Source organism: Schistocerca cancellata, chromosome 2 (assembly GCF_023864275.1).
Source record: "Schistocerca cancellata isolate TAMUIC-IGC-003103 chromosome 2, iqSchCanc2.1, whole genome shotgun sequence".
NCBI classification, from domain to species: domain Eukaryota; kingdom Metazoa; phylum Arthropoda; class Insecta; order Orthoptera; family Acrididae; genus Schistocerca; species Schistocerca cancellata.
The window spans coordinates 660030431-660174609 of record NC_064627.1 but is presented as its reverse complement, the minus strand read 5'-3'; the positions used below and the strand labels follow the sequence as shown (position 1 = coordinate 660174609).

Genomic DNA, 144179 nt, shown 5'->3' with positions numbered 1-144179 from the left:
GTCGACAAAAACTGCTGTTTTCACAGTGTCAGATTGTTACTTGAGCGTACTAGTTTCTGTTTTATATGTGGACGTGTGGTTCCTTCTCCATTGTCCTCCTCATCTTGTGATAAGGTTGTGCCAAAGCACTTGGTTGTGGTAATGAATCACTGTCAGATTCAATGTCACTGCTGACTTCGAAATCATAGTCTAATAAAAGCTTCAGAGCGTCTTTGTCTAAATAAAAAAATTTGTTCACTTTCAAAATAAAATTTTACACAAAAGTAATACGTCTAGAGCAAGAAATTGGGCAATACAGATTGTGTTATATCGACAACAAATGTACCTCTGCCCACACTACATTACTAACTAAATGCCCAAACTCCTTTGCATGCACCACTATACTAAGTAAATGTCCGTGAAATCTAGTGACAATACATTTGACTAAAAATGCCCGCTAGATACCACCAAGGACCTTGCTTCCACAACAATTTAGCTTAGCAAAACGATAAACGCGCGACAGCAGTCCACTGGAGGGATCATCTCATTCCCAGTCAACTTCAACAGCAGTCCACCATCTGAGAGCCCAGTTACAGTGGAGGTCTACAGATGTCAGCCATAGTTAAAGGGTTAAGTTCCCCAACGAAATGTCTTGCCACATGTGAAATTTCGAGAAACAGTTTTCCAAACTTCTGCTTAGCAACCACTTTTACGTCGCCCAATGAGGATCCTTCCCACATTGTGTGAGAGAGTTTGTTGTCCACGTAGACTGATGTCTGGATGATGCCATATCTCCCTCACAACAGATAAAAGAAAAGAAAACTTTAACAATAGTTGTGATATAGCATTTCCATGTGAAAGCAGCGAAATGGCTAACTTTCACCCAGGAAGGCTTCATCACCTTTCTTGAAAGGCTAGATGGCCGAAGATGTATCCCTCAACTGTTCTTTGAGCAGAAATACCAGCTCGTAAAATACTTATTTGTATTGCCTGAACAGAACACTGTTCCCTGAACCAAGCTTTTTTGAGAGCCTCTGGCTGCACAGGGCGAGGACTGTATTTCTAAGGCCCAAGGGTCACAAGCGCACCTACCTGACACCGCGGTGGACAGTGCAGTGCGGCCAGTAAATTCTATCTGCCGAACAGTAGACAGGAAGCCATCCTTAGAATTCCGCCCATACCCCAAGAGACGTGCCCGAAGCTCGCAGCGGTTTCTACACTAGATTGGTGTGTACGTTCGTAGCGCTGTTCCATAAATATTCTCCTTCACCATTTACAACTATCTGCCAACGCTGGGGTAACTTTTCGATTCCGCGACTGTAGAAATCACATGGTTTTGAGGCAAAGAACTCATCGAGCCATCTTCAGAGAGCATTTTCATCCAGAAAGGAAGTTCCTTTGAGGATTGTTCGATATAGAGTGTAACAGGCGAAAACTTGAGGACGCAAGATCAGGTGGATAAATTGGAAGTGGAATGACTTCGCAACTCAATTCCTGTATATCGTCTTTTTTTTTCAGTCTAACAGAACGCGGGTGGGCGTTATCGTGGAATAGCATTACTGCACACAGTCCTTGGATTGCATTTGCGGATCGTCTTAGTTGTTGACAATAAACGTCAGTATCTATGGTTACACCTCGGGGAAGCAGGTCTTAGTACACCACACCGTTACTGTTGCACCAGATACTTAATGTTATCTTTTGTGGATGTGTGCATGTCTTTGTAAGGGAGTTGCTGCTTTGATTGGGCTCAGCCATTCCTTTATTTTCCTTATGTTAGCATGCAGACATCATTTCTCGTCACCAAAAACTGTACAGCATAGGAATGGTCGGTGTTGTTCATATATCAATTGACGACAAGCAAAAAGAGATGCACATAATGGCCACCCACTGATTTTTGTGATTTTGGCTTAGAGAATGCAGTACCCACATACCCGACTTTTGAATCTTCCCCATTGCATGAAAATGTCGCATGGTGGTGGAATAATCGCAGTTCATCACATTTGCCACTTTTCGAGTACACTGACGTGGATCATAGTGAATTAACGGGTATAGACGATCTTAATCAACCCCAAAAGTCCTCCTGAACGTCGACAGCCACTAATGTCAAAACGATCCTCCTCAAAACGAGAAAATCATTTTCCTGCCTTGCTCTGTCCAATTGCATTATCCCCCTTCCATAGCGCAAATGTTTCTGACTGCCTCCGCAACTGTCACCCCACTATTGAATGCAAATGAAATGTTTGACTTCTCCACTTGGTACACCGTTTGTTAGCGTCCACAGCTTCACTCGCTATCCCCAAACAACAAACTGACAATATGTAAACTCAAGTAGCAACAGTGAACTACAATGAAAAATGACAATCGAAAAATAAACCCATAGCAACCAAAATACCAAAATGCACACCATAAACGCTATGAACTTATGCATCAACCTAATTCATATCTATGAAGTAAATGGTAAATTATTCTTCTAAACCTGAGCCTCAGTTGATCTACATGCTTTTCTGCATAGCTGAACGTTTTAGATTCCTTATTGAGATACGTACATATTAATCCTTCTACATCTTTTAGCTATGCTTTGCACTTTGCTAATCATTGTTGCTACAATTGCCTCATTGTCACTGATACCAGCTTCAACGTGGTTATCTTCAGAGAGGTCAGGTCTCTTTGTTGCTATTAGCTCCAATACACACTCATTGCCATAAAAAGAACTGCACCCAAAAGGACAAGAGGGATTGTGATCGTTGTTGGTAGGCAGGTAGATGGTATCACACATATGAAATGATTACACTTTCAGCTTGGAAGGACCAACATGTATTCTGCTACACAGCCACAAAACCAGTGGCGGATGTACCGGGTGATCAAATAGTCAGTATAAATTTGAAAACTTAATAAGCCACAGAATAATGTAGATAGAGAGGTAAAAATTGACACACATGCTTGGAATGACATAGGGTTTTATTAGAACAAAAAAAAAAGTATTGCTAGACGCGTGAAACATCTCTTGCACGCATTGTTTGGTGATGATCGTGTGCTCAGCCCCTTGTTTATTTTCAAAGTCGAGTGTGGCGGCACTGCAAAAAAGCGCGGCTTCACTTTTTCAGTATCTTCGCCGCATGCAAAGCAGCAGTCAAGAATCAGTTTTACTTCGTCAGTGAAGACATACAGAGTATTGTTAAGAGGAGTGAGCGACCTTGTGTGACTGAGATACCGCATGTTTCGTATTATGTACAAGAATTTGGTAAGTCCAATAGACCGCAAGTTCCTAATTACGACATATTCTGCTTTCAGTGGCTGTTATTTTATAACGTCTTCTTCTGTGCATGAATTTATGTAATATTTCAGGTATAACATGGATCGACTTTCTAAGCAGAGCAACCTATCTGCAACTAATCCAGATTTGGAAGCTTGGGTGCAAGTGCAGTTTCGGGATTTAGATGAAGAGGAAAATGGGATCGATGACGACACATTTTAGGATTCTGATGATGATCCAGATTTCTTGATAGATGATAGTCACCATGAAACAGAGAGTGATACTAGTGAAGAAAATGTTTTATTGGAAGAAGAGCCTGGAGTGGTCTATACTACAGATAATACCTCACAGCAAACACAGTACTTTTATGATAAAAATAATTTCCAATGGGAACATTCCGAGCCTGTTAGAATGAGAAGAACACCAGAGCACGACATTCTGAAAGGAGGAATGCTTGGCCTAACAACCAAAAGTCAAAGTTTGGGACAAAGTCCTACTAAATCTCAAATATGGGATAATTTATTTGACGATGACATGATAGACGAAATAGTTTTACATACAAACGTGAAACTGAATTCAATAAGGGCAAAGTTGCAGGAAACAGCTAATCCGTCCAATTACAGAGACACTGACAACGTTGAGATCAAAGCTTTCATACGCATTCTAATGATGACATCAGTATTCAGATCGTCTCATGAAGATATGTTGTCTCTTTTCGAAAAGGATCTGACCGCTCGTCCTATATTTGTGGTGACAATGCCGGCAAAGCGTTTTGAAATACTTCTAAGCAGCCTGAGGCTTGACGGTGCGGCTACCAGAGACGAAAGAAAGAAGTCAGATGGTGCAGCTGCAATATCAAACAATTTTGAGAAATTAATTTTCTATTCTCAGCAGTTATATTGTGTTAAAGGCAACGTTACGGTGGATAAAATGTTAGTACCATTCAGGAGAAAATGTCCTTTCCGCATTTATATGCGTATTAAACCAGCCAAATACGGCATAAAAATTTTGTGCCTGGCAGACTCTGGAAGCGCTTACCTCTTCAATGCCTACACATTTTCAGGGAAACATAGTGATGGATGTGGCCTGACAGAAGAACAGAAAAAACTTGCTAAACCAACTCAGGCTGTTTTACGTCTGTACAGACCAGTAGAAGGAAGTAACAGAAACATTACCGCTGACAACTGGTTTACATATAGAACCCATTCGTGAGGTGAGCAAGAGAGGACTAACATACGTAGGAACGGTCAGAAAGAACAAACGCGAAATACCAGTTGGCTCAGCAGTATATGGATTCTCTGAGAATACAACACTGGTTTCATTTGGTCCTAAGAGAAACAAGGCAGTAATTCTTGAGTCTTCAATGCACCATTACAGTGAAATTGATACTATAAAAAATAAGCCAGAAATTATTTGTTATTACAATGCAATGAAATCTGGAGTAGTTTTGCTCGACATGAAATGTGCCAATTATTCGTCAAACAGACGTACAAGACACCGAGTAATGGCAGTCTTTTACACAACTGCAAAACATCAGTAGCGTGAACAGCTTTGTTCTTTACTTGTGCTACAGAGGAAACCCCATGCTAACTCGGCTCAAACTCACCAAAAGTCTGGCCATGGAGCAGATAGAGCCACATTTAATAACACGCCTGGAAATTCAAAATTTACCTAGAAATATCAAGGAAATGATCCTCAAAGTTCTGAGAGATACTCGGCAATCAAGCGAAGGCATACCAAGTGATAGAATGGACAAAAGGAAGGCATGCCCTGCGTCCAAGAAGAGGAAAACGGCGTATAAGTGCATCGAATGTGGTCACCCAGTTTGCTGGAATGCAGCAGAAAGATGCATGTCGACTGTGCAAAAGAGATGTGATTTAATACTTCAGTTCAGTTGATTATTATCTTTTTTTACATTTTCTGCAATATTTTATTTATATTTAGGAATATATTGTCTGGTAGAATAGTGGTGAAAATCATATGGAAACTGACACTGAATGACTGCATGCACTTGTGATATTTCGTGTTTATTTTATGTAATTTAAACAACAAAGTGCTGAAAAGAATTAAATTTATTTATAACATGAATTAACTGAGTATTGCCTTGATTTCTGTCAACTTATGTGGAGTTCTGTGCTATAAAATAGTCTGAGAGAGTGCATGTTTGTGGTTACGCACATTTCAGAGATGTTTCGGGTTAACTTGCTAGTTTAAATAAGCCTTAACAACGAAATTTGACGATACAAGCTTGGAAATATACATAGTTTACTTGGAGACTGAATGGAAATTTAACATTGTGTTTCTGTCTGGTATCGTCTTGTTGTTGGCTTCTACCCAAACCTATCATTTTTCCCCGTGGAAATACCGGTACCCCTGAAAAGGAGTGATAAACTAATCAGCAGTTTCTTAAATACTATAACTTCTGTGGGCCTCAGTATGTAAAACCTGACTCTACTTAAATTTCTTGTAGAAGTTCTGGGAAGTATCAAGTCAGTCTTCATTACTGTAATTAATGTGAAAGCTCTGTGGTCTTCAGTATCTGAGCTTTGATTTAATGACACCCGTTTAAGAAAAAATGTTGATTCTGGGAATGTTTTACAGTTTTAAACATATGTTTATACGAAAAGAACATAAGCAGAATATCAAATAATGTGTGACATAAACTTCACAGCAGTTTAAAAAATTTATTTATTTACTTATATACTTTTTTTGGCGAAAAAACCAGAAGAAACCAACTTTCGTTTGTCTCATTTATTGTGCTGCAGCCTACATGATATCAATGTTCCCACTCCGTGCAATCGAATAGTACGTGGCATTGCAAATTTTGTATTAAACTTCTTAACTTAGCTTTTTTACATTGAGGAAAAGTTATTTTTATTTTATGCTGGAACAAAAGGTGCATTTGCATGAAAACATAACAGCAGTGTTCACACAAATGACAACACACCACATCATTGGCCAACAAGACTACTTAAAGTCGAACTAGGGGACCTTTGCCTTTCACGGGTAAGTGCTCTACCAACTGAGCTACCCAAGCACGACTCACGCCCCGTCCTCACAGCTTTACTTCTGCCCGTACCTCGTCTCCTACCTTCCAAACTTTACAGCAGCTCTCCTGCGAACCTTGCAGAACTAGCACTCCTGAAAGAAAGGATATTGCGGGGACATGGCTTAGCCACAGCCTCGGGGAAGTTTCCAGAATGAGATTTTCACTCTGCAGCGGAGTGTGTGCTGATATGAAACTTCCTGGCAGATTAAAACTGTGTGCCGGGCCGAGACTCGAACTAGGGGACCTTTGCCTTTCGTGGGCAAGTGCTCTACCAACTGAGCTACCCAAGCACGACTCACGCCCCGTCCTCACAGCTTTACTTCTGCCCGTACCTCGTCTCCTACCTTCCAAACTTTACAGAAACTCTCCTGCGAACCTTGCAGAACTAGCACTCCTGAAAGAAAGGATATTGCGGAGACGTGGCTTAGCCACAGACTGGGGGATGTTTCCAGAATTAGATTTTCACTCTGCAGCGGAGTGTGCGCTGATATGAAACTTCCTGGCACATTAAAACTGTGTGCCGGGCCGAGACTCGAACTCGGAACCTTAGCCTTTCGCGGGCAAGTGCTCTACCAACTGAGCTACCCAAGCACGACTCACGCCCCGTCCTCACAGCTTTACTTCTGCCAGTACCTCGTCTCCTACCTTCCAAACTTTACAGAAGCTCTCCTGCGAACCTTGCAGACCTAGCACTCCTGGAAGAAAGGATATTGCGGAGACATGGCTTAGCCACAGCCTGGGGAATGTTTCCAGAATGAGATTTCCACTCTGCAGCGGAGTGTGCGCTGATATGAAACTTCCTGGCAGATTAAAACTGTGTGCCAGGCCGAGACTCGAACTCGGGACCTTCGTCTCCTACCTTTCAAACTTTACAGAAGCTCTCCTGCGAAACTTGCAGAACTAGCACTCCTGAAAGAAAGGATATTGCGGAGACATGGCTTAGCCACAGCCTGGGGGATGTTTCCAGAATGAAATTTTCACTCTGCTGCGGAGTGTGCGCTGTTATGAAACTGCCTGGCAGATTACAACTGTGTGTCGGTCCGAGACTCGAACTCGGGACCTTTGCCTTTCCCGGGCAAGTGCTCTACCAACTGAGCTACCCAAGCACGACTCACGCCCCGTCCTCACAGCTTTACTTCTGCCAGTACCTCGTCTCCTACCTTTCAAACTTTACAGAAGCTCTCCTGCAAACCTTGCAGAACTAGCACTCCTGAAGGAAAGGATATTGCGGAGACATGGCTTAGCCACAGCCTGGGGGATGTTTCCAGAATGAGATTTTCACTCTGCAGCGGAGTGTGCGCTGATATGAAACTTCCTGGCAGATTAAATCTGTGTGCCAGGCCGAGACTCGAACTCGGGACCTTTGCCTTTTGCGGGCAAGTGCTCTACCAACTGATCTACCCAAGGACGACTCACGCCCCGTCCTCACAGCTTTACTTCTGTCAGTACCTCGTCTTCTACCTTCCAAACTTTACAGAAGCTCTCCTGTGAACCTTGCAGAACTAGCACTCCTGAAAGAAAGGATATTGCGGGGACATGGCTTAGCCACAGCCTGGGGGATGCTTCCAGAATGAGATTTTCACTCTGCAGCGGAGTGTGCGCTGATATGAAATTTCCTGGCATTTAAAACTGTGTGCCGGGCCAAGACTCGAACTCGGGACCTTTGCCATTCATGGGCAAGTGCTCTACCAACTGAGCTACCCAAGGACGACTCACGCCCTGTCCTCACAGCTTTACTTCTGCCAGTACCTCGTCTCCTACCACAGTTACGTCGAGTAACCCGAGTTGGTCAGTCCATCGCTTCGTGTTTAAAGGTAAAATTTTTGTGCCTTGTTTAAAATAAAAAGCTTTGTCGTCATGTGCGGTGTAGTGCGATTGTAACTGGAGACAATCATTCTATCTTTCCTTTTACAATTATTTCCTTTGTTTTGACTGTTGGTTGACAATTTTGAGTCTTAACATGAATAACAATCAAAAAAGCAAATGTGCAAAATTAAGTGTGGCGGCAAATTAGGAAATAATCCAAGGAAAGTCGAAAACAAGTAGCCAATGTTCTAAAAACGCTTGGTAGAGTAGACACATTTTTCGCAAAAAAGATTGCTGGTTTGACTTCGAGTTCAAGTAATACAGATGATATTTCTGGCACTGCAGCTGTTGTAAAAGAGATAAATACAGACGAAACAAAAGTTAAAAATGAAGAAAAGCAAATTGTTCGTGATTTCGAGTTTCACAAAAAACTAAGTGTTGAGTCAGACATTACAAAAAGAAATAACGTCGTTAGTGATGATACTTCAGAATGGTGAGTCAATGAATCACCAATCGACATTCTCTTACAATGTGATATTAATCAAAGCTGTAACTGATTTTTCTAATTCAAGAAGATCAATAGGCGATAAAACCAGATATTTGAACCAAAATGTATTTTACCGCAAACTTTTAAATGGTGAATCAACTTTGCATGATTTTCTAGTATACTCCTGTAGCACCAGTGCTGCTTTTTTGTGCACCGTGTAAATTGTTTGGAGGTAAGGCCGCAAATGCTACTAATGGTATTGTAGATTGGAAAAATATTTCTATTTCTTAACAAGAAAAATGTCACTTGGAACGATAGATAATCATTTCGAGTCATATGTTGAGACAGAAAAAATGTAATGGCACAGTGTGTTGAAGTGGGTATTTGCAGTAGAGAAGAAGCTCACAAGTTGTGGACTTCCCCTACATGGACACGTTGAAAGATTCCATTCATTACTTAATGGTCAGTTTATGATGTCTCTTGAACTTATAGCTGAGTTTGATCCTTTTCTCGCAGAGCACATTGAACGATATGAAAACCCAGGGCAGGGACATACAAGTAATCTTTCTTCGACAATCTGTGACGGAATAATAGAACTTCTTTCTGAACGAATAAAAACAATTATCATAAGTGAAATAAAACAGGCCAAATATTTCCCTATAACAGTAGATTCTAATGTGGACATTCCACATATTAATCAATTATCATTCATATTAAGATATGTGAACGAGAATGGTGAACCTGTTAAACGTTTCCTTCTGTTTTTACCAAACCCGGGACACAAGTCCGAAAACTTAGCTGAGACCGTATTAAAAGTCCTATCTACAAATTCTAATGACATTACCGAGGCCACTCATATGAAAACGCAAGCAATATGTCAGGAACCTACACTGGTTTGCAGGCATGTATTAAAGAACGAAAGTCGAAAGCGCATTATGTGCCTTGTGCAGCACATTCTTTGAATTTAGTCGGCACTAGTGCTGCAAGCTGTTGTGGGGAAGCGTGTTCATTTTTCAATGTAGTTCAAAGCCTTTATAATTATTTCTCTGCTTCTACACAGCGCTGGGATAAACTTCTTTCTTTCACGAAACCAGGAAGTAAAACGGTAAAAAGTTTATCAAAAACGCGTTGGTCAGTAAGAGAGGAAGCGTGTGTAAGTCTATATGAAAACTGGGAAGGCGTTGTCAATGCCCTCACACATATTGTCAATAATACGTTTGAAAAACCACTTGTGCGAAATGAGGCTTCAGCTTTATTGAATCAAACGGTATTCATGATGACATTTTGGAAGGACATACACCAGAGATTTAATAGTGTTAATCTAAAATTGCAAAGTGTAAATATTGATACTAAAATAGTGCATGAATAATATGAATAACTTGTAGGATAAATTGCATCTATTCGTGGCATGTTCGACTATTATGAAAATAAATCTATGGAAATTGTGACCGATATAGACTATGAATGTACCTATAAAAGATCACGAAAACGCAAACTTCATGATGACGAAGAAGCGGACTGAAGAAGTTTTTCTGACTGGAAGGGAAAAATCTCGAGTCGAGACATTTCTCCCACCACATGACAACTTGTAATCCGAATTAGTGAGGAGGAAGGAAAGCTATAGAACAGTTGGACTCCTTCACAGTTTTCAGTAACCTTAAGAACAGTTCACCTAACGATATTGCTGAACGTGCAGCAAAACTCCAAGTGTCATATGACAGTTTTAGAGCCTTCCTTCCCTAGCGAATGTGTACATTTCGCGTAATCTTTGAAATCTTCTAAGATTAGTGATACACCAGTCGAAATGAGTAAATTTTTACGAAAAGAGCAGTTACAGTCCGTGTTTCTGAATGTTGACATTGCTCTTAGAATTTTTCTATGTATGGCACTTACAAATTGTTCAGCAGAACGCTCGTTTATGGCTCTTAAAAGACTGAAATCTTGCCTACGTTCTACGTTGTTGGAGGAGAGATTGAATTCCCTGTCCATTCTTCACATCGAAGCCGACCTCCTAATTGATAACCGCCTGAACTATGAACATGTGATCAACGAGTTTTCTGCCATCAAAGCCAGACGCAAATTTTCCTGACTGGTGAGTTTGTTTATTTATTCATATTAGTTTTAAAAATTTAAAATCATAATGTGATTTTTATTATAACTTAGATCACATTCATCGGATTTACAAACTACGTATTACCTGTTTATTTTACAATTGCCTATGGCAGAACGCGGAACTAAACATCGTTTACGTCCAGACGTGACCGAAGGCGCGTGACAATGCTAAACAGGACCCAAATGATCCAGGCCGCTCGGCACTGTACTCCAAATCTTTCTAACACTCTAGTATATTACAAATGATGCGTATTCTTGGCGTCTACTGAAATGTATAGTTATCGTGGAAATATACATTATGAGAGAGTACGCTCAGATGAAAAAGTGTTAATAACGTAGTTCAGTTCTGTCGATAAATACGTAAAAGCTTTGCTAATACTATTAGAAAGAGCTATGGTGAGAACAGTAACTGCAGTACAAAACTGTTCAGCCCTTACATGGATTAAAGGTGTTGTGTACACTTATTATGCAGCATCTAACTACACAGATCCTAATGCTTTACATGTTAATGATTAGATTATAAAACAAATTTGATTTTTCCACACTAGTCTGTAAAATTATGTAATAGCAAATTCAGTTTTGTGTTTGTTCGTCTGTATTTAGTTATCAGTTCGTGCACCGAAATCTCTGTTTCATTTTCATTTCTTACGCTTTCCTATAGATTCACGTATTAGTACCAGATGTGCTTTTTTATCTGCTACACATTAAAGTTATTAGATCGTAAAACGACAGTTTAATTTTAATTTTGAACGCATGTCTGTAAAAATACGTATTAATTTCTAATATATGACACGTTCGCTTCAATTATTGTAACGCAACTTTTCTGTTTTCATTTTCAACAGTTTCGTGCAAAAGAACATATTAAAAGTGAATGTATAACAAAAATCCGTTGTCTCCTACACGTTCTGCCAAATTTTTAGGCCATAAAATAAAAGTCGCCCCCCATGAACCATGGACCTTGCCGTTGGTGGGGAGGCTTGCGTGCCTCAGCGATACAGATGGCCGTACCGTAGGTGCAACCACAACGGAGGGGTATCTGTTGAGAGGCCAGACAAACGTGTGGTTCCTGAAGAGGGGCAGCAGCCTTTTGATTGACTGATCTGGCCTTGTAACACTAATCAAAACGGCCTTGCTGTGCTGGTACTGCAAACGGCTGAAAGCAAGGGGAAACGACAGCCGTAATTTTTCCCGAGGGCATGCAGCTTAACTGTATGGTTAAAATGATGATGGCGTCCTCTTGGGTAAAATATTCCGGAGGTAAAATAGTCCCCCATTCGAATGTCTGGCGGGAACTACTCAAGAGGACGTTGTTTTCAGGAGAAAGAAAACTGGCGTCCTACGTATCGCAGCGTGGAATAACAGATCCCTTAATCGGGCAAGTAGGTTAGAAAATTCAAAAAGGGAAATAGATAGGTTAAAGTTAGATATAGTGGGAATTAGTGAAGTTCGGAGGCAGGAGGAACAAGACTTCCGGTCAGGTGAATACAGGGTTATAAATACAAAATCAAATAGGGGTAATGCGGGTTTAATAATGAATAGGAAAATATGAATGCGGGTAAGCTACGACAAACAGCATAGTGAACGCATTATTGTTGCCAAGATAGATACGGAGCCCACGCCTACCACAGTGGTACAAGTTTATATGCCAGCTAGATCCGCAGATGACGAAGAAATTGATGAAATGTATGATGAGATAAAAGAAATTATTCAGATAGTGAAGGGAGACGAAAATTTAATAGTCATGGGTGACAGGCATTCGATAGTAGGAAAAGGGAGAGAAGGAAATGTGGTAGGTGAATATGGATTGGGGGGGGGGGGGGGGAAGAAATGAAAGAGGAAGCCACCTGGTAGAATTTTTCACAGGGCATAACTTAATCATAGCTAACACTTGGTTCAAGAATCTTAAAAGAAGGTTGTATACACGGAAGAAGCCTGGAGATACTGGACGGTATCAGATAGATTATATAATGGTAAGACAGAGATTTAGGAACCAGATTTTAAATTGTAAGACATTTCTAGGGGCAGATGTGGACTCTGACCACAATCTATTGGTTATGAAGAAACTGCAAAAAAAGTGGGAAATTGAGGAGATGGGACCTGGATAAAATGAAAGAACCAGAGGTTGCAGAGAGCTTCAGGGAGAGCATTAGGGAACGATTGACAAGAATGGGGGAAAGAAATACACTAGAACAAGAATGGGTAGCTTTGAAAGACGAAATAGTGAAGGTAGCAGAGGATCAAGTAGGTAAAAAGACGAGGACTACTAAAAATCCTTGGGTAACAGAAGAGATATTGAATTTAATTGATAAAAGGAGAAAATATAAAAACGCAGTAAATGAAGCAGGCAAACAGGAATACAAATGTCTCAAAAATGAAATCGACAGGAAGTGCAAAATGGCTAAGCAGGAATGGCTAGAGGACTAATGTAAGGATGCACAGGCACATATCACTAAGGCTAAGATAGATACTGCCTACAGGAAAATTAAAGAGACCTTTGGAGAAAAGAGAACCACTTGCATGAATATTAAGAGCTCAGATGGAAACCCAGTTCTAAGCAAAGAATGGAAAGCAGAAAGATGGAGGGAGTATATAGAGGGTCTTGAGGACAATATTATAGAAATGGAAGAGAATATAGATGAAGATGAAATACGAGATATGATATTACGTGAAGAGTTTGACAGAGCACTGAAAGACCTAAGTCGAAACAAGGCCCCAGTAGTAGATAAGATACCATTAGAGCTACTGACAGCCTTGGGAGACCCAGGCCTAACAAAATCTACCATCTGGTGAGCAAGATGTATGAGACAGGCGAAATACCCTCAGACTTCAAGAAGAATATAATAATTCCAATTCCAAAGAAAGCAGGTGTTGACAGATGTGAAAAATACCGAACTATCAGTTTAATAAGCCACTGCTGCAAAATATTAACACGAATTATTTACAGACGAATGGAAACACTGGTAGAAGTCGACCTCTGGGAAGATCAGTTAGGATTCCGTAGAAAAGCTGGAACACGTGAGGCAATACTGACCCTACGACTTATCTTATAAAACAGATTAAGGAAAGGCAAACCTATGGTTCTAGCATTTGTAGACTTAGAGAAAGCTTTTGACAGTGTTGACTGGAATGCTCTCTTTCAAATTCTGAAGGTGGCAAGGGTAAAATATAGGGACCGAAAGACTATTTACAATTTGTACAGAAACCAGATGGCAGTTATAAGAGTCGAGGGGCATGAAAGGAAAGCAGTGGTTGGGAAGGGAGTGAGACAGGGTTGTAGCCTATCCCCGATGTTATTCAATCTGTATATTGAGCAAGCAGTACAGGAAACAAAAGAAACATTTAGAGTAGGAATTAAAATCCATGGAGAAGAAATAAAAACTTTGAGGTTCGCCGATGACATTGTAATTCTGTCAGAGCAGCAAAGGACATGGAAGAGCAGCTGAACGGAATGGGCAGGGTCTTGAAAGGAGGATATAAGATGAACACCAACAAAATCAAAACGAGAATGATGGAATGTAGTCGAATTAAATCGGGTGATTCTGCAGGAATTAGATTAGGAAATGAGACGCTTAAAGTAGTAAATGAGTTTTGCTATTTGGGGAGCAAAATAACTGATGATGGTCGAAGTAGAGAGGATATAAAATGTAGACTGGCAATGGCAAGGTAAGGGTTTCTGAAGAAGAAAAATTTGTTAACATCGAGTATAGATTTAAGTGTCAGGAAGTCGTTTCTGAAAGTATTTGTATGGAGTGTAGCCATGTATAGAAGTGAAACGTGGACGATAAATAGTTTAGACAAGAAGAGAATAGAAGCTTTCGAAATGTGGTGCTACAGAAGAATGCTGAAGATTAGATGGGTAGATCACATAACTAATGAGGAGGTATTGAACAGAATTGTGGAGAAGAGAAATTTGTGGCACAACTTGACTAGAAGAAGGGATCGATTGGTAGGGCATATTCTGAGGCATCAAGGGATCACCAATTTCGTGTTGGAGGGCAGCATAGAGGGTAAAAATTGTAGAGTGAGACCAAGAGATGAATACACTAAACAGATTCAGAAGGATGTAGATTGCAGTAGGTACTGGGAGATGAAGAATCTTGCACAGGATAGAGTAGCATGGAGAGCTGCATCGAACCAGTCTCTGGACTGAAGACCACAACAAAAGAAAAGTAATTTTCCTTGTTTCCAGAATGAGATTTTCACTCTGCAGCGGAGTGTGCGCTGATATGAAACTTCCTGGCGGATTAAAACTGTGTGCTGGACCGAGACTCGAACTCGGGACCTTTGCCTTTCGCGGGCAAGTGCTCTACCATCTGAGCTACCCAAGCACGACTCACGCCCCGTCCTCACAGCTTTACTTCTGCCAGCACCTTGTCTCCTACCTTCCAAACTTTACAGAAGCTCTCCTGCGAACCTTGCAGAACTAGCACTCCTGAAAGAAAGGCAAAAATCCTGAGTTCGAGTCTCGGTCCGGTACACAGTTTTAATCTGCCAGGAAGTTTAATTTTCTTCGTGTTCGTTTTTGTTGTCTTTCGACAGAAGAATGTGTTAACACAATGCAGTTTTAAGTTTGTTTTATCCGCTGCCGTATACGAAGTACAGTTCAGAAACCATATTACATTTTGATTGAGCGCAACTAGACCGCTAATGCGTCCTTCAGAGCAACGAACAGCGGAGTACGGAAACAGCTCACAGCGCTCCCATCTAAAACGGCAATTGTGAAGTGATCCGGTAATAGTAATTATTTAAAACATGTTTTTTTTGGGGGGGGGGGGGGGGGCATATAACATGGCCGCAAAATTTTTAAATCCGCCACTGCACAAAACGTATATGCTAGTGTGGTGTTGCGTCCCAAGGTGGTGAATACAGTTGCCCAGACATCGCAACATGGAGTAGTTGTAAAGGTTTGAGATCTAGCCCTGTGACACCATATCCCACGCCACGTGGACCCGAGCGCGCCTAAAAGTAACTGTTCACAGCATTCTAAAGTGAAATGACCATATAAAACTAATTGTAGATAAACAGATGTCAGGCTGAAACTTATTGGAAGAATCTTAAGGAAATGAAATTCATCTGTAAATAAGTGGCTTGCAAAACACATGTAAGATCGATTCTTGAGCACAGCTCATCTATCTCGCAACCCTAACGGCTTGTTTTAATAGAAGAGAGGGAAAGAAGATCTAATGAAGAGTGTCACATTTCATCAATGGGATCATGCAGTAAGTGGGAAAGTGTTTTATGGATATATTCAACAAACTCCAGTGGCAGACGCTACAAGACAAGTGTTGCGTATATTGAAGAAATTTACTGTTGCAGTTCCGACCGCCTAGACAGCAAAGGACTTGGAAGAGCAGTTGAACGAAATGGGCAGTGTCTTGAAAGGAGGATATAAGATGAACATCAACAAAAGCAAAACTAGGATAATGGAATGTAGTCGAATTAAGTCGGGTGATGCTGAGGGAATTAGATTAGGAAATGAGACACTTAAAGTAGTAAAGGAGTTTTGCTATTTGGGGAGCAAAATAACTGATGATGGTCGAAGTAGAGAGGATATAAAATGTAGACTGGAAATGGCAAGGAAAGCGTTTCTGAAGAAGAGAAATTTGTTAACATCGAGTATAGATTTAAGTGTCAGGAAGTTGTTTCTGAAAGTATTCGTATGGAGTGTAGCCATGTATGGAAGTGAAACATGGACGATAAACAGTTTGGACAAGAAGAGAATAGAAGCTTTCGAAATGTGGTGCAACAGAAGAATGCTGAAGATTAGATGGGTAGATCACATATCTAACGAGGTGGTATTGAATAGAATTGGGGAGAATAGGAGTTTGTGGTACAACTTGACTAGAAGAAGGGATCGGTTGGTAGGACATGTTCTGAGGCATCAAGGGATCACCAATTTGGTACTGGAGTGCAGTGTAGAGGGTAAAAATCGCAGAGGGAGACCAAGAGATGAATACACTAAGCAGATTCAAAAGGATGTAGGCTGCAGTAGGTACTGGGAGATGAAGAATCTTGCACAGGATAGAGTAAAATGGAGGGCTGCATCAAACCAGTCTCAGGACTGAAGACCACAACAACATCAATGTCTCAAGTAGAGCTGAGCAGCGTATCAGTTCCCACCACCACCACATGCGTCTCATGAAATAACCATAATGATAAAATCATAACTCATAAAGATTGGGACACACGTGTCTGACTGTGTCAAGACCAAGCATTGGACAAGTGATGCCTGTGCTCCAGCCTGTTCCTCTAGGAACTACATGCAACCCTTTCAGACTCTAAATATTAAACTTTTTAAAAAAAATTTCTTGTTTTTATTGGAGTATTAGACATACATTATCACAGAATAATGTGAAAAACAAACGTTACATACATGAATTGAACTCGAACAAAGTGGTTTCAAATGGAGTCACTGTGGATGAAATGCTTTTAATTTTGGTGATAAGGTAAAATGCAGTTCCCTTCTGCAATTGGTCATAGGGCTACTAGATAGAGAGCACACTTCTATCTGATGTCCCATCTTTGTGCTATAGTGTACACAGTGCCTCGAGGTACCATGTACCGTTTAAGATGCTTTGCTTCTGTTGTATGTGTTTCAACTGAAACAATAGTTTCACATGTTTTAAACTGGCAGTTCTTTGCTCTTATTCTCTGAATTAATGGAAGACAAAACTGATTTTTTCGTTCGAAAATCGAGATAACTGTCTTTAGCTAACACATGATCTCCACTTTTATTGCTACTCTGAATCTGACTCAGTGTTGTGTGGGATAGCCGCACTGTCTGTAGCACATTGACATGATTCACATGGCTCCTCCTGTTGGAAGTTCTAGTCCTCCCTCGGGCATGGGTGTGTGAGTTGTCCTTCGTGTAAGTTAGATTAAGTAGTGTGTAAGTCTAGGGGCCGATGACAGCAGTTTGGTCCCATAGGAAGTTCCACAAATTAAAAAAAAAATTTGAGTCAGCATCAACAGAAAACCCCTCTGAAAGGCACACCAGAATTTTTTTTACCTTTGGCTTACAAATCTATTACAGATTCCTTCCAGACTCTGTCTTTGCACTCCGTATCGGTATTTTTCGTTTGTCTGGCCGTAAAGCACAGGAAACTTACAAACTTCTGCTATTAGTCTTTCCACGTCCATTTTTTATATACAAAACATTCTAGCACAGTTGCACAGCCTACAAAACGATTCTACCATCGCGTCGTCCATAGCCTGAAAAATTAAAGCATACTGAGTTTCCTCGAGCGTGGAACAGTCATTTCTGAACCGCTACATTTATTTTAAGGTCTGATCACACATGTCCTGGCCACGCGAGGACCGAGCGTCGGACAAGAGCTCTGGCCCGTTCCTCTAAGAACCACTCATAACCGAGGCCTGTCCACGTTTCTGTTGTTCCTGTTTGTGAAGGTTGTAAATATCTTCGCTGATTTTCGTAATAGTGAATTGGGACCTTTTGTACTTGCTTTAAAAGTCTTATGAATGTTTAAAGACTACGCAGCACACCTTCTGTCACCTCTTAAACAAATTAGAACCAAAACTGAGAAAAAACGACACTTTTTGGATACTGTTCCTAAATTACAGGAAACTTACGAATTTGTTCAGGTAATCTACGAATTTGCACAGGAAACTTAAGCACTTCTATTAATCTTTCCACGTCCACATTTTTCTACACAAAATAATCTTGCACACTTGCACAGCCTACAAAACAATTCTAACGTCACGTCGTACGCCACATGAAAAATTAAAGAGAACAAATTCCGCCTGGACTGCTCTCGGCTCACTGACGTTCCTCACGTGCGGCCCGGTCGTGTCTGGACCGCTACATATAGTTTAATGGTATATTTCGTCCTCCGGGTGATGGCTAATACTCGGACGTGTCTCGACATGGACTTGATCTAGACATGTGTGACCAGACCCTTAATGATATATTTTGTTCGCCGGGTGATGTCTGATTTGCGGACGTGTCTGGGTGTGGACAAAGCTCGAACATGTGTGTCTCGACCTTGAGGGGGTTTAACAACAGCTGCTCTTCCCACAAACCGTTTGCAAATGGAACAGAGAAGGTGCAAATCATAATGGTACCAGACGTACCCTCCGCCACACACTATAAGGTAATGCGCCGAGTATAAGTTGGAAGTTGATACTAAGTGAAGTACTGATAACTGCGAATGCACATATCGAATGTATATTGTGTAAATATATTGTCTAAGTTGTGAGTGTGTTGTTACTATAAATATGAAACCTATTGTACATCACTCAAACTTTTCAAATTTTTGGACAAATGCTTTTCAACTGCTATGTTTCTCTGAATTACTACTTCTTGTAAGGTATGCCAAGGCAATGAAAACAAATTGTAATTAGTATTATTATACAAAAAATTTATGTATTGACATTGTTATTATTATCATTATAAGCATCTGTGGGACATTCAAAGTGGGGGTGAGCACTATGGGCCTTAACATCTATGGTCATAAGTGGGGGTGATGCCTTGTTATATTGAAGGGAGAGAGGGCAGGGAGTGAGACTTTAAAAAACTTAGACCACCCCAGAAATGAATCCTGGAGCTACCTCTCATTCAAACTGACTTGATCCGTATTATCAGGATTTGCCTACTGAAAGCCAGGTGTCGCAGCAGCAATTTGACAGCGATGTGTACTAAAATTACTTTGGTGAACAGATTGTGAGGATAATTGAGTTCGTGCAGAGACGATTTGATAACATTTTTCCATACAAGCGACTTACCATTTGGTGCCACCCCCCACTCCCTCGTTTCGTCCGTACACTTTCACCCGTGCCGGTTTTCGCAATTAGTTACGGTACTCACTGTATGCAAATCTTGGATTCGTGTGGCCCCAGCGCCCCTGGCCTCGAGTTCAAGTCCCATGTAGGTTCCGTATTGTCTTCTTTTGTTACGATTTTTCTTATTATTGGTGCATTACCTTGGACCAATGTGCGATTTGCAGGGGGGGATTTCCCCCTCTCCGCATCAGACCATCCACTCCTCTGGTTTTAGTTTATGCATCCCAACCTGGGATGTTTATTTCCCACGCACTGGAGTAAAACTTTACATATAATTTAAATTTGTGGAGCCGAACACTGAAAGTTTTTAATACGGTCTTAATATTAATATGTTTGCTTATTAATTTTGAAAAAGTGTTATCTAGTAGTTATTGTTGTTGTCTTCAGTCCAGAGACTGATTTGATCCAGCTCTCCATGCATGTAGTAGTTAAGCATTTCATAACGTTTAGAACTAAATCATCATTATCATGTTGTCATTGTTGCTTTCATCTAAGGTGCGTCATCCGTTTACTTGCGAGCATGTATCATGATGGACGAAAGTACAACGGTTTCCAATAAAACTTTTTTAATAATATATATATGTTTGTCCTTTGAGGGAGTTGCTTGCGATTTTTCTTTTTTTTTTTTTTTTTTTGGTATTGTTGAATTAGAAAGTGGGACAGGAGAATGCATTTTCAGCACACTGTTAGCAGCTCTTGAAAAGTATGGCATTACAAATGATGAACTAAAAAACCACCTTGTAGGTATCGCAACAGATGGTGGCTCAACAATGCTTGCACCTTACAAAGGCGTAGCCGCTCTACTGCGTAGTTATTTACGTAAGGATTTAACTGTCGTTCATTTTATGAACCACAAAATGAAATTAGCTGTCCACGATGTTATGAATGATGTAGCAGATGTATACCATATACAGTTTTTTTAGATTCCTTATATTCTGTGTTTTCTCGAAGTCCCAAAAATCGGAGACTACTGCAAAGTGTTTCACAAGAATTATCCTCGCAGCTATTAAAACTAGGCCGTATTCTTCGCGTACGTTGGGTTGCTTCCTCATTTAATGCTTTTCGAGCTTTTCTTGAAAGTCCAGTTCTCTTGTCCATCTTTTTGAAAAACTGAGACATTATGGTTCCTGATCAACTCAGGAGAGATCTAAATTTGTTCGGTTTACTAAAACATCTCACAAAGTGGCTTTTCTGATAGTGCATACGCGTGAATAGTGAATTTCGGCGTTAACATCTATTTATAAATAACTGTTTAACCATGGGTAACGCCACGGTCCAAGCTAGTAACATATATAATTATACTAATCCCCTAAGACATCCCCCCCACTGGTAAAAGCACAAATCGCACACTGCCTTGGACATCTCATGCTTGCACCCTCGTTCCCAAAGGTAACTTTGTTTCTGTTATTATTACTTCATACGCTAAGGAGCTGGGGTGGACTAGGATTAGGCTAGTATTACCAGTAGGTAATAGTGCTCTATTGACTGCATCACCTAGCGTTTGCTCACAATTACGACCCCTGCAGTTCAGAACGCAGGATTACCTAGTTTTGTACATATACATTTGTTTTAAATAACTCTATAAATGTTTGTTGGTGGGTACAAGACGTGGACATCTGGTGAACCAGTGGACCATTCCTCCCTTACATATCCCATTATCACATAATACAGAGACGATTCTAAATGAGTGCTATCGAGTTCGGTGGATCTACTGTATATTAAGTAAGACTGAGGCTGAAGAAGAACTTTCTAAGATAATTAGAGACCGGCTTATAAAAGAACTGATTAAAAGATTCACAGACTTGCGTGGAAATGTGTATATGTAAACAAATGTGCAACAGGTTACCAGTACCCCTCTATAGGGGGTGCTGCCAGTACGCGTTATAGTTGGGACAGCACTCATCTCACCCACAGATATCTCTGCCTAAGATAACTCTCTGACGATTTCGTGTTTGTCACAGAGTTTTATGGTCAGGTCCAGGGTCCAGTTAATAGTGCGGGAAAACAAGACACAATTAGCACAGCAGTGGTTACTGCAGAAACCTTCGTGGGTGATGTATTCGGGATGCGAACTAGTAATTTTGGAAAATAGTCCTATATATTTACGAAAACTGAAGAGTTCAAATCTAGCAAATGAGATACGTTGTGTATTAATCGAAATATTTCTGGTTGTTACTTAGAGACCCTGTTCTTCCTTTTGTTGAAATCTTGCTTAATTTCGAGTTGACACATCCTGCTGCTGTTCTTTGAACTGCCCCAAATAAGAACATAACTTAACTGCAGTATCACAGCAACTACAGTTCATTATGGAGTCATCGAATAAATTGTAACATTATGCATTACCACTAAACATCTATTACACTTCCATGTGAACACCAGACGTTTTGTTTGCGAAATACTGCCTTACCGTCGACGTTCTTTTATTTTTGCCTATAAACCAAGCGGGAAACTTCACACGGGGGTGCTAGTTTGTTATCTCCTGGGAAAAGTTAATATGTTGAAAATCCAAATTTTGATTAGAGACTTCCGTCGATGAATTTTACAGGAAAATTGTCAAAAATGATATTGTTAAGGGTTTTCTATTAATGCACTTTACAGTGTAATCATTGGAATTAAATCACAAACAGGGAAATCCCAATGAATTCTCAATGTTGGCAACATGTCAAAAATTAGACGCTTGAATTTCTTGATTCGCAATTGCTCTGCGGGTTGAGTACCCGCAAGTGCACGAAATCGTGATGCCTGTGGGAATTTGGGGTGTTTGTTAGAGGCTTTGCATCGTATTCGACATGTAAACAGCAGTCAATGCGATGTATGATGCTGATGTAGTCCGTCACACTTACAAAATTGCGTACAGTTTAAGGAGGCATGGATCTCATTCCCGTAAAAATAAAAGTTCGTCAAGAAATTTACCATCATAGTCAGTAAATACGGCATAATGAAGAATTCTGCGTTACTTAACTAATGTTTTAAAATTTATTATACCTTGAGAAAGTGTCGGCTGAGGAGAAACACGAGAATGATCAAAGAAAAATACGGCGATTCGGACACAGCTACTAGTCCGGTCATTCTCGATTTAGAGAATTGGATGTCAGACCTTCCAGAAGAGTTGCAAAATTTGCCGATAATATGTCTGGCAATACCAGGTACATAAACTTTTTCCTCCTCAGAATAATATGTATGGAAAGTTGTGAATGACTAACGAATATACATTAGACTTTTTTTGTAGGCTGTATTAATCTTCCATTGAAGGTTACCTATAATTTGTTTATAAAAATAGCGTATAATAGTGTTCTGGTAAATCCAGTGAAATTTCGAAACCCAAGTATAATACAATTTGACATACTGACGTTTTTCATCGTTGCTGAAAATTGATGGTTCCAGAATTTTTATTTTGCGTGTTTCATACAGCATTTGGTATATTTTTCACAACTGTACAATGTACATTGTACTTTCACTCAAAATGTAACTGCTCTTCCTTTGAAGATATTTTGTGTTGCAAGAGCATTGATTATTAAACTGTGCAATTAACATGATTTCTGTTAGCTATCTGTTTTTTCAGTCACTCATTCTTATCAACTTCAGTGACTGTTAGCCATGCAAGTGCCCTAGGTATTCATACCAGTTTGCTGGTCATATTTTTTTCAATTTTGTGTACCACTTTAAATGAGAGCCAATTTGCAAAGTGCATCACGTTGCTTACATAATCTGTTATATTCTATTTTCAGCCGAAAAGCAGTCTACAGTGTCAAGAAGAGGCAGTGTATCACACTATAATACTCATTTAATGTGATACGTATTCCACAGGATCATTTCCTCAGATGGTGATTTTTCTGAACTCTTACTTATCCTGTGGTACATTTAGCATGCCTGTTAAGACTTCAATCACATGTGTATTGTTTAATTTTATTCATTATTTTTTTTAACTTCTTTCTACTCATGAGTAGACTATCTTCTGTTGCCATTATACATATTTTGTGTTCATTTCTTTCCACACGTTGGACTCTTTATTTTGAGCATGCAGTTGAGTTCTGTAGTAACAGCACTGGGCTGTCCCCTAAAATATCTTTTCTATAGATGCTAGTTTTAGAATTCATCCGTTTGAATACTTCACATTACTTTCTTTGCCCGTAACATGATTCTCCTTTTTCTTCTTCATATTCTATCCACCCTCTGTCATGGCATCAAAGATATCTTCATTTATTGATGTACGGAACAGCCAAGTATTACCCTCTGAATGAAGTCTGATTCTGCTGATAAGGACTATTGAGAATGTTACTGTTACCAACTCCGGCAACAGCTCTGTTAATTTGTTATTATTTGGCAGGTACTCATGACTCCGGTAGCAGCTCTATTACACGAATGTCACCCATTGCCCCGGATTCAGGACCCCTTGTGCGGAGATTGGGGAAGATATTTGGACCAATTGTTAAATTCCTGGTTTACAACTGGGTAGTCACTCAGCAAACCTCTCTTACTGAACAACTGAAATATGGTATCAGGTAATCACTGCAAATGTAACAACATGTAAAGCTCTGTAATAATGTGTAATTTCAAACACTGGATGTTTTTAGTAGGTGACAACACTTGCTTTCATATTTTCTTTAAGTAATATTTATCTTTCACTGTGTCTTTCTCATTCTTTAAACTGAGATGTTATTTTCGGTAACAACAAAGTTATTTTGACCTCAGTGACTGTGAGCCTATTTTTAGACAATTCAGCCAGAAAATTAAAAGGTGCCTTGTGTAGAAATAGCTGCTACATAATTCTCAAGTGAAGATGTATTAAAATGGTATTTTAAATAAAAAAATCAGATTCCCACAATACTGCATAATAACTTGTTCCTGACTATCTAGAAATGTCTCTTCTATCACTCATTCAATCTCTTCATTTTCTTGGATCACTTATTGCATTCAACATCCAGTAGGCCCCAGCATATACCAACAACAACAGCAAGAAAAATTGTAACAGCACGATTGCTATAAGGGGAAGCAATATATATTAAAGTGTCAACATAGCTCACAAGCATATATTTGTACTGCCTTTTGTGCCATGACTTTAACTACTGAACGTCCCATTTATATGAATGGACAGGTAGAATGTGACCATGGAAATTTGTAGTACTTGGTTGCCCACCATGCACCTTAATGTTACATGTTTGCTATTTACTGTTCAACCCACATCATGTAGATACCCACACTGTCTTCCATCATAGGTTGAAATGATATGCTTCACTGTGTAAATAAGTGAGTGACTGCATGTGAAGTGTGTTGTACATTTATTGTTTGAGACAGAAATGAAAGTGAAACATAATGTGTGCCTGTGGTTTACAGATACAAAAGGGCTGTCAGATAAGTTACTTATATTTTTTTGTAAAAATATTGCTCCTTTGTTCATCTGAATACCATTGAAGAATAAGTGGACCCCCATTTCAGTTAGTGTATTAATTTGTTCTGCTGATTGACTTTGAGAAGCAAAAATTAGCAATCCACATTTTTCTTGTGCTCATTCATGATTCGTCCTAATTTTTGCTACAGTACTCACTTTTTATGAGCATAATCTGTGGTACTCCATCAGTACACACAATTTTAAATTAATTAAACATTCCCAGTGAGTAAAGGAAGTCGTTATATCTCTATAGTTTCTTGGCAAAATATATTTTTTCTGCAATAAGAGCAAATTTATATATGTTTATTTTTTAGAGTGTTCAGGGTACTGTTTTATTCAAAGATTTAAAATTGTCATGTTTCATGCTAAGAATTTATTTGTAGTGGCTTGTAAAATATATACATTTGTTCTCTCTTTGTAACAGGTATTTTGATTTGCGAGTTGCAACAAAAAAGAACTGTAAGGAACTTTACTTTGTACATGGTTTGTATGGCAGTGAGATAAGTTCGCTGTTACAAGAAGTGCGTGCATTTCTTGACACACATCAAGGAGAAGTGGTGATTCTTGACTTCCAACATTTTTATAATTTCTCTATTGAAGATCATAGTCAGCTTGTATCACTTTTGGATTGTGTCTTTAATGGCATGATCTGTCCTGCTATTAGTGATGTGAAAAGTATTAGTCTTTCTTGGATGAGAGAGAAAGGGTTCCAAGTGATTGTAATATACAGGGATGCTGCAGGGCAAGGGTTTTGGCCAGCGCGGCGCTGGCCTACTCCCTGGCCAGATACGACATCACCACAGAAGATGCTTACATTCCTCACAGAGACACTGAATCGTCGTCCAGCAGGGTCTGGGTTTGTTAGTCAGTGTGTACTTACACCTAATACGAAGTTTGTACTATGTAATCCATTATCCACATTGAAGAAAACGTGTGGTGAACCATGCAACCGAGCTGTACTGCCTTGGATAGAAAAACAGTGCCCTGGTCCTGCTGGAATCAATGTCATAATAGCTGACTTCGTACACACCAAAGGTTTCCCATTCACAGAGACAGTTATCCTGCTTAACCTCAGACTGTTGCAAAATAATCGAGAATCTGAGAAGACCAACTACGAAATGGAAATTTATAGCTCAGAAAATTAATATTGCAGACATGTGGGACAGCCAAAGTCAAGCACACAAAGAACTTCAAGGTATAGCGTATATACTTGTCTGCCCCTATAGATAGAACTAATATTTATCTTGAAAAGAAGCCACTGATATGCAAAAAATGGCTTTTCTTGATCTTTGTATGTAAATAATCACAAATAAAGGTATTAATCTTCACATGTTATTGAATAATAATAATAATATTAATAATAAAATAATGATGGGTGTATGACACACACACACACACACACACACACACACACACACACACTCTGTCATAATTTATGTAATTTAATAATTCATTCAAAGCAGTTATATGGGGGCATTCCATGGTGACTCACGTTACATTTTGAAATAATTGGTGTTTTATTATGTTATCAATCTATAAACCCATATGTTCTTTGGTAAATCATCATTATAAATTGTGTTATTCAGGCAAAGATTTTGAAGTGTTGTTTAAGCAGGGAAGAGCATTAAAATTAAAGAACAAGAATGTAATTTATCTTATGACTCATGTTACAAATTTGGGACATCCAATTCCTAATGTGCATTTTAGGTCAAAAGGGTCCTCAAACTATTAGGAGTATGGTTTTTATCACAGAAAATGTGTATTAGGTTGGCATTTAAATGACAGTTACAAATTTCTAAAATACTTATACCCTGTGAAATACTGAAAAAGGCGCGTGACTCAATGTTACGTAACTCATGTTACTTGCTACTTTTTTTCCTGCTAGCAGAGATATGAAAATATGAAATAAGGTAAACTTAACATTAACATTTCACTTTTCAAACACTATGAAAAATTATAAGAGCATGACATCTTGGAAAACGAACTGTAATTTCAGTTAAAAGTCAGAGAACTGAAAAATATCCTCTTGCATTTAAATCAAGTGGATTAATTTTCTTTATAATTTAATCACATTTTACAGGCCATTGCACAGGTTAAGTAAGAATTTCCAAAAACTGCATGCACTTCTCCAGCATTGAATTTACTGTCTTATCCTACTTTTTACCAGTCTCCACTTTTCACACTTTCTATAGTTTCTACAGTACGATGATCTGCAGTAGCAAAATTGTTTGGAGAAAGCAGATATGTTTGTAGTATTCCTTTCTTGTGGTGATAGCAGTCAATGCTCTTTGTTTGGTACTGAAGAAAATATATGAGCCAGATTAAGTATTACATTGATTCCTTGAATTTGATGAATAGACACATGAAAAACCTGCATAGTTGTGGTACTTGCAGCTACCTGAGCAAAAGTTGATGCATCCCAGTAGCCGTTCCACAACTTCACCAATTCCATCAATAGTTTTTTTACCATGGGATGTATCAAATAAATTCCAATAGTTTTCCACATTATGAAATGATGAAATTAAGGTACAGCAGCAGTAATATATTTGTTTTTAAATTGTGAGGCAGGTCTATCTGACCAGACTGAAACTACCTTCACATTTTCGCAGGTATAGTTGACAGTACGTTGCTAATGTAAGCAATTGCAGCATTCGAGCCATGGCGTTATCCAGCACTAAGTGACTTATATGGTGATAAACTTGCTTTACTAGGTTGCTGATCTTGCATCCTGTGTTTTCTGACTCTCTCCCTATATTTAGCTCTTCTTCTAATAACAGCCGTTGCGTATGTTGACTCAAATGTAGAAACTTTTGTTTCTGCCTCTGCTGCCCTTTTCGAGCTTCTTCCAGATGCTGCTTCTTACATTCTTCATATTTTCCTTTATTCTTTAACTTTTCCCTCCTCCTACTCTGTCTTTCTGCTGCTCTTAAAATAATACAACTGTGACTCAGATTACGTGACTAGTGTTTTCTGTTTTTACAATATTGGTTGAAATTGGGAAATTTTTAGTAGTGATATTAGTTCCACATTCACATTAAGAAGTAAATTACTGAACAAGATAAAGTTATTTCTAATCTCTCTATTTGTATAAAAACTTAATTACATGAAAGTGACTCATGTTGCATGAAAGTTCATGTTGTTGTATTATATTGTTTACCCAAACCTATAATTTCCCTACTTCAGTTTTAAACTCTTTATGCAATACGTTGGGGTATGTAACAGTAATATAAATAATGATATTCTAATTCTTACCTGCCAATTAGTTGAAATGAAGGTCCAAATCTCCAATAACTCACACTCTCATTACATGAAAAACGTATGGTGTTATAAAAATGGCTACAAATTATGGAGGGAAAGCAATAATGGGTCACAAACCATCGTTGCCATACAGTAAAAAGTATAGCCCTTTCAAAAAAAAAAAAAAATTAAATATTGTACGTGTGTCCTACGTTACATGGAATATCTCATATGATTCATTTTAGCTTCTGTTGCAATGCCATTTTTTGGCTTGGCTGGACCAAAAATTCGAAGGTCAGGGGTTCAATATTCCCTGTCGAAAGAGTTTTTTTTTTTTTTTTTTTTTTTTTCTTTTTCCCTGTCACTTATTGCTGGTTTCATGTCTGGCAATGACTGTACACACAAAAAATGCAGGTTCCCCTATAACTAGCAATTACCTTCAAAGACCTGATGCAGACAAGTGTATACCATCTCTAATAAAACCATACCCATAAAGCAGGGTAATGTTAAAATCTTTCGGAGGGTTGACGACAACTTTTCCACAAGTATCAAAGGTATTGTTTGCTGGGAAAATGAAAACTGACATCCACTTTTAAATTCTGAAACTAATCTAACAGTTATTTACTGTAATTAAATCAGTAAAAAAGAAAACATGAAATACAAATCTTTCAACAAGTGTAGAAATTCATTTTATTACTTTCTTAAATTACTATCTTCATAATAGATTTGACCTTCATTGGGTGAATACCGGCTTGACAAAGTAGTGTTGGACTAGCAGATGACTGGTCATGCTGTTAATTCTGTCTGTAAGTCAGTGCTAAATATTCTACATGATTAGCAGAGGTATCCTACAGCCAGTGGCAGTACAGAAAAACCTAAGAATGGGCACTAAAGATATCTTGAGCTACATTTACTTTTATTGTAATAAAAAATAAGTCACATGCATAGTTTAAGAAAGTTTTATTTTAACTGATTATACACATATATAAGACACTGCCATCTTATGATATAAAAAAGTTACAGTTGTGGTTCTCTTCCTTAAAAGATGACTTCTATGTGCCTATTCTTCCAGGCAAATTGTTTAATTACATCATCAATAGGACAATCAATGTCAGGGTGAGTATTCAACAGAGCTAAGCCAGTAAGTTGGTCCTCCTCCATTGTTGATGTCAGCCATGTCTTTGTACGCAGCGATCTTCAAAAATTTCTTTCTACTGTAGAAATAGATGCAGGTAGACAAGCATATATTTTGAACAGCATGTGCAAAGTTGGATATTGAGCTCTAGGACAAATAGACAACACCTGCATAACTGAATCACGGTCATTAAGGGCATTTATGCTCGTTTCCTTGTATTGAAGAATCTCCCCATTAGTCTCTTTTTAATCACAATGAATGATTATTCTTCAAAGAATGGTAGTTCAGTGAAGCACTGATTCAATTTGTGCCAGATCATTACAATCATGTTTCAACAGTTGTGAGGGCAAAAGTATGTTGAATTTTAAATGATAAATATTTTCTTCAGCAAAACGCTCTTGTGTGAGTAGTAACATGGCCCAGTGTTGGAATAAAGACAGTTCTTTTCCAATATGTCATAGCATCATTATTATGATCACAGTTTTTGCCAGGCAGAAACGTATAAAATACGATGACGCAGAAGCACATGCTACATAGGAAAGTACAACTACTTGAAAACTAGATTCAGTCAAGTCGACTGAATAGTGTGTGGGCTAATTGATGGCAATGCAGGCGGCCCTGCAAGGGGGGGGGGGGGGGGGGGGGGGAGTGTCCCCCTTATATATCCGCCACTGTCTACAGCAAGTACTGGTACATAAAGTTTGTCGTCTGGCTCTCTTAAATGCCCACATCATGAAAGTTTCTCTGCCTGTTGTTAATGACAATTAGCTTTGACTGCACTGGACTCTTGCAATCTGCTGCCTATATTTTACCATATTTAACTTTACAGCTTACTCACCTTTTACAGAAATGCCAATAAATAAATCAATTTCCTCAAAAAAATTACAACTGATCTTGGCATATTTATCATACTTCCAGTGTTTATTGTATATATTTAACAGCAGCACACAAACAGATCCAAATATATTCTTAGGTTGTATTCATCTGACGAGTTTTGTATAATCTTTTGATACTTGTTAGCACTTTTTTTTCCCTCCTTCCTCACTCATGCTGTGGTACAAATCTGTCTAACTGTTGTCATTTTCGTAGGTCTCTTGTCAAGTGTCAGTGTGATTGTAGTTGCATTTGCATAACAATTCAAGAAATCTGTGTATGGATGGTGATAGGTGAATAGAGAATTTCAGTGCTGCTTCTTCGTGGACATTTGGACAAAATACCGAAAGCATTGCTCTTTCTTATAGAAACACGCACACAGTTTTTTTTTTTTTTTTTCATTTACATGGAAATATACTGGCTAACATTAATCTCAAAGAATATCTGACAAAATTATTAAACTAAGGATATTTCAGGTTGGGATATCAATATAAGGAAAAGGAATAGATTGCTACTCACAGTTAAGATGGCACACTGTAAAGACTGTTACACATTTAGCTTTTGACCTAAGCTTACTTCAAAAAAGGAAACACACACACATTTGTCCAAACAAATTAGTACACCTCACTTACACATGATGCCACCTCCGGTGGCTCGAAGCAGAATGCAATTGTCAGGTCAATGAAAGCCTTCACCCAGTATCACCCTGGACTGGAACAGCTGAACCACATCCTTTGTCAGGACTTTGATTACATATCATCATGCCCTGAAATGAGGGGCATCCTAACTAAGATCCTTCCCGATCCCTCCTAAAATGGTGTTACATTGCCCACCCCAACTCCACAACTTCCTAGTCTATCCTTATGCCAATCCCATCCCTTGCTACAAGGATCATATCCCTGTGGAAGACCCAAGTGCAAAACCTATCCCATCCACTCACCCAGCACTTCCTATTGCAGTCCTGTCACAGGATTATCCTACCCCAAAAGAGGGCGGGCCGCCTATGACAGAAGCCTTGTCATATACCACCTCTGCTGTAACGATCACACAGCTTTTTATGTTGGTGTGACTCCCAACCAGCTGTCCACAAGGATGAATGACCACTGCCAAACTATGACCAAGAGGAAAGTAGACCACACTGTGGCACAACATCCAGCTGAGCATAACACGCTTGATTTCAATGGCTGCTTCACAATTCAGGCCATTTGGATCCTCCCCACCAGCACCAGATTTTCTGAACTGTGCAAATAGGAGTTATCCTTAAAACACATTCTCTGCAACCAAAATTATCCTGGCCCTAACCTAAGATTTGGGTGGAGAGTGTGGACACAGTACAGTTTGACCCCTCTGTCCTATCACTTCCTCCCTATTCATATCCCCTCCCCCTCACTGTGTGCTGCCCTTTGCCAATGCACCTGTCCATCCTTCCCCTTCCATGCTCCTCTACTTTTCAGCTCTCCATCCTGCTCTCCCTCCCCACCTCCCTTGCATCTCAGTGCTGTGCCTAGTGGCAGTCTTCTCATGCCTCCATTTAGTCCCTGCACACTCTTTAAGACAACACTCTTCTCCCCCTCCACCTGTACCTTGCTATCCCTTTCCCTACCCTGCCCCCTTTTCGTTGTTGCATTCATTCACGTGCAGTTGCATTCCAGTCTGAGCTGCCGGAGATGGTGGTCATGTGAGCATGAGGTGTGCTTCTCTCTCTCTCTCTCCCCCACCCTTCCTTCCTCCCCCCCCCCCCCCCATTGAAAATCAACAATGTGACTACTGAGGTTCAAACTGACGACTTCACAATTACGATACTTCTGTGTCACACACTCAGCCACCAACGACAGTGAATAAGATATTAATAGTGCTCGGAAATCTTCTAAAACATTTTTTTCCCCCTATTTCATTTTATTTTTATAACTGTGACTTAATGCTTTAAGAAATTGATGTCTGGGCACTGAGCTCCAAATTTTAGTATATGAAGAAAACAGAAAAGAGCTGGTCCTTGAAACGGAAATCTGAAAATCATTTCAAGGTCTCACTACCTGCCTTTGTATATGGCTCCTAATGAAGCAGCCACAGGAAACCTCAAACATGGTTGAAGAAATTTTGCCCATTTTAAGATATTCCATTTTGATGTATTTCACCTTAACTGATAGTCACTATAAAGGAAGCTATGTGATCAGCCTGCATGTTTTCACATTTTGTTTCTACTGTACAACTCACTTAACATATACAGGATGCAGTTTTGGAGATTTTCAACAGCTGGAGAAGCGACAATGGCAAGCACCTTATTTTAGGGTGCACAACCTTTCACCATAGATATCCCTCAGTGTGCCCTTCCACTTCAGAGGACAGTATGAGGTAGGTCATATTTTTATTTTTGGAAGATAATTTATAAACAGTCACCTCTGGCTAAAGTCATTACATGTAACACTTTGACTATACAACAAACTGAGATGAGATGTAAAAAAGTTTCCTCTCTCTAAAACATCACAGATACCTCACATAATAGGTGACAGAACCTCAAATTAAGGTTTTGTTTTAATTCAGAGCAACGATTAAAGCAAGAACCTCTGGATGTACTGGATCTATTCTGTTTTTGTGTGTAGTCAGTTTCAACTGAGAATGGCATTAGAAAGTCTTGTGATCTGATATACCTACATGACTAGCAATATGCGGTGAAATATCCTTGCTGCAGTGTAGAAATTATTGCAAGAAAAGATTGAAAATTGGGTCTTGGAGCCAAATAAGAGTAAAATTGTCCTAACTTTAACCCAGTAACTTAAAATTCCCCACACAAATGAGGGTTTGCTGTACAGTTGCGCATTAACACATCTGATTTACTTGTGTTAAATAAGGTACTAGGAGGCTGTTGGCATTACGAACTGTTGAGTTTATGAAGGTTACACTATGGATGTTTTAAGGACAATGACAACTATTTAATATTTAACCAAAATAAAATTCTTTAATAACAATGTTGCAATAAAGACACTTACACCACACAATAAATAATATATTTATTGCACTTCATAAATACAGGTTGTAAAATATGAGTAGGCTAGCTGCTTAATTTTCTTTATCCACTTTTAATTACAATTTTCCAAAATTTTGTTTGGAAGACAATAATAAATATGACAAGTAATTCTAAAAAATGACCTAAAGGTAGGTATCAAAATTTGAAAATACTTTATTACAAAGAATTAATGAATATATGTATGGTATTCTTCATAAATAAATGTTTTTTTAGTTAAGTACTAAATGTTCACTTACAAAAGCATAACCCAGGCGGAGAAGTGTTCTCATAACTGTCAAAAGAAAATGGTGATCATATTCTTTGAAAATAAATTATTACTGTGACATAAAAAAATGAACTGATCAGGGACATGGGCACAATGAGAAAGATTACAATGCTTTTACCTTCAACTGCTTCATTTTTGGCGCCTTTTTCTTCATTTGGCGTTTCATTTCACGGTCTTCCCATTTGCGCTGCTTATCCGGGTCATCTTCCTTCAAATACAGACAAATACAATATTAACTGATCAACACCTTGGTGTTATTTGATTGGTGGTCAAGCAGAGAGAGATTAATTGTGCTAAGGTATATGGTTCCTCCTCTCAGCTTGTTCTAATATTATTTGGATGACATTTTTCAATATACCATGTATCGCAATTTGTCTGACCTCCAAACTGAATAGACAAGTTGCGCCTTAGGCCAAACAAACCAAGAGCCTACCATTGCAGCAAGACTATACTTAGTGAAGCATTGTGATGTCAAGACCAACCTATGGAAGAACAACTACTCTGCTGTACCTAAAAATTAATAACAGTAAACAGTCACTATGCCCAACATTTATAACTACTAAACTAAATGTGTCAGGTCTGATCCCATTCATTCATAGCTTAAATTTCAAACAAAAAATGAGTAATTTTGGCCAAAGAAAGACTTCCATGTCAATGAATCATCACATTTTGGAAACAGCCTTATTTAAAGATACAGAGTAGATGATAAAGTTACGAGGTTTTAGGGAGTACTCTCATCCAGAGTTATAAAGAAGCCACAGAACAGAATTGAGGCTATCAACACTATAGTGCCCTAACCCACAGCACACTGGTTTGTGGGAATGGCCACTGGAAGATATTGACGTTTGCAGAATTGATGTGTAAGGTAGTGATTGTGGCGTATAGCAATGATTGTGGTATAAATAACATGGTATGGTGTCCGGTAATCGGCTAAACGTGGAGTTAGCCGTAATACTGTATTTAGACCCTTTTTTGTGTGGGTTAGGCCACTATTGTTTCAGTGCACTTGGCCATAATACACGAAACATGCTTTAAACTGTAGTCGAACATTGGACAAGATACACATGAGGTTTTAATGTTCATCATCCATATCATCATTTGCAGGGATAGTGTCGCCACACCAGTTGTCTTCAAGTTACGGTAATAACTATGGTACACCAGGGTTACGAATTGCTGCGAGGTCATTAAATTGGTCTTTTTCAATGCGCTAATAGCATGTCCATTGGATATAGTATGTCCAGACTCTCCATTACTTTTTAACGTCATTTAGAAAAACGTCAGCATTCAGGACATCTGGCTCATTGGGGTCCTTATAAAACATGATCTGGGGAGAGGATGCTTTATACTGAAGCCACTGAATATGGAACCATTGCACCCTGGTATTTTGTGTCGACACTTTACGCTTACGTACATTTCTCTCTAAATGTACTGTGGACACGAAACCATTCTTTGTCATACATATAGCGGTGTAACGTTGCTGTTTTCATGCAGTGATAATGACATTCATCCAGTCAGAGGGTGTGTATATGTTTGGGTGAAATTTCCTGTTGTTTGCCATAATACCAAAGTCCTGGTCACATGGTAGGTATTATGCCCACTGACTAGGAATTTATGGTGGATTACTTTCGGTGTGAAGTCTGCATGTAGAACCATGTATTGACACAGGAAGGTCATTTTTTATATTCCAATTTTGCCCGCCACATTGATCCGAGTACATAATCAGTCGCTTTGTTTGGACATTATGTTTAAAGTAATCCATGAGACACAATCCAGTTTCTTGCGGTCCTCAGGATGCTTTGCCCTCACTTCATACATACATGGTAGCTTTCTTGGTACGCAGGTCGTGTATTCCAAGGCAGTATGTCGACAATTGCCACGTGTAGTAACATAAATGTCAGTAAAGTCCTCATCAAATCAAAGGCAATCACAGTTGTATCATTGTTCTGATGCCTCCTTTCTGCTGCACTGCGATGCATTCCTGCCCGCACGCTCTGGCCTTTCGCTGATGTAACTCTCTTTCACGTTCCCATTTACCCTGCTCTTCCATGGCATCAGCTGCAGCATGTTTGATGTTACAGAGGTCGCATTTACAGCAGGAATCACTTACAGGGGGATGAAAGGACATCTAATGTGAATTGAGATTGAAAGAAGTATACAGAAGTAATTGTATAAAGAGTTACTCAAATCAGTGGAAGGCACAAGAACTACATTATTTCATCATTCATTAAAAATCTACGAACCAGAAAGCTCACTATTATATTTTCATGAATGTATAGATGTAGAAACTATAAGAAATCTCGTGTAAGTTAAATTATGACTCAAATAATGTATGGAGAGAGAAGAAAACATCTGCCTCAACTAAATATATAAGAGTAGCAATTCAGTTTTTGCCTGCTTAGTAATGGATCGAGACCTGCTACCAAAGAACATGTGTTCCGTGTTTTGAAAAATAATGAAAAGATCAGCTGTCCTCAAGATTCACAGGTGAAAAAGAACTAGTAGATACCAATTTATATAGAAACAAAGGGTGAGTGCTTGAAGTTCTCTGGACAGTTACTTCTCAACCTCAATCTGGCAGATCGAAGCTGATATTCAAACTGATTTCGTATTCATGATAATCCTTCTGTACCTGACGTGACCAAAGAAAAGAAAGACCATGGTCACAGAACAAACAGAATCCTCAAATGCCTAGTACACTTATTCAAGAGACTGATTTACACACAGCTCCACACTGACACTGGAAAAAAATAATGATCTTTCAACCTGACAGCATACTGAATACCAGGAGTGTGAATGCAATGAAAGTCTTCCTGCCGTGTCTAGTAGTTACACATTATTATTGAACTTATAAATGTGTATTGGTTTGATGGTGCTCCACGTTTGCTGTAAGTGTTCCAATGAACCAAATATCAGCTATGCATGAAACCTTCAATATTATCTTTTAAGTGTTACCGATTTTACAGTGGTGATGAACTGTAGTCTTTATTCAAACATTACCATTCCAGTAAAACTTACTTGCAAAATACGTTCCTTCTCCTGCCTCTTCTTTTCCTCACGGCGGGCTGCAGCTGCTTCTGCCCTTGCAGCATGTGTCGTCTTGAGGAAAGCCTCATCCACACGGTTCCTATTTTTCTGTGCTTTATTCTTTGCCTGCATCAACCAGAATATTTTAAATTAAATTTCACATATTTACATCCATATATCAACTGAATACGTTGCTTCAACCTTTACAACTCCGGTTAACTCACATCTGTCATTTGAAACGTCCATCAATGGTCAGACTCCTTCCAGAGTTCTAAGATACAGCATTGCAAGAGCTTGGAATCTCTTTCTTCTGCTACCTAACTGAAGTTTAGGACAAACTGGACAGAATATGCATCTCATTTTTCTCTATCTAATTTTTTATTGAAATTCTGAATCACAATTGTTTTTATGATACTATACTGGCTGGAAGCTTAGTAATTATCTGCAGCTGCAGTTTACTGGTTGTAATTCTGAATTTTGTCAAAATTAATGTTCTGAATTTTCACTGTGCTAGCAACAGAGAAATAATAGCAACACCAAATTGGACAACTGGTTGTATCTTTCTGTGATATGTCTACGAAAAGAGAAAAAGAAATGTCTTAATGTATTAACTGGCAAAGATATACAAAACAGAAGATTACGTAAATAGGAAAATTTCCCCCCTTCCTCCTCTATTAATCCTAGAATCTAGTTGTATGCACATAATCATATACACGAGACAGGAAGTGAATGAACACAAATGCCAAAACTGTTTTGTGTGTTAATAAGCAATGATAATACACACCTCTCTGCTGAGACGGAATCTCTTAACTTTCTCCATGCAGTAGATAACAAGCATCATAAGTGGTTTCATCTGTTCCATGGCTTCATCTATTTGTCTTCCCTTAACGATCATGTTGAAATTGAACAACAATACCTTCTTTGTTTCAGGCAATTTTGTAAGATTTGCATCACTGCAGAGGAAATATAAATGGTTGTAGTTAAAGTTATTTGTAGAATTCAATTAAAATGCTAGAATACTAAAAATATGATATGCTCAATATACCCTTCTACCTCCCCCCCCCCCCTCTCCCCCAGCCCAAAATTCGACAATATGGAAGAATTTGGTGTTTAAGAGCGAACACAACAGCTATCACAGAGGCCATAAATATACACACTATTTATATTAGTGGAAATGTGAGACCTCACCATATGTTAAATTTGTTGTATCCCGTAAATAATTCAGAATAAAGCCTATGACAGTATGAAATATTCTATTTCAAACGGCTATTTTTTCATCTCTTGTGATATTGACCTCTCCTTTTGTACTAGCCTTATAACGAAACATGCAAAGACAATTTTCAATGAAAATATTTTTTTATTTAATAATCTAAGCTGGCACTTTCATAGCTCTGTTCTGTCACTTTTTAATTACAAAAAGCACAGGTGAATTCACATGTGGGTATTAAATATAATTAATCAAACTCACAGATTGGTAGTGCAGCACTCACTGAAACTTGTCATAGACTTGCAGTTCTAACTACTAAAAAAATACATACAAGGCACTGAGAATCACAGTGGCCTTAAGCACATCAACATCAGCTTTGAGATTGTAGCAGGTATGCAGGTTCCTGACATCTATTGATATTATGGTGAGTCAGGTTTATCTGTATTGTAGGTCCATGTTACCTATATGAACATTCACGAAAAGCTGTCTCACTTCCATTTGTGCTTGATGACTGTGTGCTTTAGGCCATTATGGTTCTCAGCGCCTCATAATAACTCTAAGGTTTGCTGATGACACTGCGATTCTATCAGCGACAGCAAATACTGGGAAAAGCAGTTGAACGGAATGTACAGTATTTGAAAGAAGAATATAAGATGAACATCAACAAAAGCAAAACAAGGGAACTGGAGTGTAGTCAAATTAAACCAGGTGAAGGTAAGGGAATTAGATTAGGAAATGAACTATGTAGCCAAGATAACCACAAATCCCACACCTACCACAGTAGTAAAAGTTTATATGCCAATTAGCTCTGCAGATGAAGAGGTAGTAGAAATACACATATATCTACACCTACATAGATACACCGCAAGCCACCATACAGTGTGTGGCAGAGTGTACCCTGTACCACTACTAGCCATTTTCTTTCCTGTTCCACTTGCAAATCGAGCGAGGGAAAAAGACCTTCTATATGTCTCCATATGAGCCCTAGTTTCTTGTATCTTATCCTCATGGTCCTTATGCACAATGTATGTTGGTAGCATTAAAACTGTTTGGCAGTCACCTTCAAATGCCAGTTCTCTAAATTTTCTCGTAGTGTTTTTTTGAAAAGAATGTTGCCTTCCCTCTGTGGATTCCCATTTCAGTTCCCCAGGCATCTCTGTAACACTTATGTGTTGTTTGAACCTGCCAGTAACAAATCTAGCAGCCCAACTCTGAATGGTTTTGTTCTCTTCTTTCAATCCAACCTAGTACAGATCTGAAACACTCAAGCAGTACTCAAGAACAGGTCACACCAGCATCCTGTACGCCGTCTCTTTTAAGGCGAACCACTCTTTCTTAAAATTTTCCCAATAAACTGAAGTCGACCATTCACCTACCCTATCACAGTTCTCACACGCTTGTTCCATTTCATATTGCTTTGCGATGTTAACACCCAGAATTTTCAACGACATGACTGTGTCAAGCAGGACACTAGTGATACTGTATCTGAATATAACAAGTTTGTTCTTCCTACTCATCCTCATTGACTTATATTTTTCTACATTTAGAGCTAGCTGCCATTCATCGCACCACATAGAAATTTTGTCTAAGTCATCTTTTATTTTTCTACAGTCACTCAACTTTGACACCTTACTGTACACCACAGCATCATCAACAAACATCCGCAGATTGCTGCCCACTCTGTTCAGAAAATAATTTATGTATACAGAGAACAACCGTGGTCCTATCACATTTTCTTGGGGCACTTCTGACAGCACATTTGTCTCTGATGGACACTCGCTGTCGAGGAAAACATACTGGGTTCTATAACTTAAGAAGTCTTCAAGCCACTCACATATCTGTGAACTTATTCCATATGCTCATACCTTCATTGACAGCCTGCAATGGGGCACCATGTATAATGCCTTCCGGAAATACAGAAATGTAGCATTTGTCTGTTGCCCTTCATCCATAGATTCCAGTATATCACGTGAGAAAAGGGCAAGCTGAATTTCACACAAACAATGCTTTGTAAAACCATGCTGATTTGTGGACACAAGCTTCTCACTCTCAATAAAGTTTATTATATTCAAACTGAGAATATGTTCAAGAATTTTGCACTAAACCAAAGTTAGGGATACTGGTCTGTAATTTTGCGGGTATGTTCTTCTACCCTTCTTACGCACTGGAGTCATCAGCACTTTCTTCCAGTCATTTGTATCTTTGTGGTGGGCGAGAGACTCATGATAAATGCAGCTAGATAAGGGGCTAATGCCATAGGGTACTTTTTGTAAAACCGAATTGGGATTCCATTGAGGCCTGGTTATTTATTTGCTTTCAATTGTTTCTCGATACCAGGGATGCTTATTACTATGTCGTCCATATGGCAGTCTGTCCTATGGCCAAATGACAGTCTGTTTGTAGTACGATTCTCCCCTGTGAATGATTTTTTGAACGTGAAATTTAAAACTTCAGCTTTTGTTTGCCTATCTTCAACTGCCACACCAGACTGGTCAACAAGGGGCTGGATGGTAGCCTTAAACACGCTTAGTGTTTTATATAGGACCAGACAAAAGATATTATTCATACAGTTAAGGGAGATGAAAATGTAATTGTTATGGGGGGCTGGAATTCAACAGTAGGAAAATGAAGAGAAGGAAAAACAGTAGATCAATATGGACTGGTGGGAAGGAATGTAAGAAGCTGTTTGGTAGAATTTTGCACAGAACATAATTTAACCATCACTAACACTTGGTTCAAGAATTATAAAAGAAGGTCAGATGTGTGGAGGAGACCTGGACACACCCGAAGGCTTCGGATTGCTTATATAATGGTAAGACAAAGATTTCAGAACCAGATTTTAAATTGTAAGACATTTCTGGGGCCAGATGAGGACTATCTGTCCAATTTATTGGTTATGAATTATAGATTAAAACTTCAAACCACAAAAAGGTGGGAAATTAAGGAGATGGAACCTGGATAAGTTGAAAGAACCAGAGACTGTTGAGGGTTTCAGAGGGAGGATTAGGCAACGACTGACTATAAAAGGGAAAGGAATACAGCAGAAGATGAATTGTTAGCTTTAAGAAATGGAAGAGTGAATGCAGCAGAGGATCAAATAAGTAAAAAGACAAGGTCTAGTAGTAACCCTTGGACGACATAGGAGATAGTGAATGTAACTGATGAAAGGAGAAAATATAAAAACGCAGCAAATAAAACACATGAAAGAGGATATAAGTCTCAAAAATGAGTGTGACAGGAAGTGCAATATGGCTAAACAGAAATGGCTAGAGGACAAATGAAACAATTTGTAAGCACATTTCATTACAGGAACAATAGATACCACCTACAGAAAAATTAAAGAGGCCTTTGCACAAAAGAGAAGCAGCTATATAAATATCAAGAGCTCCGATGGAAAACCAGTCCTAAGCAAAGAAGGGAAAGTTTCCAGAATGAGATTTTTACTCTGCAGCAGAGTGTGCGCTGATATGAAACTTCCTGGCAGATTAAAACTGTTTGCTTGACCGAGACTCGAGCACTTGCCCGCGAAAGGCAAAGGTCACGAGTTCGAGTCTCAGTCGAGCACACAGTTTTAATCTGCCAGGAAGTTTCAAAGAAGGGAAAGCTAAAAGGAATATATAGAGGGTCCATACAATAGAGGTGAACTTTAAGGCAATGTCATAAAGCGAAATGTGGACAATAAATGGTTCAGATAAGACAAGAAAAGAGTAGAAGCTTTCGAAATGTGGTGCTAACAAAGAATGCTGAAGATCGGAATCAGGGAGGAAAGAAATTTATGGCACAACTTGACTAAAAGAAGGGAGCACTTGATAGAACACATTCTGAGACATCAAGGGATCACCAGTTTAGTAGTGGAGGGAAGTGAGTGGGAGACCAAGAGATGAATACAGTAAGCATGTTAAAATGGATGTAGGTTGCAGTTAAAATGGATGTAGGTTGCAGTAGTTATTTGGAGATGAAGAGACTTGCACAAGATAGACCAACATGTAGAGCTGCATCAAACCAGTCATAAAACTGGTCCCTTATATCATGATTATCTGTAACCTAGTCAACAAGTAATATTCCACCTTCTTCATGCCACATTTGTTGATGATACCACTACATTGAGGTCTGTGTTTCATAGAAGTCCACACATATGAGGGTCACTCCAAAAGAAATGCACACTATTTTTGTAAAAATAAAGTTTTCATTCTGCATTTGTGAAAGTTTGACAGTGTGTAGATACATCCTTCCCACTTGTTTTCAAACTTAGTTCAACCTGTTCCCGTGAGTGGCGCCGTCACAGCATGTCATCAAGATGGCTGCTACACTTGACGTTCGTCAGAAGCAACGTGCTGCCATAGAATTCCTGTGCTGTGAAAATGAGACAGTGGGAAACATCCACAAGAGGTTGAAAAAGGTGTACGGAGATGCTGCTGTCAATCCCAGTACAGTTAGTTGGTGGGCAAGCAGGTTACATGATGAAAGTGGGCACGGCAATATTGAGGATTGTCCTTGCAGCGGTGGTCTCATACTGCACACACTCCAATGTGACTGCTGGCAGACGCATCACAGTGAATGAATTGTCACGCTATGTTGGGATAGGGGAAGAAAGTGTTTGCAGAATACTGAAAGTGTTGGCGTTAAAAAAGGTTTGTGCCAGGTGGGTTCCCAGGATGTTGACAGTGGCTCACAAAGAAACAAGGAAAACGGTATGCAGCGAACTTTTGGAACAATACGAGAATGGTGGAGATGAATTTCTTGGAAGAATTGTGACAGGTGATGAAACATGGCTCCATCATTTTTCACCAGAGACGAAGAGGCAATCAATGGAGTGGCATCATGCAAATTCACCCAAGAAAAAATAATTCAAAACCACACCTTCTGCTGGAAAAATTATGGCTACAGTGTTTTTCGGTTCCGAAGGACTCTTGCTTGTGGTCATCATGCCAACTGAAACCACCATAAATTCTGATGCATATGTGACGACACTGAAGAAACTTCAAGCTCCACTGAGTCGTGTTCAACCACATCGGCAAAAGGATGTTTTGCTGTTGCACGACAATGCGCGGCCACATGTCAGTCAAAAAACCATCGAAGTGATCATAAAACTCGGATGGACAACACTGAAACATCCGCCTTACAGTCCTGACCTGGCTCCATATGACTATCATCTCTTTGGGAAACTGAAAGACTCTCTTCGTGGAACAAGGTTTGAAGATGATGACTCCCTTGTGCACACTGCCAAACAGTGGCTCCAACAGGTTGGTCTAGAATTTTACTGTGTGGGTATACAGGTGCTGGTTCCAAGATGGCGTAAGGCAGTTGAGAGGGATGGAAATTATGTGGAGAAATGAAAATATTGTACCTAAAGGATGTATCTACACACTGTAAAACTTTCAAACATGTAGAATAAAAGATGGATTTAAAAAAAAAACAGTGTGCATTTCTTTTGGAGTGACCCTCGTAGAAGTAGCTCTAAAATAATGATGCACTAATTCTTCGCATATCAAACAAACAACAGAAAAAGACTACTTATGTGGTCCACAAATAAATGCTCGGGAAATTTCTCAGCCTGGCAAGTGAAAGAAAGCTTTTTTAAATCTTTAGTTAATTAATGCACTAACTTTTCAATGCAATCTCCTTTAGCACAGTGCACGCTGTTCAGCGTTTTTACTCTCAGTAGCTTCCATTCTTAAGACTGTGATTCTGGAAAGTCTGCAAAATATCCATTAACTTTTGCCACATCTTCATTAACTTCAATGCATTTATCACCCAAAAATTTCAATAAATATGAGAGGAAGTGAAAACAAAGATTCCCAGTATGGTGGATATCATGGTTGTCCCAATAATGTTTACTTCAGTTTTCCCATGTTTAGGTGCAATATTCTGATGGAAGAGGAGGAGGAAGAGTAGTAGTAGTTTAATGCTTAACATCTTGTCACAACAAAGTCACTGGAGACGGAATGCAAGCACGGATTAGGGAAGAACGGGAAATGATATCAGCTGTGCCCTTTCGAAGCAACTATTTCAACATTTGCCTGAAGCAATTTAGGGAAATCATGAAAAACCTAAGTCAGAATGGCCAGACGCCATCGTCCTCCCGAAAGAGAGTCCAGTGTGCCAACCACTGTGCCACCTCACTCAGTGATACAAGTGGATTTCATTCCTTTTTAAGTCCTGGTATTTTCTCACATATTTATTCACATATCAGTATAAAAGACTTCCATGACATTTACCAGCTGCTCTGTTATCCTTTACTAGGTAATCAAAAAGAAAAATCCCTTATGCATCACAGAAAACACTGCTTATAGTTTTTGCAGCAGATGAGTCACCTTTCCTGTGGGGACCACCAGCTTTCACTCACTGCTTTAACTGCTCTCATTCTAGCATGGATTGTAGATCTGTATCATGTTCACAGTAACTGCACATATCCCTTACTGTCAGGCAACAATTGCTGTGGGACAAGAACCACCAACCTATGATATTTCAAGAGATATAATGTAATAAACAATGAGATGTGTGAAAAACTGCCACATCATGCATGATGTTTAAATTTATTACTTCTGAGCTATGAATTCTATTCACAACCAATTTCGTAGACAGTCTCCACATATGTCACCCAATGCACCAACAAAATTATATCATGGTACCACACACAGTTCAGGAGATATGACATCATAAACACTGAGATGTGTGAAAAAAAATACCACATCATGCATTCTTTGCTACTAAGACACTCCTACAGCCGAGTCACCTTGAGGAAATCCCTGACACCTAGCAGCATTTCTGACAGCTTTTAACTGTGAAACTCGAATGGCTGTATATAGAAACAATAGCCATCTACAGAGCTATGAAGAGGCATTGCCACAGACATTTACAAAAACATGTTGTAAATGCGAGACACATCTGTGTTATGTGTACAGAAACTGAATGTTCCTCATAGAAAATTACCAAAATGAATGCCTGGGAAATGCCGGGTGGGACAGTTAGTTCATCATGTAAAATACACTAATCTGTTTCTTTTGATATGCTTATTTCATACACATTTATCTGTTACAGGCTAATACCGTACTGTGCAATTTCTTGGTGTTTTCATCTGTGAAACCACTTTGTGGGACAGCTTTTATGCCTCTCACTTCAAGGCAAGTATGATATATATTTTAAATCTGCCACTCATTTCGTAATGGTTGCAAATAAACAGACACCAACAACAATTTTGGATAAATTTCTGTTAGTGTTAATATGTACAATGCAAAGAAAATTAATGGTGTAGTATTCCATTTTATCCATATGAACAAAGCAAAAACAACAAAATTACTTCAAAATACCTTACTAACAAAACTGTTCCACAAATGAAGCTGATACTTCACTAACATTAAACATTCACTTACATTGAACATTATCAACACAACACATGAAGACATGCTGATATCAGTATAATCACTGTGCCACACTGAGAAATTTTCTCCTTGCTCTTATATAATTTACTATATATCAGAAATTATTCAGAATCCCTTGAATTTTCTGAACAAATATAAAGTAGTTTTGTAACACTTACATATCAACAGGGAAATTCTGAACACAGCTTTATCAAAAGTGGATTTAGAGGTAAAGAAAAAAAGAAAGAACTACATGGAAAACATCATTTATGTGAGAACAACAATAGTATTCTCAACAGTCAGCAAGAATGCATTAACAAATTTTTATTTGACCTTCTTATGCAGCATTTAAGAAAATCAAATGAATTCCAGTACTTACTCTGGCTGCTTTGGGCCTGAATATTGATCAGAAAAATGAATGTAATCAATCATATCTGCGTGAGTTTTAATGACGTTTACAACTTTTGAATCCAAAAGAGCAGAAGATGCTTCAGCTATTTCAGATAGCAAATTAAAACTGGCTGGCAAGCCGTATTTCTCCACTGAACGCCTCTCTGGACAGTATACACTCTAAAATGGACAAAAAATTAGAAATATGTTTAACCACAAACACATTTCATTTTGATAATATTGTTCTTATCTCAAGATGAATATACAATTATAAACCAAACAATGGAAAATCCGAGATGGAATGACAACAACTTGAAAATGATAGACGCTACTCACCACATAGAGGTGTTGAGGGGCAGACAGGTACTTTGAAAAAAGACTGCTAGATATAATTAACCAGCACACTAAATCCTTCATCAGACAGACAAAGCAAAACAAAACAAAAAACTGCGCACGTGTGCGCCCACACACACACACACACACACACAGACACACACACACACACACACTCACTCACTCACTCTCTGTGTGTGTGTGTGTGTGTGTGTGTGTGTGTGTGTGTGTGTGGTATCGATAGCAACAATGCCACGGCATGAGACACCGACGACAGTGCACTCTAGCCGGAGCGGGACAGCTCCGCTCCAGATTCTGCCCATTTGGATCAAGAGTAGATGGCTGGGACACTTTGCTTCTGCTTTGCACCTATGAACTAAGTTATGTATTCCTCTGTAAATACAGGGCTATTACAAATGATTGAAGCGATTTCATAAATTCACTGTAGCTCCATTCATTGACATATGGTCACGACACACTACAGATACGTAGAAAAACTCATAAAGTTTTGTTCGGCTGAAGCCACACTTCAGGTTTCTGCCGCCAGAGCGCTCAAGAGCGCAGTGAGACAAAATGGCGACAGGAGCCGAGAAAGCGTATGTCGTGCTTGAAATGCACTCACATCAGTCAGTCATAACAGTGCAACGACACTTCAGGACGAAGTTCAACAAAGATCCACCAACTGCTAACTCCATTCGGCGATGGTATGCACAGTTTAAAGCTTCTGGATGCCTCTGTAAGGGGAAATCAACGGGTCGGCCTGCAGTGAGCGAAGAAACGGTTGAACGCGTGCGGGCAAGTTTCACGCATAGCCCGCGGAAGTTGACGAATAAAGCAGAGCTAAATGTACCACAGCCGACGGTTTGGAAAATCTTACGGAAAAGGCTAAAGCAGAAGCCTTACCATTTACAATTGCTACAAGCCCTGACACCCGATGACAAAGTCAAATGCTTTGAATTTCTGGCGCGGTTGCAACAGCTCGTGGAAGAGGATGCGTTCAGTGCGAAACTTGTTTTCAGTGATGAAGCAACATTTTTTCTTAATGGTGAAGTGAACAGACACAATGTGCGAATCTGGGCGGTAGAGAATCCTCACGCATTCGTGCAGCAAATTCGCAATTCACCGAAAGTTAACGTGTTTTGTGCAATCTCACGGTTTAAAGTTTACGGCCCCTTTTTCTTCTGCGAAAAAAACGTTACAGGACACGTGTATCTGGACATGCTGCAAAATTGGCTCATGCCACAACTGGAGACCGACAGCGCCGACTTCATCTTTCAACAGGATGGTGCTCCACCGCCCTTCCATCATGATGTTCGCCATTTCTTAAACAGGAGATTGGAAAACCGATGGATCGGTCGTGGTGGAGATCATGATCAGCAATTCATGTCATGGCCTCCACACTCTCCCAACTTAACCCCATGCGATTTCTTTCTGTGGGGTTATGTGAAAGATTCAGTGTTTAAACCTCCTCTACCAAGAAACGTGCCAGAACTGCGAGCTCGCATCAACGATGCTTTCGAACTCATTGATGGGGACATGCTGCGCCGAGTGTGGGAGGAACTTGATTATCGGCTTGATGTCTGCCGAATCACTAATATCAAACATTTGTGAATGCCTAAAAAAACTTTTTGAGTTTTTGTATGTGTGTGCAAAGCATTGTGAAAATATCTCAAATAATAAAGTTTTTGTAGAGCTGTGAAATCGCTTCAATCATTTGTAATAACCCTGTATTCCTGCACCAGTAAACCACTTTTGCTCACTTGCAGTACCGACGTGTATTACGTTTTCCTGATTCTACCCACACACCACCTGCCAGGCGGGATACAAAACACTGCTGTTTCCAGACATTAATGCTTGACTCAGATCTTAGCATCCAGGGACAACAGTGGCCATGTGTCTGTGAGGTGTGCGGGTGTGTGTTTTGTTTTGTTTTGCCTCTGTCTGATGAAAGAGTTTGTGGAATGGCTACCAGTATCTAGCACTCTTTTTCAATGTGCCTCCCTGCCACTCAATGCCTATCTATGTTGCGAGTAGCACCTATACTTTTTATATAGTATTGCTGAGGGTTCTAAACACAAAAGGGCACATCAAACATTAATGGCTTCCAGTAAAGAATGAAAGTTAGGGTTTAATGTCCCATTTGGTGAGGTCTGTAGAAGTGGAGTAATGTCCTGTAAGCAATGCTTAACACAATCTTATACAGTGAAAATTAAAAGTCCACTGACTAGCTTCCAGAAGTTGATGAGGATTGTTTGTTGAGTGTTTTCATGTAACAAACCCTTACAACCCAGTGGTGTCAGAGTAATTGATTTGATTTGTTTTCCAAATCACCTTTCAAAATGTATTGCAATGAGAATATTTACAAGATTAGTGCAAATGTATTTAACAGAACGTCACATTCATATATAAAAACAAAGCTGCTCATGGTACACAAATGAATACCCTCATATCACTTTTCACCTCGAAATGAGTCTTACAACAGTAGGACACTACTCTGTGTACAGGAACAGATTCCAAAAATTTACCAAACAAAAACACAACAATGTAGTTACTGGTCGGTACAGTACATTAGTATCACTATAAAATTGTTTCTCTACACGAGTTGTAAGGCGTATTTCGATCAATATGGCTGTATGATATTTAACAAAATTTCTGTATCTAATGCATATGAACGTGGCCCTTGATACTGGTTAATCTCATTAAACCAGGCAATCCACCAAGTTTCTCTGCCAGACTATATTGGTTTGATCATTTGAAGCATTGATTTTGCTTCCATTATATAAAAGTGACAACAGGAGACAGTTAAAACAAATAAATTCTGAGAAAAAATAATAATAATTTCAAGTGAGACTAAATATTACACAAAGAATCAATTTTTTAACTTTGATAAAAAGGGTTCGAAACTAATGACCAGGTGTACATTCATTTTTATTGCTGAAGAATCTGCTCCCAGTTTTATGGCCACTAATAATCAATGCATTCTCATTTTCAGAGGAAACACTTTTAGGGAGTTGTAAACTAAATCTGGTTTTACTTACCCCATGTCAGAAGACAATGAAGTGATTTTGTAAGAGTAGGTTTTCTGTTCACAGAAGTGAACAGGTTGGATGGCATCTTCAAACTGAAGTGCTTTTTTTCAAAAAGATCTGAAAAATGAGTTCAGGCATAGTGTAAGAAATAAAAAATACTTTCCAAAATAGTCCTCCTCACTGGTGATGTTCCCAGCCTTCTGTCTCCAATTATTGAGTTGAATGAAAGTATCAATTTTATTTAATGTCTTCTAACATTACTTCCAAATTGCACCCTATGAACCAAGGGGCTATTGGCACATTTTCAAAGCTTGTTAACAGACTGTGGCTTGAGGTGAGGTTACCACCAAGACATTCAGCCACAGTTAAAGATTAAGGTGGAAATCAATATGATTAGAGATGAATGGGACAATGATCACTCCAAAATATATTAAAAGTTTTCTTTTGAAAACTGTCGTCTGATGTTGTATCAGTTGCAGAAAATGAACTGGACATCAGTTACACTGCCAATGAATCAGAAAAAAGAATGGGGATGGCACAAACAGTAGAACTAGAGATGTCTGAATAGAAAGTGTAAGGCTCTAAACTCAAATTCTGAAGAATTGAGGAATAAGGATTGGGTGGCTATTACAGAAAGCAATGACATGGAAGTAATCAAACTTTAGGAGTCTCATTCTGTGAGAAAGCTAACTAAGATGATGACGGAATCCTTCTGAATAATAGCAGCCGAAATTGCAATTTTTGAAGACAGTGATCACACAAATGGAGAGAAGCGCTGAAGTGAGAAAGAGTTTGAGTGTGTTTTACTATGTTCCAAAAACCTGCATGACCATATGGTGAAGAATAATCATTACTCAATTGTACTCCCACAATTAGATGATTGAAATGAACCTCTAAGGTCCACTTAAAATGAGAAACTTCCCAAGTCATTTCAGAAGCTGGACTGGGTGGGCATCATCAATATATTCTGTTCAAGAAGATATTTAGGGTGTGAAATTTGAATTTATAAGGATAATGTACAGTATATGTTGAAAACATTTTAGTGAGTTGTATCACTAAAACATTGCATTTCCATCTTTTATTTCCTATATTCAAATCACTGACAGAAAGATCCTTTTAGAACAGAAGGCTACACAAAATGATTCTGAGAAACCTTTTTTTTTAATTTATTGGCCTTTAGCTTACACCATAATACTATAGAAAACAAACTATATAAAAATATACAGCTATTGATAGAAAACTGATGTTATAATATTTGTTTTTTTTGCATGCGCACACATATTGTAGACAGAACATACGTAGTTACAGACAGACCAATACCCTATAAACAGTGTACAATCAAATGATATAGACCACTTTTGAGCTTTTCAGCATCAATCATATATTAGTATTAGATGTGGATACCTGTGGCAGTGGTGAATCTGTACGTCACATTATGAAGTCTATGATTTTGTATTGCTAACAAAGGCGTCATACAGGTTGACAATGGATGACAAAGCTTCACAAGTTATTGCTCAATGAATGTAATACTCCCAAGCAGTCTGGGGCAACCTCAGAAAAAGTGATCTGTGTCCTCTTCTTCTCCAAAAGAGCGGAAATGTGTTTCTATCTTGTGCAGCCTGTGAAGGTGTTTACAGAAACAATCTGTTGGTTCAATCTGAGTCTGAATATTAGAGCACCAAGGTGTTTAAGCAATGAATATGTATGAGATTTTGTGGAATAGAGGAGCGATGGGTGAACTGCATACTTCTGATCTTTGTATCTTGTTGTTTCCTCCCATTCCTGTTGCCATCATACTGGTAACACAGACCTGGGATTGCAGTGCATGTGGTAATCACTGTCACAGCAGCTTCTTTGGCTAAATGGTTAAAAGCTCAATGTCAGTGACCCACAGTGTGATTTTACCCAAATGAAATGAACAGAATAGCCTTCTTCACACAAGGATTCAATCACTTCAACACTCCTGTATAAAATGAGGTTTTAAGTCAAACAGCTGCTGAAATTTTTGAGTGAGTTGTCAAGTAGGAAATCCAGAGATGCTGTCATCTGCTAGGAGAAATTAAATGCTTCTAGTACTGCAACTAATTCCACGGTTATGGTTCTTGCCTATTCTGGTTATCTGATTAGCCCAGACTTCTGCAAACATGGTATGCAGTACGTACTTCTAACACAGTCACTGGTATTGGAGGCATCAGTATAGGTATATATTGCCTCCAGATATGGTTTTAAAATCAGCAACAAAGTTTTATTGTTAATGTAAGCCTCATGGTCATAGGTAACTCTAGTTATTATGTACACCTTAGACAATTTCAATGTGAGTGGGATGCTAAAACTATGTAGGATATCTGCTCTAATGATATTCCTTGCAATCTCCTGAGTATCTACATACCCTTGGACTTAAGGAGGAAGAATTCTAATTATCCAGGAATGTCACGGTTAAGCACTGTAGGGTTAGGTCTGAGGCAATCTTTTCCATATTGCTGGATTCATGGTGATTCATTTTAAGGAAAAAAAAAAAAATGGATGCGGAGATGCCACTGGAGTAGACGGACCGGAGGTTCATGTGCTTCAACTTAGGCTGCATTGGTAGGGGTGGCAAGTTTTGTTCCCACACAAGCTCTCACTGCTTTACACTTGCATTTATTAATTCTGCTGAGGTAATTGTCAGTTGCAGATACATAACCATCACTCCCATCAACCATAATTGGATGTACTGTTGTCAGCACCGTGCTGACATTTAAGCCCTACCCAAGTCATGTCATAGCTCTAATCCTGTTGACAGCCACCTCCCATTTCTTAGACATGTATTTTGTGTGTACCTCTGAGGTTAACTTATGTCTGATAAAGAGTCCCAGATAACTGACTAACATCTTTGAAGGGTAGTGGTAGTGGCTTAATGCTATTACCACTGGCAGATTTACTCTATGCATTAAAAACAATATTGCATTTGATTTAGCTGTGGACACATACAGTCAGTCTCTTGTGAACCACTATTGGAGCATGAGCAGTGTGGTAGTCAGTTGTGACCTGCAGTCTTATGGGGATTGTATTTTCCACCTAAGTACATATATCGTCTGTTTGTTGCAAAATTTTCACCTTCTCCTGGAACATCCTATAACTTCATTTTGCACTGTGTAAAATGTGGAATGTATACACTAGCTATACAGGATCTTTTTGTATATGATAAAACTACTTTTAATACTGGCACATTAATGGGCAGAGGAAAAAAATTAATTAGAAACTTGATCCTATTTCTTAAAAAAGGATTTGACCATACTTACCAGATCCGCCATTTCCTTTGAAAGTCTTAAAGCAGTTTTCTTAGCAGCAATACAGAAGACAAAACTGTCCATATCTTCCTTGTTCATATCAACCTTGATGTGTACCTGATCACTGGAAGGCCGCATCAATTGTCCTATGACAGCAACAAGATCTTGGCGCTGCAACAGAACGATTACTGGTGAATCCCCCTAAGTAATGACAGAAACAACTTCTGCAGGGTACAATTAAAAAAAAAAAAAAACTGTTGTTCTCATCTGTATTGCACGATCATTTTGATTGCTCTTTTATTTACTGAATTATCATTTAGTCTACATATCTTCATGTTCTATATGGATCTTAGAAATCTGCAATCCCAAATAGTGGAAGATCCAAACCTAAGTAACAGACAAGAGATAAACTTCTGCATAAAATACAGATCAAAAGAAAATTGATAAATGTAACAGATAACAAACTCACTGCAATTTTACATTTCTGTAAATAACAGTTTTAACCCTACAACTTCTTCTCTCTTTGCAGTTTGTAAAGGTTAAGATACTAACATTTCATCTATTAGGACTATATAAAAATGAAAAGCACAAATCCGTGTAGCACTTCAAGGTGAATAATGGGGAAAGGAAAACATATGTACAGGCTTTGTCTCTTCGATTGAAGTTTTACACCGGCAAACAACTTTAATTGTTGTTACGTGACACAAGCAAAAGGAGAAGCAGTGAGTGGCTAAATCTTGGAAAGCACTTATAATGACTGGATTAATGCTACATTAAATACCACAATGTCACAGTAGCAAGTGATAAAAAATCCAACCAATAAGCAACAATAACTACACTTTGACAGCTGCCACACAATGACAGCTGTCACATCTCCTACTTCAAACATTCCTCCCCTGGGAATCCACAACAAAATGTGTCTGCTCTATGCTCTATCACTGAGTCTGTCAACACCTACACCAGCAACCTCTTCCAGACTTTCCTCGCCTGCATCTACTCCACTAATCTTATTCACAAACAAGTCTCCTGGGCAGTATCCCCCCTCAACCTCTGTGTCATATAGTTCCCACTTTAGAAAATCTAAGAAGCACTCCCCTCTTTTCCTGGCCTCAAATCCCTCAACACATTACTTCTCCCAACCTCCGTAACATCTTAGTATGACATTCTGGACATCAAGACTCCTTCCCCAGCTGTAAAAATTGCTTCGTACACCTATCTAGTCTAGCCTCACCACTGGTGAATCCTACAATACCAAAGACGGAGCATCTTACAAAACCACACATGTTGTTTAACATGTCCACCTGTGTCCACTGTCAAGGCATTTCATGGAGGCATGGCCAACACTTATCTGGCTGAGTGCTTAAATGGGCATAAAAGAGCAGCAGGGGCTTTCAAACTTCAAGTCACGGTTCTCATAGCCATCATGACCTTTAGGTACGGGTGTCATAAAAATAATAATTTGTATTGTTTGCTTTCTGAGTAAAGGATCAACATGTGAACTAGTAGTGACATATTGCAAAGCTAGTGTATAAAGTGTTGTTAATATTGGAGTGATGTAGATAACAGTTGAATCACACGAATTGCTTGTTATCACTCAGTAACAGTCAGCATGCAGGTTAGTTTTGTCAAATGTAGATAGCTTTTAATTGCTGCTTGTCTTCTGTCATTTGTGTTTCTCTGTCAGCATGGACAAATTTTTACATGCAAGTTCAAAATGTAATATTTCCATTGTACCATGCAGTTTTAAAGAGAAGTATGATGACAGTTACTTGAATTTCGTTTTAATGTGTACTGTCACTGGAAATGGAACACAAGCACAGAGCATCATTTGTTTCAAAGTCCTAGCTATTGAAAGCATGCTTCCCAAAAAATGATACTACATTTGGAGTCAATTCACAGTAGGTTGGTAAACAAACCATACGAATGGTCCCACAAGTTAAATGACAGAACAAAAGAAAGCTTTCACTAAACAAGCTGAGATTCCGACAAAGGCTCCTCTTTCACATTACAAAGTTGCCTATTGTGTACCAAAGAGCAAGAAACCTCACACTATAGCAGAGGTGGCACTTTATTTTACCAGCCTGCCCAGTTATGGTATGTATTACGATGGGTAAGTCAGCTGCTAAGCAATCTGGAAATATGCTCTTGTCAGACAACACTATTAGTCATTGAATATTCAATATGGCTGAGGACGTTAATGAACAGTGTGATGTGCATCTAATTTATTACATGTGGTTTGTACATTACAAAAAAATTCACAGAGATCATCATCTTTCCTGCAGAAAAAGTAACATTTGGAACAAAAGCCACAGAACTCTTTGAAATACTACACTCTGTTATGCAAGAAAACAATGTTAATTGGGAAAACTGGATAGACTAGTATACAGATAGATGTCATTGCATGGCTGGTTGTTACACCAGTCTGTAAGCTCTGATCTGTAAACACACTCCTCATGCTATTTAGATACACTGTTTCACTCACCAAGAAGCAATGGCATTAAAAAGCATGAGAGTGCTGTCCTTCATGAGGTTATTTAATCAGTGATTGACAAACTTCATTAAAAGTCAGCCACTTATGATGTTTTTGACAAATGTGTGTTGATATGGAGGCTGAGCGCATTTTGCTAATTTATTACAGTAAATATCACTATCTTTCATGTGAGAATGTCTTGAAAGGGTTATTGAATTCAGGAATGAATTTAACTCTCATATTGTTCATGAGAAACACTTAGATTCATTTAACAGTGACTGTTTTGAAGCTCATGCATTTTCATAAAACTCAATTCACTGGATGTATCTGTTCAATGTAATGAGACCAACTGTCTGAAATTGATACAAAATATCAGTCTTCAAGAAGAAACTACTATTGTGGGAGAAAGTGGTATGATTAAGATGTACTCTACATTTTCCCTGCCCTTCACACAGTCTTAAAAGTTAACATTCAGTGGAGAGAAGAACTGAAAACTGTGATCTGGTTTGTGTCATTTAACTGAATTCAGTGGCTATATTCTGAGTACTTTCTAGAACCACACAAGCACACCAAGATCATACACCCTTTCAGTACTGAATTCTGTCAACACTTTCCACTGAAGAATAAGAGCAATTTATTAATATTTCTTCAGACACCACGATGAAATCAAAGTTTGTTTCCTTATCACTGTTCAAGTTTTGGAACTTAGTGAAGCAGGAGTGTCAGCATGAAATATAGATCACAAATGAATGTGGAGAAGGAGATGTGAGTCACAATTTCCAATCTTGTGCCATGACATAAAGAACTGACGATGAAGAAGCAAGCTTATACTTCCCATCAATTTCATTGCAAGAATATGATGCAGTAACATTAGAAGTGGCTTAAAATGTGTTATGGTAATAGATACAAAAGAAATAATTACTCTTATTCATTTTTTTTTTTAAAGTTGACTTTATTTTCCCCATACTCCGAGTCAGAGGTCATGTGCGAAAGAAGCTGTGGGTGTTCATGTTCAGGTCAAAGAAGCTGTGGATTCAAAATGATCTAAAACTGTGGATCCAAGTGATCTAAAACCACTGCTCTACAGCATGACTCAAAGGAATCACTGCTACACCATACGGGCTATTTAAATACTCCCACTCAATGCTAGTTTCCTTGAAATCTGGAGTAGGGAACATGGCCTCCAACACATCTTTGCATCCTGACACCCCCCTAACAAGTGATCACTGTCAGCACACATCCTCAAAGTTTTTTTATATTATACTTTTTACTATATTTTTAAAACTTTTATTTTTTCATCTTTGTTCTTCTTCTTCACTCCCCCCCCCCCCTCCCCCCTATTTCCCTCTTGTCAGTTTTATTGCTGTCCTAGTTTTTGACTGCATTATTCATTTCTATCTTTACTTCTCACTCTGCCTTTATCGTCTCTTGGATGACCTTAGTGTAAGTAGTCCTTTTGCCCAATAGGGGCTTGTCCAATGAGTCGGGCAATCAGGAGAGATGCACTGCACAAATCCACAGATGGCTGGTAGTGGGGGGGGGGGGGGGGGGGGGATGATGATGATGAAGATGAAGATGATGACGACGGTAACAATGGTTTGTTAGTGTGATCACACAACAGTAAGATTTTTAGTGCCCATACTAACATTTCATAGAATGAGTGTGGTTGAAGCGTAAAAAATAATTTAACGAGTAGCTACAGGAAAAGTGAAATAAGACCCTAAGTGTGTATGTAGATACACTTGTGCATGCCCACACCTATGCATGCACACACACACACACACACACACACACACACACAGTTTGAAAATATTGTTATGGTGCAGACAGAAAAAGGAAGAAATTAAATTTTTTCTTAAGTTCACACTACTACTGCCACGGGTGACACCAGGCAGAGATGATGACATAGCTATGCAGAAGGAAGAAACAGTTAATGCTCAAAGTCTGTCACTTACACGAGCACGAGTTGCTACAGCAGCAGACACGACTTACACATTCAGCAAAATGTCCACTGAGACAGAGAGAGACAGAATATTCATTAGCTCTTGTTACATGGAGCAACAAGCTCTACCTTGGATGCAGCAAACATCTATCGCAGACTTGACAGTGTAGTTAAGAGCATTTAACAAACTGATATTGCACCTGTTGTCTAGGGGTAGCGTCCTTGATTCATAATCAAAACGTCTTCGGCCCCGGGTTCAAATCCTGCCGCCACTTAAATTTTGATTAATAATCAGCATTGGCGGCCAAAGACTTTTGGCATAAGAAGTCACCCTCATTGTGCCAACGGCCCTGTCAAAGAGGGCAGAGGAGCGGACAGAGGTTCAGGGCACTCTCTTGTCCTAGGGATGGGAAACTGCCCCTATAGGTGGAAGAATCAGCAATGATCAATGGAATGAGGATGCAGAAGGCAATGGAAACCACTGCATTAAAGACATATAACGTGTATCCACAGGACGTGTGGCCGGTAAATGAAGAAGTGCCATGATGATCTTTCCTTTAGCAAAAGATTCCAGAATAGTCCCCCATTCGGATCTCCGAGAGAGGACTGCCAAGGGAGAGGTTACCATGAGAAAAAGATTGAATAACTAATGAAAGGATAACGTTGTATGAGTCAGGGCATGGAATGTCAGAAGCTTGAACATGGCAGGGAAACTAGAAAATGCAAAGGCTCCATTAACAGCAGCAGAAAGTGGTACAACAGGGTTACGATTCATTATGAATAGGAAGGGAGGGCAGAGAGTGTGTTACTGTGAACAGTTGAGTGACAGGGTTGTTCTTACCAGAATCGACAGAAAACCAACACTGAGAACGATAATTCAGGTATACATGCTGACGTTGCAAGCTGAAGATGAAGAGATAGAGAAAGTGTATGAGTGTATTGAAAGGGTAATACAGTATGCAAAGGGGGATGAAAATCTAATAGTCATGGGGGGCTGAAATGCAGTTGTAGGGGAAGGAGTAGAAGAAAAGGTTACAGGAGAATAGAGGCTTGTGACAAGGAATGAGAGAGGAGAAAGACTAATTGAGTTCTGTAACAAGTTTCAGCACGTAATGGCGAATACTCTGTTCAAGAATCACAAGAGTAGGAGATAATACTTGGAACAGGCCGGGTGATACGGGAAGATTTCAGTTAGATTACATCATGGTCAGACAGAGATTCTGAACTCAGATACTGGATTGTAAGATGTACCCAGGAGTAGATAGACTCAGACCACAATATAGTGGGGATGAAGAGACATTAGTCAGGAAGAATCAATACACAAAGAAGTGGGATACGGAAGTACTAAGGAATGACGGAATACGGTTGAAGTTCCTTAAGGCTATACGTACAGCAATAAGGAATAGCTCAGTAGGCAGTACAGTTGAAGAGGAATGGACATCTCTAAAAAGGGCCATCACAGAAGTTGGGGAGGAAAACATAGGTACAAAGAAGGTAACTGCAAAGAAATAATGGGTAACAGAAGAAATACTTCATATGATCGATGAAAGGAGGATGTACAAAAATCCTCCGGAAAACTCAGGAATACAGAAAAATAAGTCGCTGAGAAATGAAATAAATAGGAAGTGTAGGGAAGCTTAGACAAAATGGCTGCAAGAAAAATCTGAAGACACTGAAAAAGAAATGACAGACTCAGTATACATCAAAAGCAAGGGTGATAACATTAAGAGTGCAACAGGAATCCCACTGTTAAATGCAGAGGAGAGAGCAGATAGGTGGAAAGAATATATTGAAAGCCTCTATGAGGGGAAGATTAGTCTGATGTGATAGAAGAAGATACAGGAGTCAATTTAGAAGAGATAGGGGATCCATTATTAGAATCAGAATTTAAGAGAGCTTTGGAGGACTTAAGATCAAATAAGGCATAAGGGATATCCAACATTCCATTAGAATATCTAAAATTGTAGGGGAAAGTGGCAACAAAACGACTATTAACCTTTGTGTGTAGAATGTATGAGTCTGGCTACATACCATCTGACTTTCAGAAAAGCATCATCCACATAATTCCAAATACGGCAAGAGTTGACAAGTGCGAGAATTATTGCACAATCAGTTTAACAGCTCATGCATTCAAGTTGCTTACAAGAATAATATACCAAAGAATGGAAAAGAAAATTGAGGATGAGCTAAATGACGATCAGTTTAGCTTAAGGAAAGGTAAAGGCATGAGAGAGGCAATTCTGACGTTGCGGTTAATGATGGAAGCAAGACTAAAGAAAAATCAAGACACATTCATAGGATTTGTAGGCCTGGAAAAAGCATTCGACAATGTAAAATGGTGCAAGATGTTCGAAATTCTGAAAAAAAAATAGGGGTAACCTATAGGGAGAGAGAGGTCATATACAATATGTACAACACCCAAGAGGGAATAATAAGAGTGGAGGATCAAGAACGAAGTGCTCCTATTAAAAAGGGTGTATGACAAGGATGTAGCCTTTTGCCCCTATTGTTCAATCTGTACATCAAGGAAGCAATGATGGAAATAAAGAAAGGTTCAGGAATGGAATTAAAATTCAAGGTCAAAGGACATCAATGATATGATTCGCTGATGACATTGCTATCTTGAGTGAAAATGAAGAAGAATTACATGATCTGCTGAACGGAATGAACAGTCTAATGAGTACAGAGTATGGATTGAGAGTAAATTAAAGAAAGACGAAATACCGAGCGAGGTGGCGCAGTGGTTAGACACTGGACTCGCATTCGGGAGGACGACTGTTCCATCCCGCGTCCGGCCATCCTGATTTAGGTTTTCCGTGATTTCCCTAAATCACTCCAGGCAAATGCCGGGATGGTTCCTCTGAAAGGGCACGGCCAACTTCCTTCCCCATCCTTCCCTAATCCGATGAGACCGATGACCACGCTGTCTGGTCTCCTTCCCCAAAAAACAACCAACCAAAGAAAGACGAAGGTAATGGGAAGTAGTAGAAATGATAACAGTGAGAAACTTAAACATCAGGATTGATGGTCACGAAGTAGATGAAGTTAAGGAATTCTGCTACCTAGGCAGTAAAATAACCAATGACTGACAGAGCAAGGACGACGTCAAAAGCAGACTAGCAACGGCAAAAAGGGCATTCCTGGCGAAGAGAAGTCTACTAATATCAAATATAGGCCTTAATTTGAGGAAGAAATTTCTGAGAATGTATGTCTGGAGTACAGCATTGTATAGTAGTGAAACATGGACTGTGGGAAAACCAGAACAGAAGAGAATCTAAACATTTGAGATGTGGTGATACAGACGGATGTTGAAAATTAGATGAACTGATAAGGTAAGGATTTCGGAGAGGAAAGGAACATGTGGAAACATTGATAAGTACAAGGGACAGGATGATAGGACATCTGTTAAGACATGAGGGAATGACTTCCATGTTACTAGAGCAAGCTGTAGAGGAAGACAGAGATTGGAATACATCCAGCAAATAATTGAGGACGTAGGTTGCAAGTGCTTCTCTGAGATGAAGAGGTTAGCACAGGAGAGGAATTCGTGGCAGGCTGCATCAAACCAGTCAGAAGACTGATGACAAAAAATAAAAAAAAAAAGAAGCAAACAGAGAAGAACTACGACTGTTGACCACTAGTAAAGAAGCAGGCTACATTGGATTATAACGAACAAAACATCACGGCATTACCTACCTCCCATCTCCATAAGTACTGTGGTTCTCCATCTCTGAATTCAGTTGGTCATTTGCACTGATGGCATTTGTACCAAAGCACTCATTTCAATGATTATTATGATGTAGTGACACCCATGTGTTAGATGTTCCAGCACTTCATGTGAACGTTCCTGAGATGGTAACGTCAAAATAACCATGATCTGCCACTAGTCAGACTTCGCATTTGCCGCTGCCTACAACATCGCTGATGAGGAGACTGAGGGTCTTCCAACACCAGTACATCTCGCAGTGCTTATCACATTAACAACATCGCCTATGCTGAGTGAGAGGACCATCTGGCACTTATGTTCCTGATTATCACTGTAGGTACTTCCGAGTGCCAAGGCAAGACCCTATCTGCCCAGTGGCCTAGGATCATCCAATTACATGCCTTCCAACAGTGCGGTACACCCCAATGGGTCACCGCATATCATCGACGTCTTCCAGAGAGAGACTGAGGATGCTGTAACACAGTTGGGGGGGTGGGGGCATAATCTCATGCTATGGCTTTGCCTGCCAGATAGCAGCCTGCAACTGCAGGACTTCGGCCAAATGGCTGGAGCAGCAACCTTGCCAGCTGAGCCGAAAGTGGGAATTTCACTGTGTCATTAGCACAGGGTGTCAGTTGAGGCTGACAAGAAGAAAAGAACTGTAAATCTGAATGAATAAATATTAACTTGCTAATCATGTTTCACTAGTGCCAAAAGATAGTCTACACTTTCCACAACACCATCCGGACAAGGAGAGGTGTCTCAGCTTGGTACCCCTACAATAAACATTAAAAAGGAAGAGAAAGAAGTATAAGAATATAGGATATAGCTGTGGTTAGCAAATCATTGAGATAGAATGTACGAGCCAGCCTCTCTGCAACATACTAAAATCCCCAGCCTAGAGTCCAGACACTTCACAAAACTTTAAAATCTTCACCACACTTATCTTATATCAGCTACAACAGAGGGCTGACTCCAACAGAAATTTGTTTCTGTGTTCTCATCACAATATAAAATGCACTCAGGAAAAATGTGGCTTGCAGTGATTTGCACACCACAGGTTTCACAGACTGGGGGATCCTCTCACTAGATTATGGAGCCATGAGTTTGGGGACAATGCCCAATTCAGAGGTGTACCAGGGTCACATTATCCCACCTGTGTGACCAGGATGAGGAATGTCATGGCTTGGTATCTGGCTACAGCGACCACAGATTAATATCACTCACTGGCAACTACTACTCCTCTACAACTGCATGGATCTCTGGTGCAATAGTGAAATGACAGTCCGCAGGGGTGTGGTGCATTTTGTTGTGTCATGTTCCCTGCAGGCCTCTTTGGTGGTTCGGTCCCCAGATTCCTGAGTGTCACGGTACCCAGCAGAATGATACCTACTTCCCACCCATTGAAAGAAGTATTAGCTGGACCAGTTTTTCTGCTACGTGCTGTGCAGCAATGATTGTAAGGCAATAATGGGATCAGAGCAGGGACAAGATGCTTGCCCTGAAGATGCTTCATCTGCACGACTGCCTTCACGATTGCATGGAGCTCTGCATTAACTACAGTGTATTCATAGCAAAGGCAAATCCTGAAAACCGGTTGGGGAGGAGTTCCCTTGTTTGAAGCTGTCAGTGTACACAACTTTAAAATTTTGCTGCCTATCTAAAAAAGCAGATTTGGAAATGTTAACTCTGGAATGTAATCCTTCTAATACTGCATCAAATAAGTCTGGGCCTCTGTAGGGGTTACAGTGGAGGTCTGCTACGACCTTGATGAAATAAATTACAACCAACCACACCCATCTCTAAAAGGGAATACTTTGCACAAGCCCCATATGGTCTCATCCATCCATAATCAAGCTGAGAACTCACAGAGCTCCTATAAAGCTTGAACAGTCATGTTCTGCCTGCTACCCATGAATTGTGCCTAAGACACTTTAAAATACTGAATCATTTAAGGGACCATCTTTTCAGGTTCCTAAGGTGTGCCAAATCAAGTGTAAGGCCCAGAAACCTCACCATGCCTTTAAAATTAAGAACAGTGTCCCTAATCCTCAATTCAAGGAAGTTTAAAACAGAATGTGAATTGTTACAGAGAACACACACAGACTTCTTGGTAGTGAATTTAAAGCCCCTCTTCTCTACCAATTCCTCCAACTGACAAATAGTCTGTTGCAATTGATGGGTAGTTGTTGCAAGGCTTGAGGAGGAACAAAACACAGGAGAGGAGGAACAAAAGACAAAGAAGTCATCAACATGTAAAGAACACTGGGCAGAATGTTCAACTACTCACGTGACACTATTAATAGCTATGCCAAAGACAGTCACACTTAAAACACTACCTTGAGAGACAGCATTCTCTTGCTTCAAGCGATCAGAAAGGAAGTCACTGACTTGGTATCTAAAATAGTGTACCAAGAGGAAGGACTGTGTAAATATGGGAAGACATGTGTCTAAAAGCAGTATCACCGGCCTTCTTGGTGTCAAAAAATGATGGCGCAGGAAAGCCTGTTGTATAGCTGCTTCCAGAAGGGTCCGGTCATCAATGGTGGAACCCACACTGAAAGCAACTAAGGAGATTCTACAATCCAGACAAGATGGCAGCTAACCATCCACTTCCAGGTCTCTCACAAAAAGCTAGTGAAGGCAAGACTATGAAAACTATTAGCGTATATACCATCCTTCCCAGGTTTTAAAAATGGAATTAAAATTACCTCTCTCCACGAGTTGGGAAATTATCCTGATATTCAAATGAGGTTAAAAAGGGAATGGAGGATTTCTTTGTTCTGCCTTGTGAGGTGCTTAAGAAACCATAATGGACCATATCATGACCATGTGATGTGTATCAAGCTGCACACAATACAGTATCTAGCTCCCACATGGGAGTCCCAATTGCCCCTTTCAACAGCCAATGCTGATTTCTGGCTGGCAGCGGTGATAGCTGTGGCAAAATAGGCTGCCGTACTTTGGGCAATTTCTTGCAGGTTGGTCTGGTGGTTTCCATTCCCCATTACAACAGCCACTGTGCAATTCCCTCCTCTCCATAAGTCATCCTGATGGCCTCCCATACAACTGTACTTTTAGTGGAATGGATTATGGTGTTCAGGAACTGTTGCCACGATCTCTTTTTGATGTGTCATGTAATTTGACAACTTTTTCCCCTCACTACCTAAGAGGCAGCTTGATTCCCTGCAGTTGGCCGGCACTTGAATATACACAGAGCTGTCATCCTTGTCCCGATTGATTGCAGAACAACATTTCTTTGTCCATCACAGGACTGGCTGCCTTTTCAGCTGGCATGAACTCTGTGGAATGGATGCTTCAGTGGTGTGATGGATTATTTTGATAATATGATCCACCCATTTCTCGATGATGTCACAGTATTCAAACACAGCAAGTTGGCCGTAAAGTGCCCTGTCTGACCTACTGAGCACCCATCGTTGTGACTATCTTTCTGGCACCACTCTGTCTGGCAGATGAATTCAGATTAGGAAGTGATCACTTGAGTACAAGTCATTGACCACTTCCCACTGAGTGGTGTGTGCAAGCACTATAAAGCATACCAGGAGATTGAGAGAGAGTGCGTGCTCTGCCCCATATTCAACAAACATGCGTATGAAGACACTAGAAGCTCTCAATTGCTCTACATCTGGGGCACATGGCTGCAGAGCCCCGAAGCACACTGTGTGCTTTAAAAACACCATGGAGGAGTAAGGGTTGGGGAAGCTGCATAAAGGCACATTTACACTGAATTCTAAACATGTTCTGCAACACTGTTCATGGCCAGTACTGAGCTAACAGTGTTCACAGCACGTACCGTATTTACTTGAATCTAAGCCGCACTCGAATCTAAGCCGCACCGGAAGAATGAGACTCGAAATCAAGGAAAAAATATTTTCCCGAATCTAAGCCGCACCTGAAATTTGAGACTCGAAATTCAAGGGGAGAGAAAATTTTTAGGCCACACCCCCAAATTGAAACAAAGTTGGTCCATTGTAATATGAGAGACAATTTAGGTCGAATGAATGACGATACAGCTACAGTAGTTTGGTTCGAGTCATAAGCTCAGCAGTTAAGCTTTACCAGGTAGCCATTGCTATGCGTCAGGTGCTCCGTCCGTATTTATACGGGTACCCTTCCTTTTCCACGTGCTTCGTCTGGTTTGAATTGATTGCTTATTTTTCTTTGATCTGATAAATGCCGTTCTCTTTGTTATAGGTGTTTACGTCACTCAGCTGAAAATGCATTACTGTACTGTGCATTGTTTGTCGCATTCTGATAATGAGTGTTTACGGCCTGTCGCCGCTCGCGGCACGGCTTGCTTTTGTGCGCGCTTCCGCCGCTTACAATAAAAAAAGACAGGAATTGTCTCATTAGCGAAACCATGGCAAGAGACTGCTATTTGTTGTTACTTACACTGCTGCTTTCTTTGATAATGATCAACAAAAACCAAATAATAGACTGCGTATGATAGATGATGTTCTGAACGTGAGTTTAGCGAAAATTTTTCTCCGTTTGAAAATCTTTGCAGACGCCTCTTTAGTACATTACATTCTGCACAGAAATTAGTCATCTTAGATTTAAAAATCTAGTCAATCGCCGTGCTTCATTTCTGACTGTATCACTATTAGGCATAAGAATAATACGAATATAAACATGACATGATATGTATATTCTTCCGCGTTTGCTGTTGTCTCACTCTAGTTTCATAGTTTATTAGGCAGACAGGATTTAAACGAGATAGCAGCAAACATGAAAGAATACATGGCAAAATGTTTATATTCGTATTATTCTTATGGTGAAGACAATACTGCATGTGATTCGCAATTCATAAAAGTTCCTATTAGCAACCATCTCTTCTCACAGGTAGAAAAAAATTCAGAACGTTGAGTTGGCCATATTGACAGACATCCCAGTCTTGCCAGTCGGATTTTCGTAGTAAATTGAAATGCTGCTACATTAGAAGATAATACGGAATTTTTATTTACTTCATTGGATAATGTATGAAAATGCAGTGGTCGAAACTTGGGGCAGAGAAAAAAAGCTCGTCTTCCACCTTTTTTTTTTTTTTAAATTTATTTACTGACACAGAGGTTTTGGCGCCAGTATTTATCTTTGTGCCTGCATAGCATGCCTGTGTAGCACATACAGGGTGGTCAGAAAATATGTGAAATAATTGTAGGGATGTTACAGGGCAGGTTGTACTGAGACATAAATGTTAAGAAAGAAATTCGATACGTTGCGCCGTTTCCGAGTTAGTCAATCAGATCGTCGCGCGTGTAAATTCAAGTTCCAGCTAACGAGTCAAAGCACTCGTTGGGCAACACCGCCCCTGGCAGGCCGCTTGAATGCGAGTGCGCGACGCCCCGATTGGCTAAATTCGAATTTCTTTCTTAACATTAATGTCTCAGTACAACCTGCCCTGTAACATCCCTACAAGCATTTCATACATTCTGACCACCCTGTATATTTGACGGCAGAAGTTAGTTGTGGCGGCATCTACTAACATTTTTCGGATTTTCCGCCTACTTTGCACTCGATTCTAAGCCGCAGGCGATTTTTTGGATTACAAAAACCGGAAAAAAAGTGCGGCTTAGATTCGAGTAAATATGGTAGTCAACACACAACAAGTGTTCCATGGCTGTGATGGTCAGATCAAAAGAAAATTGTTCCTGGCCTGCCATCACTAAATGCTGCTACACAGTGATAGTGTCCGTTTTGGCTCAGTCTGTAATGTTGTCTGTTGTCTTTGTGTGTGTTCCTTTATGAAAAGGACTGGATAAGAAGCAAAATTTACAAACTTGTCACACTCTATGAGACAGAGGAGTGCATTTGGAATGTTTGAAGTCATATTTATAAAAATATTAGAAAGAAGTACTGTTTTTTTTATCACCAGCAGCAGTGACATACATAAAAAAATTAAGTCTCTCCTTTCTCAATATGACAATGGCACCGGCGGCAGCAGCAGCAGCAGCAGCAGCAAAAATAACAGCAGCAACAGCAACAACAATAACCCGTCACATTCATCGGAGAAGTTGTCTTTATTGAAAATGATATTTTGGAATAATCTTAACATGAAAATAAAAATAAATATATAATAAATTAAGTACATGTTTCAGCAATACTAACATAGCTTAATTGTGTTTACTATATTCTTCAGTCCTGCAACCAAAGCTTCACAAACTGCATGAACTATCTGAGATATGGCTGGCTTTGAAATGTGGAATAAATGTGCAAGGTTTTGATATGAATGTCCTGTTGCCAAAAAATGAAGAGTAACAGCAAGTCTTTGTTTCACAGAAATTGTTTTTCTGAAGTTTTTATCTTTCTTTGAAAGAAATGGCACTGTACTATTCACTAGGATTTCAAAATCAGATGGTGACATCCTAGTGAAGTTACAAAAACCAGAACCAACTTAAAAATTCAGCTCACACAGTGTTTCATTCCTGCCACATATTCTATAACACGTCTTTGTTCACGAACAGTGAATACATCATTATCTTCCTGCTTATTTCGTCGAGTGTTGTTAATGCAGCACAACATATAATTAATTCTCTCTCTTCACTTGTCATAGCGTAGCGCTTGATGTGAATACACAATGCAAAATGTTTCCTGCCAGTTCAGCAAAGCAGACAATGCGGGTACATAAACATTCCGCATATTTCTATAGATTAGAGTTCAAAGCAGTGCTCACTGCATTGGTACCAAAGTTGAGTTACATCAATTCAGTGGCACACTATGACTTAGCTGACATGCAACACATTAGTTCCCTAAGAGTTACAGACCGCAAACACAAGCTTGGTGGTTGGTGACTAAGTTAACTCTTTCAATTGTAGGATACAGCCCCTTTTTATGACTTAGGTTTTCCGTACCCAAGTGGTTATTGACAGTTGGTAATGCTGGTGGAATATATAAACAAGAAACAATTGAGGCAATCAGTGAGTGCACATTACGCATGTCAGAACCAAGAGAAGCAAATATCAGTCTCTTGTGTAACTGATATAAATGGACACATCAAACTAGTTTCTGTTTGTATGTCCTTATCATCCCTGTAATGAAGCTGGCACAGTCCTTACCGGTGTTCTGATCTTTACTCTCTGACACCACCTCCTTCATCTTTGTCTATTCCCATCATCACTACAGGTGGAAAAGGATCTGAGAGACCTGCTCTTCCTTTTAACCTTCCTTAAGCTATCACCCTCCTCACAAAGGAAAAATGGTTGCAAAATATATGACTCTGTAATTTAGCAATATTATGAAAAGAAAAGCTGCCACTCACTATATAGCAGAGATGCTGAGTCACAGACAGGTACAACAAAAAGACTGTCACAAATAAAGCTTTCAGCCATTAAGGCCTTCGTCAACAATAGAAGACTTCTATTGTTGACGAAGGCCTTAATGGCTGAAAGCTTTACTTGTGACAGTCAACAATAGAAGTCTTCTATTGTTGACGAAGGCCTTAATGGCTGAAAGCTTTATTTGTGACAATCTTTTTGTTGTGCCTATCTGCGACTCAGCATCTCCAAGAGTGGCAACTTTCCTTTTCATAATACTGTTGCATTCCATCCTGGATTTTCCACTGTTTGATTATATAATTTTTATTTTATATGAGTCTATAAGGAGGACTAAACATTTTGCCCCGTGAAGGTAAGCCAGCAATTATGTCTCATAATTTTGAGTACAGTTATAGCTTTGGCAGTAGTCAGCCATCATTCATTTTAACAGCTTCACTTGACAGCCATAGTTTTGCATATTGTGAGGGAAAAAGAACACATTAACACAGTACTTTACGGGGCATGTGGACAGCAGTAAGCACCAGCATGAATGCATGTGTAATGCATGTAAATACTGGAAATTTTGTCATGCAATGATTTCAACTTGCAAATATGTTTATTTTTTTACCCCACTATGCAATTAAACGACTAATAGAGTTGTTTCATTAACCACTAGTCTTCAGTGCATCAAAAATGAAGTAGTGACGCCAGCTGGTGACACTCAAATGAAATGTAATTTATGTGTTCAACAAGTCTGGTCAAGCCCAGCTCTTAGAGGCATAGAGTCTAAAACATTAATAAATTTCATAATTGAAATGCCTGAAACAACAGCTTTTTTTATATTTTATTACATTTTATGACATGATATACCTTCAGTAACTTCAGTTCCACAAGCATTCCTTCACAACATGTTCGGCCACTGCACCATAATAGATACATGCTCTCTGAGTCTTTCATTAGCCCAGGATTTTCATTTTCAATTTTCCCATCATCACCTATGGAAAGAGTTAAATATAGCAAAACTATAAAAAATGATGACAAAACAAAAGTCATAATCTTGGACACTGGAATTCTAACATGGTTTAGAACTTCAAGTAATAGCACATGTTTCACTGACAGATCAAACAGCCACTTAAAAACTGTGTGTTTATGAAAAGATAATTACTCAGCTGTCCCCAGGAAAAGTAAGTAGGCACAAGGGCACACAAAAGCCGCAAGATGGGTTGTCAAGATTATCATGCATAACATTATTCAGTTATCCATAATTATCAATGAGACCCGAATTTACCATTTTGAGGAATCAGTTATAATCTACGCCTCATTAATTTTAACCATATTGTTCACATACCATTTCATAATTTCATCAACAAAGCTGCACCCTTCCTCTGTCTGCATTACCTTGATGAAGCATTTTTACACAATTTTTGATGATAATGAACCATAATATTCAAGACAGGATAAACTATAACTCTAGGATTAAAGATAACAAACCATGTCAAAGATCAAGTTGTGACCATGAACAGATAGAACTAAAGGGTTCTAACTTCATAAATCTATATTTTATTGTCAAGTACTGAAAATCGAAACAATTAGCATACATATTACCACAGCTGCAGTATGAGTACTGTAATAAATAATAAATGTGACCTGGAACATGTCTGTAGCAGCAAGAAGCCAATCAGACATAGCGCCAGGACACTTTTATGGTTTGGATATCAGGTGGCAAAGTGCCTTGTTCTGAAGTGAGAAGAAAATGGTCAGAAAATATGGCATGCAATGTAGATGGAAAAAAGATATCATATAGCATTCAATCAGGAAGTAGTAGTAGTAAAAATAAAACTATCCTCAATCAAAGAATTGTTTGTAGACCACACTGTTTTATTAGGCATGGTCCTTACCTTCCTCCGACCACTCAACTTACTTACCAAGCCTCTTGTAATATGACCCACAGTTAAAAGTGGACTGTGAACCACACTGCAACTTGGTATTTGCAACATTAATAAATCACTGTCAGAGGTGAAAGAAACAATAAATGATAGAAAAACTCCTTTAACTGACAGGGGATACAACCTCAAATCTTTGGATCTACCTCTGGTTTGTATAAAAGTTCTCATTTATTCCTTTCTTATTTGAGAGCCAAAATGTGTAAGGTTGTGCAATTAGTAAAATAAAAAAAGTGGTCAACAAACAAAATTCTATTATTAAGTGTAATTATGATTGTAAACTCATATATTGACTATATATCATTTACTGACAAAATTTACCACCTAGCTACAATCAACTCAAAACTGACAAGGGAATGAATAAATGGTAGGATGCAAGGGGAGACAAGCTAAGTAGAAAATAAATGGACAATTTCAAAAGCTTACAACTATTAAAATTTTGCATGCAGTTAAGTCATGGTCAAATGTGTGCACACCCATCTGAAGAGGATCCATTCATGGGAGACTTTGGCTTCATTTCATTGCACACAGTAGGTCACCTCTGAAAATCCACTTGCATACGCTTAACAGTCTGAAAAAGCTAACATTTCTGACTGTAAAAGCTTACACTTTATGGCGATGATTGCAAAAAGCTAATGACTCTGCTTCCCTTCACATATCTCAACATTTATTACTATCAGCCATCAGCTCTTCATAAATTTCTAGATTAAAGCAGATGCTGCACACCAATAGCTGTATGTGCTACTGCAGTTGATAATTTCCTATCACAACAATCTACAGGACAATAACTGTAAGAATTTTACCCTCCACTGACAATGTGATTATGTCTCACTGTACACTTCTTTTTCATTTTGAAATTTCTAGATCACTCCTGGTGGCTACAAGCAGTCAACTTGTAATCACTGTATATAAAACACAATGTCCGGACCAATTGACTGACTCATCATTGCCCAGCCCAAACCACTATGGATAGCAACTTGAAGTTTGGAGAAGGTGTGAATATTACACTGTAGGCATCATTTAGGAAAGGACTTTTCAAAATTCCAACCCTAAGGGGGTGAAACGGGACAAAATGAAATGTCAATATTAAGACAATTTTGAAGCCAGACTGACAAAAACTGGTATTGAGTTTCTTGGTCAGAAATAGAGAAATATGTATTTCAGCATTTTTTGAAATTTAACCCACGGGGTTGCAATAGTGGGTGAAAGGTGTTTTTTTTTTTTTTTTGGAAATTTATCATTGGTAAAGAACTACTAAAGAATTTTTAAAGCTACAACTATGAACTATACTGCAAAATATTAAAGACTAATACGGATGTCAAAGCACATATATTACAAGGAAAAGATAGTCATATCAGATAACAAAATAAAGACAATATGGGATATAGTGAAGGAGGAGACTGGTAGAACCAGACATGAAGAGGAACAAATAGCATTAAGAGTAAATGATACATCGGTGACAGATGTGTATAGTGCTGCAGAACTTTTTAATAAACATTTTATAACTGTTAGCGAAAAGATGGGGTTGTCAGATTCGGTAGATGTTGCTATGGAATACCTCAGACCAGAAATTTCAAGCAACTTCCATAATGTGAATTTGACCCTCAGTACCCCAAAAGAAATAATGTCCATCATAAAATCTTTAAAATCAAAAACATCTAGTGGGTATGATGAAATATCAACAAAGTTAATTAAAGAATGTGATTCTGAGTTAAGTAACATATTAAGCTATCTGTGTAACCAGTCATTTATCAGTGGAATATTTCCTGAATGGCTGGAATATGCTGAAGTTAAGCCACTGTTTAAGGGAGATAAAGAAATAGCATGAAATTGCCATCCAATTTCACTGTTGCTAGCATTCGCATAAATTTTCGAAAAAGTAATGTACAGTTGGCTTTATAACCATCTTATCTCAAATAACATACTGTCAAAGTCACAGTTCGGATTTCTAAAAGGTTCTGATATTGAGAAGGCTATCTACACTTACAGTGAAAATGTGCTTCATTCATTAGACAAAAAATTGCAGGCAACTGGTATATTTTGTGATCTGTCAAAGGCATTTGACTGTGTAAATCACAATATCCTTTTAAGTAAATTAGAGTGTTACAGTGTAACAGGAAATGTCTCAAAATGGTTCAAATCTTATATCTCTGGCAGGAAACAAAGGGTGTTATTAGGAAAGAGACATGTATCAAGCATCATCCAACTGGGAACTAATTACATGTGGGGTCCCACAAGGTTCCATTTTGGGGCCCTTACTTTTTCTTGTGTATATCAACGACCTTTCATCAGTAACATTACCAGAAGCCAAGTTCGTTTTGTTTGCTGATGATACAAACATTGCAATAAATAGCAAATCAAGCGTAGTCTTAGAAAGATCAGCTAATGAAATATTTGTGGACTTAATCACTGGTTCCTAGCCAATTCTTTGTCACTAAACTTTGAAAAAACATAGTACATGCAGTTCAGAACTTGTAAGGGGTGTCACACGAGTATATGTCTAACATACGATGACAAGAAGATAGAAGAGTGGACAGTGTTAAATTCTTGGGATTACAGCTTGACAATAAATTCAACTGGGAGGAGCACACCACAGAACTGCTGAAACGTCTTAACAAATCTCTGTTTGCAATGCGAATTTTGTCAGACAAAGGGGATATAAAAATGAAAAAGCTGGCATACTATGCTTACTTTCATTCCATAATGTCATATGGGATTATTTTCTGGGGTAATTCATCAAGCCAAGCTAAAGTTTTCCGGGCACAAAAACGTGCAGTAAGAGTTATATGTGGTGTGAACTCAAGAACATCCTGCAGAAGCCTGTTTAGGGAACTAGGGATACTAACTACTACTTCCCAATATATTTATTCCTTAATGAAATTTGTCATTAAAAACACATCACTTTTTCAAATCAACAGCTCAATTCATGGAATCAATACTAGAAACAAGAATAATCTTCACAAGGATTTAAAGTCACTTAGTCTTGTACAAAAAGGTGTGCATTATTCGGGAACACACATTTTCAATAACTTGCCAGCAGCCATAAAAAGCTCAACCACCAATGAAATTCAGTTTAAGGGAAGCCTAAAGGATTTATTGGTGGCCAACTCCTTCTACTCCATTGATGAATTTCTCAGTAAAACCAACTGATTTGTGTATATATATAAAAACAAAGATGATGTGACTTACCAAACGAAAGTGCTGGCAGGTCGATAGACACACAAACAAACACAAACATACACACAAAATTCAAGCTTTCGCAACCAATGGTTGCTTCATCAGGAAAGAGGGAAGGAGAGGGAAAGACGAAAGGATGTGGGTTTTAAGGGAGAGGGTAAGGAGTCATTCCAATCCCAGGAGCGGAAAGACTTACCTTAGGGGGGAAAAAGGACAGGTATACAACACCTTCAACCCATTACATGCAGTCTCCCATCCTTCATCAAAGACACCAACCACTTTCTTGAACGCCTGGAATCCTTACCCAATCTGTTACCCCCGGAAACCATCCTTGTAACCATTGATGCCACTTCCTTATACACAAATATTCCTCATGTCCAGGGCCTCGCTGCGATGGAGCACTTCCTTTCACGCTGATCACCTGCCACCCTACCTAAAACCTCTTTCCTCATTACCTTAGCCAGCTTCATCCTGACCCACAACTTCTTCACTTTTGAAGGCCAGACATACCAACAATTAAAGGGACAGCCATGGGTGCCAGGATGGCCCCCTCGTATGCCAACTATTCATGGGTCGCTTAGAGGAAGCCTTCTTGGTTACCCAGGCCTGCCAACCCAAAGTTTGGTACAGATTTATTGATGACATCTTCATGATCTGGACTCACAGTGAAGAAGAACTCCAGAATTTCCTCTCCAATCTCAACTCCTTTGGTTCCATCAGATTCACCTGGTCCTACTCCAAATCCCATGACACTTTCCTTGACGTTGACCTCCATCTGTCCAATGGCCAGCTTCACACGTCCATCCACATCAAACCCACCAACAAGCAACAGTACCTCCATTATGACAGCTGCCACCCATTCCACATCAAACGGTCCCTTCCCTAAAGCCTAGGTCTTCGCGGCAAACGAATCTGCTCCATTCCGGAATCCCTGAACCATTACACCAACGATCTGAAAACAGCTTTCGCATCCCGCAACTACCCTCCCGACCTGGTACAGAAGCAAATAACCAGAGCCACTTCCTCATCCCCTCAAGCCCAGAACCTCCCACAGAAGAACCACAAAAGTGCCCCACTTGTGACAGGATACTTTCCAGGACTGGATCAGACTCTGAATGTGGCTCTCCAGCAGGTATACGACTTCCTCAAATCCTGCCCTGAAATGAGATCCATCCTTCATGAAATCCTCCCCACTCCACCAAGAGTGTCTTTCCGCCATCCACCTAACCTTCGGAACCTCTTAGTTCATCCCTATGAAATCCCCAAACCACCTTCCCTACCCTCTGGCTCCTACCCTTGTAACCGCCCCCGGTGTAAAACGTGTCCCATGCACCCTCCCACCACCACCTACTCCAGTCCCGTAACCCGGAAGGTGTACACAATCAAAGGCAGAGCCACGTGTGAAAGCACCCACGTGATTTACCAACTGACCTGCCTACACTGTGAAGCTTTCTATGTGGGAATGACCAGCAACAAACTGTCCATTCGCATGAATGGACAAAGGCAGACAGTGTTTGTTGGTAATGAGGATCACCCTGTGGCTAAACATGCCTTGGTGCACGGCCAGCACATCTTGGCACAGTGTTACACCGTCCGGGTTATCTGGATACTTCCAACTAACACCAACCTGTCAGAACTCCGGAGATGGGAACTTGTCCTTCAGTATATCCTCTCTTCTCGTTATCCGCCAGGCCTCAACTTCCGCTAATTTCAAGTTGCCGCCGCTCATACCTCACCTGTCTTTCAACAACATCTTTGCCTCTGTACTTCTGCCTCGACTGACATCTCTGCCGAAACTCTTTGCCTTTACAAATGTCTGCTTGTGTCTGTGTATGTGCAGATGGATATGGATATGTGTGTGTGTGCGAGTGTATACCTGTCCTTTTTTCCCCCTAAGGTAAGTCTTTCCGCTCCCGGGATTGGAATGACTCCTTACCCTCTCCCTTAAAACCTACATCCTTTCGTCTTTCCCTCTCCTTCCCTCTTTCCTGATGAAGCAAGTGTTTGTTGCGAAAGCTTGAATTTTGTGTGTATGTTTGTGTTTGTTTGTGTGTCTATCGACCTGCCAGCGCTTTTGTTTGGTAAGTCTCATCATCTTTGTTTTTAGATATATTTTTCCCACGTGGAATGTTTCAAACTTCTGCGCAATTTCAGAGCAGTAATGTGTTCATTGTAAATGTGTGTGTGTGTGTGTGTGTGTGTGTGTGTGTGTGTGTGTGTGTGTGTGTGTGTGTGTCAGTACAATCTAACTTCTGCGCCATTTCAGTGCAGTAATGTGTTCATTGTAAATAAGTATTATAGTAGTTGTATTACATATTTATTACCTTATAAATAAATAAAAACTTTTTTATTTTAAATTCAGTGCATTAGTATTTGTAAAATGACTTTCATATAGTGTTCATTAAAAAATGACGTTCATTCCACTTGGGACCTGTGGAATGGTACATTAGCTTATTTGTTTTAGTTGTAAATATTTGTCATGTATTGTTGTTTTTCTGACATGTTCCACATCCTGGAGGACCTCCTCACTACGGATCAATTGGAATGAAAGTAAATCTAATCTAATCTCATCTATTTGGTTTCTTGGTTACAAACGAAAAATGTGTGTTTTAGCTGTTTCTGGAAACTGAACCCCTAAGGCGATGAAATAGGGGATGAAAGATTTTTACAAACATATTTTCTTATGAAAGCATTTTTAAAACTAAATCAACGAAAATTTAAATTTGGCTCCTCAGTTAAAAATAAAAAATACATGTTTTACTGTTTTTGGAAATTCAACTCTCATGGGGGTCAAATGGGGGGGGGGGGGGGGGGGGGGGATGAAAATTTTTATGTAAATATTTCACTGTGGGAGCATTTTTGAATCTTGATGTATGAACGTTCATATTTGGTTCCTCTGTTAGAAATAAAACATATGCATGTCATTGTTTTTGGAAATTCAACCCCTTAGGAGGTGAAATAAGTGGTGAAATGTTCTACGAAAGTATTTCACTATGAAAACGTTTTTAAAGCTAAATCTTTGAAAATTGGAGTTTGGCTTCTCAATTAGAGATGAAAAAATATGTGTTTCACTGTTCTTGGAAATTCACCCCTAAAGGGGTATTGGGTCAGATTGATTCACTGACTCATTATTGCCCAGCCCTAACTGCTAAGAATAGGAACTTGAAGTTTGGAGAGGGTGTGGATTTTGTACTGTAGGCATCGTTTAAGAAGCGATTGAACGAAATTCCGCTGCTAAGGTTATGAAGTAGGGGATGAAAGACTTATTGAAAATATGTCGCTATTAAGGAAAATTTGAAGCTGGAACTATGAAAACTGGTAATTCATATCTCAGTCATAAAATAAAAAAATACATTTTTCAGCATTTTTGAAAAGACAACTACTAAGGGTGTAAAACAGTGGGTGAAAATTTTTTGAAGATAAAGAATTACTAAACAACTTCTAAAGGATTTTTAAGGCTACATCTATGAAAAATGGTATTTTACTTCTCATTTTGAAATACAAAAAATTCATGTTTCAGTTTTTCTGAAAATTCCACCACTAAGGGAGTGCAACAGGAGATGAAAATTTTTAAGAAAATATTTTGTTACATTAAAACAATTTTAAAGCTAAGTTTATAACAACTGATATTGTATTGTATGGAACTGGGGCCCTAGAAACGACGGAGGGGCTTCATCCTCACCGTAGCCCTCAGTGGTTCACAACCCCACAACAGGCTACAGCAGTCCACTCACCCCATCACCGCCCCACACCGAACCCAGGGTTATTGTGCAGTTTGGCCCCCAGTGGACTCCCCCTGCCCCCACCTCCACCTGGGAATACCAGACAAGTGGAACCCCAATGTTTACATGGTAGAGTAATTATGGTGTATGTGTATGTGGAGTTTGTGCAGGATTCGCTGACATTGTGTAACTGAGGCGGAATGAGGGGAATCAGCCCGCATTTGCCAAGGCAGATGGGAAAACGCCTTAAAAACCATCCACAGATTGGCTGACACACCGGACCTTGACACTAATCTGCCGGGCAGATTCATGCCTAGGGACCGGCACGCCTTCCCACCCGGAAAGAAGTGCGTTAGACTACACAGCTAACCGGGCGGGCCAAAAATGATATTTCACTTCTCTGTTAGATACAGAGAAATATCCGTTAGAGAATAAAAGTTGCTATGGAAATATCTCTACAAGAACGCAAAAGGTATGATTAAGAAAAACCTTGGACTCCAGCTACCAGAATTGCTTTTTGATCAGAAGTATATTCAGAAAAGACCATGCTTATATGGCCTTAATTGGTGCAAAAAGCTTACAAGGAGTTGCAATTTGTGGACGACATAAAAATTCTATTAAATAAGAACAAACAATATCTCTGCAGACCATACAGTCTATGCAAGGGAAGCAGCAGGCACTAAGCTAATATGTATTAATCTCACAATCATTTACTTCTCACTTGTCTAGAGGCTCAACACCTTGTCCCAATTTAATTGCACATGGCTGTACTCTTCAAAGTAAACTTCTCTCAATGCTATACTCCATCTCTCAGAGCTTTATTGTAAATAGCTTTGGAAGATCCACAATTACATTTTGTGGTTAGAAAAGTCAAATATTACTCATGCATATCATTGGCATTTATAATGTCCCATGTAACTAAGTGCTGTGTTCATTTTACAGAAGTATCATTTTGACCTGCTTCAGAAAACCTAAATTGTCCATTATTACTGCTCACTACCCTCTTAGAAATACTTCTCACTTCAATTTGACACTTATATCTGAACTGATTAACAATGTATATTAGAGTTTTGAAATTCCCATTGTGTCTAGATGTGAAGTTCCATTACAATAGTCTAATTACATCTAATGATTAATTTTACATTTACTAAACCTGTGTAGTATTCCAGATAAATGACAGTGAACAGAGCTTTCCAGTGCTCTCTTCTTGCGTGGCTAACATAACTGTGAAACATTTCCCATGCATCAATAGCAGAACGGCTTGTGATAGTTTCTGAACAAAAACAGAACTTCAGCGCAATGAAAAATTCAGCTCATGGCACATCAAATCTCAGTCATTGGTTTGTTACCCAATCTATGCTGAACATTCCATAAAACCTCCCGAGGTTAGTAAGTAGTAACTGATTACTGTAAACCACTATTCAGGACCAACATATACTGTCAGGTTTCTGGCTGTCTTTAAGAACAAATTCTGATCCCTGTCTTTTTGTGTGAATCAGTATCAGTGTTCCTTATCACTCTTCCTTTCTTATTGCTCTTATTTTGAAATCAAATAAAACCATTTTTTTAGCTTCTATTGCCATGTCTATCTACCACAAACCACTTTTATGCTCACTGCTGCCACCTCACAGAGGCACCAATCAAATAATCTTTCCTCTATTCTTTCACACATCTCTGACCAATTGGATTTCAATCTGCTGCTGCTGTTGTTGTTGTTGTAGTCTTCTGCCCGAATATTGGTTTCAATCTACCCATCTAAACTTCAGCATTCTTCTGTCGTGTCATATTTCAAATTCTTCTGTTTCATTATTCTCTGTGCTGCTCATCCATGCTTCTCTTGTTTACCAAACTACATTGCTGACAAATACCTTCAGAAAAGAGTTACTAACAAATTTATATTCAGTACTAAGGAATTTATCATTTTCAGAAAGGCTTTTTTCCCCTTTGTCCGTACCTGATGTAATTTGATTACATTCAATTTGCCTGGTTTTATTTTTGTTGGTGTTCATCTTTTAATCTTTTTTCTCTTCTATTCCACTGATCTTCCAAGTCTTTTACCAACTGTGACTGAACTACAAAGTCGTCAGCAAACCTCAAAGATTTTATTTCTTCTCCCTGAACTTTAATTCATTTTCAAAACTTTTACTTGATTTTCTTTGCTTGTTCAATGTTCAGATTGAATAACTCCCTTCTTATTGTTTCCCTTTCATCTCCTCCTGTAGTCTGCTTTCTGTACAAGTTGTAGATAACATTTTGCTCCCTGTTTTTTATCCTTGCTACCTTCAATATTTCAAAGAGTATATTCCAGCCAACACTATCTAAAACTTGTTTTCCATAACAACAACAGTTTAGTTACAATGGGGAGAATTGGATTGGGCAACACCGTGAATTCATCATAGAGATGTTCTTTAAAAATGCAGTACTTGTGGCCACCATTCAGAGGAAGTTCTATCTCCAATTCAACATTCCACATAATGGTGCAATTTCAACCCACAATAAAATTCTGCTACAGGTTAATAACTACCTTGAAACAGGCTCTGCACTGAAGGAAAAACCAGGAGGCAGTGCAAAGACGGCCACATCACCTGAAAACATTGAAGTTGTGCAACATGCAATTCAATAGAGACCCAACCAATTTGCTAGATGACACGCACATTCTCTTGGGTTATCAAATCTGTCCATTCAATGCACTTTACACTGTCTAAATTTTCATTTCCACAAAACTGCAATTGTTCAGGTGTTGAAGACTCAACATTTTGTGAGAAGATGTTTCGCTGAAGCAACGACAGATGTGTTGGTGCAAGAACCTGGAATTGCGATTTTAATGTCAGATGGGGCTCACTTTTACCTAAACAGCAGTGTTTAAAAAAAAGTACCGTTATTGGTATCCAAACAATGCTCAACGACTGCACCAGTGCCCACTGCACTTTGGCTGTGTCACAGTGTCGGTGCTCTTTGGCTGTGTCACAGTGTGGGTTGGATTAGGGAAATTTTGTGTCATGGGGCCTTATTTCTTTGAAGAAAATGGGAAAGCCACTGCTGTGAACTCAGAGCATTATTTGACCATGTCGTGTGTCACCCTGGAACTTCGTCGTCTTGGGATAAATTGTTGAAATGTTTGGTTTCAGCAAGATTGTGCAACAGCTCACACTTCCAATATATTTATGTCTGAAGTAGGGAAGTCGTTTCCATGGAAAGTGATATCCGACTGAGGAGATGTTGACTGGCTGCCCTGCTCTCCTGTCCTCATTCCATGTGACTTGTTCTTGTGGGGCTTCCTCAAGAGCAAAGTGTACATCAGTAAGTCACATAGTGTGCTTCAATTACAGGATACCACTAAGTGACAGATTCATGCTATAACCCATAACACACTGGAGAGAGTGATGATAAACTTTGTGCAGAGGGTCAATGCGAACACCAAAAAAGAGGGCCAGTACTTGAAGGGCAATATCTTTCACAAACAATTAATTTCTCTCAAAATGAACACATAAGATGTAAACATTTATTCACTGTGTATCTTTCGAAATAAAATAAGTTACTATATTTTAAAATGTCACTGGGTGCTATAAATTAAAAAACTATCAGACAATGCTGACTCACCCTGTACTAGTTTTCGCCAATGTTCTGTAAATAATTCATGTCAGTATTTTGTGATGATGATTTATTAAACTGATACTTTGGAAATATTCCCACCAGTTCTCACCTGTCTTGTTTGCAATAGGAATTATTTAATTATTTTTGAAGTCTGAGGGTATTTCATCTATCTCATATGTCTTGTACACAAGGTAGAATAGTTTTGCCTTGGCTGGTCCTTCCAATAGTGCATTAATTAACAGAATGTTGTCTACGCCAGGGGCCTTGTTTCAGCTTGGGCCTTCCACTGCTCTGTCAAATTATTCTCACATTATCATATCTCTCATCTTGTCTTCTTTACTTCCTTTTCCCTTTCTATAATACTGTCTTGAAGTTCATTTCCCTTGTATAGCCACTGTATGTATCCCTTCCCCTTTTCAGCTTTCCGTTCTTTGGTTAGTACTGGTTTTCATTCTGAGCTCTTGATATTTATACAACTGATTCCCTTTCCTCCAAAGTTCTTTCATTTTTCCATAGGTGGCATTTATCTCCCCCCTATGTTTAGAGTACAGCTCTGTATGGTGGTGCAATGTGGACTGCGGAAAAACCAGAACAGAAGAGAATCAAATCACCTGAGGTGTGGTGCTACAGGAGAATGTTGAAAATTAGAAGGATTGATAAGGTAAGGAACAAAGAGGTTCTCTGTAGAATCAGTGAGGAAAGGAATACCGTATATGGAAAACACTGACAAGAAGAAGGGACAGGATGGTAGGACGTATGTTAAGACATCACATAACAACTTTCATTGTACTAGAGGGAGCTGTAGAGGTCAAAAATGTAGAGCAAGACAGAGACTGGAACACAGTCAGCAAATAACTGAGGACATAGGTTGCAACTGTTACTCTGAGATGATGAGGATGGCACACAAGAGGAATTCATGGTGAACCACATCAAATCAGTAAAAAGACTGATGCTTCTATTTCTACAGCCTTACTTTTGTCGTTTGGCCATTCCTGCTTAGCCATTTTGAACTTGTGGCGCATGTGCCTTCATTTAACTTCGCATATTAATTTGCGAATTAAATTTAAACAAATGTCACCTGTACTGTTAAGGAAGCTAAGGTAGCTCTCACACAAAGAGTGGCAGCTTACACTTAATGATACAAACAAATACTAGCTGTTGTAACGGTACTTTGACTACCGCACCTCCGCCAGTGCAAAGATATGATTTACGATTGCGCATGCAGAAGAGCGCTGCGCCAGTGACAGATTTTTTATAAGTAATTTTGATCTTTTTTTTTTTTTTTACTTTTGCTTGTTTTGTTTGTTTTTAACAACTAGTTTATTACTCTCTTGTCTTCATACGTTCAAGATGTGTATTTTTCGGCGCTGTGTTAAACAATGAGGAAATTAAAACTATATTATGAAACGAAGTTATTTCAGTAGTGAATCACAATGGTTATCGTCAAATTTATAAATTAATCCTGACAGCGAACAATAAAAACAGGTCATCCTACAAGAAAATTAAGAAGTCTTCCAGGCACAGCCACAAAGACTATATTATAATAAATACTACGTTTCTAACAGAATTATAAGGTACATTTCAACTTATTTCTGATGCTACTTCCTTACAGTCGCTTTTTGTAGTGTTGCCGACCTGGTCTGCCATTCACGGTCAAATTACAGCACTATCTCAATCAGTAATGCGAAGTCCGCCTTATCCGTAACTTACTCCATCAAAATTCAAAACCCAATCAGATTTTCTATTTTGTATTTTTATGGCAGAACCCCGAGGAGAGGAAACATTACACTGTACACAGGAAACTGATTTTATCATCACAACTTGATTATTACCAATAACTGCTCGTCACACAGCAGCCATTTGAACTGAATGGCAGCTGTGTGTACTAACAGCGAAAAGCTTTATCATGTGCACAAACAAGATTTTTCATACACTGGAAATGTACAGAGATGTCTACTATGTTCATCACAAGACACAAGAAGGGCACATTATTTATGTATACATTCTTTTTGTTATGTGAATTACATTTATTCAAAAGTACTTGGAAAGTAACCAATGCTAACAGAATCTTAACTGCACTTGTTACAGCTCAAAAGAACCACAGTCTGCCCAAACAACCACCACACCCAGCAGTGCACTCCTGATTACGTGTGTGCAGATTATCTGCTTTGTGGATTATTCATGCTTAAAAAACATCTGCACCTTTTTCTCTATTAAATAGCAAAGAACAACCCACTGCATGACAGTAAGTGCCATTTCCATTGTTTAAACAACTGCCGTGTGGCAACAGAGTACCATTTCCACTGTTATCAGCCTGCTTGTTCCATGTAAATAGAAAACAAACTCTGTTTTCTGATATTAGTCGGTGTGTAAGTGACAAGGAAGCAACTTGAAAGAAAAGTGATGACTGAGATATAGATGAAACATGTTTGACATTAAAACAAAAATTAGAATTAACTGAAAGATGGGGGAAACTGCTGCAAAACTAAGTGCTGATTATGGTACTGGAATGCAGACTGTACAGGACATTAAAAAGGATAAGCAGAAAATACAAGGTTTTGTCCCAAAATGCGATTCTAATTCTGGATTATCTGCACAAAAATGCATTAAGAGATCTATGTCTGATGAATTAGATGCTGCTCTTTGGCTATGATTTAACCAAAAATGAACAAAAGGTGTCATTGTTTCAGGCACAGTGTGTGCCAAAAAAGTTAAATTTTTTCATGAAGCTCTATTTAAACCTAATCCAGATGGCAAACCATATTCAAATAATGTCAGGGGATTTGCAGGCTTACTGTGCAAGAGGACAGGCGTAATTCAAATTTTACAGCAGCTGATTCTTTCCAGGATGAGTTCCAGAAATTTATGCAATAAGAGTATTTCACACCCAACCAAATTTATAATGCAGATAAAAGTGGTCTGCACTGGAAATGTCTGCCAACTAGAACCCTAACTTTTAGGAGCAAAATTCGTGGTCTTGGATAAAAGTCATTTAAAGAAAGCATTACGATTTTGTGCAGCCCTAATGCTTCTGGGAACCACAAAATGAAACTACTAGTGACTGGAAAATAAAAAAAATCACAAGCAGCTAAGGATATTACAGCTAAGGATTTCCCTGTGCTTTATTACAACCAGAAAGGAGCAGGAATGGATAGTAAAATTTTGTACCACAAGTTCGGCAATTTCTAGAAGAGAAAGGATTGCCACAGAAGGCTGTTCTATTACTTGATAACTCCCCTTTTAGTTCCCGATGAGAGGATTCTCATATCTGATGATGGTCTCATTGAAACTAAGCTTTTACCTCCTAACATGACTGCCATTATACAGTCAATGGAATAGGCGTAACTGCGTCAGTGAAACAACACTACCAGCCTTATCTACTGAGAATGCTAGTTGATGAGGGTGATTTGGTGGCATTCTGGAACAGATTGACAGATCTAGATGCTATACATGGAATATCTGATGCCTGACAGGAAGTCAAGCCACACACACTAGTTCGAATGGAGGGAAATTTTTCCATATAAAGAAGAAACTGATTTTCAAGATTTCAGTGATGAAAAAATAACTACACAAATAATGAATCTGACAATGGGTTTAAAATGGTTCTGAAGATGTCAATGAAGAAAACTTGACTGAATGGCTGAAGCCTGATGCCTATAACCCTGCTTCCAGTCAGTGAGTTATGCTGGAATTGTGACCGCTGCTTCACAAAAAACAAAGAAGAGGACATTGAATGTGAAATTGGGGATGAAGACAGTAGCCCTGTCGGCCATAGTACTGCATTGCAATGTGTCGATACTCTCCGAGATTATATGGGTCACTGCAGGTTTTAGTGCAATGACATCACTGCTGTGAGAAAAATTCAAAATGTTGTGTGAAAAAATGTCATCTCTTCTCAGAAGCAGACTAACATCACAGATAATTCTAAGAAATAACAGACCTACAGTGCACACAACTTTCAAACAAAGAATATATATTTGAAAATTATTTTCCAATTACTCTGAATAATCAGGAGGATACTGTACTTATACTTCAGTTCCTGTTGAGCTTCGAAAATATACTGATCAAGCAAAATTATAAACACAATTTACTTCATAATAAACATAGACTAGACTAGCATAAGGATAACTAATTTTTAGAGTCTAAAATATGGGACACTCTGATACTAACCAACAAGACTGAAATTCTCTTCTAGAATGCCACGGTGTGCATTAAACCATGCATTTGCTAGTTTGCTATTCTTGCTTTTTCCACTGAAAAAATTTATGGCATAAACTACTAAACCAGCAATCATCAGCATTTCCAGGTAGAAACTGTCCCAGTTAGTTCTGAAGTGCAGTGGAACCTACAACAGATGATGCAATTCCTGTAAGCCCAATAACTACTAGTTTATATGTTAATTTAACCTTCATTCAATAGGAAATTCATAACAGAAACACACTCCCAGACCATATACTTATTAAAAGAAAAGATAGCACAATAAGCCAAAATGAAAACATTAATTCATAATAGTAATGAAACAGTATGAAATGACACAAAGAACTAATACAAGACACTATGCCTCGTGGACAGAGTGAGCACACAAATCTATTCACAAAGAATAAAGGAATTTTGGTATTATAAGAAAGCCAAGTTCACTGTGAAATACAATCATACGATCAGAGTCAGACTAGAGGACTAAATCAATAGTAAACATTTCATATACAAATGTACTTCATTTTACAAATCTCTATGTTTAGTTGCCCCACATCCCCCTACACATGAAGAACTAAAAGTAACACAAAGTATACAACTTTGATTGTAAAGGTAACTATATACATCAGCTGCAGGAAGTCATGAAGATGCACCTTCCACAGAAAAACAACCTAAATATAACACTTTCAACATTTACTGTGAATATAAAGCATTCTCAGCAAGCACATCCATGGCTTTCAGTTCCTAACATATATCTTAAGATCAACATGATAACCATATGATTTAACTGGCTGACATCAGACCAATATGAGTGACTCCCACTACACAAATTTGAGTTGGATTTCTGGAGCATATGTGCTACTTGCAAAAGTACTTCACAAGCCACCTCTCCAGTCATACTATACAGCAAGACATATGACAATACAATTCCCTGCTCCCTTCCCCTACACAAAATTGAGTCTGATTGCTGAAGAACTTTTACCAGTTGCAAACCGTACTTAACAAGCACATTATCAATCTCATTACCATGCAAGTCACAGAATTCTCTGCTCCCTTCCCCTATACGCAATGTCAAATAAACAGTTAAACACTTAAGCTTTACATTGACGAGTAACTGCAACCTTCTTTTGGCAGATGGAAGAACCACTTCATCAGTTTTGCCTTGAGGCATACCACCTATACAGTGTCAGATTACTCAGAACAAATGTTGCTGCAGAAAATTTTTGATCGCACACTGTGTGTAGCACATAGAAATTGTTCCAATCCCTCAAATAGGGGATATAAGCCACACAGAAGAAGGAAATTTCGGAAATTTGTAAGTTTCTACAGGACCAAACTGCTGAGGTCATCGGTCCTTATGCAATTTACGCTGAGGACAACACACACACACACACACACACACACACACACACACACACACACACACACACACACACACACACACCTAAGGGAGGACTCGAACCTCCGACAGAGGGGAGCTTTGCGAACCATGACAAGGCACCCTCGACCGCACAGCTACCCTGGGTGGCACACAGAAGAAGGAATAAACAGAAAGGTGACTAGCACACTAGGTATGAGACCTACGGGAAACACAATAACCATCTTGTAATTACGGTGTTTTTCAGGGTCAGGTTAGTCTCAAATTCTGAGCAAGTCATCATCAGATGATACCAATACATTACACAGCAAATCATCTACTGGACAGGCCAGGATGGCATTCACTACAAATTTACTGGAAATGAATATTCATTAGTGGCAATTTGTTTGTGGTGCAATTGTGTGGAGAAATGAGTTGAATGTTGCCAGAATGAAAAGAAGTACCTCCTGAATTTCACTATCTTTACCTTTGTTATTGTAATTTTTGGCGCTTCTTTGTCATCTGGCTTGCCTCCCTGGCCAACAGTATCAAAACCTTCAAACTCTTCTTCATCTTGGAAATGATCAAATTCACCATCATCATCCTGAAACAAGAAACAGACAATCTGCAATGAGACATCAAAGATATTCACTTAAAATCAAACAAATAAGTACAATTTCATTCAAAGCTTAAAAACTAATTAATACTATTGCTGCTTTAATATACCAGCATGCGCACCCCCCCCCCCCCCCACACAAAAAACTCTAACTCACTCTCTCTCTCCTCTCCCCCCCCCCCCCTTCCCCCATGGAGCTTCAAAGATGAAAGACCCACAACCTCAGTACATCACCGAGAAATTCATTTTCATTCTTCATGGAAAATATTTTTAGAATATTCAGCAAAGCAAAAGTATTGAATCTGGAAAGGAGTTTTCAAGAAACAAGACAAACCATTTAAAAAATACAAATTCTACATTCTTCTCCATTCACAAAATTTTACTTATACATAAAACATTATGGTCTCTAGTGTTTTCTTGGTGTGACTAACAGTGTGCTTTTGCTTATTCAGCAAAATTGTGGATTCTGTTTTATGTACAATATTTCAATGACCAACCTAGTCATCATCTTCACTGTTGTTGATGTTGCAGAGCTATTTATAAAAGAGTTTGACTCCCAATACTCATTTATCTTTCAGAGCCCACACTGATACTCTGAAAAAGTCAGCATTTTCCCACTCTGGTGGACGGGTTAGCCAGTTGGATCTTAAGAAAGTGAGTGAAAAACTCCAAGCTTTGTTTAAAGTGAAACCTCCATCACGTACTTTTTCTTTTCTCTCTTTTGTGGGGGGTGTTCCAGTATCTCTTACTTTGACAGGCTTCTTAAATATGCTGTTCCAAAAACTTGGCGTTCACACAGTGATACTGATCTCATCATAATTCCTTTCTTGATCCTATGTGCAGCAGCTTATTTACTTGGTTGTTTCAGTCAGGTGTGTTACTTTTGTTTCTTGAACCTCTCTTTGACTGATCTAATTGTCTGCCACATATAAGATCTACTACAGTCACAAGGTGTGCAGGAAGACTAAGATGAGTATGCTGATGTTCCTAACAACCTGTCAAGATAAGCAAGATGTACATATGTTTGCCAAAATCTATCGTCCTATTAACACATGAGTAGCCAACAAAATTATGTGTCTTGTACATCCAGTACTAGTACAAGATAGAATTTGTGACACCTGATGAATGCTAGAGATCACTCTAAAACTCTCTTCAGCTCCAGCTTTACGTGCCATCTACACACTCTACAGTTTCTTGGGAATGGGTTGAAAATATGACACAGTCATAAGCAGAATTCACGTTGCTAAAAACAACTGCGTGCCAGACAGCAGAATACGATCTCTTGTCCAAAAAGCCGTGACAAGAAACAGGGACCCATACTGTAGTTAACCTCACTGAAATAAGTGTTATGAGGTTACACTGAAAATCCTTGCTACAGAATTAAATTTTGTGCTCACTCAAAACCTGCCACCAACAGCACGTTATATCAATTCCATGTAGCATGTTAAAGCTTTGCTCCCACTAGAAATAGCAGTAGCGATTCACTGCAAAATCTGTAGAAAAACTTACCAAGGTGCCACCAGCTTAGATCCAACATCTCTAAGAAGCAACCAATAGCACTTAAAAAATCTGTGGGAGTGCAAGGAAACTTCAGTCCGTGCGATTATTGGCTTTGGGGTTACCTGAAGTCGCATGTGTATTGTGATCGACCGACATCTCTAGGTATGCTGAAAGACAACATCCGACACCAGTGCCTCACCATAACTCCAGACATGCTTTACAGTGCTGTTCACAACATTGTTCCTCGAATACAGCTATTGTTGAGGAATGATGGTGGACATATTGAGCATTGCCAGTAAACAACACCATCTTTGCTTTGTCTTACTTTGTAATGCTAATTATTGCTATTCTGGTCAGATGAAGCGCCATCTGTCGGACATTTTTTGAACTTTCGTATTTTTTGGTTCTAATAAAACCCCATGTCATTCCAGGCATGTGTGTCAATTTGTACCTCTCTATATACATTATTCCACGATTTATTCAGTTTTCAAATTTATACTGACTTTTTGATCACCCGATCTTAAGTTCCACCCGGTACCTCTCCAAAACTATAATATTTTGATTTTCTGATGATTTGTTAAAATGCTACAGACCTCTCAAATTAAGTCAAATTAAGTCGGGTGATGCTGAGGGAATTAGATTAGGAAATGAGACACTTAAAGTAGTAAAGGAGTTTTGCTATTTAGGGAGTAAAATAACCGATGATGGTCGAAGTAGAGAGGATATAAAATGTAGACTGGCAATGGCAAGGAAAGCGTTTCTCAAGAAGAGGAATTTGTTAACATCGGGTATAGATTTAAGTGTCAGGAAGTCGTTTCTGAAAGTATTTGTATGGAGTGTAGCCATGTATGGAAGTGAAACATGGACGATAACTAGTTTGGACAAGAAGAGAATAGAAGCTTTCGAAATGTGGTGCTACAGAAGAATGCTGAAGATAAGGTGGGTAGATCACGTAACTAATGAGGAGGTATTGAATAGGATTGGGGAGAAGAGAAGTTTGTGGCACAACTTGACTAGAAGAAGGGATCGGTTGGTAGGACATGTTTTGAGGCATCAAGGGATCACAAATTTAGTATTGGAGGGCAGTGTGGAGGGTAAAAATCGTAGAGGGAGACCAAGAGATGAATACACTAAGCAGATTCAGAAGGATGTAGGTTGCAGTAGATACTGGGAGATGAAGAAGCTTGCACAGGATAGAGTAGCATGGAGAGCTGCATCAAACCAGTCTCAGGACTGAAGACCACAACAACAACAACCTCTCAAAATGAGAGTATTTGTGAAAATGTTGTAATGAAAGGGAAAATTGAAAAATTGTAATAAAGAAACCAAAAGTGATAGAGATCTGAATACTTTCAATAAACACTTTGTTTTGAAAATATGAATAGTCCCAGGATGCCAGCTGTCTTGAGAAATGATAAAGTGGAAGACTGCTAACTGTCAGCTATGGCATTAATGTATGAAATTCTTAAACTGTCAAAATATTTGTACATAAAGATGAAAGAATCTGACATTTTTTGGTTATTTAGAAATTATTTTCTCCAAAACCCCCATCCTAAATGTTCTAAAAATTTCATGGTACTTTAGTTGGTTGTTTTACTTAGGAAATGTACAATCAGAGTGGGCAATACTTGTCTGAACAAAATGTGAGAATTTTATTAGGTAGACCTAGCTCTACTCTCAAGGTAAAAAAAAAAAAATAAAATAAAATAAAATAAAATAAAAAAAAATAAAAAAAAATGGACACTTAAATATTTAAATTCCTTGCCGATTTTAAGTAAATATCATGCAAAACTGGTATTTCTGAAACAAAATAATTACTTTACATTATAGGTGAGTGAGAAAACAATTTATAATTTTGTTCAAATACATTTTATAACAATAATGAGATACAGAATATTTTTTATACCCATTTTTCCATTTTTCTTTTTATGATATTGTTCACATATTATTATTTTCTTCTGTCATGATTTTACTTCTTCATACTCTCCACAAATTAAAATTGCCTACAATGTAACAATCAACACTGCACTGTTGGAAAGAGTTCATTTGCGTTTTTCATCTGCTGCTCACTGAACTTGTATAGCCAAGCTGAATTTTCATGCAAACAAAGATGATCCAATAAGAGCAGCACTAGGGAAATGGGAACTGTACATTGACCTTTTGATGATGGCCATTTGAAAGCATATGCAGGACCAAGAGGTGTCATAAAGGAGATGGTTATATTTTGCAGTTCATGAGAGACATTTACTATCTGCCCCACCTAACACAGATTGCCATACACACAAGAAATGAAGTGGCTCACTATGAAGTCTTTTATTGTAGACTGTGGTCTCTGCATTTCTCACACAGTAACAAACTGCATTTTGTACAGAACCATTCTTGCAATTTATGTGTCACTCCGGGATGCAACCCAGTAGTGACTTGATTGAATTCCTACCACATGCTTCATAGAAGAACACTCTTCTCTCTCTCTCTTTTTTTTAATGGAATTCCCTTGATGTACGTTCATTTATAATTAAGAGTTTCATGTTTGTTACTAATGAAATGCATGGCCTCTGATGCTATGTCATCAATTATCATGCTGACAGCGTGACATGCATGTGCACTGGCATGACTGAGATCATCACTGACAATAGCAAATTAGTGTGATGTTCCCAGGAAGTGAGCAACACATGTGAATATTGATACCTGTGATGTGTGCCAACGATAACTTTGAATTTCGTTCTGTAAAGCAACAGACAAGTTCTCAACAAAGTTAAAATGAGGAACTAATGTGGCAGTACTCTGGGATGTGGCTGATTTTACTTTTGCTATGGCCTGTCTCTGAATCGTCTGGATATGATGGTGAGCTATTCCTTTTATGACCCAATGCCTAACCTCTGTATCAAACTTGTCTGGCTCTACTGTCTTCTTCAACAACTCTCCTCCCTCCCACAACGCATATATTATGTTATTGTCAGTATCCTGAAGGTGTAATGCTTCAACAGTCATCACTTCAGTATCACGACACATTGCACCCTCCTGCAACCAACATTTATCTTGTGTCTCTAGACATATACACAAAAGCATAGTGTCCATCTGTGTACATCTGTGTAAATCTTTTTCGTAACACTGCTTATGGCAAAGCAAACAAGTTTCAAATTAGAGCAGTAAATACATGCGCATACTTCCTTCACTGACTGGCATTCTACCCATTTTGGTCGTAAAGAGGAAAATTTTGTGAGACCAATTTTTAAATTCGGGTTCTCTTTTTTCCATTAGGAGATACGCTTCTCTTATTGATCTTGTCATACATCTTTTTAACTTTTTTACCATTTTCACTAACAGAGATAACATCAGCCCGGTTAGGACTTCGCTGCTGCAATCTTTGTCATCATTTGGGTAATATTGCAGAGGAACAGTAAGCATATCATATTGCAACAGATGCCCACAGTATGAATCTGGGCATGCCCACATACCTTTCTCATTCTTTATTTTACGAGCTTTTGAAATCAAATAGCATGTGGAAGTGGGTACGTATTTCTGTATCTGCTGCTTAGAGTAGCTACCTGGTATCAGTGTCCATAACTGTACTTTAGCAAGACCCGTTTTGGGCACGAAACTATGTTGTGGTTACTTTTCTGAGGACTGCAACAAAGAACAAATTATGTGCTCCCATCCTACCAATTGTTTGAGTGTTCAGGGCTCCAGATCACAGAAAGTAAAGCAACATCTGCAATAGTTACCTTCTGGGCTGCCTTACATTCACTTAATTACCCTCAGACAAACACATTGCTCATGTATGGTTTCCTTTACTATTAAAAGAGGAATTAAAGATCAAAGGTAACAGATGCTAATTCTTCTGTTCAGAGACAAAGCAGCCTTTCTGCATATCAGTAAGAAAGAGTTAAACTTACATCTTAGTACAGAATTTAGAAAGGAAGGGAACAGTCGAAAGAAAAGCCATTGCCAGATGAAGGGACAAATTCGTGAGACATGCTGAGACACATCCAATAACTGTAAACTTGACAATGAAAGAAGTAGTTAAGAGAAAATAATACAGAGCTAGGGAGAACTTAATATACGTAAAATATGATGGAAGGACATTGGGTGTAGGAGAGCTCCAAACTGAAAAAATTAGCAGAAGATAGGTGTAGTTGAAGCACTGCATCAAACCAGTTGAAAAAGTTGAATGAAGAATGAAGATTACACTTCAATGTCCTGTCAATCAGAGAATACATTAGCTTCAACAGGAGGAAGAAAAACTACAGAATTTCAAAGGAACTATTCCAGCATTTGGCTTAGGCAAGTTAGGGAAACTATGAAAAACCTAAATAAGAATAATTATATGGGGATTTGAACAGCTTTCTTCCTAAATGAGAGTCCAGTGTTCTAACCACTGTCATCTCACTCAGTTTGTGACTGATCACAATAAACAAAACAGTGGCTTCATAGTGATTTCATAACTGCAATCTAACATTAAATTATTCCAAATGATCCTAAAATATTGATAAGATTATTCACTCTATCATAATTTTTCAACATTTGATTTAATCAGGGAGACAAAACAACAGTAGTGCCAGCCACTTGTTACCCACACTGTAACTAAGTTTATAGACCTAGTGCAGCTTGTGTTCCAAGGCATGCAGTAAAGTTTGGAATGGACCTCCATTACAGTAAAGAGGTTTTATCTGGACTTCATCTTACAAAGAAAGTCCAAGAAACTGACAGCAACACAGCCCACACTGCCATTTCTATCACTCTTTTGACAGATACATGTGTGTCACAATTGTATTACTACATAACAAATGTACAACAGCTGTTCACTAAAGAATGGTCGTAACATTTTTATTGTCATAATTTCTCATGCTAGAATTTAATCTTATATTTCGTTTGCTTAATGCATACAGAACATGCTATATTAGTTTCATTGTTGGCACTCCTGGTTCACACCTGTGAGAGGCACGCAAATTGAGACATATTGCAACCATGGTGGCGAGGTGTGATGAACAATATGCGACTTTGAAACTCTGCTTTTGTCTCAACTAAGCTACAGCTGAGGTCTATGCAGTGTTGCAGGAGGCCTATGGAGAATCTGTTCTTCCCTAGAGCACAGCTCAAAGATGGTTTAAAATGTTTAAAGACGGGAGACAACCAATTTCATAGGAAGTTGGACCCAGTGTTCCAGTCACTGCTCTTACAGAATAAAACAACACTGCAGGTGTTACTGTGCGAGAGGATCGATGAATAATCTTACTAACACATTCTGGAGCACAGAAAATTAAACAGTATGCCACCCACAAGTTGGCAAAAAATAATTTACACCTAAAACATGTTTGTCCTTGGTGGGTTCCAAGACTGCTAATTCCCAAACGAAAGGACATTCGCTTGTAGGTCTGCATGCGGTTGAAGGTACGTTAGAGGAAAATCCAGAGTTTCTTTCAAAGGTAATCACTGCTGATGAAACATGGCTACCTCATTTTAATCCTGAGAGCAAACAGCAAAGCTCAGCATGGGAATCTCCATCACCAACTTACAAAAAAGCAAAACAGGACTGCTTCTGCTGGGAAGTTATAGTCATTTTTTGATATTCATGGAACAGATTATCACTATGTTCTACCTGCACAAACCATAAAATGAGCAATACTACAGGATTGTTCTGAAAAGTTTGGAAGTTCATATCAAGTGCAAAAGTCCACATATCTGTGAAATAGGTGGATGCTGCACATTGAAAACGTGTGGCCACATATTGCAAATATTATTACTAAATGTCTTACAAAAATCAATGTGAATTGCACTCCTCACCCTCTCTATACTTCGGATTTGGACCAATGTAACTTTTTCCTATTCCTTAATCTGAGAGAAATGCTTTCATGGGAGGTGTTTTCCATCATCACTCTTTATTGAATAGCCCTCATGAAATTTAACAAACGAAAGCTGTGTCTTAATACGTGCCTTTATTGTCTGACTATTACTTTACTCGACATTTAATTGCAAACAAGTAATATGTGGATAATATATTTCCCATGTGATACAAAAGAAGAGAAACATTCCATAACTCTTTAAACAAGAAAAGGCAAGTTATTGTCAGGTCTAATGGTGTCACAAAACAACTAAAATCAACCAACAAGCATGCCAAGTCAAGTTTTACTTACTTCCACTACTGCTTCATCTTCTTCTTCCTCCTCCTCTTCTTCTTCAATTTCTGGATGATCTGGAGGTGCTTTGGCTTTGGGCACCTGATTGGTTTCTTGTGAGTCCTTCAGTGGAATTTCTTCCTCATCTTCTTCAAAATCTTCAAATTCTGCAAACTCATTATCTTCAACTTCATCTCTGAGATGTGCAGCTACCCACATGTGAGTCGCAATAAGAAATACGTGAATTATAATTACATATGGCTTCATTATTCACTGCAACATTCAGAAAAAAGTGATCATTGGCATTATGTTAAATAATAATATATAACACAATTAATGATACGGATTTTACTTATATGAGTATAGCCTATCATTAAATAACACTCAAAACAAGCATCTTCCAGAAATTGGGTGGAAATATCTATTATTTCACAGGGAGCATACCACAACAGATTCCAATGTCAAATCCACAAATTCCCATTCACCTACGTCTATACTCTGCAAACCGCTGTGAAGTGCACGGCAATTGGATACATCCCACTGTACAAGTTATTAGTGCATTTTCCCCTATTCCATACACATATGCAGTGTGGGAAGAATGATTATTTAAATTCCTCTGAGCTTGTTGTAATTAATCTTACCCCTATAATCTCTATGGGAGCAATGTGTAGGGTGTTGTAGTATGTTCCTAGAGTCATCATTTAAAGCCAGTTCTTGAAATTTTCTTAGTACGCTTTCTTAGATGTTCAGTTCTTTCAACATCTCAGGGACACTCTACTGCTTGCCAAACAAACCTGTGACACCCGCGCTGCCCTCCTCTGTATACATTCAGTACCCCTTGCCGGTCCTACTTGGTATGGGTCCCACAGACTAGAGCAGTATTCTAGGATGCCTCACATGAGTGATTTTTAAGTAATTTCCTTTGTAGCTGGACTGCATTTCCCTAGTATTCTACCAATAAACCACAGTATGCTACCTGCTTCACCCATGACTGAACATATGTGATCATTACACTTAATGACCCTACTAAATGTTACACCCAGGCATTTGTACGAGTTTACAGATTCCAACTGTGATGCACTAATATTGTATTCATAGGCTAATATGTTTTTTTCTTGTGAATGGTGTAATTTCACATTTTGGACATTTCAAGCAAGCTGACAATCACTGCATAACTTTAAAATCTTATAGAATATTTGTATAGCTTCATTCAGAATGTATTTCACTGTAGATAACTAAATCGTCTGTGAAAAGTTACTATTAATATTGTCCGCTAGATCATTAACATTGTGTAATTGATAGTAAACATAATTTACTCAAGCTGAGGGATATCTTTGTTGGGAAGAAATATCAATGGTCTGATCATGAACCAACACTACATACAACACAGTGAGACAATGCCTGTAAACCATTTGATCAAAAAGCTTCTAGTCACATAAAGATTGACAGACACAAACAGCTTCTACTATATTTAGGGATAATATAGTTACAGAATCTTAGGATGATACAAAGGCCAGTCAAGTAAAAAGTGGAATTAACTAATATCAATTGGGATATAGTCCTAGTAGGATTATTAGAAATAAGTCAAACATAATTAAAATCAGGACATGCGTTCTATACCCAAGAAACAAAGCAAACAAGAAACTCAGGAATACACTTTATTGTGAATAAGAAAGTTAAAAAGAGTTTATAGATATTGAAGGAATTTGCCAAAACAATATCAAGCCTTGTTTGGAAAAGAAATGAAAGATTTTTAATACATAGAAACTATTCAAGTCTTTGCCTTAACATATCCACATTCTGAAGAAAAGGTGCAAGTCCATCACAAAGAGTTACAGAAACCGACAGGCAGGAAATCTCAGTACAAAATAATAGGTGGTTACAAATTAAATGCAAACATGTGACAAAATTAAAGAGCAAGTCTTCAGTGGGAAACTTTAAGGTATGGCAAATATCGTATGTCAGTAGAAACTGACAAGAATGATAATACATTTGTTCTAAACACATTCTTTCAGAAGAAAACAAATATAAAATGGATTCTGGAAAAGACAGATTCAAACTAAAATTTAAACTAACTTTATGAATGGCATCATAGTCCTAGGCCACCTTAGAATTTGTAAGTGATCACAGACTAGTGAGAAGCACAGTGAAAAACAGGTGCACAGCTCAAAAGAAACATATTATTCTGGCATGAAATCAGTGATGCAGGTACAAGAATTTATTTCAGAAAAGAGGAGGTACACAAGTTTAAATTAAACAGCAATTTCAGCATCTTAGTATACTGAAGAACATAATATTCGCACAAACAAAATTGACACTCGTTGCTGTGGCTGATGGGAGCGACTGTAAATAGGAAATTTTGTTACGGTCGCTCCAATCAGCCGCCGAGCAAAGTGTCAATTTTCTGTGTGTGTGTAGTATACATCGATGGTACAGCTAACATTAGACTTTATTAGAAGAAAAAAAAAAGTGATAGAGAAATATCAATAACTACCAGCCTGTTTCACTGCTGACATTTTCCAAAACTTTTGAGAAGAAGATGAATTCCAGAATAGTATTTCACCTTATAAATAATAATATCCTGTGTAAATCATAGTATTGCTTTCAGAAGTGTTGCTCTACTGAAATGCCATTTACATGTTCACTCACCAGATTTCACAAGCATTAAATAATAAAATTTGGTATTTTCTGCGACCTATCTAAGGCCTTTGAATGTGTGAATTACAGTATTCTCCAAAGTAAATTAAAGTATTATGGGGTTGATGGGTATAGCCAAACAATGGATAATGTAATACCTAACCAAAAGAATGCAGAAAGTTGTACTCAGTAATTCAACCAATGTAGGCCAGGGAGAAATCATGTATGGGGATCCACAAGGCCCAATCGTAGTCCATTATTGTTCCTCATACGTGTATACAGCCTGCTGTCTAATATAAAACAAGCAGAATTAGTTCTTTTTGCTGATGATGTAAGTATTTAATCAATCCAAGCATACATACAGAAACTGAAGAACAGAAGAAATTGTAAACGAAGTTCTTAAAAGTATCACTGACTGAATGGTCTCATCCTCAATTTTAAAAAGACACAACATGTTCAGTTCTGCACATCTAGGGACACTACATCAATGTTATAACACAGGGCAAGGAAATATTAAATAGAATGGAAACTTCAAAATTCTTAGGTTTCCATAACGGGATTTTTAAATTGGTAAAAAGGACATTTTGGAACTCCAGAAACAACTTAGTTTCACTAAATTTGCACTTACAATCATTGCAAATCTTGGGGAGAGACAGATCATTAAGTTGACATACTTTGCACATTTTTCATTCAGTAGTGTTATATGGAATAATGTCATGGTGTAATTCATCTTTAAGAAAGGAAGTCCTCATTGTACAAAAACACGTTGTAAGGATAATATGTGGTGCTCATCCATGGTCATCTTGTAGAGACCTGTTTAAGAGGAGTTGGGCATTCTGACTACTGCTTCACAGCACATTTAGACCCTTACAGTGTTTGTTGTAAATAATCCACTACAACTCAAAAGGAATAATGATGTACATAATTACAATACCAGAAAGAAAACTGACATTCATTACTCTGCATTAAGGTTGTTTTTTGCGCAAAAAAGGGGTACACAATGCTGCAACAAAAATTTTTGATCACTTACCAAGTGATATAAAATGTCTGAAAGACTGCAAAGTAAAATTTGAAAACAAACTGAGAAAGTTTCTCCTTCACAACTCCTATCCCACAGAACAATTTCCAACACTGTAATGTGTAAAAGGTGGTGGGCAGGACTTACTAACCCACAACATCTGCACACCTTCTTTCCCTTTTATGGGAAAAAACTTCATTGTTCAGAATGTAACCATATGTGCAAATTAATTTACGGTGTGAATGCAAAATGACTTGTTCTATCCTGCAAAAGACCTATGGAACATGAAACTAACTAACTACTGAACTAAGAAGAGTCAGGTATGATAATTCCTTAACACAAAGACTGATCTCAATAGTTAAACAGAAATTACCACATTCTCAAACTGAAAAAAAGAATGTGTATTAGTGGAACATGTCTGAACAAACTGACAGTCTGTTTACCACTATTTTTGATAAAATTAGACAATGAATGGAATAACTTATTACCACTTGTTAACTTTGACGTCCTACAACATGGGTTTTTGTATTTTGGGGGGGGGGGGAACTCGAGGTGACAACTGTATGGGCAGGAAAAGAAATAAACATAAGACTTAAGGCCTGAAGTCTTTTCGGCACACTAAATAGAGGTTTGAATTAAATAAGCTTCCAGCACACCTGAAAAAGAAAGTTTAACAATTGGCATGTATTAGCAGCTTTGAGTCACGGCAGAGAGGTAAGGACTTCTAGTTAAAACCCATTCAAAAACCGAGGAGAGCTAAATAGAGAGATATGGGTTGGGAATTACTACGATACACAAAACTGACATTTTTGCATATGTTCCACTAACAAAAATCTCAGCAATAACTACCAGAATTAGTGGACAAAGGAAACAATTTGGCATTACCTTGTTCAATGAATCACATTAGATTCATTTGCAACAAGTTGTGGAAATAATGAAAAACACAAAATGGTGTGGCTGTACTAAGATCCAAAAGATCATTTTCCAATTTTAAGTGTAACAGTTTAGTCACGGCATAGCCATATTTACTGATGTAAAAGGTGATATGAGGATTTTTGTGATAGTTAAATAATGAAAACAAAGATGCCCTGAGTCACTAGGCAAAGTTGGATGGGTGCTCTCAAAGGGAGTGTTAATAGATTTTGTGGAAAATCATGGGCTACCAACCTTTAAGCAACAAAATCTAAGTACCACATTCAAAATTTTAAATTAAATATGCATACGTAACTGATCTCAACAGAAACAAGCGATATATGGGGCATCCTGATATACTAAAACAGTGTGGGCCTACTACCTGTAATCTGAAATGTAGATATGTACTTTTTGAGGTAATACAGTACCACCAAGCTATATGAACACTTCTGACATAACTACAGCAGCTCTCAACTGCATCTCTCCCAAAGTGTATCCAGCATATCAAATAGCTGAAGCTCTAGACCTAATGTCTGAGTACAGTCATGTGACATCCTTGGATGACTTTGTAAAATACCATTCTTGGAAACCACATAGTGAATCACATAGGTCATGTGGCATCCTCAGATGCCTTTGCACAATACACTTCTTCAAAACCAGACAGTTAAACACTCCTCGTACATAAACAAAAAAATTATACAATTCAACATACCTCCCCTTACGACATACAGTGTGATCGTAAGATGTAGAATACAAAAGATTTCATCACCTTTAAAGATTATCCCCCCCTGAACCATGGACCCTGCCATTGGTGGGGAGGCTTGCATGCCTTAGCGATACAGATAGCCGTACTGTAGGTGCACCCGCAATGGACGGGTATTGAGAGGCCACACGAAAGTGTGGCTCCTGAAGACAAGTAGCAGCCTTTTCAGTAGTTTCAGGGCAACGGTCTGGATGAATGACTGATCTGACCTCGTAACATCAACCGAAATGGCTGAGCTGTGCTGGAACTGCAAACGGCTGAAAGCAAGCGGACACTACAGCCATAATTTTTCCCGATGGAATGCAGCTCTTCTGCATGGTCATATGATGATGGTAACCTCTTGGGTAAAATATTCCACAGGCAAAATGGTCCCCCATTCAGATCTCTGGGCGGGGACTACTTAGGAAGACGTCATTAACAGCAGAAACAAAATTGGCGTTCTACAGATTGGAGTGTGGAATGTCAGAGCCCTTATTCAGGCAGGTACGTTAGAAAATTTAAAAAGGGACATGGATGGTTAAAGTTAGACATAGTGGGAATTAGTGAAGTTTGGTGGCAGGAGGAACAAGACATTTGGTCAGGTGACTATAGGGTTATAAATACAAAATCCAATAAGCGTAATGCAGGAGTAGGTTTAATAATGAATAAAATAATAGGAACGCAGATAAGCTACTATGAACAGCGTAGTGAACACATTATTGTAGCCAAGACAGACATGACGCCCATGCCTACCACAGCAGTACAAGTTTATACGCGAACTAGCTCTGCAGATGATGAAGAGATTGAAGAAATGTATGATGCGATAAAAGCACTTATTCAGATAGTTAAGGGAGACTGGAGACTGGACTGGAATTCGACAGTAGGAAAAGGAGTAAGTGAATATGGACTGGGGGTGAGAAATGAAAGAGGAAGCTGCCTGGTAGAATTTTGCACAGAGCATAACTTAATAATAGCTAACACTTGGTGTAAGAATCATGAAAGAAGATTGCATATGTAGAAGAAGCCTGGAGGCACTGGAAGGTTTCAGATAGATTATGTAATGCTAAGACAGATTTAAGAACCAGGTTTTAAATTGTAAGATATTTCCAGGGGCAGATGTGGACTCCGACCACAATTTATTTGTTATGAACTGTAGAGTAAAACTAAAAAAACTGCAAAAAGGTATGAATTTAAGGAAATAGGACCTAGATAAACTGAAAGAACCAGAGGCTGTAGAGTGTTTCAGAAAGAGCATTAGGGAACGATTGAGAAGAACAGGGGAAAGAGATACAGTAGAAGAAGAATGGATAGCTTTGAGAGATGAAATAGGGAAAGCAGCAGAGGATCAAGTAGGTAAAAAGACGAGGGCTAGTAGAAATCCTTGGGTAACAGAAGAGATGCTGAATTTAATTGATGAATTGAGAAAATATAAAAATGCAGTAAACAAAGCAGGCAAAAAGGAATACAAATGTCTCAAAAATGAGACCAACAGGAAGTGCAAAATGGCTAAGCATGGATGGCTAGAGGACAAATGTAAGGATGTAGAGGCATATCACTAGGGGTAAGATTAGATACTGCCTACAGGAAAATTAAAAAGACCTATGGAGGAAAGAAAACCACATGTATGAATATCAAGAGTTCAGATGGAAAACCAGTCCTAAGCAAAGAAGGGAAAGCAGAATGGTGGAAGGAGTTATAGAGGGTCTGTACAAGGGCAATGTACTTGAGGGCAATATTATAGATATGGAAGAGGACATAGATGAAGATGAAAAGGGAGATATGATATTGTGTGAAGAATTTGACAGAGCACTGAAAGACCTAAGTCAAAACAAGGCCATGAGAGTAGACAACATTCCATCAGAACTGCTGACAGCGTTGGGAGAACCACCCATGACAAAACACTTCCATCTGGAGAGAGGCTGTTACATGAGAATATGGACACAAACCATAAAAATTAAAAATATTTTTATGACAAATCTGATCATCAGTTCTGTTAGCTGAAACACAATTTTTTAAATTTGAAGCTTCATATTCATGTTAAGAAGTACTGGAACTGGACAAATGGCTTTACAGCTTGTCTTAAATTTCAGCTTCTAGACCCTCTAAGAAATTAGTTTTCAAAAGTACTACAATGATGGATTGTAAAGCAATTTATTAACAGAATATATCGGAAAAACTTTACAAGTATCTAAGGGCAGCCCATTTCGATAGCTTATATTGATTTTATTTAATTAGTACAGTCCTCAAGTTGGTTTATTTTTTATTATTATCTCCTGTCATTCTGTTACTGAAAAAAGCCTGAAATTTGTTTTTCAGGATCAATACACTTTTATAGACTCCTGAAAATAGGCATGCAAATACAGATTTATGAGACAGATAAATGTATCACAGCAGAGAAAAAAAAAAGTTCATTATAGACAATATTTTATAGTGGTAATGGAATGACACACTTGCAGTAACGGAATGACAATAATTTTATAACTGAATTTGACTGACATTCCTTAAGAAATTGTATGTCAAATACATTTATATGTTGGCTATACTGCAATTTCGTATGTTGGATATACTATTAGTAAAAATTGGAGGGAAAATGGGGAAGTTCTACAAACCAAGAATGTTCTTTTCAGAGAGAAGAAACTTACATTCAGTAAGTCTAAGAGTAAACGCTGATAGGTGAGTTAATAAGCTTCCTTAGGAAAGATTACAATGAAATGACTATAAACGGCTGCATACTACATATAGAATGGAGTTAATTATTTTGATAAACAGTGTTTATTCTTCTATAACCTATGTTTTCTCTGGGAAGCAATAACAATGTCAAATTATAAGGAAGGCTCAATATTGTCTATAGTAAAAGAAGTTACTGACTTCCTATGTACTAGCAGTTATCTTTAAAGGTCACTACATATTATGCCTAAATAATAGACACATTTTAATATAGGGTGTTGAATAGAATTTTTTTTATTGAAAATAGATATTAGCTTATTTCTAGCAATTACACTGTTTCCACAATACTTATCAAACAAGATATTTCATTTTTACAGTTGTTATCATGCTCCTCACATCAGGTGAGGAAATGAGAGAATACCGGAAACAGCGTTAAGTGATGAGATTAAGGGGAAAGACAGGTAAAGGAAAAAACAGCGAAGTTTAACTGTTGCTCAACTTAAGAAATAACGAGAAAAAGAGAAACTTAATCAAAGAAAATTCAGAAATAAAGTTAGAGTCCAGCAGTGAAGGCAATGTTAGTGATGCTTACGTCACCTACCCCAACATTCCATGTAAATCTCCTGCTTCATTAATGAAAGCAGTTAAACATGTAGAAACTTGTTTACCTAGATGTTCAAGAAGGTGCAAGAAAGTTGTCTTGGAATTAGCTGCCTAAATCCAAGCACAGAAGAATCTGTTGATACTTTTTATGTTTGAGATGATATTTAATGCCAAACTCCTGGGATGAAAGATTATGTGATAATGAAGGATAAGGAAAGTGGAAAAACCAAAGTCCAGAATAGGTACATGATCATGATCTTGAAAGAAGCCCATGCTATATATCAAGAGGAATTCCCTGACATGTCCATAAAATTGTACAAGCCCTGCACATCAAGACCAAGTTTCTGTGCACCTTACAAGATACACCGCACAATGTGTGTCTCTGCCATTACCTTGAGAATGTAAAGCTACTTTTGAAAGTTATAAATGAGGTTGTTCCACAAGTGAAAACCATTTTTACTGCCTTCATTAGCACAATAGCTTGCAATCAAGAGAAAGAACTTTGCATGATGTCAAACTGTGAAAAGTGTGCAAATGCATCTTTGAAAGAAAAGTATTCTTTGGCTGAGAACTTAATGAAGAAGCTGATCAAATGGACCCGATGGCAAACAGTGAACCTGTGAAATGAACCTGCGAATCACTCTGAAAAAGTTTCATGGTACTGTTGGCCAGAGTCTTGATGCTCTTTTAAACATGCTATCCCAATTCTCACAACATACATTTAATAAAAGACAATAATCAAAACTTTTTGAAAGCAAAAATAATTCTGCCAACAAGAAGAACACCTCAGTGCAAGTAGATTTTGCAGAAAATTATACTGTTCACCTGTAGAATAAAGTCCAGAGTGCTCATTGGTCAAAACCACAAATCACTTTGATTACAGCATATGTTGGGACTCACAAAATGATGCATATTCTTTTGCTGTTGTTAGTGATGAACTTGATCACAATAAATATTCATTGCATGCTTTCCTAAGTAAGATTGTAGAGCACATTATGTCCACGAACCCAGAGGTAGAATCTGTCACATTCATGAGTGATGGTGCAGCCAGTCAATTTAAGCAGTGTTTCCTGTTTGCCAACTTGACATTTTTACGAGAACACTATGGAATAAATATTTCATGGAACTTCTTTGTCACGTCACATGGATTGGTGGAACAGTAAAGCTTGCACTCTGGAATGTCTGCAAAACTGGCAAACACATACTATCTGCTGCTGAGGACTTTGCAAAAATTGCATGTGAAAGATGTTGTGGCATAAACATTTTTATATCTCTGCCCTGCAAATTGCAGAGAATAAAGAGGAATTAGATCAAACGTGGATAGGAATAGTTTCAATAGAGCTGACCAAAACCATCCTTGCTGTTAAACCTGTTGTTGTTGTGGTCTTCAGTCCTGAGACTGGTTTGCTGCAGCTCTCCATGCTACTCCATCCTGTGCAAGCTTCTTCATCTCCCAGTACTTACTGCAACCTACATCCTTATGAATCTGCTTAGTGTATTCATCACTCGGTCTCCCTCTACGATTTTTGCCCTCCAATGCCAAATTTGTGATCCCTTGATGCCTCAGAACAAGTCCTACCAACCGGTCCCTTCTTCTTGTCAAGTTGTGCCACAAACTCCTCTTCTCCCGAATTCTATTCAAAACCTCCTCATTAGTTATGTGATCTACCCATCTAATCTTCAGCATTCTTCTGCAGCACCACATTTCTAAAGCTTCTATTCTCTTCTTGTCCTAACTACTTATCGTCCATGTTTCACTTCCCTACATGGCTACGCTCCATACGAATACTTTCAGAAACGACTTCCTGACACTTAAATCTATACTCGATGTTAACAAATTTCTCTTCTTTAGAAACACTTTCCTTGCCATTGCCAGTCTACTTCGACCATCGTAAGTTATTTTGCTCCCCAAATAGCAAAACTCCATTACTACTATAAGTGTCTCATTTCCTAATCTAATTCCCTCAGCATCACCCGACTTAATTCGACTACATTCCATTACCTCATTCTGATTTTGTTTATGATAATATTATATCCTTCTTTCAAGACACTGTCCATTCCGTTCAACTGCTCTTCCAAGTCCTTTGCTGTCTCTGACAGAATTACAATGTTATCGACGAACCTCGTAGTTTTTATTTCTTCTCCATGGAGTTTAATTCCTACTCCAAATTTTTCTTTTGATTCCTTCACTGCTTGCTCAATATACAGATTGAATAACATCGGGGAGAGGCTACAACCCTGTCTCACTCCCTTTCCAACCACTGCTTCCCTTTCATGCCCTTCAAGTCTTATAACTGCCACCTGGTTTCTGTACAAATTGTAAATAGCCTTTCGCTCCCTGTATTTTACACCTAGCACCTTTAGAATTTGAAAAAGAGTATTCCAGTCAACATTGTCAAAATCATTCTCTAAGTCTACAAATGCTACAAACGTAGGTTTACCTTTACTTAATCTATTTTCTAAGATAAGTCGTAGGGTCAATATTGCCTCACGTGTTCCAACATTTCTACAGAATCCAAACTGATCTTCCCCGAGGTCAGCTTATACCAGTTTTTCTATTCGTCTGTAAAGAATTCGCGTTAGTATATTGCAGCTGTGACTTATTAAACTGATAGTTCGGTAATTTTCACATACGTCAACACCTGTTATCTTTGGGATTGGAATTATGTTGTTCTTGAAGTCTGAGGGTATTTCGCCTGTCTCGTACATCTTGCTCACCAGATGGAAGAGTTTTATCAGGACTGGCTCTCCCAAGGCTGTCAGTAGTTCGAATGGAATGTTGTCTACTCCCGGGGCCTTGTTTCGACTCAGGTCTTTCAGTGCTCTGTTAAACACTTCACGCAGTATCATATCTCCCATTTCATCTTCATCTACATCCTCTTCCATTTCCATAATATTGCCCTCAAGTACATTGCCCTTGTATAGACCCTCTATATACCCCTTCCACCTTTCTGCAGTATCTATCTTACCCCTAGTGAGATAAGCTTCTACATCCTTACATTTGTCCTCAAGCCATCCCTGCTTACCCATTTTGCACTTGATGTCAATCTCATTTCTGAGATGTTTGTATTCCTTTTTGCTTGCTTCATTTACTGCATTTTTATATTTTCTCCTTTCATCAATTAAATTCAATATTTCTTCTGTTACCCAAGGATTTCTACTGGCCCTCGTCTTTTTACCTAATTGATCCTCTGCTGCCTTCACTACTTCATCCCTCAGAGATACCCATTCTTCTTCTACTGAATTTCTTCCCCCAATTCCTGTCAATTGTTCCTGTATACTTTCCCTGAACTCTGTACAATCTCTGTTTTAGTCAGTTTATCCAGGTCCCATCTCCTTAAATTTCCACCTTTTTGCAGTTTCTTCAGTTTTAATCTACAGTTCATAACCAATAGATTGTGGTCAGAGTCCACATCTGCCCCTGGAAATGTCTTATAATTTAAAATCTGGTTCCTAAATCTCTGTCTTACCATTATATAATCTATCTGATACCTTCTAGTATCTCCAGGATTCTTCCATGTATACAACCTTCTCTTATGATTCTTGAACCAAGTGTTAGCTATGATTAAGTTATGCTCTGTGCAAAATTCTACCAGACGGCTTCCTCTTTCATTTCTTACCCCCAATCTATATTCACCTACTATGTTTCCTTCTCTCCCTTTTCCTAATGTCGAATTCCAGTCACCCATGATTATTAAATTTTCGTCTCCCTTCACTACCTGAATAATTTCTTTTATCTCATCATACATTTCATCAATTTCTTCATCATCTGCAGAGCTAGTTGGCATATAAACTTGGACTACTGTAGTAGGCGTGGACTTCGTGTCTATCTTGGCCACAATAATGCGTTCACTATGCTGTTTGTAGTAGCTCACCCGCATTCCTACTTTTTTACTCATCATTAAACCTACTCCTGCATTACCTCTATTCGATTTTGTGTTTATAACCCTGTATTCACCTGACCAAAAGTCTTGTTCCTCCTGCCACCGAACTTCACTAATCCCACTATATCTAACTTTAACCTATCCATTTCCCTTTTTAAATTTTCTAACCTACCTCACAGATTAAGGGATCTGACATTACGCTCTCCCATCTACAGAACGCCAGTTTTCTTTCTCCTGATAACGACGTCCTCTTGAGTAGTCCCCGCCCAGAGATCCGAATGTGGGACTATTTTAGCTCCGGAATATTTTACCCAAGAGGACACCATCATCATTTAACCATACAGTAAAACTGCATGCCCTCGGGAAAAATTACAGCTGTAGTTTCCCCTTGCTTTTAACCGTTCGCAGTACCAGCACAGCAAGGCCGTTTTGGTTCGTGTTACATGGCCAGATCAGTCAATCATCCAGACTGTTGTCCCAGCAACTACTGAAAAGGCTGCTGCCCCTCTTCAGGAACCACACATTTGTCTGGCCTCTCAACAGATACCTCTCTGTTGTGGTTGCACCTACGGTACGGCCATCTGTATCGCTGAGGCACGCAAGCCTCCCCACCAACGGCAAGGTCCATGGTTCATGGGAGGGGGGGGGGGGGGGCGTTAAACCAATTATTCCATATATTACTGAGTACCAGCATTACTCGCTATCTCCCCAGAGGTTTGTGCACAATTTCAAAAAGCGATCTTCAGCCAAAGAAAATTCACAAGGCCTGATCAATGATACGGCCTTGCATCAAGGTGATTTTGCTCTGGTTTCGTATGCTGGAAGAAACATATCAAAATTTTTTGTGTGGCAGGTGATTTACATTGAAATTTCTTTTCTTACAAAGAATGATGCAAATGGAAATATACTTACACTTCCCGCAAAGGAATATAAATGATGGGTAGAAAAAGAGCAAATTGTAGAGAAACTAGCTGCATCTACTATAGACCAGAGGAATAAGTACCATTTTCCCTACCCATTCAGCAGAGCAGAATAAAACTTGTAATTTTCAAGTGAAAGTGTCATTCCATTATTATTGACTGTCTTCCATTAACAGCGATTTTTTTTATTGTGTTACTAAAATATTAGTTTCATGCATTTATCTTCTATGTCATTTCATTTCTCTTTATCTTCTTTACAATATAATTTTTGTGAATTTTTATAGGGAATGGACATGTTGAATTACTGTTGCATTATAAATGATAAAAATATGCATGTCTGAATTATATCATTCCACTACCAGAAAGTTTCTTTTACGTGAGTCTCTTTATATAAACAAAACTTAAACTATTAAATTAAATAAATTGTGTTCCTTTGGTTTTGTATAAAATACAATAATAAATTTTTTTGTCTTTTATCATGGTTTTTGGTCTTTTCTATGCTTAAGTGCAGAAACAATCACTGAGTGTCATTCCGTTACTCATGGAACTACCCTGAGCAAGATGTATGAGACAGGCAAAATACCCTCACATTTCAAGAAGACTGTAATAATTCCAATTCCAAAGAAAGCAGGTATTGACTGGTGCGAAAATCACTGAACTATCAGTTTAATAAGTTATGTTTGCAAAATCGTAACAGGAAATATTTACAGACAAATGGAAAAACTGGTAGAAGCCAACCTCAGGGAAGATAAGTTTGGTTTCCGTAGAAATGTGGAACACCCGAGGCAATACTGGTCCTATGACTTAGATAAGATAGGTTAAGGGGAGTCAAACCCATGTTTCTAGCATTTGCAGACTTAGAAAAAGCTTTTGACAATGTTGACTGGAATGCTCTCTTTCAAATTCTGAATGTGGCAGGGGTAAAATACAGGGAGCGAAACACTATTACAATTGGTACAGAAACCAGATGGCAGTTATAAGAGTCGAGGGGCATGAAAAAGAAGCAGTGGTTAGAGGGGAGTGAGACAGGGTTGTAGCCTATCCCTGATGTTATCCAACTGTATACTGAGTAAGCAGTAATGGAAACAAAAGAAAAATTTGGAATAGGAATTTAAATCCATGGAGAAGAAATAAAAACTTTGATGTTTTCAAACAACATTGTAATTCTGTCAGAGACAGCAGAGACCTGGAAGAGCAGATGAAAGGAATGAGCAGTATCTCAAAGGAGGATATAAGATGAACATCAACAAAAGCAAAACGAGGATAATGGAATGTAGTCGAATTAAATCTGGTGACGCTGTGGGAATCAGATTAGGAAATGAGACATTTAAAGTAGTAAATGAGTTTTGCTGTTTAGGAAGCTAAATAACTGATGACTGTTGAAGTAGACCAGCTATGGCAGGGCAAGAGTTTTTCAAAAAATTGTTCAAATGGCTCTGAGCACTATGGGACTTAACATATGTGGTCATCAGTCCCCTAGAACTTAGAACTACTTAAACCTAACTAACCTAAGGACATCACACACATCCATGTCCAACGCAGGATTCGAACCTGCAACCGTAGCCCAAGCGTTTTTCAAGAAGAGAAATTTGCTAATATCAAGTACAGATTTAAGTGACAGGAAGTCCTTCGTGAAAATACTTGTATGGAGTGTAGCCATGTATGGGAGTGAAACATAGACGATAAATAGTTTAAACAAGAAGAGAATACACGGTTTCGAAATGTGGTGCTACAGAAAAATGCTGATTAGATGGGTAGATCACGTACCTAATGAGGAGTTACTGAATAGAACTGGGGGAAAGAGGAATTTGTGACACAACTTACCCTGGAAGAAGGGATCGGTTGGTATGGCACGTTCTGACGAGGGAAGCGTGGAAGGTAAAAATTGTAGAGGGAGACCAAGAGATGAATACACTAAGCAGATTCAGGAGGCTGTAGGTTGCAGTAGGAGATGAAGAGACTTGCACAGGATAGAGTAGCATGGACAGCTACATCAAACCAGTCTCTGGACTGAAGACAACAACAATAACACAAAGTTTGTTTAAAGGAAATGTGTTTTCATAACAAAGGTTGTGTAGGTCTATAACTACACAATACCGATATCACCGGTTTTTTAACGAGGTTATGAGAAGGTTACACATTGCCATTTACCTTCTAAATTTTGTAAGGTTGCGAACTCCAACTGCAAAAACTACACTCGTTCAATCCGATGACTTATTTCCTGCGCAACTTCTGCGGATTATGAAAACCTACAAGTTCTTAAGACCTAATTCCATTTGTGTCGCGGTAGGAGCACATCAATCATAAGTTAAGCGGCAGACCGAATTTCCTAAAACAATTTTTAAGTCTCAACATCAAAAGTTTGGGCCGATAAAACAGTTCACATGGTATGTAAACACTGAATCACCTGACCACTACATGCAACCTAATTTGCTACAAACAATTTGAAGGGAAAATATGTGATACACTTATACTGATGATCTTTGAGAGAGTAATAAACGTACAAAGATATTGACCGAGCAATGCATTCGCTTCGTGCTTTTACTGGCACATGTAATAGTTTGGAAAAATAAAGTTAATAGACAGCTGAAAATGCCATCAAACTTCGCTTTCAAACTCAACCTTAAAAAATTTAATTTTAATAATTTAGGTAACAGACAAACTATTTAAAAAACGTTGTCAATACAAATGTATAAAAGCACCTTTCATACGTAACGTAATTACACTGCTGACTAGGCAGCCGTCATCCGAGTACTGGGACACCTCATCGACATCGACTTATACTCTAGAAAGGCAAGGTACACCCGTTACAGGTAAAGTTTCCTTGCTCCCACTAACCACATTTAGGCTGTCATCGCCAGAAAAGTTTTCCGTGTTCCCTGCAATCGTCACCTTCATCAAGATCATCTTTCTTCAAAGCACCTACACTGCCAGGATCATACTTACTGTTATCGCTGTCGTAACGGTTGGTCTCTTCCCAGTCGCCGTTTACCATTCCTGCCCCCTGCTCCTCATTTCGAGTTGTCCACTCTGTCTCTGTTGCTGCCTTCTTCCGAACATTCACCGAAATAATCAGCCATGGACAATACCACAACTACAACATCCAGTCATTTACACCCACTTCTGTTCTATTCCTACCGACACCCATAACTTCATCCCTCCCCCCTCCCCCTTCGTTGGCCCATATTTCCTGCATACTCCACCGCTAAATGACTTCTCCAGTCTTTATGCCACCTTACACACATCTACCACCTTATCCACCACAACTGAATTCATTTACTTGTCCTGTTGCAGCTGCCATTACATCAGCTCCTTGGTCATTGTCACTTCCAGTTCAGTAGCACCATCTGCAACAGTAACCTACACGTTTCAACATCAGCAGCATCATCCTTTCAACCTCATATGCACCTGCAATAGTCATATCATTCTTATCTGCATCAACTGAAGTACATTCCAGTTATGATAAATTCAGTGTCAAACGAAATTCCACAGTTTGCTTGCCGAAACAAAAAACTCAGACAAAATACAGGGTACTGATACTTCGTCCTTCCAAGAAGCCAAGGAAATCCCACATGAAACTGCCAACACTAAACCAATGGATATGACCTTCATCACTTTTTAAACATCTTCTTCAACACATACCTGTGCTCTGCTGACCACAGATTTTTTATTCCCAGGACGCTATCCTCCAGAATAGAAAACATAAATCCAACATCATACAGTTTTGGAGGACAGCACCTTAAATAACTGTCCAGACATCCAAATTTAGATTTTCCTAGATTTCCCTCAAGCCCTCAAGGAAATTTTTTAATGGTACTGTTGAAAGGCAGTCGCAAAGTTCCTTCCCTACCCTTTCTCAATCAGAGCTTATGTAATGGCTGCACTATCAATGGGACGTTATACTCTGATCTTCTTTCCATTCATTATTCAGCTCATACTATGCAAAGAGTCTATGATCAATACCTGATCACTCTTCAATTCCTGCATTCTGCTCTGTGTTGGTACAAAAACTCCCATCCATGACCTTGGCCCTAAGGATCATTGCACCATACGGCCTCCCCCCCCCCCCTCCTCAAATCAGAAATAAACCCTGGCTTCCAAGTTATCTGTCAACCTTCACAGCTGTTTTCTATGGGACAGAGTCTGAGACCACAGGAGGTTGATTAGGAACTTAACTCCAGTCTTGGTTCCTAGATCGAAAATTCCTCCATAACCACTACTCTTGTTCCCCATTCTCTGCCAGAATGCTTGTCGACTATTGTTAATTGTACCGTCATTTGGCACCATACAAAGAATATTGTCAATTTCAAACCAATGTATATTGCTCCTAAAATTTCTCATCTACATTTACCATCAAAGGCAGAAATATAAAAGCTCACCTAGCTGTCCTCACTGAAAATCCAATCCCCTTCTAAGACAATGCCCTTCCATAAAGTAATACCTGTAACCTTTTACTCCTCACATATTTCTAGAAGTTGAAGATAAAAACCTCTCCCACATAATCTGAAATGACAGTGCCTATTTACCATGTTAAATTTTCACTCTATCAAAATAATTCCCTACATCCCATCCCCAATGCAATCTCTCTTATCATGACTGTTCCTGAAAATACTCATCAGTTTGAGTAATCCCTTAATCTCCAGCAAATCACACTGGTCACCCATTCCACATTTCACCTGAATGCAATAACCACTTAATCACAGAACCACACACATTTTACTGTCTCCTGCATATATATTCTTGTTTTGTACCACTCAGGCCATATCAGGTGCAGTATGTCCACTCTTGCTGCACCCATTCTTCACAAAACTGCAGACAGATCCTGATGCTTCACCCCAACTCTCGCAATCCTTACCTGACAAATACCCATCCTCAACCCATAATCACCAACATCACATCCTGACTACAGCCCACTTTCAAAATACCCTTCAAGGTCTCATCACCTCCTTCCATCCAAAGTTTTAACTAGATGTAGTTATCCTGACTCCAGATATTGTCCTTAAATCGACCTACACAGAAGTACTATCATAAACACACAACATAACAACAACATCACAACATTTATGTTGAAAATCGTTACATAATATCAAGACAGTCTGTTTTAACAACATAAATTACACGTTTTCACTTTAAAATATCTTTTTATTTTCGTATTTTAAGTAACTAAATTCCTGAACAGGAGTCACGATCTAGTGACAGTCTACACCTCTCCAGACAATGAAGCGACTGTCATCAGATTCAGAACCACAAATTCTGATGTGCAGTAGTTTGTACAGAGACCTACAGGTCACAGATTATTTCCTTACTACAGCTTTTGACAGAAACTGAAAGATAGTACTATATTTATTATCAATATTGTTCCATATTTTGTGAGAAATTGCTTCAGAACTTGTTGAGACAAGGCTTCAGATGAGTAGATATCCAATTTGGATATGTGATGTAATGATTATTTGAGTACATGTCTTTGGCGACTATTGTGCCAGACAGATATATGGTTCCCAAACTCCCAAGATCTCAGTCAGACCCTTCACTGTTCAGCAAGCTGTACAAAAGCTTTCATGCAGATACCAGTTGCCACAGAAAATATCACGCAGACTGACATCATCACGCCCTTTGGCCTCTTTGAATCGTTTTATATAACGTTTGACCTCTGAAATGCTGCTGAGAAATGGTTGCAATTCATTGACAGTGTGTTGCATGACCTGCCCTTTTGTTTCGCCTACTTCAACGACATATGGGTATTTTCTTCCTCACTGCAGGAACTCCATGATCATCTGACAGTAATGTTTCAACAGTTCAACGATTTTGGGGCTATCATCACTCCCACCAAATGCATCTATGGTGCCTCCCAGGTGACAATCCTGGGCCACCAATTTGTGCAGAGAGCATCATCCCCCTGCCCTGACAGGCTCAGGGTATTCAGGAAATTCAGCACCCACAAACCTTCCAAAAACTCTGCTGGCATCATTTCTCTGGCACAGTCTCTATTCAAGAGAAACTAACAGACCCCCTTGCCGGTCTTAACACAAAGCATAACAATCCTGCTTCTTGGACAGACCAAATGAACGCTGCTTCTACCACTGCAATGAACAGCCTTGCCAACGCCACACTTCTGGCTAACTCAGCACAGCACCCAGCTGGCACTAGTGATCTATGCCAGCCAGCATGGCTTAGAAGAAGCCTTACAGAAACACCTCAGTTAGCTTTGACAACCACTGGCTTTCTTTTCAAAGAAGCTTACACTTTCATGGCACAAATGAAGCATCTGTGAGAGGGAGTTCCTTGCCATCCATGAGACAGTTCACTACTTTTGTCCATCACTGGAGCGTAAGAACTTCATGATACTTGTTGACTACAAATTCCTCATTTATACTTTCCGTCAGACAAACATCAGTGATCACAACGCCAGTTCTGCCAATTTAAATATTCATTGAAGTGACAAAAGACGAGGAATACCTCTTGATATCGTGTCGGACCTCCTTTTGCCCCACTTAGCGCAGCAACTCGACGTGGTATCGACTCAAGACGTTGTTAGAAGTTCCCTGCAGAAATATTAAGCCTTGTTGCTTCTACAGCTGTCCATAAACGCGAAATTGTTACTGGTGCATGATTTTGTGCAGGAACTGACCTTTAGATTATGTTCCATTTGGGATTAATGTCGTGCGATCTGGGTAGCCAAATCATTCGCTTGAAAGGTCCAGAATGTTCTTCACGCCAATTGTGAACAATCGTGGCCAGACTGTAGTCCAAAAAAATTCCATTGTTGCTTGGGAACATGAAATCCATGAATGGTTGCAAATGGCCTCAAGCAGGTGAACATAACCATTTCCAGTCAATGATTGTGTTGTGGGTTGGCAGGAGAGCCAACTCCGTGTTATTAGAGGAAGCCGAAAGGCACGTGTTTTAGCTCACACAGGCTGGCGTGAGGTCTGAAACAGGACAAGGAAATCAGAATTTAGAAAAATGGACGTAGCTAGTTGAATACTTAACTTTAATCCATAACTGGTGAACGTCGCTCTTGACTGTACATGATTCACAATATCAATAGTAACTGAACATGGCGCCTTGCTAGGTCGTAGCAAATGACGTAGCTGAAAGCTATGCTAACTATCGTCTCGGCAAATGAGAGCGTATTTTGTCAGTGAACCATCGCTAGCAAAGTCGGTTGTACAACTGGGGCGAGTGCTAGGAAGTCTCTCTAGACCTGCCTTGTGGCGGCGCTCGGTCTGCAATCACTGATAGTGGCGACACGCGGATCCGACGTATACTAACGGACCGCGGCCGATTTAAAGGCTACCACCGAGCAAGTGTGGTGTCTGGCGGTGACATCACAGATGGGTTCAGTTGGACCTGAGAATCCAGTCCATTCCATGTAAAAAGATCCCATACCATTGTGGAGCCACCACCAGCTTGCACAGTACCTTGTTGAGAACTTGGGTCCATGGGTTTCTGTGCCACACTCAAAGCCGACCATCAGCTCTTACCAACTGAAATCGGGACTTGTCTGAGTATGCCACGGTTTCCAATCGTCTAGAGTCCAACTGATGCGGACATGAGCCCAGGAGAGGCAGTGCAGGCAGTGTCATGCTGTCAACAAAGGCACTTGCGCCGATCTTCTGCTATCGTAGCCCATTAACACCAAATTTCGCAGCACTGTCCTAACGGGTACGTTTGTCGCACATCTCACATTGATTTCTATGGTTATTTCACTCAGTATAGCTTGTCTGTTATCACTGACAACTGTACACAAATGGCGCTGCTCTCGGCCGTTAAGTGATGGCTACTGGCAAATGCGTTGTCGAACGTGAGAGGTAATGCCTGAAAGTTGGTAATCTAAGCACTCTCTTGATGCTGTGGATCTTGGAATACTGAATTCCCTAACGATTTCCGAAGTTTAATGTTCCATGCATCTAGCTCCAACTACCATTCCAGATTAATTCCCATCGTGTAGCCATAATCACGTCAGAAACCTGAATCGGAAACATGAGTCGCTTGTATGAAAATGACAGCACTGCCCTTTTATATCATATATACGAGAAACTACCTTTATCTGTGTACGTGCACATCGTTATCCCATGAGTTTTATAAGCTCAGTGTATCTCACAGTTCAGCACAGATATTTGGCCTGTCTCATGAATGGACAACATTGTTGCTGCCTGTTTGTCATGAGTTGCCAACAGCAGAAGTTGCACAGATTTTCCTGCACTTGCTGTGACACAAGAGGCTGATAAAGAGTTGGGTGCTTATCACCAAGATCCAACAACTGCCTTCAGACTGAAACACGTCTCTATCCCCAATGCAGACGCAAAATTGTTGTGTGATACCTTTACAGACAAGTACAACCACTACCGCTTTCCACTGTCAGACCTTTGACAGCATCCACAACCTGAGACAAACTGGTGTTAAAGCCACTACCAGGATTGTTACCCATTGCTACGTATGGCCTGGCATCCGCTGAGACTGTTGCACCAGGGTCTACTGATGTGCCACATAGAAAGGTTGGCTGACTTGTCCATGCTTCTTCTTGATGATTTTCCTGACGCCACAAGAAGGTTTAGTCACATCCATGTTGATATTGTCTGTCCTCTTCCTATCTTTGACACTCAATGGTATCTTTTAACAATCATCAGCCATTTTGCATGCTGACCAGAGGTGTCATCAATTTCTGACATCTCAGCCAAAACTGTGGGATGAGCATCTGTGAGTATATGTATAGCTGATTTTGGCTCCCCAGTCCCTATGACCATGGATACCAGCAGACGATTTGAATCCCAGTTGTTCAATGAGCATGCCCAAGTCTGTGGCACTCATAATCACCTCACCACTGCCATCTTCCTGTCAGGAATGATATAATTGAGCAATGACATCACAAAATCCCAATGCCTCAGCCACTAGCTTGATCTACAGTGATGCCTCTGGCATTCCAATCTTCCTGAATGCACTTTGTTCGCATACTGCACGTGTCCATTTAAAATCCACTGGCATGGCACACAACCTTTCCCTGTTCATGAAAATTTGGCTACTGCCACACCTACATATGCATAAACATGCATACTTTCTACAATTGTCGTAGAATGTTAGCCCTTTTACAAGATTTGAGTGTGAATGTGTGATTAAAGGATGTGGAAATTAGACTATCAGTAAAAATAGAATAATACTGAATCTAGGACCTTTCTATACCAAGTTCATTAAGTGGTTTTTCTAGTGGATTTAAGGTCGACAGCCTATCTATGCAAAGAGGTGGATAAGTTTCAGAAAAGCGGAAGAAGTAAATTTGGCCTATGATCCTGCTATTCCCTAACATAAATTCATAAATAAACATAACTTTTCACAATATGGCTATGAGAAATACACAGGAATCTTTTAGCTACTAAACCCATATACATTTATAGTTCTGACCTAGAAAGGCCACGAATTTTTAATCACCACTATGTACTAAAAAAATGGCCAGAGAGGACTTCTATGTTTTCATTTTGTATAACCAACAAATTAAATACTTAAATATTCTACTAGCATAATACACACGTTTAAATTTACTAAGAAACTTTGACTACGACTTTCTGCTAATAAATGATCTGTCAAAAGCAAAAGGTAGGGTTTGGTCACTCTATATTGTCATTCAATATTTTTATGCATCCCTATTTCAGTGTTACTGAGGCACATAAGCAATTTTCTTCTTATAACTGTTTGTACTTTACTGAATTTCATTTATAACTCAAGGAATTTTATCTATTTCAGTAGTGAAGCAAAATTTCGCTTCAGCACTTTTACTTGCATTTTAAAAGTTAGTACACAACAATTATTTTCAGGAATTCCATCTTTTATTAAACACATATCCTACACATTGTCCCTAAGTGTGTACCATTTTATACAAATGACAATTTACATAAGTATATAAAATTACATACACGAACATTTTCATTGCATCAATCCATGACAAAATATTATTTAGCAAATTGTACATTTCATATATTTTTTACATAAGTTACAAATATACATTAGCAAAGCCGTCCAACATCACACTTTCCAAATAGTCTTTTATCACAGTTATATTATGACAACTTTTGAAGTAAAAAAAAAAATTATAAATTAGATGACTGATTGAATAATAGTGTTACAATGTCAGGAGCCACTTGTGTAATGGGATATGTCCAGTGGTCACAGTGATGGCTCAAGTGAGGATTGTGTACAATGATGTCAGTGTTCGCTTATGTGACAGGATGTGTCCAATGATTTCAGTGGTCACATCTGAAACATAGCATGTACAGTGACTTAGTGTTGTCCTGTGATGAAAAATGATCTGTGATATTTGGTCTCCTTCTGCAAATAGTGTCTTGTAACCAGTCTTATCAATAAATGTCGACTTTGTAAATAGTTGTGCCTTTTATGTGCTAGAACACGCCTATCCTACCACCTAAGTAAATTACTCCAAATGTTGATAGACGTGTCTTGGAATATGATTTTAGTTGTCAATGACGCAAAAACGAGTGTCTGGCAGAGTTTCTAGGCTGCATTAGCTAGGTATGGCCGCTATGTATGCATACTGGAGCTCATGATCTGGTTTTCCACACTCTGTGTAAAATATGCTGTAGGGGCGATTCACAATGCTTGTGAAATGCTGCGATCCAAGATTACAAGACTTGCTTCAGTGTTATTCTCCTATCAACATTAACTGGGAAATAATAATTCGTGAATTCCTAAAAGGTGACAGGATAAGATCCTTCGAATTATGATTTGTACACCTTTTTTCGTTTCACATGCGAATGGAGCACAAAAAATGATAGTTGGTCTGTACCTTCTGTGTCTAGCGTTTTTCACTGTTGACTACTATGATGTCTGATTGCTGTATTTACCATACACAGCAATATACACTGATGTGACAAAAGTCATGGCATAGGGATATGCACACATTCAGATAAGGGTAGTATCAGGTACACAAGGTATAAAAGGGCAGCATACTGGTGAAGCTGTCATTTGTATTTAGATGATTCACGTGAATTCCGACGTGACTATGACCTATGACGCGCGACGGGAATTAACGAACTTTGAACTTGGAATGGTAGTTGGAGCTATATGCACAGAGCATTCCATTTTGGAAATCGTTAGGGAATTCAATATTTCAAATCCACAGTGTTAAGAATGTGGCGAGATAACCAAATTTCAAGCATTGTCTCTCACCACGCACAACGCAGGTGCCTGTGGCTTTCACTTAACAAGAGAGTGCAGCGGCACTTGTGTGGAGTTGTCAGTGCTAACTGACAAACAACAGTGCGTGAAATAACTGTATAAATCAACATGAGATGTGCGATGAACGTACCCGTTAGGACAGTGCGGCGAAATTTGGCGTTATTAGGGCTATGCCAGCAGAATACCGACGCAAATGCCTTCAGCGCCTCTCCTGGGCGCCATGACCATATGAGTTGGGCCACAGACGACTGGAAAACCCTGGACTCGTCATATGAGTCCCGATTTCAGTTGGTAAGAGCTGATGGTAGTATTCGAGTGTGGCGCAGACCCCACAGAGCCATGGGCCCAAGTTGTCAACAAGGTATTGTGCAAGCTGGTGGGTTGTGTTTACACGGAATAGAGTGGATTCTCTATTTCAACTGAACTGATCAACTGAACGGATCATTGGCTGGAAATGGTTATGTTCGACTACTTGTTTCCAAATAACGGTGGAATTTTTACAGATGATAGTGCGTTATGTTACTGGGCCACAATTATTCGTGATGGTTTGAAGAACATACTGGATGATTCGAGCGAATGATTTGGCCAACCACATCGCCTGACATGAATCCGATCGAACATTTATGGGATGTAATCGAGAGATCAGTTCCTGCACAAAATCCTGCACCAGCAACAATTTTGCAACTATGGACGGCTATAGAAGCAGCTTGGCTTGATATTTCTGCAGGGAATTTCCAACGACTTGTTGAGTCATACCACGTCGAGTTGCTGCACTACGCCAGGCAAAAGGCGGTCCGACACGGTATTTTGTCACTTCAGTGTACAGTCGTTAGCATATTGCTAAGTTCACTGCTTAGTAACATGAATTAATACGTCTTACTAGGCTATTTACACTCGATTTTTTTTTTGCGGTAGTGGGGTTATAGAAGTTTGTTGTATGACTTATCTTTAGCTGTATCAATGTTTACTCCAGCTGTTACTTCTACTCAGAGAAATTCGTTAAGAGCCTTACTCAGAAACTTTTAATTTGGTACATATGGGATTGGGAGATATATGCGGCAAACCAGTGCAATGCATGAATTAGGTCTATGATAAACCCATGAAACTACGTTACATTAAGAAATCAGAGTGTGCTTGAACAAAAGTGAGAAAATCACTTTTATTCAATAATTTTACGAATATGGAAATATCATAAGAGATCATGCACATATTTTTATGTGTTCACATCGAGGTAATAGAATCTATCTCCTCTGGTTCAAACACTATGTAAGCTAGCCAGTATCGATTTTGTCTCGCGTTGCTGGGTGTATAGTGCATATCCAAGGCAAGCAGTGAGGCTGACGGAACTGAGAGACCAGGAGGCGCAATTGTGCGCTGCGACTGGAGCACAGTGTGCGAGAGAGGCGAGTGACGCTAGACTGCCTTCGTGTTAACACCAGACGCTGATCTGCTCTCTGGCCCTCAGACGTTGGTTATGGGGCTCCGTTTCCATCTGCTGGAGTTTCAGTCTTAGCGATAATATTTCTAGTGAGCGTCATTCCAACGACAACTGTGATTATCGCAAAAATTAAAGAATTGCGCAGGGTCGTTCGTCGATAAAAACTTTCTCAGTTCAGATTCAGATTATGATACTGGTGCTGCTCATTACTTGTCGTTAATTAATATTCGACTAAGCCGGGACATGCTAATTGGTTGCGAAAGAGGAATTTTGGTTTCCATATGTGTATATCAGCGAATGTTCTTTTCACTAGTTAAAGAGAGATGTGTAATTGTTAAAGGTTTTTACTCGTAATTAAGTTGTGGGGTTGTTTTCTTAATTGTATGGCCACTATTTTGTTGTGTTTTATTTGCATGTTAAAGATTGCAATAGCAGATATCTGTGTGTTCTGGAAGGCTTTCTTGTTCTGGTTTCAATGTTTATGCACCTTGGCCCGGAGGAGTACGCGGGTCGTGTGGGTCCATTCGGAGAGCAAGAAGGGCATGTGTCTAGAGCAGGACTGTAAAATTCAAAACGTTATTTTCTTCCTGTAATTTAGCACTCTTATTGAGCTATAATTGTCTGAGTAGCTTATGCTTAAATGTGTGGTAATTAAACTTGCAGAAATTTTGCTTTGTTCAAGGTTTACTAGGATAATGTTGAACGTTCAATAATTTTATAAATTGGGTAAATATTTTTTTAAAATGCAATTATGCTTGTGTCCTTTTAACGTTGAGTTTTTTAGTATATTTTATTTAAGGGAAAGGTAAACTTTAGCCTCGTTGTGAGGTGAGTTTGCTTCTGAATTCACTTCGAAAGCCTTTGTTTAAATTTTTGGTGTTACTGAAATGATTTAAAGAGAATTTGATAGTGATCATATTTATTTCAAAATTAGTTTGCTAAAGGAAAAGAGTGTAGTGAATGTAAATTGCACAGTATATTTTTTTGAGTACCAAGGAATGTGAACATGTGCTGAGGAACTACACTATAATAAAATTTATTATATGTGCAAACTTCGGCCTAGTCCTTCCTTAATCAAAAGTGAGAGCCTGTTCTAAAGATTTTAAGTCATTGGTACATATTTCACTATCCCTGAATTACAGGATGTTGTGGTGAGCAATAAGTGAGCATGATAGCATGGTTGTCTGCTACTGGTCTGTGTTCATATACGACCACAGTTTCAAAACTAGTTAAAATAGCAAAAAATAGAGAAACAGTTAAAAAGAGAAGCTCAGAAAAGTGTTTGAAAGGTCTAAAAATGTGCGAAATTGGATAGGTAGGTGAATTAAACGAACTTGATAACCAAATGCCATAACTAATCAAAACTTTTTGTTAATAGATGAGAAGATAGAAAATTAGCAAAAGTTTGTCAATTTGTAGTTGTCTAAAATGATGGATTTTAGGTCACACAAATGTAAGGTAATGTCCACAGCAGCAGGAAATAGTGCAGTGGTAGCAGGGGGCGTCATGAATAGGGATGTAGGTCAGAGAGTGAATTACTGTAAACAGTTCAGTGATAGGATTATTTTCATCAGGACTGACAGAAACCCAATGTAAAAACAGCAATTCACATATACATATCGATGTTACAAGGAGAAAATGAAAAGATAGATAAAGTATATGAGGATACTGAACATGTAATTTGGTATGTAAAGGGAGATGAAAGCCTAATAATCAAGATTGATTGGAATTCTATTTTAGGGAAGGAACAGAAGACAAGAGTTACAGGAGAATATGGGATCACTAGTAGGAAAGTGAAACAAGAAAGAGTAACTGAATTCTTTAATTAATTTCAGCTGAGTAACAGAGAATACAGTTTTCAAAAATCACAAGACGAAGAGGACTGGAGACACCGAAAGATCTGAGCTGGGTTACATAATAGTTAGACAGATTTTCCGAAATCAGATATGGATTGCAAGGCATACCCAGGAGCTGATGTAGACTCAGATCATAATCATCATTTTCGTAGACAGAAGTTCAAGATAAGAAAAGAGTCCAGAAGAGCCAGTGTCGAAAGAAGTGGGATGCTGAAGTACAGGGAAATGATTACGTGCATTTAAAAAGGAAGGTAGCTGCAAAGAAACCTTGGGTAGTAGAAGAAAAACTTCAACCAATCAACGAAAGAAGAAAGCACGAAAATGCTGAAGAAAAGACAAGATCCAGCAATGGAAATCCATTGGAAATGAAATAAATAGGAAGTGCATAAAGCCAAAACGAAATGAATGCAGAAAAAATATGAAAAATGTAAAAAGGTCATTGGCAGGTTTCATTCAAAATATAGAAAAATCAGCACAGCTTTCGGTGACATTATAAGAAACGCCATCAGCATTAAAAGTCCTAGAGGAATTCGTCTGCTAAACACAGGTAAGAGAGGGGTAGATGGAAAGAATATATTGAAGGCCTGTACAATAGGGAAGAACTGTCAGATGAAGTCATAGAAGAGGAAATGGAAGTCGATATGGAAGACAAAGGGGATCCAGCATGAGAGCCAGGATTTAACAAAGCTTTATAAGACATGGATCACATGTCTTTGGGAAGTGGAAGAACTGTCGCACAATCAGCTTATCAGCTGATGCATCCAAGTTGCAGTGAAGAATAGCAGACAGATGAATGGAAAAGAAAATTCAGGATCTCTTAGATGGCGATTAGTTTCGTTTAATAAAAGATAAAAACACCAGAGAGGCAGTTCAGACACTATCTTCGATAATAGAAGTAAGATTCAAGAAAAATGGCGACATGTCCATAGGATATGTGCACCTACAAAAAAGCATTTGACAACATAAAATATTGCAATATGTTCAAAATTCTCATGAAAATAGGTGTAGGCTATAGAGAAATATACAATGTGTACAAGAACCAAAAGAGAAATATAAGAAACGTTGTAAGACTGGGATGTAGTCTTTTGCAACTACTGTTCAATCTACACAATGAAGAAGCAAAAGCCCTTTGCTGCAAGTGAAACGAGCAGCAATAAAATTCATATTCTTCCTTATCTCATCAGTGGTTATGGTTAGTGAGCACAAAGATCACGAAGAGACAGATACTTCACATTTCAAGCAATTGTAGGCACTTCCGTCTAGTATAATTATGCACGTGACGACATGTGTGGAGACCAAAACATTGTGAGCAGTGTGTGTGTGTATTGGAATAATGAGATGCATATTTAGATACAATGTACATCGCTACAGCCTACTAGTGTTGCATCTCCCTTATAGAGAGAACTGCCAACATCTAAACATATATTCTGTAAGCCACTACACATCACAACAGTCTTATTGATATCACTTCCATTCTGCTCCCACACAAAGACTGATTAAGAAATGATTGTCTACATGCCACTGTAGATACCCTAATCTTTTTTATGATCTCTACATCGTATTTAGCATTTTAATGGTGACAATATACAAGAAGATGTATTTATGGTTCTCCAGAGCAATGATCAAAGAGACCTTGCTATTGCACCTTGAATTAAAATATACTTAGCATAGTACCTGCATGATAACAGATTTCGACTAGAGTAGAGTATATCCTCACCCTCCTTAGGGACAGTGTGTGAATTTTGTCTCCTTTAGTCACTGTATATTGAAGGCTTGTACAATAGGGAAATTAAATAGGATTCAAAATGCAATAGGTTTCTGAAATGATCCTAGTGTCTATATGGGCATCGTGCCAAGAAATCAGATTTGTAACACCCACATAATACTTTGTGCTGTGTTGTAGAGAGTCTATTGACACTCATGCTGCTCCATTCAACTTGTAATAATTTCACATGACATATACGCCGGAAAGAAATGCACGCCCACAACATACTCTCACTGATTTTTTTTTTCTCAACACGAAATACCTCTCCATGATGCATATCGCCTTTCTCATAGTATCTACAACAAAAAATTATTGTTATTGTTGACCAGACCCATAGTATTCTCATGACACTACGACAAAAACTCAGATCTTTTATTAATCCAATATGGCAAGGATCACAGGCTGACTAGCAAATACTTGTAATAAAGATCAGTCTACTATGTGTTTTGCAGCTCACTCCTTTGTGGATATTTAAATATATTCCCTTAAGGTTCCTGCAAATGAATCTGAATCCAATGTATGCTATAGCTTGCTTCAGGTGTTTACTCATAGGTATTTTACAATGGTTAATGTTTCCAGTGTTGCATGGTAGAGAATTTCTATACCTATTTAGATGCAGTAGTTACAGTTATTTACATTCAGGTCAACTACCCCAGCAGTCACCAATCCTCCACAGGTATTTCTGAAATTCACTACTACCTGTTTATAGACAACTGTATCATCTGCAAACATCCTGCGCGAGAAATACATCAAATTTTTCTGGTCGTCTTTTCTGTTAAATTTTTGAATGGAGTATACAGTCCTAACATCTACATGATGTGCTCAATTCGCAGGTCAGCTGCAACCAATGACATAATACTATCAGTAGTAATGTTTTTTAGGGAAACCGCTTCTTTCACTGATGATTTACATTTCTATCAGCCCAACATCTACTTCCACTTTCTTTAGGTCCACTACTCCTGCGTATTATACAGCTACTTCTGTCTCCAGCGATGGTGTTGAAGATCAGCACTGAATTTCTTATTCTATGTATGCACAATTTACATCCAGTGTCAGCTCCATGTGGAAGTCACAGGAAGCAAACCAATTCTGTAGTTGAGGAATGACGTTAACACTATAGGAAAATATCAAAGGAATAGCACGTTTTTCGATGATTGCCCACTTACGATTTAATTACTTTACCGACGACTTTTTAGTGGAAATATTGTTGGAAACTGGGGGCACATGTAATAAGAAGTGGTAGAGTGGTTAATAGGGCTTCCATTCTGGCTGCAGCTTGTCGAGGCTGGGCCCATATTCCCTGGTAGGGGCTGTGTCTGGGTGATCAGATAGCTCTGCCAGCTACTTTCTGCCAGCTGCTACACTGGTCAGCCAGAACATTATGACCACCGACCTACTATCGATATAAAGCTATGCATGTGTGTAGATTGGGAAAGGCGGGCGATCTATCTGAGTTTGACCAAGGGCAGAGTGTGAAGTCAGTGGATGATCAGTGCCAATATGGCAGTAACCCTGGTGATTAATTACAGTAAGACAAAGATATATACAGTCTGTATGCCTATTGGAAAATAGTTAAGAATAGTGATGAAGTTATACCAGTCGGCAAATTTGCATACTAACTGAAGATTTTGATTTTGAAACAGATATGCCGGCCGAAGTGGCCATGCGGTTAAAGGCGCTGCAGTCTGGAACCGCAAGACCGCTACGGTCGCAGGTTCGAATCCTGCCTTGGGCATGGCTGTTTGTGCTGTCCTTAGGTTAGTTAGGTTTAACTAGTTCTAAGTTCTAGGGGACTAATGACCTCTGCAGTTGAGTCCCATAGTGCTCAGAGCCATTTGAACCATTTTTGAAACGGATATGTATAATCTGGCATGAAAGGAAAGCAGCGGTTGGGAAGGGAGTGAGACAGGGTTGTAGCCTGTCCCCAATGTTATTCAATCTGTATATTGAGCAAGCAGTAAAGGAAACAAAAGAAAAGTTCGGAGTAGGTATTAAAATCCATGGAGAAGAAATAAAAACTTAGAGGTTTGCCGGTGACATTGTAATTCTGTCAGAGACAGCAAAGGACTTGTAAGAGCAATTGAACGGAATGGACAGTGTCTTGAAAGGAGGGTATAAGATGAACACCAACAAAAGCAAAACAAGGATAATGGAATGTAGTCGAATTAAGTCGGGTGATGCCGAGGGAATTAGATTAGGAAATGAGACACTTAAAGTAGTAAAGGAGTTTTGCTATTTGGGGAGCAAAATAACTGATGATGGTCGAAGTAGAGAGGATATAAAATGTAGACTGGCAATGGCAAGGAAAGCGTTTCTGAAGAAGAGAAATTTGTTAACATCGAGTATAGATTTAAGTGTCAGGAAGTCGTTTCTGAAAGTATTTGTATGGAGTGTAGCCGTGTATGGAAGTGAAACATGGACGGTGAATAGTTTGGACAAGAAGAGAATAGAAGCTTTCGAAATGTGGTGCTACAGAAGAATGCTGAAGATTAGATGGTTAGATCACATAACTAATGAGGAGGTATTGAATAGAATTGGGGAGAAGAGGAGTTTGTGGCACAACTTGACAAGAAGAAGGGACCGGTTGGTAGGACATGTTCTGAGGCATCAACGGATCACAAATTTAGCATTGGAGGGCAGCGTGGAGGGTAAAAATCGTAGAGGGAGATCAAGAGATGAGTATACTAAGCAGATTCAGATGGATGTAGGCTGCAGTAAGTACGGGGAGATGAAGAAGCTTGCACTGGATAGAGTAGCATGGAGAGCTGCATCAAACCAGTCTCAGGACTGAAGACAACAACAACAACAACATGTATAATCTGAGATAAATTTCGAGATGTTGCAATTGAGTTCTTTAATATCACCTTTGCTTCAATTACAAATGCTATTTTTTCATGGCCTGTTAACTTTGTAATCGATGACACCTTAAGATATTTATTTGCCTCCACTTTCGAAAGTCCATTACTTTCTTTGTCGACAACTTTAAACATTAATTTTACTCAATATTGATTACCGGTACCTCTGAGTCTTCGCTAGCATGTTAGTGTATTGAGAAAGAAGCAAGTGTTGGATTATAAATAACTGTTGTAACCATCAACTTTACCGCCTATAAAAATACAAACAATGAAGCCTACAAGCTATCTGCTACTTCTTCGCTCATTATTGTCCCAGATATGTGCATTTCATTGGATGGATACAGTACCATTTTTGGAACGTTATGTGTGGCATATTTCTTCATTCCTTCAGAATAATAACACAGCGATTTGTGAGACAAACGTTCGCCCATAGGCTGCAATAAACTGAAACTGTGGTCTGCCACTTCTAGAATCTAAGGTGAACCTGCACGCCCAACGACCTTCTGAGCTGCAAGAAACATTGCAATGTATTATGCTGACGTTGTTACTCACTCTATGTTAATGCCCAGCAGCTATACCTTTTTGTATCACCATTTTGAAGTTTCTGTTTTGTTGCACTGTTAGGCATTACTGTTGTTGGTAGTAGATCCATATTTCCAGTAAAATTCGTAACTAATAATCGGACAATAGGCAAGTGCGTTACTCCTGAAAAATTTATCCAATTACTAACAAATATCGGTTGAAAGTTACGAAGGTGCACCATGAGAAAACAACACGCCCTTCTTCAGGGAAAAAGGGCTTAAGTACACAAACAGGAAAATATGAGATGGTGTGACAGAATAATGACAACTTGCTTTGAGGAAAAGAGTATTAGCTTACTTTGACTAATTAAACCTGGAACTCTTTTCTTCATACGACGTTAACATGCACAAACATATGAGCAGCACTACACCTTTATGCCCGAACAAGAGCGAAACACCTCGTTCTGCATGACTACAGTAGGGACAAGAAAAGAGTGAGAAAAGACAAAAGTTCCTTTGTTGCCAGTGTTCGCTTCGGCATCCGCAAGGGGTGTCAATGTCACCTCCTGGAGTCTCGAGTAGAGTTTTTATTCATTGCAGAATTCTCGTGCACTTCTAGGAACGATTGCCTGTGATTCTACTGAACCGCAGATTTAGCTCTGCCGAATACAAGGGGAAACATTGTGCCTTATTAAAAACTGAAATCATTGCTTGTTTGTCAGGCTGTTCACGGGAAATCATATTCTTTTCCTGTCACGGCGGCGCTCTCGGCGTTGTTTTGCAATCTTGTCGGATGTAAATCTGTGCGGCGCGATGTCGACATAAAGTACCCGCTTTTTTCTCTGTTGCTTCGTTCTACAGAAATTAACGAACTGTAGAAAGAGACAGCTCCAACACCAAATAGACTGTAAACATGGCAGTCATGGCTGCAATATAGCTGCCTGACACTTATTCCCAATTCCCACTGGACGTCCCCTTCGTCTGGTACTCAACCTCAACAGTTAAGTTAGCGTTTGTCTTCTTACAAAGTAATGCGATTGTAGTCGAATATGGAGAAGATGGTCACACTATACTGTAGGTGTATTCGCCTATCATTCATATATGGTCACAAACGCAGAATAATTACCATTTACTGTGCTAAAATAGAGGAAAAACTGTGTGTTTTCAAAGTCGAAAATGTGTTGGTATCTTCTTTAACTAGTACATGGGGAGCTGTCCATAGCGACATGAAGCGATAGAGATAATAATATAAAAAAACCAAGCAAGCAAGAGTAGGACTCGTGCTCTGAGCGTTCGAACAAACATAATTATGTACATACATAGTTCATGAAAGGTTCTGCTGAATGAGTTTGCGGGTATCAACATATGTGACATAAATAGCCGTATGTTTCGACTGCATTGACTTACAAGCTTGAATTTTTTACTCTGCCAAGGGATCATAGATTTTAGTATTTGACATAAATTTCAACTTGATACTTCTACCCATTCCTGAGAAAAAGGGGTCTTAAGAGAAGGCTGTATCTTTTGATTGCATTGACATAGATGGTTCAATTTTCTACGCTGTCATGGGACCGTAGACCTAGTATTTCACGTAAATTTCAGTTTGATACATCTACCCATTTTTGAGAAAAAGGCGTCTTAACAGACGAACAATAACGTGTTCCATTTTTATTGACGCAGGCATGCATCTCTAAAAATCATTTAAGACGGCCAATTACAGCGTGCCAGGCTGCACATGAGCCAGATGTGCAGACCACGTGCGGGCCGAAGCTCAGCCTGTCTTGACCATCGTCGGTCCTTCTCAGAAGTACCTGGCACAGCGCGACCTCCCATTTAGTGTTGCGGTGGGGCTGGCATTTTTCAGCTAGCACAACTCTCTTCAATTCGGCAGCACTGTGGTGTCAACACGATTTACCTACCCCCTTCGTTATTTTTTTGTGGTATGTGGGACATTTACAGGCTCAGTGGGGCAATCTGGTGATTTATCATCACAAGCTTTTAAAAATGAATGGTAATGACAGACAGACTACAAATTTGCTATGAAACGACATTATAGTAACTTACAGGAAGAATTTAAAGATTTAGTTAACAATAAAAATGTGCAATCCTAAAGCATCGACTGCTCACCGACCAGTGCACCGCTGTGAAACGGCATCAAGAAGGCGCTGACCCACCGCCAGTGGAAAGAACGGGCAGCGCCACACCTCCAGCAAGAGTTCAGCGCCCTCTGGCAACAATGATTTAACCAGCCGCTTATCGCTGGTCGACCCAGTTGGGTCGCAGTCTTTGAGTGCATCAGTACTGAGTAGAAGGAAGATGTTACCTAGCCTGCATTCTGCGAGTAGTAATGATGAGCAGTAATTGCTTACAGGAGGCACAATAGCACCTCAAGCTAAGTTATATTTATAAAGAGTAACATTAATCCTCAGGTGCTTTGTACAGATGATTTGGATTCCTGTCACCAGCTATCAGAACTTCTCTCCTTCCTTGTTTCTGTCAGTGCTGACTCCCACAGTAGGCGACATAACATTTGGCGACGAGAATTCCAGAATCGACACTGCCTTCGCTCTTCGCCGCTCCGTCACACCGCCTCACTAATGTTTCTCTCTTATCTTTCAGAGGCGCCTCTCTTTTCCTTTCAGAGGTGCATTACTACTAATTGCCTTCCTTTTTCCTTGCTTCTACTTATAATTTTTGCGCTCCTATCATTAACATGGCCCCTAACCCGCCTCCTGCACCACATGCACCTATGCTCCAGCTGCTGCTGCTGGCTTTGATCTAATGCAATTTATTCCGTTTCAGAACCACCAAACGTCACAGTGGATGATGTGCGTCCAGCAGCTCATTAATGTACATTCAGCTGCTGCATCAACTCCGCCACAACAGCCAGCCACATCCAAGGCACCGCCTCCGAGCATCCCGCTATTCAGAGATTTCAGTGAACAACAAGAGGCATGGAATTAGTGGTTCACTCACATCAACTGCACCATCCTTCAGTGTTTTGTGGATGTGTACTGAATTTTACACTTCTAATGCTGATGCTAGTGCACATAGTTATGGTTGAGTTACTGTGGCTCTAGTTCATCGTGGTAAAGTGGAGACTGTATCAGGGCTGGAGACTTTTAACAGCCGAGAAGTTATTGCTTATCATACATTTCAGATATGTGAAGTATATGACAGAGATTGTGGTTCATCTTACTATATGTCTACAATGCCGTTGGTTCTCAGGACAAGGAATCGTCGTAAAGTAAATGAATCAGAGTCTGTGTCAGTGTGGGTTAAAGGTGCACTGAACTGTGCCGAGATTAAATTTGTTGGTGATGTGACACATTACTATAGAAACTGAAATAAAGTACCTGCCCTTTTCTTGCCAGTGGCCGGCACAGGAGTTTACCGCCTCACTCAGAAGTTATTCTCGACTAGCCGGCCATAGCTGCTAGTTTTTGAAGATTTAGTTTCTGCCCTCATTACGTATTACGAGGATCAGGTACAGGTTGCTGCAGCTCGTTACAAGTTCTTTCGACTGTGGAGAAAGCCAGAACACACATACCGTCAGTGGGTCACTGAGCTTCAGGGTTTGATACCACAGTGTCATCTTCAATGTAGCTATGAATAGTACCTTAGTGACACAATGATACGAGATGCAATTACGTACAATGTGCCAGACATTAGGATTCGTGAACAAATTCTTAAGCAGTCTGATCTTACTTTGAAACAAGTGTTACAAATTATTGAACATCAGGACTCGTGTGATAGTGCTACGGAAAATTTTGCAATACCTCCCATTTGCAGTGTAACGCAAAGTGACAAACAGATAGGCCGTGGGACTGACAAACGTGCACAAATAGGCCACCCCACCACGGCAAGAGTAAACAAGTGTCAACGCGAGTGTCTTCTGTGAAATCATGTCCCCGCTGCTTTTCCAAGCATAAGAGACAAAACTGCACTTCGCGGAATGCGACGTGCTTTGCGTGTGGAAAGCCGTAACTTAGTCATTGCCAGACGCTGAGTGCGCCTTCTGCCATTTATGAACACTTGGGCTTACCATAGTTGACAAAACCTTGCACGCAACCTAGTGAATATAACCGACATGACGTTCCAGTGCTTTGCACATTTAGTTTACCTATCAACATTCCACTCTCACATCAGAGCATTTACAATTGTACATTAGCGAGATTGTGAAAATATTTTTGGGTTCGATTCTTTTGATTTGTTTGGGCTTTGTATTCGGGACAATGTACTTTTGTTTCTGCTTTCAACCCAAACGACTGTGTTACTCGTTTGACTGTGGGGTTTTCTGATTTATTACCTGAAGGACTTGGCGCACGTTTCAATGAAGGACAATACGCAGCCTAGGTTTTTTCGGGCACACCCCATCTCTCACGCTCTTAGAGACAAAGTTGCATGTGAACTAAAAGAATGGCAAGACAACGGTGTTATTGCTCCTATCCTGGCTAGTCAGTGGTCTTCTGCCTTAGTTATCCTACCAAAGCCATCTGGGAGACTTCATCTTTGTGCTGACTTTAAATCCACTGTGAATCCGCCAACAATAATTGTTACTTATCCATTGCCTTGCCTTGCATAATTAATGGACAGGCTTGGTGCAGGCCGCTATTTTTCAAAACTTGACTTACGTGATGCGTATTTGCAAATTCCGCTCGATGAGGAATCTCAGATGTGGTCAAAACATATTTAGAGTTGTTCAAATTTTTGCGCTTACCCTTTGGCACCGCTTCCACATCTGCCATATTGCAACGCTACTTACAACAGTTTACAGCAAAACTTCCATTCTGCTCAAATTACTTGGGTAATATTGTGTTATCAGGACGTTCACTGGAGGAACACATCAGTAACTTCGTACGCTTTCTCAAGTGCTTTCAGCTACAGTTTTGAAGTGTCACCTGGACAAATGTGACCTTTTCAGTCTGAAATTCAGTACTTAGGCCCTATTCTTGGGAGCCAAGGTGTGCATCCCCTTCAGTCGCATTCGCTGGCCATTTGGGATCTCCCTGCTCCACGGCACGTGACGAAATTTCCCTCAGTTCTCGGGAAGTTGACACATTATATCCGGTTTATACCCAGCGCAGCCCAGATCACGGCTCCGTTGTATCGTTTGCGCCGGAAGAATGTGACTTTCATTTGGACTAAAGGTTGTCAGGATTTATTCCAGAAACTGAAAAATGTGCCAGGTGCCTTGTTCATTTCGATCCCGCTAAGCCTGTGGCTTTAGCAGTGAACGCTTCTTCGTATGGAATCAGAGGTATGCTCTCGCACATGTTTGGTTCACAGGACAGGCCGAGTGCTTTCGCTTCCAAGTTATTGACCAAGACTCAGTATGACAACTCCCAAATCGAGAAGGAAATGCTTGCTATTATCTGTGGTGTGACAAAGTTTCACCATTATCTGTGTGGTCGGAAGTTTTACCTAGTGAGGGATCATAAGCCACTACACTTTCAAACGTCCAAACCTGTTCCACCTCTAGCGGTTCTGGCGCTGCAGTCCGGAACCGCGTGACTGCTACGGTCGCAGGTTCGAATCCTGCCTCGGGCATGGGTGTGTGTGATGTTCTTAGGTTAGTTAGGTTTAAGTAGTTCTAAGTTCTAGGGGACTTATGACCTAAGATGTTGAGTCCCATAGTGCTCAGAGCCATTTGAACCATTTGAACCTGTTCCACCCTGCGTGGCTCAGAAGCTGCAACGTTCTGCTTTGTTATTGTCGCAATATCAGTACAAAATATTGTACCGGCCCATGTCGAAGCAAGCAACTGCTGACGTCCTTTCTCACCTTCCTGTTAGGTCTGATTCTGAATTCGACGCTACTGCCGCATCTTGTCAGATCGATGCGCAGGGCACTGAACTTTTACAGACTTTTCCACTGAACTATAGGAAAATTGCACAGGCCACGGAAGCAGATGCTGACTTGAACATTTTGTTGCTCTATATTTGTTCTGCTTGGCTTCGTCCAGGGAAAAACATTCAGAATTCTTTTGTGCGCCGATATTTGGCTCGTCGCCATAGCCTTCCCGTCCAGCACAATGTGATTTTATTGCAAAATGACTTTGGACATTCACGTGTGCTTATTTCTAAAGTGTTGCAAAAAGATGTGTTGCGACTGCTCCATCGAGGGAATTGGGAAATTGTACGCACAAAACAGTTTGCACGTCGGCAGTGTATTTGGCTGGGCATGGACGCCTGCAGTGAAACGGTGTCACAGTGTAGCGCTTGTGCTGAAAATCTGTCGGCCCCGCCTCAAACTTTTTCAACTTGGCCAAAGTCTCAATCGTCATGGCAACAAGTGCATATTGACTTTGCTGGTCTGTTATGGAGCACTCGTTGGCTTATTGTTGTGGACGCTTAACAAATATCCGTTTACAGCGCCCATGAACGCGACTGTGTCGCGTTGTACCATTCAGGCTTTGTCACCTACTTTTTGCTTGGAAGATTTGCCTCAAGTGTTGGATACAGATAACGGACCACAGTTTACAGTTCAGGACTTTGAAGAGTTTTGTATTGCCAAAAGTATCACTCACCTTACCAGTGGTCAGTTGAACAGAGAAGCTGAACGATTTGAGCGTACGTTCAAGCAACGTGCTCCCACACACGGTAGCGAAAGCTGCTGCTCTTCCTCGCAGCGTACCGCTCCGAGCCCCTCGACGGTCCGGCGGCGGCGAAGTTTCTACGTGACCGGCGCCACAGCACGCTGCTCCAGTTGCTGCACCCACCGCAGAGCACAGGGCGCCTCCCACGCTTCGCAAGTATCGCTTTGCGCCTAACGATTCTATTCTTTCCAGAGTTTTTGGTCGCACCCTGCGCTGGGAGAAAGGAACGATTCTTTGAAATTTGGGCGCTTGCATGTATTTAATTCAAGGTCCTGCTGGGTTGCTGCGCCGCCATCAGGAACAGATTCGTGCTTGTCGATTGAGAGATTCTTCCACAGATTTTCTGTTTCCACATTCGCATCCCCCAGGGGCCTCTTCGGCACCGCCTGCGGAACCGATGAAGCTGTATCCATCGCCTTCGCCACCGCAGCAGCTCAACTTCCCGGCGCTCGTCACGGTACCTGCCGCGTACCCGGCGCCATCGTCGTCGTCATCGCCGCCCTCTCCGTTTTCCGTCGGGCCGGCTCAAGAAGCGGGTGGGCGCCTTTCCGGGAGTTTTCGACCGATGTTACCCTCGGAGCGCAGGATGAATGTCGGGGCATTGCCGGGGCCTCAGCACCGGGCTTCTCGCACCACCCCGCTTCCTGCCTCCCCCCTCCCCCCGTTGTCGTAAGATGGCTTCCTACACGACAACGGGACGGTGTTTTCTTTAGGGGTGTGGGAGGGGGGAAGGTGTGTGCAGTCCTAAAGACATGAGCTTAAAACCTGCGAAGATCCCGACTCATAGTCCCCACCCACCCCACTGAAGCTCCACCCCTGATCAGCAAGATGCTCCACCCAACCGGAGCAAAACGATGCACGTCGTCGCAGATATGTTACTCCTAGAACGAGAACTAGAAAATGAACAATTTCCAACGTATAATGCAAAGAATTTAAGTTTCAGGTATTAATGTAAAGGTTTACAGACACGGCTACGATTATAATGTGTGTTATTGATGAAGTAGAAGTGTCAATAACTTAAAATGGATTTCCGGTACCTAATTGTATTTACAACAAGCGGAACAAAAAATCACGAATGATTTAAAATAATAAATGAAAGCGAAATACAAACATGCTGTCTGTTAATTATAATGTGAGCCAATTATCATCAAATTAATCGCTTAATATAACGTGATCTTTCGGGAAAACTACACTTCGCAAATAATGTGGTTGGAAATGTTACGTATGTCGGTAATAAAAGCTTACGATGTCGCAGATGGCAACAGAGTTTGTTTTATTCATCCAAAAAAATCTTTCCAGATTATAAAAGACACAGAACAAACACAAACCAAAACAGCACAGTAAAAATACTGTATTATGTCAGTAGAGACACAAATCTAAGCTTTATCCACCAAACAGCTTGCACTATTTGCATTAGCTTCACCATCTTGTTTCTAGTCTCTGTATCTCAAACATCCAAAATATTCTGCTACGGAATAGAAGCAATAATCTAATAAGAATAGACAGGCCTACTTGTTTACAATGTCCTCACTTGACTCAATATTTTTATGTTTATAAAATGTAGTTTGACTCATTATACCTAAAGAAATGAAGAATATAAAAATCATACTGATAACAAAAACGTTATGAAGACAGTCATAGTTTCCATACATGACACACGAGGTATTTCATTAATATAGTATTTGTGTCTGTATGTAAAGTTAGAAGTAGGTATATTGCAACCTATGAATTATTGTTATAATTACCAAATACTTCAATGGAACGACTAATTCACTTCAAAATTACATACTATTTATTGATCTACTTTCAGTTTATCTGTAGTGACTTAAATGTTGTGTGGGTGCAGGAGTGCCTTAAGAAGTAGGAGCTCTTATTTTGTATACTTGATGTGGAGTCGGTTCTTGTTACGAAAATGAATATTTAGCGTTTTCAGTAATACTTTTTCTTAAAAGCAATTCGTTTAATAGAAATCCCAATACTCGCGACGTAGACCGAAATTTTGTGTTACATAAACATTAAAATATCTGCTTAAGTTTTATTAATAATTTAAATTTCGTTAAAACAAGGCAGCAGTTAGTTCCAGTAGTGTTTGTTCTGTCTGTTCTTACCAGAAAAGAGTAATTAAACGATTTAATTCATTTTTATCAACACAGTTCGTATTTGTTACTGGTTAGACAGACGTGATGTAGGCATACAATTTCTGAGTTGCTAACGTTTAAAAACATATCCAAACATTCTTTATAACGTGATTCTCCAAAACCAAAACAATTAGTAATTAATTCTTCTGCCACTGTACCTCTAAAACAGAACGTAAACAGCGGCAACAACACAAAACAATTTATCATCGTGTGTGTGTGTGTGTACTTACAGCCAATCTCACGTCCTTGTGACAAATTTGAACTTAATTCTTCTATGGAATTCAATCATGAGTGAGAGATACAGGAGCTGTTATAGAATAGTGAGTAGGGTGATTTGTTGCCAGTCTTGTAGAAATTATTCGCACTGTGGTGGGAGGGGGCGGGGGGGGGGGGGGAGGGAGATGCTGTGGGGAGAACACTGGGAAAACTCCTGGAAATGCAGAGTATGCAGTAGGAACATTTTGTCTGAAGAACAGAAAAGGAAGCAAGTATGAATTGATCAGGATCAAGAGAGATAAAGGGGAGGACAGTGGTTAAGAACTGGCAGTGGGCAGGAAGAAAGAGAATGTGATCTGATAGTTTTATTATCAACGCAAAAAACAGGTATTTACTTCTGCCAGAGTTCAGTGGAGAAGAGCCTCAGGTAGGACTAGCAACAGGAAATGTACAATACATTTCAACCAATCTCAGGAAACCTAGGAGTATACAACGAGTTGGGAAGAAAAAATGTGGTGCTGCTAGGTAGTAGTCATGGGCAAGATGTAGGCCTCAGTTACAGAAAAAATTAGGGTAGCATACAAGGTCACGAGTATATTCAAAGTAAATTCAGGGTTTTGTCAAATGATGGAGGATTTAAGGTCTTTAGTTACGGATTTCACAAAAGATGACCATGTGGTGATGGTGGGTAGGGGTCGGAAACAGTTTGGACATGAATGGGGCATAAGACATAGGTGGTGACCTGGAGAAGACAGTTTCCCTGACACATGGCACAAATGCACACTTTGATGAGTTGTCCCACTGTCATGATCAGACACACCTACATGGAACTTTGAGGCAGATTAATGTGGGGTTACAGAAGGCAGTGATGGCAGCCAGGTTCACACATGTTGCTGTCATGCCAGTCAATACCATCATGCTGTCTCACTAGACATGGCCTAGTCCTAAGCAGGAAGAGGAAGTGAAGATTGGTGCAGTAGATTCACCATAGTATATGGGGTGTACCTCGGGCCAAGCATGATGAAATATTTGCTGTCATACACAGGAGAAGCAGATCCTTTTTATAATAAATCCAGATAACAGATTTCCCCAACTAAAGAGTATCTGCAGCAGATAAAAAAATCTGACACAATAGTTTACAATATGGATATTTTTACATGTCTTAAGAAAACAAGAACCCATTGGAAGAAGTATCATGGGACATTCCAGAGACTTAACAACTCTTCACCAAATCATACAATCAACAAAACATAAAATACAACAGTCTGAAGGTGAGATCCAGTCCTTGTACTGCACAATAGTTTCTGTCACTGAGCACTGGTGTAAAGACACAGAAATCAAACATGTATTATTAGCATTGTATGTAAGGACAGACCCTTACCGCAGGGCTACTTCGAAAGGGTTGAGGATTGTGAATTTATACAAGAAAAGAAATGTGGCTCAAGTCAAGGTGTGTCCTTACTACAATAAGTGAAGACAAACACTTTGAAATATCAGCTACTGAATTAACAGGGCTTGATACAACCAGAAAATTAATCATATTGTGTGTGTATCAAATTCCTAGTAGTAGTGTGTGAACTTTTTTCAAAAAATTAACAGAAGTTCTAAAAGCCTCAGACACTAAAGTAAACAAACCTCTCTGTGGAGACGTAAACACAAATATGAAAACAAAACAAGTAGAAACCTCATCAATATTCTTCAGAGTTTTCTCATGCCACTGTTGGTCAATGGTGTAATAAATATTACTGCAGTGACTCCATTGGTGATTGACACTGTGGCCACAAACATGGAGAGGGAAAAGTGTGATGTAGCTGAAAAATATCTTTGTCTGTTAGACCATTTCTGGCAAACAACAACAGTAAAATCTGGCATCGGAAAATCCCCGAAACTGCAAGTTTGTGAACGACATCTATCAGAAATAAAAATAGAAGATATTTCAAAATAACAAGCAAACCAAAGTTGAGATGAATTATATGGAGAAACTGATGTAAATGTGAAAAACTCTAAATTCTCAACATTTTTAAATTGAATTTTGAAATGAGATTTCCAGAGGTACCTACATCATATCAATGTCTCACAAAACAAGTGGATAACGGCAGATATTAAAAAGTCCTCGTGAGCCATTAAATACCTCAGTTCCATGAAAAACAGTTATAATGATTCAGAGTTCTTAAATAATTATTTGAAAGCTATGATAAAACTATCAGGGCTCCAGCATCTATGGATATGGTTTTGATGATGGGAGAAGGGAGGGATCTTCTGAGAAGGTTTCCCCAACTCCCCCATTTTGGCTGAGCTGCTGTAGGTGGCGGTCGTGTGTGCGTGAGATGTGCTTGCTTGTGTGAATGAAATATGTGTTTCTCTTTATCTGATGAAGGCTGTGGCCAAAAGCTTGTGTTTAAGTGTGTTTTAATAGTGTCTGTCTGCAACTTAACATATAAACGTTATGGTAAGCAGCAATGTGTCTTTTCCTACACTGTTGATATACTTCCCTGGAGTTTCTGTTGTTTGAATTTTGACAATATACTTTAATGACAGGCCTGTTTAATGGCATACTACTTATAGAAAAGGAAACAATGAGGCTTGCTTCTATGCTCCAAATAGTAGAAAGGGTAATATGCAAAACCTCATGGACATGATTTTAAAATATGAAGCAGCTTATCAATGGATCATGGATGCAGTACAAGTCACTAGTAGGAACAATAAAGACCTGGAAAAACTGTTACATTTATTATGATTTAGCATTACTACTTACCACAGTATGTAAACACAGGTAGTAATGTGTGCAGTGGTTGGGGCATTCATCATCAGCACCATGTGATGTTTTAAATTTCACTAGTTGGGTCTTATGGTAATGACCTGCAAGGGTAAGACATCTTACAGCAAATATGTTGAGGCACACATGAAGCAGGCAGCATGTACCTCATTGGTGCATATTGACTACTTCAGATACCTCTCAGATTTGAGAAGTGATTACCCTATTTTCCAAGCAGAGAAAGATTGTAATAAGTAAAAATAATGAAAGGAATCACATTCAGTGGACTCTGAGATTAATTGTAGGTCACCAAATCCCAGCATTTCTGGCCTATGCTGTTACAGTGGTGAAGACAGTGTGGGGATGTCAAACCGCTGGCTCTAACCCCCAATAATATTGCTGCCCTATACGGCAGCAAGAAGAACTGTCTCTTTGCCAGATCAATTCTCTTTAGTTCGCGCTCTATGCTACATCCATTGTGTATATGCTGCAAGAATAAAAGTGTTTGTAGCAAGTGCTGAGTGACTATTTATCATCATAATTACCAGCTCCTCACTGCCTGCAACATCAACAGAAACATATGCACGAGCCAACTCTCAAAAAACAATCAAAATCCTCCACCTTCAGGTGATCTTGTCATAAGGAAATAAGAGTAGTTGCCATGGCAACTGGAAGATTATGGAAGAAAATGTTTCAGTGTCAAACTCTAGTGGTAGGCTTGCCACAACACCGATGCTTCCACATTCGCATCTGTAAATCCTGCTTTTCCTACCCCACAGATCAGTTGCCCACTGTCAAAAAAAGTTCAAATGTGTGTGAAATCTTATGGGACTTAACTGCTAAGGTCATCAGTCCCTAAGCTTACACACCACTTAACCTAAATTATCCTAAGGACAAACACACACACTCATGCCCGAGGGAGGACTCGAACCTCCACTGGGATCAGCCACACAGTCCATGACTACAGCGCCTTAGACCACTTGGCTACTCCTGTGCGGCCCCACTGTCACAATAGAAGGGTAGAAGAAGCAAAGTAGATAAAATTGCACCCATGTAATGGGTTACAGAATTCACATACAGGAAATGAAGCTCATAGTGCTGGAAAGACAATTGTGTCTCTGTTTGCAAGGAACATTTTTGAACCTATTGACACTCCTGTGATGGTAGACAATAACCTCCACTGAAGAGAAGACAGTACCAATCACAGAGCAAAATGCGGGCTGGCTGTTTTTGTCAATGGCATTTATCAGCCTTTACAGCACCCTTAATCGCATCAGCATAGGCAGTTGCTGTGATGGTACATGCCTATTTAATGTCATAGTGTCTTCCACCACATGATCCTTGACAGTGAGACCCTCTAAGAGGTTATTGCTCAGTTTTCACTGATAATTCTCCTGCATACAGTGTAGTATGAGGGGAGTGGCACCTAGTTGAGGGTTTGAGAAACTGAGGGTCTCACACAGAATGAAGATATCATTCTATGCTATGCAATGCATGCTACCTGCTTCAGCACTGCTACACGGTCACCTACTACCATAGATCTATTCTCACCCTGCTTGCTCATTTTGACAGAAACTGCACATTGGGACGTGGCTGTCAACCTTTGTACATGTGACTTCTTCCCCATCTGAACCCACGCACCAGATAAAGTAGACCTGACAGAGGGAGTACCCAAAATGGCTAACTGGGCAGTAGCCAGCCAGTTGGCTGTCTTTAAGCATTATAAAAGCATTTCATTACTTCCATGTTCCACCAAGCTACTCACACATTCATCCTCACGAACTTTGATTAGCAAAGAAACGTCTGCTGACTTGAAGGAAAATAATTAGAGATTAAGTAGAATTTCTGAGTTCCTTCAACAAGTCAACTTTTGCAAATATTTGTTACTAAATTTTGATTGTTACTTGAAAATGATTAACAGAATTGTTTTTCTAAAGATGATGGATAGTTCACATCAGTCTGGTGATTACTCAGTGACACTACTCTTGTTTGTGTCTGATTATCTCATTACGTTTGTCTTAAAGACCATATGTCGTTTTTTTTCATGGGAGATTTTAGTGTGTTCAGAGAGTGGCTGGGGTTGGCCAAATATGTTCCGCATTTACTAAGCAGCAAAATTATTCTGTTATATTTTAAATTATTTTCCCCTTCTTGACAAGAGTTTATCTAATGGCTCAAAGTTGTTGTTTAAATTTTGTTTCTCTGAACTTTTTTTTAAAATCCAAATCCCCCAACCACATGTTGGCGTGGGTGAAAACTAACCATACATAAGTATTACATATTACTGTTTTATTTTGTATAATAGTATTATTGTACCATCTCTATTATACATACATACATAAATACTTGTTCCATAGATTATGAATACGATATTTTGTAATGATGTGGAACATGTCACTTTAACGTAAGTTTCCTTTATACATAATTATTTTTTATTGAGTATTATTTTGAAAACCCTCACTCTAAAGTGAAAATGTCTGATTTCATTTCTGATTTATATTACAACTCATAATATAGTTGTACATCAGATACAACACACACTGAAAACATAACAATGCATAACACTGTAAATCAGAATGTTGTTTATATCAGTTCATAATATATTTAGCTGCAGTATACTTGTGTAAGTGTTATGCATCCTACATTTCATCAAACATCATTTCACAACAAAATCCTACAAAGACAACTACCAACATACCTCAGATCATAATAAGATTAGGTAGACATAGAAATTCTGGAGGTAGTTAAAGTGATTATATAATTGAATTTGCTGTGAAATTGACATTTATCACAGTAATGCAAATTTCCTCCCATGAAAAGAATTCATCAGTCTCATTATAACATTAGATCCAGTATATTTCATGACTCTTGACAGTTAATTTCTCAGTAGTTAGCTTACATCTCTTTCTTGAGATCATTCTTGGTATGAAGTTACTGATCACAACTGAAAATGTAGCTATTCTATTATCCTCTGAAAAGTTTTGTATATCACCACATGACTTCAAATATTATCAGTTATCTATATTGTGAGACCTAATATTTTTATTTTAAAAGTGTTCTGCACAGAAGTACAAGTTTCATTAATTGCATCTTTATGCAGTCACTGTCTTGGCTATTGGAAGCATAACAAGAACCCCAGGGATTATGTGTAAACACACAGAACATGGAAAAGATTCTTGCACGGGTGATATACCGTGGCGAGAAAAAAGGGACCAGACTCCATTCTGGCTCAACGTCCCGTGTCATTAAAATATCCTGACTAATTGTTCAAGACATCATGTGTATTGTCATGATATTAGGTGTTACCAGTTCTCAACTCAAGCAAGCGTCAGTACTGTGGCGCATGGTGGCAGCACTTGGATTTCATTAAAAAAAAAACAGGAAACTGGTCAGAAATATTTTCCAAGGAACTGCAAGATAATGAGATTAATGGTGACTCAATTCCTTCATTTGTTTGTCACATCCCAGTTTTTCCACTATTAGACATGAACAATAACCTAGCTTCATGGGAAGTGATGTACCAATTAGAACCATTTGTGATGTATACACCGCAAAAATGAAATCTTTTACAGTGCAGTGGAGTGTACTGTTTTTGAAACATTAATGAAACATGAAATTTGTGAACCAGCCTGAATCTGAATCCAGATACCACACTTGTTTTTGTAGAGTAGCTCTCTTGCCAATTGAGCCAGTCATCAAACTTTGATAATCTACTACCTCTTTCCATATCTTTCCAAGCAAACCAGTGGCTCTCTCCAAGACCTTCCAGGAAGATCTTTATTGACTGAAATGATAGAGAAGAATTCTTACTCTCAGCCTAGGGGCTGATTTTCTGTTAAATGTAGAAAGATATGGAGGGAGGTGCTGGGGATAAAATCGTGAACCACCTATGAGATTTGCTTCAGAGGCTCAATTTGTTTATGCCTTCAGTACATTCATGTTACATAACACATTTAGGATGACTACTTTCTTGACACCGCAGCACAGAGAATGGCATTTAATTATGTAGGACAGGCAATGCAATAATGAAAATGAAAATTCTTCAGTGATATAATTTTATTGAATCATTAACTTTCTATAAATTACTAACTCAACAGAGTAAACCAAATGTGGGGAAAAAGGTGCATTCAGCCTGGGACTCAGTATCTGATGTTCCAAGAGGATACCATTATCTTTGGGAGGGTAGTAATGTCAACAGTTAACCATTAAAAAAATCTCAAAGGTCACAAATGAATTCCTTTCACTTTGCAAACTACAGTCTCAGTCATAGATGGTTAAATTCTCTCACTGGTCATACAAATGATGTAGCAAACTATATTTGATTATTCAGATAACTATATCTGAAAACACAATCTGTGTTACACTACATGCCTCAATTCCAATTGTTTCTTAGGATAGTACACCACATTAACATTCAAAAGTTGTACAATTTAGAACATTATGAAATAATTCCACACATACAGTACCAACAGTACAATGAAATTACAACATGATACATACATTGTACGTTGTACAAAATAAAAGTTTACTGAGCACTCTGACAATATACAACCAATCATTTAATTGCAGATACATTAGTACAAAAAGAAGTGTCATGAATAATAAAGTATTACAGAAACAGATTACAAGTAGACATACAAAAAACATAATTACATTGGGCACTTAAGGAGAAATACTGCTTGTACCATGATGACAGTGAACAATCAATCTTACAGTACTATAAATGACAGACATAAATCTTAAGAGTTGAAAGTTCCTATTTGTCTTACCTCCAGCAATTTTGATGTTGTTTTCAAACCTATAAAAACATGCTTGTGTAGGTCACAAATGCATATAACTTCAGATTTCATTATACTCAAATATTGTTATCTCCATTAGATTTACTTTACACACACCTGATGCACCATGATGAACACCAGGCTGCCATGGCATAGTGCGTGGTTGTTCAACATGGACCTGATTGTGGGTGTCAAGCCCTGCAAATAATTTTTGTGTTATTATACAGACAAAATTGATAGGTCTAGAAGGTGGCATATACTCCACTGCAAGCAACTTTTAAATCAGAATCCAAACACACTACATTGCTAGTGAACTGCAACATTGTGAATATTACTTAATCTGCCATCTTTAGTTCATATGAGGACATTAGAGCAGCATGAGATACAATGGGAATAATGGGTCCATTAATGTGTTACCTGTTGTGCTGTGTTGCACATTTGGTGTGGCATAACCATGCTGCACAGCAACAAACTGGTTCATGTCCAGCCCTGTAAATTAATTTTATATTATAATGCAGACACAGTAAAATAGAATTTAAAGATATGACTATACATTAATATGAATTCAGATTATTATCATACTCAGATATGTTATCTCCATTAGATTTACTTTACTCACACCTGATGCACCATGATGAATACCTGACTGCCATAACATACTGTGTGGTTGTTCTACAACATGCAAGTGATTTTTGGTGTCAAGCCCTGCAAATAAATTTCATATCACAATTGAGGCAAAATTGATAGGTACTGAAAGATAGTATATACATATACTGTACTGCAAGTAACTATTACATCAGATTCCAAACACACTGCATTGCTACTGAACAGCAAAATTCTAAATTTTACTTAATGTGACATGTTTATTTGGTGTGAGGACATTATAGTAGTACCACACATATTTAGAATGATGGATCCCATCAAGTTTTACCTGTTTTGCTGTGCTGCACATCTGGCACGGCACGACTATGCTCTGCAGGAACATCATGATTCATGTCGAGCTCTGCATATAAATTTCAAATTATAATTCACACAAAGTTGACAGGTACTGAACACAAA

The 144179-nt window shown here is 39.1% G+C and overlaps 3 protein-coding genes across 6 annotated transcripts in view; 1 reads left to right on the top strand and 2 right to left on the bottom strand.

Moving 5' to 3' along the window:
- The first annotated feature begins 22085 nt into the window (after positions 1–22085).
- Positions 22086–26202, top strand: LOC126162350 (PI-PLC X domain-containing protein 3). 2 transcript variants are annotated; one of them, XM_049918801.1, is made up of 3 exons: positions 22086–22631; positions 23813–23987; positions 25299–26202. In XM_049918801.1, exons 1-3 carry the CDS (start codon positions 22505–22507, stop codon positions 26017–26019), a joined length of 1023 nt encoding a protein of 340 aa, XP_049774758.1. In that variant the 5' UTR covers positions 22086–22504; the 3' UTR covers positions 26020–26202. The 2 variants fall into 2 exon arrangements, with proteins under 2 accessions (XP_049774758.1, XP_049774759.1); XM_049918802.1 differs by lacking the exon at positions 22086–22631 and adding an exon at positions 23214–23309.
- A 6910-nt stretch (positions 26203–33112) lies between these two features.
- Positions 33113–109733, bottom strand: LOC126162349 (PAT complex subunit CCDC47). 3 transcript variants are annotated; one of them, XM_049918800.1, is made up of 11 exons: positions 109165–109484; positions 93649–93903; positions 85886–86002; positions 84018–84192; positions 68282–68406; positions 52035–52193; positions 45381–45571; positions 37218–37386; positions 36425–36559; positions 33528–33617; positions 33113–33415 (listed from the first exon to the last, which is right to left on the bottom strand). In XM_049918800.1, exons 2-11 carry the CDS (start codon positions 93895–93897, stop codon positions 33410–33412), a joined length of 1416 nt encoding a protein of 471 aa, XP_049774757.1. In that variant the 5' UTR covers positions 93898–93903; positions 109165–109484; the 3' UTR covers positions 33113–33409. The 3 variants fall into 3 exon arrangements, with proteins under 3 accessions (XP_049774757.1, XP_049774756.1, XP_049774755.1); XM_049918799.1 differs by lacking the exons at positions 33113–33415; positions 109165–109484 and adding an exon at positions 109716–109733 and having other exon boundaries at positions 33513–33617; XM_049918798.1 differs by lacking the exon at positions 33113–33415 and having other exon boundaries at positions 33513–33617.
- Positions 109734–142411: 32678 nt separating this feature from the next.
- The window catches only part of LOC126162348 (uncharacterized), a 4418-nt gene continuing 2650 nt past the window's right edge, over positions 142412–144179 (bottom strand). The window contains exons 2-5 of the mRNA XM_049918797.1: positions 144052–144123; positions 143742–143825; positions 143538–143609; positions 142412–143318 (exon numbers count right to left, since the gene is read on the bottom strand). Coding sequence (XP_049774754.1) covers positions 143182–143318; positions 143538–143609; positions 143742–143825; positions 144052–144115 — 357 coding nt within the window. The 5' untranslated portion in view covers positions 144116–144123 and the 3' untranslated portion in view covers positions 142412–143181. The remainder of the gene's footprint in view (positions 143319–143537; positions 143610–143741; positions 143826–144051; positions 144124–144179) is intronic.

Excerpts from the sequence above, each read along its gene's own strand:
- LOC126162349 (XM_049918799.1), bottom strand. The coding sequence starts at position 93,897 with ATGAAGCCATATGTAATTATAATTCACGTATTTCTTATTGCGACTCAC. Across the intron at positions 84,193-85,885 it reads CAAAAATTACAATAACAAAG|GTTCCACTGCACTTCAGAAC; the intron begins GTAAAGATAGTG and ends CATCTGTTGTAG. Across the intron at positions 52,194-68,281 it reads TGGAACTGAAGTTACTGAAG|CGCCAAGATCTTGTTGCTGT; the intron begins GTATATCATGTC and ends GTTCTGTTGCAG.
- LOC126162350 (XM_049918801.1), top strand. The coding sequence starts at position 22,505 with ATGATCAAAGAAAAATACGGCGATTCGGACACAGCTACTAGTCCGGTC. Across the intron at positions 22,632-23,812 it reads AATATGTCTGGCAATACCAG|GTACTCATGACTCCGGTAGC; the intron begins GTACATAAACTT and ends ATTATTTGGCAG. Across the intron at positions 23,988-25,298 it reads CAACTGAAATATGGTATCAG|GTATTTTGATTTGCGAGTTG; the intron begins GTAATCACTGCA and ends TCTTTGTAACAG.